At 48.0% G+C, this 144,179-nt stretch overlaps 2 protein-coding genes across 8 annotated transcripts in view; both read left to right on the plus strand.

Annotated features, from left to right (window-relative positions):
* The first annotated feature begins 35,333 nt into the window (after positions 1 to 35,333).
* On the plus strand, positions 35,334 to 81,890 carry LOC145356561 (TOM1-like protein 1). Its single transcript, XM_080209331.1, has 16 exons — positions 35,334 to 35,472; positions 52,115 to 52,193; positions 58,746 to 58,824; positions 62,244 to 62,393; positions 63,328 to 63,453; positions 64,569 to 64,694; positions 66,747 to 66,863; positions 67,358 to 67,491; positions 69,454 to 69,514; positions 70,430 to 70,547; positions 71,584 to 71,704; positions 74,609 to 74,660; positions 75,180 to 75,261; positions 76,073 to 76,163; positions 79,176 to 79,271; positions 81,261 to 81,890. The coding sequence occupies exons 1-15, from the start codon at positions 35,334 to 35,336 to the stop codon at positions 79,243 to 79,245; spliced, it is 1,545 nt and encodes a 514-aa protein (XP_080065457.1). The 3' UTR covers positions 79,246 to 79,271; positions 81,261 to 81,890.
* A 13,746-nt stretch (positions 81,891 to 95,636) lies between these two features.
* stxbp4 (syntaxin binding protein 4) overlaps positions 95,637 to 144,179 on the plus strand; it is a 184,824-nt gene continuing 136,281 nt past the window's right edge. The window contains exons 1-6 of one of the 7 annotated variants that reach the window (XM_080209276.1): positions 95,637 to 95,702; positions 112,149 to 112,222; positions 115,442 to 115,537; positions 118,595 to 118,664; positions 121,794 to 121,868; positions 141,499 to 141,584. In XM_080209276.1, coding sequence (XP_080065402.1) covers positions 112,156 to 112,222; positions 115,442 to 115,537; positions 118,595 to 118,664; positions 121,794 to 121,868; positions 141,499 to 141,584 — 394 coding nt within the window. In that variant the 5' untranslated portion in view covers positions 95,637 to 95,702; positions 112,149 to 112,155. Of the gene's footprint in view, positions 95,703 to 95,729; positions 95,759 to 95,840; positions 95,971 to 98,898; positions 98,975 to 102,572; positions 102,784 to 112,148; positions 112,223 to 115,441; positions 115,538 to 118,594; positions 118,665 to 121,793; positions 121,869 to 129,779; positions 129,874 to 130,527; positions 130,553 to 141,498; positions 141,585 to 144,179 lie in introns of those variants that run through there. The other 6 variants (XM_080209277.1, XM_080209278.1, XM_080209274.1 and 3 more) reach the window with 6 other exon arrangements.

Here is a 144,179-nt window from a genome sequence, read left to right on the forward strand (position 1 = left end):
ATGGGCGAGGATCGGAGAGCGCCATTCTCCAATGGCCTGGGGCGGGATTGTATAAACCTTGGGCGGACGTGCCGGTAAAATTCCGCCCTGAGAGAGTTTGGAAAGTGGTTTTTTTATCAGCCTGTGTTTTGGGAGCAGTGCCAAAAGATCATGCTGCTTTTCGCTTCTTTAACGAAGGTAGATATTAAATAGACATTCTGGTCAATTACAGCAGATTCTCCCCGTAATGACCTGAGTCAGATTAATTCAGCATCATCAGAAAGTGAGGCAAGCTCCAGAATGGTCGACCCTGAGGAATTTTAATGAGGGCGAGAGCTCAAGCATTTCACTCTTGGGATGAAACACAAGAGCACGCACCATCACCACAGTGTTTACTGTGGCTGTTTATTACAGAAACCTGTGGGCAGCTCCTCCCCCTTGTTCAATCTTCCTGCGCTCTCATCCCCTTCCCGCTCTCATCTTCCGTCTCCTGATGTCAAATAAGAGACGTATTCGCGCTCAATCCCACTGCGATAAACAACCACCTCACACCCTGTCAGTGAAGGAATGGAGTCACAGTCTCCTTGGGTTGGCAAAATACCCAGAGAAGCAATTACTTTGCTTTGGATATGATCGTGAATCGTGTGTATTCGAGATCAGCCTCCTGTTTCTGGCCAGCTTTCCCGGATTCTGTGCAGTTGTGTAGTGTTTACGCTGGCAGATTAGCAATTCTGGGCTGGATTATTAGGACGAGTTTATTTTTGAATGTATTCTCAGTCTGTGGGTGCCCTGGGCAAGGCCAGGATTTATTGCCTATCCCTAATCGCCCTTTGGGAAGTTCGTGGTGAGCTGCCTTCTTGAACCATTGCAGTCCCTATCAATCCCACTTCAGCCCACCCCCTCCCCATTCCTAACACCTGATCTCACTTTCTCGTTATTTATTCATGGGATGTGAGTATTTATTGTCCGTTTCTCACTGCCCTTGAGGAGATGGTGGTGAGCTGCCCTCTCGAACCTGCTGCAGTCCCTGAGGTGTAGGTACACCCACTGTGCGGTTAGGGAGGGATTTTAACCCAGCGACTGTGCACGAATGTTGATCGAGGTGAGGATGGTGAGTGTCTCAGAAGGGAATCTCCAGGAGGTGGTGTTCCCCATGCATCTGCTGCCTCTCCCCTTCTGGATGGTAACAGGAAGCAAAGGGTAGACATAAGTGGGAATTTTTCTGGTTGGCAGGATGTGCCACAGGGACCAACTCTGGGGGTCTTCAACTGATTGCAATTTTTTGGCATCGTTTGCCAAAACCACTGAAGACACAAAGATAGGAGACTCCTGACCTCATTCCAATTCAAACATGGACACAAGAACTGAACTCCAGAGGTGAGAGTGACTGTCTTTGACATCAAGGCAGCATTTAACCAAGCGTGGCATCAAAGAGGCCAAGTAAAACTGGAATCGATGGGAATCAGGGAAAATCCTCCACTGGCTGGAGTCATACCCGGCACAAAGATGGTTGTGGTGATTGGAGGTCCCTCCTCTCAGCTCCAGGACATCCCTGCAGGAGTCCCTCAGGGTTAGTGTCCGAGTCCTCACCATCTTCAGATGCTTCATCAATGACCTTCCCTTTGTCAGAAGTGGGGATGTTCGCCAATGACTCCACAATGCTCATTATCATGTACGATTCCTCAGATGGCAATGGCTGGGTGACATTACCACGGGATTATTAATCCAGGAACTCAGCTCATGTTCTGGGGAGCTGGACAAGGCCATTTGGCGTGTTGCTGCTTTGCTGGAATGAGAGGCTGAATGTGTCCGCTTCCTGGACACTCCCAAAGGGTTATTTCTTAAAGAAATCCCTCTAATTTGCGGTGGGATTAACTGCGTCCACTCCCTGCCTCGGTGTGTGTCCAGTAAACTGACCACTTACTCACTGCAACATTCCTCCCCCAGGATTCCTGGTGTGTCTGTTACAGAAATTCCCCATTGCCTCCATTTCAATGGAGCTCATCTTCCCATTCCGTTTCACACTTGTTGGGATTGGGATTGTGATAACCTAATCCCCCCACCCCCCCAACCCCACCCACTTTACCAGGTGCCCAAACACCTTCCAGACTTTATTCCAGACAGATAGCGTGGACAGAGTTCTGCTCCACATTCGGGAGTTGGGACATTGCACCCAACCCCACTCACCCCGCCTCTGGCCTCATTCCTGCTCCCTTCCCCACCCCCCTCGTCCCCACACCCACCTCGCCAGCGTCCACCCCCCCCACCTGGAGTCAGAGTTCAGAACAGGGTCTTCCCGGCCAATGTCAAGCTCACCAATCCCATTGGCTCCCAAGTGGCACCACAACCTTTAATACCCCCCCCCACCTCACCCCCCCCCCCACCCCCGCCTCCCCTCACCCCCCACCCCCGACATCTGCTGTCCACACGCGGGCTATGAGGCGGTCACGGCTCCCTCAGCATCGGCTGGACAACAGACAGGGCAACTGGGATAACGGCAGCGGCTCTGGAAAACAGTCACATTGGGCTGGAAGCGTTAAGTCCGTTTCTCTCCTCACAGCTGCCGCCAGACCTGCCGAGACTCTCCAGCATTTTCCATTGAGGGGTTGGCTTTCAAACCTGGGAAAGAGCGGAAGTGAGGGTATCAGTAAATTTCTACAGCACCTTTCACCAGCGCAGGAGAATGGGAGTGCTTCACCGGAGTAAAGTAGGAAACACAGCAGCCAGATTTTGCACAGCAAGATCCCACAGGCAGCGATGCGAGAATGGCCAAACGGTCCGTCTTTGGAATGATGTTGGCTGAGGGGTGCGGGTCCCTGGGGATAACATCTTCAACAGACTGCCCCGGCGGTCTGTTCCATCCACTTGGGAGGGCAGGTGGGGGGTCTTGGGCCCCTGTCTTCATCCAAAAGACGGCGCCTCTGACAGTGCGGCACTCCCTCAGCACAGCCCTGGGAGCGCTGACCTGGGTTATGATGGACCAAGGGCTTTGAACCCACAATGTCCGGATTCACTGAGGCAAGAGAGCCCTGTGGGATTGGCTGGTAAAACAAAACAATCCAACTCAGAGAAAGTGCTCCCTTTTAGAAGTCCTACGTTTATTTTGTGAATATATATCGGGGCTCAGTCAGCGGAGAAATAGAGTTTTGCATCAGAATGGGATTTGTTGCCCTCCACACTCAGACATTCCTCTGAGCAGTGCACCGTTTAAATCATTAAACATTCGCTGGAATGAACCAAATCCGGATAGTGAAACCCCTTAATTCCATGTGATGAAGCAATCCAGATTATGCCTGACTGGCCATGAGGTACGGTGGCGCAGTGGTTAGCACCGCTGCCTCACAGCGCCGGGGACCCGGGTTCGATTCCCGGCTTGGGGTCACTGTCTGTGTGGAGTTTGCACGTTCTCTCCGTATCCGCGTGGGTTTCCTCCCCCAGTCCGGAAGGCGTGCTGGTTCGGTGGATTAGCACCAGAAGCAAAATCAATAGTCAGCAAATTAAACTGGACCATCCCCGTGGGAGGATGTCTGAGTCGTGAGGTTGGTGCGCAGGGTCAGTGTACCCGAACAGGTACCAGCGTGTGACCACGAGGGGGCTTCCACACTCACTTCACAGCAGTGTTAATGTAAACTTACTTGTGACGCTAATGAATAAACTCGAGGTTAAACTGCTAAATAAACTCTGAAAACATTTGTTTGCTTTCACAGCAGAGTGAGTTAATCTGAATGAATAAAGGGGGCAGATTGTAGATTAAAAACCCCAAAAAAGAATATTTGGAACAACGGACGACACAGAATTCCCAAAATCCATGTGGAAGATTGAGAAAGTTTATTAGGCCAAGGTAGGCCCAAAAAAGCCTTCCATGGTAGTTTGACACCCACTTCATCATCACATCAATCCCTTCGGAAATACAGATCGCATCAATTCTCCGATCCTCATGCACTAACCTCGTAACTCGGATATCATCCCACAGGGATAGTCCATTTCAATTTGCTAACTGTTGTTTTTATTTCTGGTGAGTTCACCCATGACCAATCACACCCAACAGGACTCACTGCCATTCCGTATTAATGTTGTTCAACTCCAAACTGCCTTGTATTACATAAATACAATTTCCTTCTGTCACATTAGCTTACACAAACAACACCCGATGTCTCAAACACGTCCCATTCCCAGAACACTGAAGGATAAAACATTTGAAGTCATTGCTAAGTATTGAGAAAATGTCTCACCATTTGATTTTCCCCATTTTAATACATCATATTCATTACCTCCACTGTGAGGGTCTATAGTGACAGAGTGCTGCACTGTCAAAGGGTCAGTAGTGAGGGAGTGCCGCACTGTCAGAGGGTCAGTGCTGAGGGAGTGCCGCACTGTCAGAGGGTCAGTGCTGAGGGAGTGCCGCACTGTCAAAGGGTCAGTAGTGAGGGAGTGCCGCACTGTCAGAGGGTCAGTGCTGAGGGAGTGCCGCACTAGCAGAGGGTCAGTGCTGAGGGAGTGCCGCACTGTCAGAGGGTCAGTGCTGAGGGAGTGCCGCACTGTCAGAGGGTCAGTGCTAAGGGAGTGCTGCACTGTCAGAGGGTCAGTGCTGAGGGAGTGCCGCACTGTCAGAGGGTCAGTGCTGAGGGAGTGCCGCACTGTCAGAGGGTCAGTGCTAAGGGAGTGCTGCACTGTCAGAGGGTCAGTGCTGAGGGAGTGCCGCACTGTCAGAGGGTCAGTGCTGAGGGAGTGCCGCACTGTCAGAGGGTCAGTGCTGAGGGAGTGCCGCACTGTCAGAGGGTCAGTACTGAGGGAGTGCCGCACTGTCAGAGGGTCAGTACTGAGGGAGTGCCGCACTGTCAGAGGATCAGTGCTGAGGGAGTGCCGCACTGTCAGAGGGTCAGTGCTGAGGGAGTGCCGCACTGTCAGAGGGTCAGTGCTGAGGGAGTGCCGCACTGTCAGAGGGTCAGTGCTGAGGGAGTGCCGCACTGTCAGAGGGTCAGTGCTGAGGGAGTCCCGCACTGTCAGAGGGTCAGTGCTGAGGGAGCGCCGCACTGTCAGAGGGTCAGTGCTGAGGGAGCGCCGCACTGTCAGAGGGTCAGTGCTGAGGGAGTGCCGCACTGTCAGAGGGTCAGTGCTGAGGGAGTGCCGCACTGTCAGAGGGTCAGTACTGAGGGAGTGCCGCACTGTCAGAGGGTCAGTGCTGAGGGAGTGGTCAGTATTTTGAGGAGAGTGGGGGGGGAAGGGGTTGAGTATTGTGCAGTCTAATATTTATCACTCAATTAACATCACAAAAGCAGCTGATTCAGTTATTCAGACAATGGTCTTGTGGAGTCTTGCTGTGCATGAATAGGCTGTCATATTTGGTACATATGGGCTGGTGAGGACACCTCTGCAATCCTCGATAGTCTCTGAACTGCCTCAGGATGTCTGGAGGTGACAGAGACACTACTGGAATGTGAAAGTGGGTCTGGTGGGGTGGCATCGTGCTGTGCTAACTCACAGGAAAATGGGAATCGGGGACACATGGTCTCTCTGCAATTACTACACTGCTCTCAGACAATCAGACACATTCTTCAAAGCTCCTCTTAGCTCAGTCACCTCCTCAGTATCCCTGCCCTCTTGCATTGCACACCATCTGTTCGAGCTCTCATACACACTCCTTCCTTTATAAAATATTCAGCATATCTGCATATTCAAGAGCAGGGCACGTTGTGAATTACAGTCTGCAAGCTAATCTCACAGCCAGTCCCGGCTTCTCCAAGATGCATGATCATTTTCCAAGAATATTCGATTGTGTGTTTTTTTCCCTGTTCTCCGTTTAGCTCCGAGGCCTCTGCGATGCCAAGTTCAGATGGGAGCGCGGCTCCAGGCCTGAACCCGGGCCGATTACAAAGCAAAACCTGCTCTGAGTTTTCCCATCCGGCCTTTAACCCATGTCAGCACAGTGCCAGCCTGACCAGAGTGCTAAGATAGGGATGGGCTGTATCCCTGGCACACATATGGAGCAGCACGGTGGCACAGTGGTTAGCATTGCTGCTTCACAGCGCCAGGGACCCGGGTTTGATTCTCAGCTTGGGTCGCTGTCTGTGTGGAGTTTGCACCTTCTCCCCATGTCTGCATGGGTTTCCTCCGTGTGCTCCGACTTCCTCTCACAATCTCCAATGCGTGCGGATTAGGTGCATTGACCCGAACAGGTGCTGGAGTGTGACAACTAGGCGAATTTCACACTAACTTCATTGCAGGGTTAATGTCAGCCTTATTTGTGACTAATAAATAAACTTCAACTTTAACTTTTAACATACTATTTAAAAAGCAGCCTGGGTGTACAGGAGGCTGCCCCTCTGAGTGGCTGTGGAGTGAGTAGAACCTGTGGAGATGGGAGTAAATGCTGATGGGCCTTTCAGGTGAGATATTACCTGAGGACCATCTGCCCTCTCAGAGGCTGTGAAGATCCTGTGGCACTATCTCAAGAAAGAGTAGGGGGGACAGTTGCCACAGTGTCCTGACCAATACCTACCCTTCAGTCAAGTCACAGAGAAACACATTATCTGAGTCCCCGCCATGCCGACACTATAGTTAAGAAAGTCCCACCACCACCTCTGCTTTCTCAGAAGACTAAGGAAATTTGGCATGTCAGCTACGACTCTCACCATCTTTTGCAGATGCACCATAGAAAACATTCTTTCTGGTTGTATCACAGCTTGGTCTGGGCTCCTGCTCTGCCCAAGACTGCAAGGAACTACAAAACCTCATGAATGTAGCCCAACCCATCACGCAAACCAGCCTCCCATCCATTGACTCTGTCTACACTTCCCGCTGCCTTGGAAAAGGACTCCACACACCCCGGACATTCTCTCTTCCACCTTCTTCCATCAGGAAAAAGATATAAAAGTCTGAGGTCACGTACCAACCGACTCAAGAACATCTTCTTCCCTGCTGCCGTCAGACTTTTGAATGGACCTACCTTATATTAAGTTGATCTTTCTCTACATCCCAGCTGTGGCTATAACACTATATTCTGCACTCTCTCCTTTCTTTCTTCCCTATGTGGTCTATGAACGGTATGCTTTGTCTGTAGATGCGCAAGAAACATTATTTTTCACTTTATCCCAGTACTTGTGACAATAATAAATCAAATCAAATCAAAATCACATCATTCTCACATGACTGTTGTGGGATCTTGCTGTGCACAGATTGGCTGCCATGCTTTCCTCCCTTACAACAGTGACTACTGTTAAGACCCTTGCTGTTGTTAGATGCGAGGGTATCCCAAAACCCAGCAGCGTATTTTGGAACACCAATTTCTTAAAAAGTGTTTTTTTCAAATTTGGGACAATGTGAGGAAAGATCTGCAAACCCATGAGGGAAAAGTTGTAACCATTCAAATAAAAGAAGGTTTATTAACGTGTAAAAACACACATGCCACAGTACAAAACACACACTTTACCTTGCATAATGGCCACAAACACACACACTCACATTCACTCAATCTCACACACACACACACACACACACCATCTGCGTTCGTGAACTCTGAGAAATATCCCTTGCCCCAAAACAACATCCCACACGCACTCACGCACACACAATCACACATACACTTACGTGCACACTCACGCACACACAATCACACATACACTTACGTGCACACTCACGCACACACAATCACAAATACACTTATGCGCACACTCACGCACACACACACATACGCACGCACACACACACACACTCACGCACACACACACACACACTCACGCACACACACTCACGCACACACACACACCATCTGCGTTTGTGAACTCTGAGAAATATCCCTTGCCCCAAAACAACATTCCGTTCAGTGTAACTCTATAAATCCAGCAAATAGTTACCACCCACAACTTCACATTTAAGGATCCTTGGGTTTAGCAGCGTTTGTGTCTGACATCTTCAAATCAGCAACTTCTAGCCTAAAAACCTGCTTCCTGGGAGATCTGCTTTTCAGGTCAGTCTAGATCTGATTGTAATTGTTTTCCTGCAGTTTCTCCTCTTTCTTCTCTCCAGCTCTCCTGCCAGTACACATCTACACAACTACTGAGACACCATATTTCCCTTTCAATCTCCTCCTATCTAAACAACTTGCCTTAGAAGGCAGGCTTTTAGCAGATACATGAATTGTATTCTCATGTCTGCACTTTTTCATCTTTGTTTAAACACCTCCATTTCTACGCTCTATTGTTCCCCACTTCACTCAAGTAAATACCTATTTATCTTGCTTCTAAAACACAGCAACTCTCCTCTGGCTTTTCAATATCAACATTGGATAGTTTAATCCTGTACAGTGGAATTCTGAATGTCTGAAACACTGACAGATCACGTCTCTGATTCCCCAGGTTAATAGTTTCACATCCTGCGTTTCCCCAGGCATTTGAGGTTAACATGTTTTAAGCTTTGAATATTGGATTCTTTCTTTGCCACTGAGTAAATACCAGCCACCTGTTCCTGGGAGAAAGAATCTTGCCCAGTGAAGCAAAATCTTCAGCATTTTTGAATATCTCCTGAAGAAATCATGTTGAACTGGAAATTTTAATCTGTTTCTCTCTCCACAGGTGCTGCCAGCATTTGACCGGACTTCTGGAACCTCACTGTGGCCGGGATTCTCCAGTCCCGCTGCAGTGAACGAAGATTTGGCTGAGTACCAAATTCTTGTGTTCCAGACTGGAGAACTCCTGCCTTTATTTTGCATTGGAAAATATTCCCATTTTTTTCATTCTTATCTTAGAAGTAAACTTTATTTACTAGTTACAAGTAAGGCTTGTGGTGTAGCTGGAGGAAACCCACGCAGACACAGGGAGAACGTGCAAACTCCACACAGACAGTGACCCAAGGCCGGCTCCCTGGCGCAGTGAAACAGCGGTGCTAACCACTGTGCCACTGTGCCATACTTGACATCGATCTGAAAAACAGTGCCTGGGTTAGCAAGCGTTTGGTGGAGCAGCATTGTCACCCCTGACCGTTTCCCGAGGATCCATCACCTGCCCATTCCCTCCTTCCTGATGTCCGTCAGTATCTGCAGAGTTACATCCTTCACACTGTCCATTCATAAGCTTGGCCTTCCTATTGGACATGGCTGGTTTTCTCATGAACAAATAGGCTTGTTGTTTATAGAAAGGGGTTGAACAAAGGGGAATGATTGGCTGTTTTGGTGTGTATGGTGGAAGCTAGTCTGGGAGAGGGGCTGAGTTCCATTCCCCCTGTCCCGGTTACAACACTGAGCTGTGAGGCATGCTGCTCCCACTGAGCAGTCCTGTTACCCTGAGGGGGTCTGGCAGGAATGTACAGAGAATCCTCGTTACCCTGTCAGGGGCTCACTGGGACATCAGATTGCAATTCAACCCCCACTCCCCTCCCCTCCCCCCCATTCCTCTCCCCCCTCCCACCACCTCCCCCCTCCCCACCCCCTCACCTCCCCTTCTCTCTGATTGGAAGTCACTGCCTCACTGCAGTGTCTCCATGAAGCCCAGAGATTGGGAAAGGCGCTATTCAAATGTAACTCAAACTCAGGCCTGGCAGGAGCAGGGAATCTCAGTTTCACTGCGTCGTGTATTCAACTCCGGGTAAGAAGGTTCTAGATTCAGGTCTCAATCGAGAGCCCTGAATGACTATCCTAAACCAACATTCCCATTGTGGCACTCCCTCAGCACTGACCCTCTGACAGTGTGGCACTCCCTCAGTACTGACCCTCTGACAGTGCGGCACTCCCTCAGCACTGACCCTCTGACAGTGTGGCACTCCCTCAGCACTGACCCTCTGACAGTGCGGCACTCCCTCAGCACTGACCCTCTGACAGTGCGGCACTCCCTCAGCACTGACCCTCTGACAGTGCGGCACTCCCTCAGCACTGACCCTCTGACAGTGTGGCACTCCCTCAGCACTGACCCTCTGACAGTGCGGCACTCCCTCAGCACTGACCCTCTGACAGTGCGGCACTCCCTCAGCACTGACCCTCTGACAGTGCGGCACTCCCTCAGTACTGACCCTCTGACAGTGCGGCACTCCCTCAGCACTGACCCTCTGACAGTGCGGCACTCCCTCAGCACTGACCCTCTGACAGTGCGGCACTCTCTCAGCACTGACCCTCTGACAGTGCGGCACTCCCTCAGCACTGACCCTCTGACAGTGCGGCACTCCCTCAGCACTGACCCTCTGACAGTGCGGCACTCCCTCAGCACTGACCCTCTGACAGTGCGGCGCTCCCTCAGCACTGACCCTCTGACAGTGCGGCACTCCTTCAGTGCTGCAGTATAGAGTGCCAATTGGACTGTGTGTTCACAGTTGATTTTACGCTGATTTTGGGGGCAGTTTAGTCACTCAGTGAGATATCAGACATGGGGAGTAGCAGTGAGCCAGCTTCCCACATCCTGAACCGTATAAAAACATTGCAGTGCTGAGGTTAAACGATGGGGCCCACTTAGACACACCAGCCTGAGATTTAGTCGTAGTGCTTTCTATAAATGTTCTCATTAATGTTGGGCTCTGGATTTACGAGGGTTTGGTGCTGATATATTACAGACACATCAGCGGCTGGGAGCTCCCAGAGACTGTTAAACACAGAAGCAGCACAGTCTGCCTGACCCACTGCAGGAGCACCCCCCTCATCTCCCCCGCCTTCCCTCCTCCCCTCCCCTCCCTTCCACCCTCCCCTCATCTTCGCCCCCCCCATTTCTCCCCTCCCCTTCCCCCTCCCCTCATCTCTCCCCTCCTCCCCCCTCCCCCCGCCCCCTCAGCTCCACTCCCCTCCCATCTCCCCTCCCTCCTCCCCTCTCCTCCCCCTCTCAACTCCACTCTGCTCAACTCCCGTCCCCTCTCCTCCTCCCTCCACTCCACTCCCTTCCCCTATCTGACACACACACACACACACAAACATACACATTGAAGCAGACACAACTACACACACACAAACATACAAGCACACACACTCACACACACACAGATCGATACCCAGACTCAGTCATGGAATCACAGAATTGCTTGCAGTGCCTTATAACTGAAGTTTCTCATCTCTGGAACGGTTCTGGTAAACCTCTCCTGTTCTCTCTCCAATGTGCTCACATCCTCCCTAAACTGTGGCACCCAGAACTGTACACAATACTCTAACTGAGTCTAATTAGTGTTCAGCATAACCTCCTTGTTCTTGTACTCTGTGCCCCGATTAATAAAACCCAGAATACTGTTTTATTCACTGGTCTCTCCACCTGCCTCCCTCTATGATCTATATGCATTTATACCCAGCTCCCTCTGCTCCTGCACTCCTTGAAGAATTTTACCCCTTATTGTATATTATCTCCCCGTGTTCTCCTTACAGAGATGCATCACCTCACACTTCTTCACATTGAGCTCCGTCTGCCAGCTATCTGCCCATTCTAACAACCTGTCCGTGTCCTTGTGAAATTCTACACCGTCCTCTTCGCAGTTTACAATATTTCCACATTTTGTGTCATCGCAAACTTTGAAGTTGTTCCCTGCACACCAAGATCGCGATCATTGATATATATCAGGAAAAACCAAAGTCCCAAAACCAATCTCTGGGGGAACACGGCTACAAACCTTCCTCCAGCCTGAGGAATACCCATTCACCGTTACTCTCAGCTCCCTGTTATCCAGCCACTGTTGTGTCCACACTGCTTTCCGCCCTTTTATTCCACACACTATAACTTTTTTCACAAGTCTGTCATGCGGCACTGCATCAAATACCTTCTGGAAGTCCAAGTACACCACACACAGCATTATCCTCAGCGACTCCAAATGTTACTGCCTCAGAACACTCCAGCAGGTTGGTTAAATAATATTTCATCTCTAGAAATCCATGCTGGCTCTTCTAATCAACCCACATTTTCCCGTGTGATCACTAATTAACTCTATTCCGAGTGATTGTTTCTAAAACCTTGCCCACTACTGATGTTAAACTTACACACACACACACACACACAAACACACTCTCATACACACAAACATACAACCACACACACATACATACAACCAAACACAACACACACACATACACACTCACACACACACACACACACATACATACATACAACCACACACACATACATACAACCAAACACAACACACACACATACACACTCACACACACACACACACACACATACATACATACAACCACACACACATACATACAACCAAACACAACACACACACACATACATACAACCACACACACACGCACACACAGAGAGACAGACACACACACAGACAGAAACACACTCTCACACACACAGAGACAAACACACGCATACACACAGACACATGCATACAGACAGATACACACACACACACACACACACACACACACATGCACACAGGCAGGTACACAAACACAGACACATACACATGGAGCAGCTGAATGGCCTTCTCCCATCTCCATGTTCCCAGGGGATTGGGAGTAAATTCCAGCCTCGCACAATATCCACAACCCCAGAATAACTTCTAGAAAACGATTTTGGAAGAATGCAGATGAGGAGTTTAAGAAGCAGAATTGTGAACTCAGGCCCACTGAGTGTCATTTGAAACAAAGTTCAGAGATTTAGTCAGGCACAGCAAACCCCCTTAACAAACATCAAACAATGGAGCGGAAATCCCGGGAATGCCGAATCCCTGTGCTCCAGAGGGGATAATCTGCCAAGGATCTCAGAGCCCCTGTTATCCTTCCCCAAATCCCAATCTCCATCCACTTTACCTACTGGATAGACGTCACTCAGACCCCAGCAGACAGACGGCCAGACAGGGAGAAGGTGGGAGGGTGGGAGGCTCAGTGGATCAGCGGCCAATTAGTCACACACTGCCAATACTCACCGCAAAAACCTCCCACACACAGGGTGAGAGGACATCGTAACCTCAGCCCAGTGACTGGATCACATTCCCAACTCAATCCACTCACTCGGCACAGAATCCAGACTCATACTGAGAGAGTGCCGCACTGTCAGAGGGTCAGTGCTGAGGGAGTGCCGCACTGTCAGAGGGTCAGTGCTGAGGGAGTGCCGCACTGTCAGAGGGTCAGTGCTGAGGGAGCGCCGCACTGTCAGAGGGTCAGTGCTGAGGGAGTGCCGCACTGTCAGAGGGTCAGTGCTGAGGGAGCACCGCACTGTCAGAGGGTCAGTGCCAAGGGAGTGCCGCACTGTCAGAGGGTCAGTGCTGAGGGAGTGCCGCACTGTCAGAGGGTCAGTGCTGAGGGAGTGCCGCACTGTCAGAGGGTCAGTGCTGAGGGAGTGCCGCACTGTCAGAGGGTCAGTGCCAAGGGAGCGCCGCACTGTCAGAGGGTCAGTGCCAAGGGAGTGCCGCACTGTCAGAGGGTCAGTGCTGAGGGAGTGCCGCACTGTCAGAGGGTCAGTGCTGAGGGAGTGCCGCACTGTCAGAGGGTCAGTGCTGAGGGAGTGCCGCACTGTCAGAGGGTCAGTGCTGAGGGAGTGCTGCACTGTCAGAGGGTCAGTGCCGAGGGAGTGCCGCACTGTCGGAGGGTCAGTGCTGAGGGAGTGCCGCACTGTCAGAGGGTCAGTGCTGAGGGAGCGCCGCACTGTCAGAGGATCAGTGCTGAGGGAGCGCCGCACTGTCGGAGGGTCAGTGCTGAGGGAGTGCCGCACTGTCAGAGGGTCAGTGCTGAGGGAGTGCCGCACTGTCAGAGGGTCAGTGCTGAGGGAGCGCCGCACTGTCGGAGGGTCAGTGCTGAGGGAGTGCCGCACTGTCAGAGGGTCAGTGCTGAGGGAATGCCGCACTGTCAGAGGGTCAGTGCTGAGGGAGCGCCGCACTGTCAGAGGGTCAGTGCTGAGGGAGTGCCGCACTGTCAGTGTGCTGGCTCTCAGGTAATACATTATGTCTTGCCGCTCTTGCTGTCTTTCATCACTATCTTTTTTCCATTAGAACCACATAAAAGTTACAGCACAGAAGGAGGCCATTTGGCCCATCTTGTCCATTCCAGCCAGAGGATAGCCAGGTGCCCTTCCTATTCCCACCTCCCTGCACCCACCCCCGTCACTGACAGCACTTAAGGTGCAGATCCAGGTACTTTTTAAAAGAGTTTAGGTTCTCTGCCTTCACCACCAGCTCGGGCAGCGAATTCCAGACACCCAGCTCCCTCTGCATAAAAAAGTTCTTCCTCATGTCACCTCTACACCAACTGCCACTTATCTTGAATCTATGTCCCTCGTTCTAGAATTCTCCACAAAAAGGAATCAATTTGATTTTGTCCACTCTGTCTCTTCCCCTCATAATTCTGTACATCTCAATAAAGTCACCCCTCAGCCTTCTTTGTTCCAAGGAAAATAACCCCAAACTATCCAATCTCTCCTCAAAGTTACATTTTTCCAGCCCTGGAAACATTCTTGTGAACCTCCTCTACACTTTCTCCAGAACAATTACAATGCTTCCTGTAATATGGTGACCGGGACTGCACACAATACTCCAGTCGTGGCCTCACCAGTGTTTTATACAATATTTTTATTCATTCGTGGGACTGAGCATTGCTGACCATCCCCTAGTTGCCCTTGAGAAGGTGGTGGTGAGCTGCCTTCTGGAATCGCTGCAGTCCATGTTCTGTGGGTTGACCCCCAATGCCGTTAGGGAGGGAATTCCAGGATTTTGACCCAGCGACAGTGAAGGAACGGCCGATATATTTCCAAGTCAGGATGGTGAGTGACTTGGAGGTGGACTTGTCAGTGGTGGGGGTGTTCCCAGGTATCTGCTGCCCTTGTCCTTCTAGATGGAAGTGGTTGTGGGTTTGGAAGGTGCTGTCTAAGGAACTTTGGTGAATTGCTGCATCTTGTAGACAGTACACACTGCTGCTACTGAGCGTCAGTGGTGGAGGGAGTGGATGGGGTGCCAATCAAGTGGGGCTGCTTCGTCCTGGATGGTGTTGAGCTTCTTGAGTGTTGGAGCTGCACCCATCCAGGCAAGTGGGGAGTATTCCATCACACTCCTGACTTGTGTCTTGTAGATGGTGGACAGGCTTTGGGGAGTCAGGTGGTGAGTTACTCGCTGGAGTATTCCTATCCTCTGACCTACTCTTGTAGCCATTGTTTCTGTGGTGAGTCAACGTTATATCCTTACTTTTAAATTCTGTATCTCTGCCAATGAAGGACAGCGTTCTACATACCTTCATTATAACCCTGTCTACCTGAACTGCTGCCTTTAGGGACCTGTGTATTTGTACACCGAGATCTCTCACTTCATCTCCCCCTCTCAGTATATTCCCATTTAGTGAGTGTTTCCTACAGCTGTTTGACCTTCCTAAATACATCACCTCACACTCCTCTGTGTTAAAACCCACTTTACCGCCCACTCCACCAACCCATCGATATCAGTTTGGAGATTATAACTATCCTCAAAACTATCCTTAACCAACATCTAAAAAAATTCAATTTTGATTTGATTTTATTGTTGTCACATGTATGAGCCTAGAGAGAAAAATACAGTTATTATTCTCAAAGTATTATTGAAAATGGAGTGATGCCATCACATTTCTGTCTGGGATCTCACTGTGCCTAATCTGACTGCCGCCTTTTTCACATTCCGACGGTGACTCCACTTCCGAAGAACATCATTGCCTGAGAAATATTCTGGGATGTCTGGAGGGGGTGAAAGGTGCTATATAAATGCAAGGTGTTTCTGTAATTGCTGAAGTTTTATTGGTGAGAGGTTTGGATGTTCATCACTCTCAGGATGGAGAGATCCCAGGATCACTGCCCATTTCCCACATTCAACAGGATGGGCATCTCACCCATCCCAAAATTCTGAGAGAGTCTTACACAACAACAAATGATATTTACGTACAATCTGCAATGGAATAAGGTGTCTGAACAGGTGCATTCCTGAACAATGCTTTGTCACTGGGACACACGAGGAGGTTTTGGTGAACAGAAGCTTGGTCAAAGGGACATGTCTTAAAGAGGGAACTTGAGGGTGGAGGGGGTGGGGAGGTTTGGTGAGGGGATGCCAGAGTTCTGGGTCCAGGAGCTGGAGACATGGCCACCAATGGTAGAGTGTTTAATATTGGGAACGCAGGAGAGACCAGGATGGGAGTGCAGAGATCTCAGAGAGTCAGGGAGAAGGGTCTGCTGGAGGACAGGTTTCAGAGATGGGAAAGAGGCAATGGCCACAGACGGGTCTGAAAAACAAAGCAGTGATTTTAATTTTGAGACATCATTGGCAATGTAGGGTTAGTGAAGGTAATTACAGGACAATGATTACAGGACAATGATTACAGGACCTGGACTGTGCCGACTAGGGGAATTTCATAGTAACTTCATTGCAGTGTTAACATAAGCCTTACTTGTGACTAATAAATAAACATTATGTCAACCTTTAATCAAACCCCCCCTTCCCTGAGCTGTGAAGTAACCCGGAGACCCTCCCTGTGCCTGGGAAGAGGATCAGAGTGTCACCAACCGGAGCAGCAATCATGAGGCACAGACCTGGGAAGCGGATCAACAGACAACTTGGGGAAATCTCAATTCAGTTAATTAAATAAAGCTGAAATCAGGAAGTTAGCAGCGATCGAGGAGGCCAGGAAACAATTGGATTATCATAAAATCCAACTGGTTCTCTCCAACGTCCTTTTGGGACAGGAAGTTATCATCCTGACCGGATTGGGTTTAGACTCAGAGTTAACACAAAGCAGTGACTATCCGCTGCCCTTCGAGATGTCCATGGAGTCACGCTGCTGTCTCCAGGCGAATTAGAAATGGACAATAATTCCCCGCCTTGTCAGTGGCGCCCGCATTCTGCGAATAAATAACAAACTGAACATCTGTCTGGCAGAGAAATCTCCCCGTCACATCTGTTTGTCAGCAGATGTTTGAACGGAAACTGCATCAAAGGCAGGACAATCTACAACAAAGGAAAAGAACGATGGTTTCATCCAGATAATGGGAGGCAGAATCCTCCGTCTCACTGAGCCAGCGCCACCGATACAGACACTGGGGATTCCATCCTGGGTGCTCACCTGTGCAAAGGTTGGGATCCTCTCCGATGTCTTGTTGTCAGGGCCGGAGTTTACTCGGTGAATCTGGGAGTGGGAATGTCACTGAGACCCGCCCCAGTCTCCTGGAAATACAGGTTCAAATCTCACCAAGGATTTAAATTCAATCATTAAATATAAAAACTAGTCTGAGTAACAGTGACCGTTCAACTATTGCTGATTGTTGGAAAAACCCATCTAGTTACTAATGTCCTTTAGAGAAGGAAATCTGCCGTCACTGAGTCATCAAGGTTTACAGCAGGGAAACAGGCCCTTCGGCCCAACTTGTCAATGTCACCTTTTTTTATAAACCCCCTAAGCTAATCCCAATGCCCATATTTGGCCCAAATCCCTCTATACCCACCATACCCAGGTAACTGTCTACATTATTTTTAAAAAACAAATTGTACCCGCCTCTACTACTGCCTCTGGCAGCTTGTTCCAGACACTCACCACCCTCTGTGTGAAAAAATTGCCCCTCTGGACACTTTTGTATCTCTCCCCTCTCACCTTAAACCTATGCCCTCTAGTTTTAAACTCCCCTACCTGGGGGAAAAGATATTGACTATCTAGCTGATCTGTGCCCCTCATTATTTTATAGATCTCTATAAGGTCACCCCTCAGCCTCCTACACTCCAGAGAAAAAAGTCCCAGTCTATCCAGCCTTTCCTTATAACTCAATCCATCAAGTCCTGGTAGCTTCCTAGTAAATCATGTCTGCACTCTTTCCAGTTTAATAATATCCTTTCTATTATAGGGTGATCAGTATTGCTTCAGACAGTGTTTGAAGTGTAGCCTTAGCAATGTCTTGTACAACTTCAATAAGACGTTCTTACCCAGTCTGCCCTACTTGTGACTCCAGATCCTGAGCAATGTGGCTGACTCTCAACTACCCTCTGAATTGGCCCCATGAGCCACTCAGCTTTATTCAACTGCTACAGAAACATCAGAAAAGAATCAAACTAGATATATCACCCGACATTGACCCCGGCTCTGGAAATGACCACGGCAAACCCTGTCCTGCCGACGCTGCAAAACCCTCCTTACTAAAATCTGGGGCTTGCGCCTAAATTGGGAGAGTGTCTCACAGACAAGCCAACCACAACCTGACATAGTCAATCTCACCGAATCAGAGCAATAGGGTGATTTACCAAAACCAGTTTTATTCACACCGTAGTCTCAGGGTAACTCTAATAAAATGCAACTGCTTAACTCTAAACAACTGAAACATCTTTAAACATGAAGAAAAAATCTCTCATTTCTAACTTATCGCTACTTCAATTCCAAAGAAGCAACATTCATCTTATAGTCTTAAACCCCACTTTAAATACAGTTAGCATTCGCAGATTGCTTTATTTGAGAGACAGGGTCTTTAGAGACACAAGGACTGATTAGGGACAGATAGCATGGCTTTGAGTGGAAAATCATGTCTCACAAATTTGATTGAGTTTTTTGAAGGGGTAGACAAGAAGGTAAATGAAGGCAGTCCAGTTGATGTTGTCTACATGGATTTTAGCAAGGTAGGTTGTTGCATAAGGTTAAATCTCACAGGATCCAGGGTGAGGTATCTAAATGGATACAAAATTGGCTTCTCGACAGAAGGTGGTTGTAGAGAGTTGCTTTTCAAACTGGAGGCCTGTGACCAGCGGTGTGCCTCAGGGATCAGTTTTGGGTGCACTGTTATTTGTCATTTATATTAATAATTTGGATGAGAATATAGGGGGCATGGTTAGTAATTTGCAGAGGACACCGAGATTGGTGGCATAGTGGACAGTGAGGAAAGTTATCTCCAATTGCAAAGGGATCTTGATCAGTTGGGCCAGTGGGCTGACGAATGGCAAATGGAGTTTAATTTAGATAAATGGGAGGTGATGCATTTTGGTAGATTGAACCAGAGCAGGACTTACTCAGTTAATGGTAGGGCATTGAGGAGAGTTATAGGACAAAGAGATCGAGGGGTACATGTTCATAGCTCTTTGAAAGTGGAGTCACAGGTGGACAGAGTGGTGAAGAAGGCATTCAGCATGCTTGGTTTCATTGGTCAGAACATTGAATACAGGAGTTGGGACGTCTTGTTGAAGTTGTACAAGACATTGGTAAGGCTACAGAACTGTGTGCAGTTCTGGTCACCCTATTACAGAAAGGATATTATCAAATTAGAAAAGTGCAGAAAAGATTTACTTGGATGGTACCAGGACTTGATGGATTGAGTTATTCCCGGAATCCCAGAACCAATACAAAACTCGGGGCACTGTCCATTCATACCACACTCTCTCTGCAGGGAGGTCGGAGAATCTGGCAGCCAGGCCAATCCCTGTGCACCGTGGCGGGGTGGGAAAATCCTGCCGGTGTGAACGGTGGTCAGATTCCAGCCTCTGCCTCTCCCCCTCTCCGTCTCCCTCCCGTGTCCACTCTGCTGCTGCAGGAGGCAGTGTTCACCTCACTGCGCTTCACAAAGAGCATCAGCACCATCCGCAGGTTATTTAGGGCATTACAAGCACACAATTCACAACAACAACAACAACAACTTGCATTTCTATAGCTCCTTAACATTATAAACATCATGAGGCACTTCGCGGGAAACTAATTGGACAAAGTTAGACACCTGGCCCAATAAGGTAACTTTTGAACAAGTGACCTTTGTGACACACTGTGGTATTTTGGATAAGTAGCTTAAAGGAGGTGAGAGAGAGAAAGGCATTCGATACAGTTCCACACGGCAGACTTGTGAGAAGTTACAGCGTGTGGAATAAAAGGGACAAAAGCAATGTGGACACAACATTGGCTGAATAATAGGAAACACAGAGTACAAGAGCAAGGAGGTTATGCTGAACTTATAAAAGACACTAGTTAGACCTCAGCTAGAGTATTATGTACAGTTCTGGGTGCCACAGTGTAGGGACGATGTGAAGGCATTGGAGAGAATGCAGGTGAGGTTTACAAGAATGGTTCCAGAGATGAGAAACTTCAGTTACGAGGATAGATTGGAGAGGCTGGGACTGTTCTCCTTGGAGAGAAGAAGGTTAAGAGGAGATTTGATTGAGATTTTCAAGATCACGAGGGGGCTAGACAGACTAGATCGGGAGAAACTGTTCCTGCTCGGAAAAGGACCAAGAACGAGTGGACTCAGATTTAAATGATTTGTAAAAGAAGCAAAAGTGAAATGGCGAGCGGTCGAGGTCTGGAATGTTCCGCCTGAGAGTGTGGGGGAGGCAGGTTCAATCGAGTCTGTCGAAAGGGAACTCCTGTTTTTGAACTTGAAGATTGTGCAGGGATACGGGGGGGGAAGAGGCAGGCACAAAGTCACGATGCTGATTTGGAGTGCTGCTGTACACACGATGGGCTGAATGGCCTCATTCTGCACTGTAACAGTTCTGTGACTCTGAGCTATGGTTTAGGGGGGTAATTCTGAAGCTGAGGGATCCAGGCAGCTGAAGGAATGGCCACCGACGGTGGAGCGATTAAAACGAGGGTTTCCCGACATCCAGGAATTATTGAAAATAACAATCCTGAACCCAGAAACAAGCCGTTCTCCCAGCTGTTAGATGCTGGCAGCACGGTGGCACAGTGAGTTAGTACTGCTGCCTCACAGCTCCAGGGACCCAGGTTCAATTCCTGGCTTTTGGTCACTGTCTGTGCGGAGTCTGCACATTCTCCCCGTGTCTGTGTGGGCTTCCTCCGGGTGCTCCGGTTTCCTCCTGCAGCTCCAAAGGTGTGCTGGTTAGGTGCATTGACCGTGCTAAATTGCCCCCAGTGTAAGGGAATTAACAGGGTAAATATGTGGGCTTATAGGAATAGGTTCTGGGTGGGATTGCGGTCGGTGCAGACTCGATGGGCTGAGTGGCTTCCTTCTGCACTGTATGGATTCTATGATTTTGTTTTGCACACATGCTACCTCCCCTCTCATTACCTCCCCCTCTCTCTGTCACATTCCCCATAACAAATGGATCAAAAACATTCTCACAAATTCTCTCAGCATCAACCCCACTAAACCAATTCCAAATTAAACACTCTGGTCCGTTACAACAGCACGCGCCAGACACCAGCCAGTGATCGAGGCATTACTGGAACTGAATGCACAATGTACTTGATTTGGATAATCAGGTGATTTGATCCTTGGTAATAGACTGGAATAACCAAGTTCAAATACCTGAGCCCAGGTATTTAGAAACAGACAGAGCTGCACTTACACAGAGAGGCCACATGAGGGGAGTGTTGTCCAGCACAACGTGAGTCTCTCCAGACACTCCAACATGAAAGTCAATCCTCTTCCATCGCCGTTTTTAAATGTAGAATTTACTGACCCACGCATCACATTATTTCCTCTTTTATCCTCAAACTCGGACTGAATTCCAGCAGGAGCTGAACGAGAGATTGTAGGAACTCGATTTCTGTCCCCTCTGCCTTAGCACAGACAGATCCTGGACGTGGGAGAGGAGAGGGAATGATCCAATAAAGGGATTGGGAAGATTACCGCAGAATCTCCGGATATAATGTTAGGTGGATCCCCCTCTGAGAGCTAACACTGAACAACCTAAAGCCCCATAGTCTGTAAAAGTGAGTGAGAAAGTGTGAGCTGCTGTTCAGCAATCTCCAGGGGTTAAATCAGAATAACGAGCGACACTCTCTCTAAAATCCACATGTAACTATTTATCTAACCAACAGCGAATAAGTTAATTAAACTGTTAACAAAGCCAATAAGTCACAATTCTAATGGGATGCTGTTCAGATAAATCCAATGGGAATTGGAAAGTGACAAAAAAAGTCACTCTCTAAACTACAACCAGGTTTTGTGTCTTCCGGAATATTCTGGATCTTCTCTGTTGATTCTTCAGTCTGGAATTCCTTTCTTCTTTGGAACCTTCGCTATCGAGGTGGTGCTTTCTCTTAAAACATAAATGGGGCTATGAGAGCTGGCAATTCTCTCTCGCTCTGAAGCTGATCTAAGAGCTGTTACTCTGGTAGATGCTCTCTGCTTTTGTCCCACTGCCACCCTTCTTTTATACCTGTGGTAACATGTCAATATCCTCCACAGTATGATTGGTCCCAGGCTGCCAAAATCATCAGATTTAAATTTAATAGGTTCTTGGTATCTAAATGCCTAATTCAGATTGATTGGCTGAATCCAAATAATTCTAAATCCCAAAAGCCTGTTGCCTTCGTAACACTACTGCTTGGCCTTTTAATATAAATGTTACATTTTGGGTTCCCTGTGTACTTGCAGTTTTTAACTTTCAAACCGCAGAGAAATCTTCACCTTTTTAAAGGACCACACAATACTTTACCTTCTGAGCATTTCACAATTTAACACACACCGACCTACAATTACTCCACACAACTTCACAATAATAACGCTGTGTATATTGTATAACACATCATGCATCTCTGGGTACAACGCCGAGTATATTGTATAATAACACACCGTGCATCACTGGGTATAACGCTGTGTATATTATATAATATCACACTGTGCATCACTGGGTATAACGCTGTGTATTTATATAACGCACCACGTGTCGCTGGGTATAACGCCGTGTATGTTATATAATACCACACTGTGCATCACTGGGTATAACACTGTGTATATTATATAATATCACACTGTGCATCACTGGGTATAACGCTGTGTATATTATATAATATCACACTGTGCATCACTGGGTATAACGCCGTGTATATTATATAATATCACACTGTACATCACTGGGTATAACGCTGTGTATATTATATAATATCACACTGTGCATCACTGGGTATAACACCGTGTATATTATGTAATATCACACTGTGCATCACTGGGTATAACGCTGTGTATATTATATAATATCACACTGTGCATCACTGGGTATAACGCTGTGTATTTATATAACGCACCACGTGTCGCTGGGTATAACGCCGTGTATGTTATATAATACCACACTGTGCATCACTGGGTATAACACTGTGTATATTATATAATATCACACTGTGCATCACTGGGTATAACGCTGTGTATATTATATAATATCACACTGTGCATCACTGGGTATAACGCCGTGTATATTATATAATATCACACTGTACATCACTGGGTATAACGCTGTGTATATTATATAATATCACACTGTGCATCACTGGGTATAACACCGTGTATGTTATATAATATCACACTGTGCATCACTGGGTATAACGCTGTGTATATTATATAATATCACACTGTGCATCACTGGGTATAACACCGTGTATGTTATATAATATCACACTGTGCATCACTGGGTATAACGCTGTGTATATTATATAATATCACACTGTGCATCACTGGGTATAACGCTGTGTGTATTATATAATATCACACTGTGCATCACTGGGTATAACACCGTGTATGTTATATAATATCACACTGTGCATCACTGGGTATAACACCGTGTATGTTATATAATATCACACTGTGCATCACTGGGTATAACGCCGTGTATGTTATATAATATCACACTGTGCATCACTGGGTATAACGCCGTGTATGTTATATAATATCACACTGTGCATCACTGGGTATAACGCCGTGTATATTATATAATATCACACTGTACATCACTGGGTATAACGCCGTGTATATTATATAATATCACACTGTGCATCACTGGGTATAACGCCGTGTATATTGTATAATATCACACTGTGCATCACTGGGTATAACGCTGTGTATATTATATAATATCACACTGTGCATCACTGGGTATAACGCTGTGTATATTATATAATATCACACTGTGCATCACTGGGTATAACGCTGTGTATATTGTATAATATCACACTGTGCATCACTGGGTATAACGCTGTGTACATTATATAATATCACACTGTGCATCACTGGGTATAACGCTGTGTATATTATATAATATCACACTGTGCATCACTGGGTATAACGCTGTGTATATTATATAATATCACACTGTGCATCACTGGGTATAACGCTGTGTATATTATATAATATCACACTGTGCATCACTGGGTATAACGCTGTGTGTATTATATAATATCACACTGTGCATCACTGGGTATAACGCCGTGTATATTATATAATATCACACTGTGCATCACTGGGTATAACGCCGTGTATATTATATAATATCACACTGTGCATCACTGGGTATAACGCTGTGTATATTATATAATATCACACTGTGCATCACTGGGTATAACGCTGTGTGTATTATATAATATCACACTGTGCATCACTGGGTATAATGCTGTGTATATTGTATAATATCACACCCTTCAGATGGTGTCATGCCCAGATATCTGCTCTTCCTGTCCTAAGGAACTGTGGTGAGTTGCTGCAGTGCATCTTGTAGACAGTACACACGGCTGCTACTGAGTGTCGGTGGTGGGGGGAGTGGATGTTTGTGAATGAGGCAGAAATCAAGCGGGGCTGCTTTGTCCTGGATGGTGTGGGGCTTCTCGAGTGTGGTTTGAGCTGCACCCATCAAGTGGGGAGTATTCCTTCACACTCCTGACTTGTGCCTTGTAGATGGTAAAGAGGCTTTGGGGATGCAGGAGGTGAGTTACTCACCACAAGATTCCCAATCTCTGACCTGCTCTGGTAGCCACAGAATTTATTTGGCTGGTCCAGTTCAATTTTTGGTCAATGGTAACCCCCAGGACGTTGATAACAGGGGATTATCAATGCCATTGAATATCAAAGGGTGTTAGTTGGATTCTCCTGTATTTATGATGGTCATTGCCTGGCATTTGTATGGCATGAATGTTACTTGCCACTTGTCAGCCCAAGCCTGGACATTGTCCAGATCTTGTTGCATTTGAACACGGGCTGCTTCAGTAACTGAGGAGACGTGAATAGTTCTGAACTTTGTGCAATCATCGGCAAACATCTCCACTTCTGACCTTATGGTGGAGGGAAGGTCATTGACGAAGCAGCTGAAGATGGTTGAGCCTTGGACACTACCCTGAGGGACTCCTCCAGAGATGTCCTGAAGCTGGGATGACTGACCGTCCACTACCACAACCATCTTCCTATGTGCCAGGTATGACTCTAACCAGTGGAGAGTTTTCCCCCCGATACCCATTGATTCCAGTTTTACTAGGGCCCCTCGATGCCTCACTCGGTCGAATGTGGCCTTGATGTCAAGGGCTGACACTCCCACCTCACCTCTGGAATTTAGCTCTTTTGTCCATGTTTGAACCAAGGCTGTAATGAGATCAGGAGCTGAGTGACCCTAGCAATACCCAAACTGGGCGTCACTGAGCAGGTTATTGCTGAGCAGATGCTGCTTGATGGCGCTGTCGATGACCCCTTCCATCATTTTACTGATGATTGAGGGTAGACTGATGGGGCAATAGCTGGCTGGGTTGGATTTGTCCTGCCTTTTGTACAGAACATACCTGGGCAATTTTCCACATTGTTGGGTAGATGCCAGTGTTGTATCTGTACTGGAAGAGCTTGGCCAGGGGAGGGGCAAGTTCTGGAGCACAAATCTTCAGTACTATTGCCGGAACGTTCTCAGGGCCCATTACCTTTGCAGTATCCAGTGTCTTCAACAGGTTCTTGATATCATGTGGAGTGAATCGAATTGTCTGGACACTGGCATTTGAGATGCTGGGGACCACTGGAGGAGGCCGAGATGGATCATCCACTTGGCACTTCTGGCTGAAGGTTGCTGCGAATACTTCAGCCTTATCTTTTGCTCTGATGTGCTGGGCTCCTCCATCATTGAGGATGGGGATATTTGTGGAGGCTCCTCCTCCAGTGAGTTGTTTAATTGTCCCCCACTATTCACAACTAGATGTTACCTGAAGTGTTATGTCTAACTGCTTCTTGAAAACGTTCAATGTTTTGGCCTCAACCGTGGTAACAAATCTCACAGCTCACCACTCTCTGGGTGAGGAAATTTCCCCTCATCTCAAGTCCATGTATCCTCAGACTGTGCCCCCTGGTTCTGGACTCCTCCCACCATCAGAAACATTCTTCCTACATCTACTCTGTCTAGTCTTGTTGGAATTTTATAGGTTTCTATGAGATTCCCCCCTCATTCTTCTGAATATAATCCTAACCTGGTCAATCTCTCCTCGTACGTCAGTCCCACCATCCCTGGAATCAGCCAGGTAAACATTTTCTGTATTCCCTCGAGAGCAAGAACATCCTTCCTCAGAAAGAGAGACAAAAGCTGTACACAATATTCCAGGCGTGGCCTCAATAACACCCTGTAAAATTGCATCAATTCCCCAAGCAATGAACAATAATATTCTGCTGGCTTTTCGAATTGTTGTTGTAATCTATCTCTGAGTCTAACATTCAGGGTAAGTTTGTTTTTATTCATAGGAACATGGAAACTAGAAGCAGGAGTAGGACATCCAGCTCTTCGAGCCTGCTCCACCATTCATTCTGACCAGGAACAGCACAGGAACAATCCCTTCGGTCCTCCAAACCTGCACTGATCATATTTACCTATTTAAACAAATCACTTACATCCGTCTATTCCCAATTTGTTCATATATCTATCAAGATAAGTCTTAAATTTGCTTTAACCACCTCACTTGGCAGTGCATTCCAGGCCCCCACCACCCTCTGTGTAAAAAATCCTCCCCCCCGACATCTCCACTGAACCCTTCCCCATTTACCTTGAACTTGTACCCCCTTGCAATTGTCATTTCTGCCCTGGGAAAAAACCTCCAACCCTTCACCCTATCTATACCCCTCATCATTTTATAATCTCCTATCAGGTCGCCCCCTCAGCCTCCGTCATTCCAGGGAGAACAATCCCAGTTTACTCACTCTCTCCCCACAGCTAATACCCTCCATACCAGGCAACATCCTGGTAAACCTTCCTGCACTCTCTCCAAAGCCTCCATGTCCTTCTGGTAGTGTGGTGACCAGAACTGGACGCAGCATTCCAAATGCAGCCTAACCAATGTTTTATATAACTGTAACAGAATTTGCCAATTGTTATACTCGATGCTCTGTCTGATGAAGGGAAGTATGCCGTATACTTTCTTCACCACCTTCTCCACCTGTGCTGCCACTTTTAAGGATCCATGGACCTGCACACCCAGATCTCTCTGTGTGTCTACGCTCCTGATGGTTCTGCCATTTATTTTATAGCTCCCAACCTGAATTGGATCTACCAAAATGCTTCACCTTGCATTTCTCCAGATTAAATTCCATCTGCTATTTCTCTGTCCAGTTTTCCAGCGTATCGATATCCTGACAATCATCAAATCCAATATCTGATGGAAGTATGAACTTTCTTCTGATGCTTTGGTCTGGAATACTTTCTGAGTTTTTCTCCTATTTAGCTGGTGATTTGATGGAGCTGTATATATATTACTGCAGGATTCCATATGACAGGCCTGGTGCTCCCTCCTTCAATCTAAAGAGGTTGGAAGGTTGCTCTCACCGTCATCTCCTCTTGTCCAGGTTTAAGTACCTGGAATTACCTCACAATATTCCTGTGATTTGAGTGGCCTAAAGCTGTCAACAAACCTCACATTTGAATTCAATTGGAGCTGTGTCTTGAGTGCTTGTTTTAAAATCATTGGTCCAATTCAAAAGCCTGTTTTGCTCTGCTGGAAATCTGGCTGCTGCTTTGGACATGAATGTTGCAAAGTTGGTTTCTGCTGCCTGCATTCTGCAATTTAAAATCCCAAGCACAAAGACAAGTGCTTTTTAAAGAGATAATGCTATACGATTTAGTTTGGTTTACTTCGCATTCCTTTTCAATATTTACATTTGTCAACCATCACAGTTTTAACTTGATAAATGCAATTTCATAACACTATCAAGACGTTCGACACCATCCAGGACAAGGCAGCCTGTTTGATTGGCACCACCATCAACATTCGCTCCCTCTACAACCAATGAACAGTGGCAGGATTGTGTTCCTTAAACAGCACCTTCCAAAGCCACGATCACTGCCACCTAGGACAAGGGCAGCAGATACCTGGGAACACCATTACCTGCATGTTCCCCTCCAGGACACTCACCATCCTGACTTGGAAATATAACTCCATTCCTTCACTGTCGCTGGGTCAAAATCCTGGAACTCCCTCTCTAACAGCACTGTGGGTGTACCTACACCTCAGGGAGTGCAGCGATTCAAGGCAGCAGCTCCCTACCACTTCTTAAGGGGCAATAACGGATGGGCAATAAATGCTGGCCTAGCCAGCAATGCCCACACCCCATGGAAGAATATTTTAAAATGTGTAATGTAATCACAGAGCGTGTGTTACTGGTGAGAACCTCCCGGTATATAGTACAGACCCTGGTGAAGAGCTTGTGTTTGATGTTTAATAAACTGTTAGAAATGGGTCGTCAGTTTGTCACGTACAAAGAAAAGCAATCTGATGTGAAAGTTAACCTGACTTCCAAAAAAAAAATCCTACCTTGCCTGAAGTCCCCTTTCTCTCTGTACCCTTTTCTACAATGATGTGGAGATGCCAGTGTCAGACTGGGGTGAGCACAGTAAGAAATCTCTCAACACCAGGTTAAAGCCAAACAGGTTTATTTGGAACCACGAGCTTTCGGAGTGCTGACCCTTCAGCGGCTGAGTCACCTGATGAAGGGGCAGTGTTCCGAAAGCTCGTGGTTCCAAATAAGCCTTTCCTGCAAGTTTAACCCAACACTAATCTCCCCCTCAACATCAACAAAACAAAGGAGATTGTTATCGACTTCAGGAAGTATAAAGGAGAACATGTCTCTGTCTACATCAATAGGGACAAAGTAGAAAGGGTCAACAACTTCAGATTTTTAGGTGTCCATACCATCAACAACCTGTCCTGGTCCCCCCCATGCCGACACTACAGTTAAGAAAGCCCCACCAACGCCTCTACTTTCTCAGAAGACTAAGGAAATTTGGCATGTCAGCTACAACCCTCACCAACTTTTACAGATGCACCATAGGAAGTATTCTTTCTGGTTGTATCACAGCTTGGTCTGGGCTCCTGCTCTGCCCAAGACCGCAAGGAATTACAGAAGGTTGTGAATGTAGCCCAATCCATCACACAAACCAGCCTCCCATCCATTGACTCTATCTACACTTCCCGTTGCCTTGGCAAAGCAGCCAGTATAATTAAGGACCCCACACACCCCGGACATTCTCTCTTCCACCTTTTTCCATCAGGAAAAGATACAAAAGACTGAGGTCACGTACCAACCGACTCAAGAACAGCTTTTTCCCTGCTGCTGTCAGCCTTTTGAATGGACTTACCTCGCATTAACACCGTAGCTATGACTGTAACACTACATTCTGCACTCTCTCGTTTCCTTTTCTATGAATGGTATGCTTTGTCTGTATGGCTTGCAAGAAACAATACTTTTCACTGTGTGTTAATACATGTGACAATAATAAATCAAAGCGGTTCAAAGGAAATCCTAGTTCTGTACACCGCCATCATCAGGAATATCCTCCCTGTATCTATCTTGTCTGGACCTGTTAGAATTCTATAAGTCTCCATGAGATCTTCCCTCATACATCGGAACTCCAGCAAAAACAATCCTAATCTAGTCAATCTCTCCTCATACATCAGTCCCGCCATCCCTGGAATCAGCCTGGTAAACCTTCGCTGCACTCCCTCAAGAGCAAGAACATCCTTCCTCAGATAAGGAGATTAAAACTCCACACAATACTCTCGGTGTGGCCTCACCAAGGCCCCTGTATAATTGCAACAACACATCCCTGCTCCTGTATTCGAAACCTCTCGCAATGAAGGCCAACATGCCATTTGCCTTCTTTACAGCCTGCTTAACCTGCATGCTTAACTTCAGCGACTGGTGCACAAGGACACCCAGGTCCCGCTGCATACTGCCCTCTCCCAGTTTACAGCCATTCAGGTAATAATCCACTTTCTTGTTTTTGCTTCCAAAGTGAATAACCTCACATTTATCCAAATTATACTGTATCTGCCATTGATTTGCCCACTCACCCAACCTGTCCAGATCATTCCGAAGGATCTCTGCACCCTCGTCACAGTTCACCCTCCCACCCAACTTGGTATCCGTCTGCAAACTTTGAGATGTTACATTTTGGTCTCTCATCCAAATCATTGATATATATTGTGAATAGCTGGGGTCCCAGCACCGATCCCTGTGACACCCCACTGGTTACTGCCTGTCAATTTGAAAATGACCCATTAATTCCTACTCTTTGTTTCCTCTCTGCCAAGCAGTTTTCTATCCATCTCAATACATTTCCTCCTTTAATCTTGCATGATAATCTTTTGTGCAGGACTTTGTCAAATGCTTTCTGAAAGTCTAAATATACCACATCGACTGGCTCCCCCTTGTCAAGTCTCCTGGTTACAGCTTCACAGAATTCCAACAGGTTTGTCAAGCATGATTTCCCCTTCATAAATCCATGCTGACTTTGATCCTGCCACTGCTTTCTAAATGCTCTGCTATAAAGTCCTTGATAATGGATTTGAGAATTTTCCCCAATGCTGATGTTAAGCTGACTGGTCTGTAATTCCCTGTTTTCTCTCTACCTCCCTTTTTGAATATTGGAGTGACATTCACTACCCTCCAGTCTGCAGGGACTGTTCCAGAGTCTATAGAATCCTGGAAGATGATCACTAATGCATCCACTATTTCTACAGCCACTTCCTGAAGTACTCTGGGATGTAGATTATCAGGCCCTGGGATTTATCCACCTTCAATCCCATCAACTTTTCCAGCACCATTTCTCTAACAATACTGATCTCCTTCAGTTCTTGTCTCTCACTAAATCTTGCATTCTCCAACATTTCTGGCATCTGATTTGTGTCCTCTTTTGTGAAGAAAGCGAAAGAGTGGGTCCTGACTAGTGGGGTGCCCCAGGGGTCGGTGCTGGGGCCTCAGCTTTTTACCATTTATATAGATGATCTGGAGGAGGGAACCGAGTGTAGGGTGTCGAAATTTGCTGATGACACCAAGATTGGGGGAACGGCAAATTGTGCGGAAGGTGTGGAGAGTCTGCAGAAGGATCTAGATAGGCTGGGCGAATGGGCCAGGAAATGGCAAATGGAATTTAATGTTGGCAAGTGTGAGGTGGTCCACTTTGGTAGGAAGAATGGTAGGAAGGACTATTACTTACGGGGCGAAAAACTGCAGCAGGCGACGGTGCAGAGGGACCTCGGGGTCCTTGTGCATGAGTCGCAAAAACCCAGCCTGCAGGTGCAGCAGGTGGTCAGGAAGGCGAATGGGATGCTGGCCTTCATAGCGAGGGGGATTGAATATAAAAGTAGGGAGGTCTTGCTGCAGCTGTATAGGGCATTGGTGAGGCCACAGCTGGAGTACTGTGTGCAGTTTTGGGCGCCACACCTGCGCAAGGATATTTTGGCCTTGGAGGGAGTGCAGAGGAGGTTTACTAGGCTGATACCGGAGTTGAGGGGGTTGAGCTATGAGGAGAGGCTGAATAAACTAGGCTTGTACTCGTTAGAGTTTAGAAGAATGAGGGGAGATCTCATTGAGACGTATAAGATGATGAATGGGATGGATAGGATAGAGGTGGAGAGACTCTTCCCGCTCAAAAAAGACAGTAGGACTAGGGGGCACAGCCTCAAGATAAAGGGGGGGCGGTTTAGAACGGAGTTGAGGAGGAACTTCTTCACTCAAAGGGTGGTGAATCTCTGGAATTCTCTGCCCGTTGAAGTGGTGGAGGCTGCCTCGCTAAATATTTTTAAGAAGCGGGTTGATGGGTTTTTGATAAGAGAGGGGATTAAGGGTTATGGGGAGAGGGCGGGAAAGTGGAACTGAGCCACGACAGATCAGCCATGATCTTATTGAATGGCGGGGCAGGCTCGAAGGGCTAGATGGCCTACTCCTGCTCCTATTTCTTATGTTCTTATATCGATAGATTGGAGACTTGGGCACAGAAATGGTAGATGGAGTTTAATCCAGATAAATGCAAGGTGATGCATTTTGGAGTATCAAATTCAGGAAGAATTATATTGCACATGGGAGAATCCTTAGGAACATTAACATACAGAGGGATCTGGCGTACAGGTTCACAATTCCCTAAAAGTGGCAACAGAAGTGGCCAAGGTGATTAAGAAGGCATATGGCATGCTTGCCTTCATCAGCTGGGGCATTGAGTACAGGAGTTGGTAAATCATGATGCAGCTGTATAGGGCATTGGTGAGGCCGCAGCTGGAGTACTGTGTGCAGTTTTGGGCGCCGCACCTGCGCAAGGATATTTTGGCCCTGGAGGGAGTGCAGAGGAGGTTTACTAGGCTGATACCGGAGTTGAGGGGATTGAGCTATGAGGAGAGGCTGAATAAACTAGGCTTGTACTCGTTAGAGTTTAGAAGAATGAGGGGAGATCTCATTGAGACGTATAAGATGATGAATGGGATGGATAGGATAGAGGTGGAGAGACTCTTCCCGCTCAAAAAAGACAGTAGGACTAGGGGGCACAGCCTCAAGATAAAGGGGAGGCGGTTTAGAACGGAGTTGAGGAGGAACTTCTTCACTCAAAGGGTGGTGAATCTCTGGAATTCTCTGCCCGTTGAAGTGGTGGAGGCTGCCTCGCTAAATATTTTTAAGAAGCGGGTTGATGGGTTTTTGATAAGAGAGGGGATTAAGGGTTATGGGGAGAGGGCGGGAAAGTGGAACTGAGCCACGACAGATCAGCCATGATCTTATTGAATGGCGGGGCAGGCTCGAAGGGCTAGATGGCCTACTCCTGCTCCTATTTCTTATGTTCTTATGTTCTTATGTTGCAGCGAAATAAAACCTTTGGTTAGGCTGCATTTGGTGTAATGCGTGCAGTTCTGGTCACCACACTGCTAGAAGGACCTGGAAGCTTTGGAGAGAGTGCAAAGGAGGTTCACCAGGATGTTGCCTGGTCTCGAGGGTGTTGGAAATGAGGAGAGGTTGAATAAACTCGGATTGTGTTCACTGGAAAGACAGAGGCTGAGGAGAGACCTGATAGAGGTCTACAAAATTCTAAGAGGCACAGACAGGATGGATAGTCAGAGGCTTCTTCCCAGGGTGGAAGTGTCAGTTACACAGGGGGCACAGGTTCAAGGTGAGAGGGGGGAAGTTTCTCCCACAGAGAGTGGTGGGTGCCTGGAACGCGCTGCCAGAAGAGGTGGGGGAAGCAGGCCCATTAACAACATTTAAGGGACATCTGAATGAGTGTATAAAAAGGGAGAGAGTAGAGGGAAAGGGACGGAGAAAGGGCAGGAAGATTTTTTTACTTTAGTTAGGGCATCATGATCAGCACAGGCTGGGAGGGCTGAAGGGCCTGTTCCTGTGCTGTACCGTGTTCTTTGTTCTTCTTGAAACTAGACACAAGAGTTGTGATTCTTTAACCTAGAGGCCAGGGAAGTGTTTACACATTGTCAGGGACGCAGAGTGTAAGTGGTTCCTTGGATTAATGTCTCATCTGAAGAACAGCAAATCCAACAGTGCGGCACTCCCTCAGTACTGACCCTCTGACAGTGCGGCGCTCCCTCAGTACTGACCCTCTGACAGTGCGGCGCTCCCTCGGCACTGACCCTCTGACAGTGCGGCGCTCCCTCGGCACTGACCCTCTGACAGTGCGGCACTCCCTCGGCACTGACCCTCTGACAGTGCGGCACTCCCTCGGCACTGACCCTCTGACAGTGCGGCACTCCCTCGGCACTGACCCTCTGACAGTGCGGCGCTCCCTCGGCACTGACCCTCTGACAGTGCGGCGCTCCCTCGGCACTGACCCTCTGACAGTGCGGCGCTCCCTCGGCACTGACCCTCTGACAGTGCGGCACTCCCTCAGCACTGACCCTCTGACAGTGCGGCGCTCCCTCAGCACTGACCCTCTGACAGTGCGGCCCTCCCTCAGCACTGACCCTCTGACAGTGCGGCACTCCCTCAGCACTGACCCACTGACAGTGCGGCACTCCCTCAGCACTGACCCTCTGACAGAGCGGCACTCCCTCAGCACTGACCCACTGACAGTGCGGCACTCCCTCAGCACTGACCCTCTGACAGTGCGGCGCTCCCTCAGCACTGACCCTCTGACAGAGCGGCACTCCCTCAGCACTGACCCACTGACAGTGCGGCACTCCCTCAGCACTGACCCACTGACAGTGCGGCACTCCCTCAGCACTGACCCACTGACAGTGCGGCACTCCCTCAGCACTGACCCACTGACAGTGCGGCGCTCCCTCAGTGCGGCGCTCCCTCAGTATTAATCATGGATTCGTAAAACCCCAGAACTGCAGACGATGGCCAATCAGCCCATCGAGTTGGCACTAATTCTCTGAGCCAATCTTAAACTGGATTAATCCCAGACGGAGCCAGTTCTGAAGTGGACTGATCCCAGAGTAAACCAATTTCACACAGCATTAATAACAGAGAGAGCCAATCCTAAACAGGAGTCTCTCACTCCTGGAATCCCCCTCACTCTCAGAGTCTCCCACTCCCGGAGTCTCCATCACTCCCAGAGACTCTCTGACTACTGGAGTCTCTCTGACTCAGAGTCTCTCACTCCCAGAGTCTCCCTCACTCTGGAAGCCTCTCTCACTCTCAGAGTCTCTCTCATTCTCTGAGTCTCTCACTCCTGGAGTACCTCTCACACCTGGAGTCTCTCACACTCCCTGGGTTTCTCTCACTCTCAGTGACTCTCTCACTCCCGGAGTACCTCTCACACCTGGAGTCTCTCACTCTCGGACTCTCTCTCATTCAGTCTTTCACTCCCGGAGTCTCCATCACTCCCAGAGACTCTCTGACTGCTGGAGTCTCTCTTACTCAGAGTCTCTCACTCCCAGAGTCTCCCTCACTCTCAAAGCTTCTCTCACTCTCTGAGTCTCTATCATTCTCTGAGTCTCTCACTCACAGGTTCCCTCTCACACCTGGAGTCTCTCACTCTCGGACTCTCTCTCATTCAGTCTTTCACTCCCGGAGTCCCCATCGCTCCCAGAGACTCTCTGACTGCTGGAGTCTCTCTTACTCAGAGTCTCTCACTCCCAGACTCTCCCTCACTCTGGAAGCCCCTCTCACTCTCAGAGTCTCTCTCATTCTCTGAGTCTCTCACTCCCAGGTTCCCTCTCACACCTGGAGTCTCTCACACTCCCTGGGTTTCTCTCACTCACAGTGACTCTCTCACTCGGAGTCTCTCACTCAGTCTTTCACTCTCGCAGTCTCTCACTCCCAGAGTCTCCATCGCTCCCGGAGAGTCTCTTAGTCAGAGTTTCTCTCACTCTCAGTGACTCACTCCCGGAGTACCTCTCCCTCCGGAGCCTCTCTCACTCTGAGTCTCTCCCTCTGGAGTCTCTCTCACTCTCGGAGTCTCTCCCTCCGGAGTCTCTCTCACTCTCAGAGTCTCTCACTCTGAGTCTCTCTCACACTCCCAGGCTACCTCTCACTCCCGGAGTACCTCTCACACCTGGAGTCTCTCTCACCCCCGGAATGTCTCTCGGAAAAGCGGCGAAGGATCCTTTCAGCAGCCGGAGCGGGAGGTTAATCGGTAAGCGGGGGATCCGGGATCCACCCTCCGGGATCCGGGATCCGGGGAATCCGGCACATGGATCGGGGATCCGGGGATCGAGTGGGTTCCGGGATCGGGAGAGAATCTGAAATCGTTTCCGTGTTAGAAAAATAATCTTCAAACAATCCCGAAAATAACCCAGGGAGACCCTCACTGTCAGAGGGTCAGTGCTGAGGGAGTGCCGCACTGTCAGAGGGTCAGTGCTGAGGGAGACCCTCACTGTCAGAGGGTCAGTGCTGAGGGAGTGCCGCACTGTCAGAGGGTCAGTGCTGAGGGAGTGCCGCACTGTCAGAGGGTCAGTGCTGAGGGAGTGCCGCACTGTCAGAGGGTCAGTGCTGAGGGAGTGCCGCACTGTCAGAGGGTCAGTACTGAGGGAGTGCCGCACTGTCAGAGGGTCAGTGCTGAGGGAGTGCTGCACTGTCAGTGGGTCAGTACTGAGGGAGTGCCGCACTGTCAGAGGGTCAGTGCTGAGGGAGTGCCGCACTGTCAGAGGGTCAGTGCTGAGGGAGCGCCGCTCTGTCAGAGGGTCAGTGCTGAGGGAGTGCCGCACTGTCAGTGGGTCAGTACTGAGGGAGTGCCGCACTGTCAGTGGGTCAGTGCTGAGGGAGTGCCGCACTGTCAGAGGGTCAGTGCCGAGGGAGTGCCGCACTGTCAGAGGGTCAGTGCCGAGGGAGTGCCGCACTGTCAGAGGGTCAGTGCCGAGGGAGTGCCGCACTGTCAGAGGGTCAGTGCCGAGGGAGCGCCGCACTGTCAGAGGGTCAGTGCCGAGGGAGCGCCGCACTGTCAGAGGGTCAGTGCCGAGGGAGCGCCGCACTGTCAGAGGGTCAGTGCCGAGGGAGTGCCGCACTGTCAGAGGGTCAGTGCCGAGGGAGCGCCGCACTGTCAGAGGGTCAGTGCTGAGGGAGTTCTGCATTTTGATGGTGTGGGGTGAATGCGGAGGGGGTGGGATGCTGACTGGAGGGAGACAGAATGTGAGCTGATGTGGAGGGACTGTCATGGCTCAGGGAGGCGAGAGGAGTGGGACACTTGGGGGGGGGTAGAGTCTGCAGGGTATCACAGAGCGACTGCACGTGGTGAGGGAGACTTTGCCAGGGGTGGTAATGGAGTGGGGAGCGAACAGTTTTACAGCAGGTAGCACAGAAATATTCAGCAAACTGAGAGACGGGTCATTGAAATCATACATGGCTTTGCAAATGTGTGTGGCGTCTTAGTTTAAGGCTCCGTGTTTGGAAAAATACAGTGGCTGCTATTGCAATCAACACCAATTGGAAGAGTGGCACAATGGCACAGTGGTTAACACTACAGCCTCACAGCGCCAGGGACCTGGATTTGATTCCCGGCTTGGGTCATTGTGTGGAGTCTACACCTGCCACCACCTTCCCCCCCACAACCCCCCTCCCCGGGATTCTTCCGGGTGCTCCAGTTTCCTCCCACAGTCGGAAAGGTGTGCTGGTTAGGTGGATTGGCCGCGCTAAATTCTCTCTCAGTGTCCCCAAACAGGCGCCGAAGTGTGGCACCTGGGGGATTGTCACAGTAACTTCATTGCAGTGTTAATGTAAGCCTACTTGTGACACTAAAAGATCAATAAATAATTCTGAACAGTTTCATTTCACAAGAATGATTAGTATTTGTACATTATCACAGCTCACTGTGTCACACGTAGTGAATCATTGAGGGGCAGAGACTGCATTTGGTGCAATTATTTTGCATTAAGGTCCCAAACAGTAATGACCAACCTACATTTTTACAGAATTCATAGAATCCTGCAGTGCAGAAGGAGGCCATTCAGCCCATTGAGTCTGCATCGACCACAATCCCACCCAGGCCCTAACCCCATGTATTTACCTTAGCTCATCTGTCTGACACTAAGATTCAATTTAGCATGGCCAATCCACCTAACCCGCACATCTTTAGACTGTGGGAGGGTGTATTGGGTGTGTATTTGTGTAACACATTAACAGTATTATTTTTTACGAACACATTGAATAGGAAAGTACCAATTGAGTGTTAGGTGGACAATTGGCCCTTTTGGGACAATGTTCACTCAACAAAAGGTGCATCAGAAAAGTGACTGAGAATTGATTTGGCCAGCGTTAAACAAATGCTGGAAAACAAGGAAGTTCCCAAACTTAACTGGGTTGGTGCAAATCCGACTGTTTCACTAAAAGGGGTGCTTGACACTCCCACCCAGGCCCTATCCGCTGGAGTGCCCAGAGAAAACCCATGCAGACATGGGGAGAACGTGCAGACTCCGCACAGACAGTAACCCAAGTTGGGAATGGAACCCGGGTCCCTGGCTCTGTGAAGCAGCCGTGCTAACCGCTGTGCCACCGCGCTGCCCGATTGTATGCTGCTTTTTCATGACTTAGGACATCCTAAAGTGCTTTGGTCAATGAAATACTTTGGAAATGTAGTCACTGTGGTATATCACTGGAAATGTGATGGGATAAGTGATCATTTCATCTCGAGGGGTGTAAGACAAGGGAGTATGATCGAAAATTTAGAGCTAGATTAAACAGGAGTGAGAGGAGACACTCGCGCACACACACACAGGCTGCCGGGAGTTTGGAATTCTCTCCCACTGGCAGCTATCAATCAATATAAACACTCAATCAATTGTTGAACTTCAATCTGAGTTAAGGTCAGTCTGAAATGCGTTAATAATGGTAGTAATTGCCCCCGTTCAAATCTCTGTTGGTATGTAATGTAGATGTGTTCATTGTGACCTCAGTGGCCCACACAAGGCGTGTTTGGGGCAAAGGTTTTTGATGTCGAAATGTATGCCGGTGATTGCTAATTTCTGTCTGCTTTTCTGTGCCAGTTTAAATTGTGTTGTCTGGGAAATAGTTGCTTTGTTTGTGGGTTGTGGATTTAAGTTTACTGGAGCGGTGATCATCATTGAGGATATTGATGAAGTTGTCTAATCCTCTTCCTCCAAGTATCCCCTATGGTGATAAAGCGGTTAGCTCTGCTGCCTCTCAGCACCAGGGACCCAGGTTCGATTCTAGCCTCGGGTCACTGCCTGCGTGGAGTCTGCACATTTCCCCTGTATCTGTGTGGGTTTCCTCCGGATGCTCCAGTTTCCTCCCACTGTACAAAGGTGTGTAAGTTAGGCGGATTGGCCGTGCCAAATTCTCCCTCAGTGTCCCAAGGTGTGTGGGTTAGGGGAATTAGTGGGGTGAATGCACAGGGTTTATAGGGTGGGGTAGTGGGCCTGGGTAAAATACTCTGTCAGAGAGTTAGTGCAGGCCCAATGGGCTGAATGGCCGCTTCAGCACTGTGAGGAGTCTCTGATTCCAGGTGACCACACATACTGAGGGTAACGTTACTGTGTGAATGCATCAATTACTAAAGGAGATAGTGAGAGCGGTAAGGCAGCCCCCAAAAATCAAAACATGGAGAACATCTCAACAAGAACCCTCATTTTGAACCTTGACCCTTTCCCAAACCAAAGTCTGGTCACCTCAGCTTTCCTGTTGTCCTCCAGTGTCCGCTACCTTTGTGATGGGAGAGAGTTCCAGATTCCCGCTCCCCCATTCCCACTTCATCCTGACAACTCCCCGCAACAGCCTGCCGCACAATTTCAGGATCTGCCCTCCTTGTTCCGGACTCCTGTGCCCACGCCCCCCCCAACTCACACCTACCCACAATGTCACCCCCTACCCACAATGTCACCCCCCCACCTGCAGCACCAACCCTCCACCAGTACACTCCACCACCCGCAATGCCACCCCCCACCCACAATGCAAACCCCCTCCCACCAGTACACACCCCCTCCCCACCTCTGCAACAGCAGGGGAAGTAGTCCCTCAGCATTTACCCTGTTAGATATTGGCAGCAATTTGAGCAGCTGAATCCCATCAGCAGGAAAAACATCGAAACTCTGGGGAATATTAGTGATGTTTGTGGCACCTGTCTCCACAACTTAACCCTTTAACTCCTGTTATCACTCAGGTAAATCTGCCCTCACCCACACCAATAGACACTTCAGGGGGTGAGGGGCCCAGAATGTGATTCCCCCAGATGGGGGTCAGAGCTCTCCACACTTCTGCATCCCAGACCCTGTTTTGAGAGGAAGGCTGAGAAGTGTTTTCAGTAATATTTTATACCCATGAGGCAGCTTTCAGTGATGTGTTTACAATGACACCTGTTCTCCTTTGCACTTTCCCCTTTCTGGTCCTCTGCTGCAAAGGAAGTATTCTGATGTGTCTCTGTTTCCCAGCATCGGTCTCTGCCGCAGTTAGTCCCACCCAGTCTGTCCCTGGCCCTTTGTAATTTCTCAATCCCACCCTAACACAGCACCACCGGGGAAACCTGCACGCGCAACTCTCCGTTCCATCATTCTGTTCTTGAATATGTCAAATGGAAAACCTTGAGCTTGATGCGCTGGTGATCAAAACATTCGCAACAATCCCTTCATCCCTTAGAACTGAGAATTTAAACCGAATTGGCAACCCTTGTGAATTTATTAATGATCTACTTGTGTAGAATTTGTTGGTTTGAAAATATAGCTGCGAAAAACATGGTGCAGAATCTATGATTAATTAAATAATCCCACCTGCACAATGTCAGTAGCTGGGGATGTCACAGAGTTCAGTGTTTTGGGTTCACCTGCTTTGTGTTTACAGAGATTTCTGTTTTTATTTTGGATTTGCAATGTTGTGATGGGTCTGACGTGCCACTGAGTGTTTGTGTAGTTGCAATCTCTGATTTCACACACACACATGTCCAGTTGTGTTTTTATTGTTACAGAAGGGACATAGTACCAATACATGGATTATACCCCCCGAATCAATCATCACAATGTGGAGATGCCGGCGTTGGACTGGGCTGGACACAGTAAGGAGTCTCACAACACCAAGTTAAAGTCCAACCAGTTTATTTGATAGTAAACCCACAAGCTTTCGGGGTTTGTCCCTTCATCAGGTGAGAGGAGAGTTCTGGTCTCCACTCACCTGACGAAGGGGCAAACCCCAAAATCTTGTGGGTTTACTATCAAATAAACTGGTTGGACTTTAACCTGGTGTTGTGCGACTTCTCACTCAATCATCACAGTCAGATACAGCACAGGGTGAAGCGCTCTCTGCACTGTCCCCATCAAACACTCCCAGGATATTATTAATGATCTGGATGAGGGTATAGTTGGGTGGATTAGTAAATTTGCTGATGACACCAAAGTCGGTGGTGTGGTAGATAGTGAGGAAGGGTGTCATAGTTTGCAGGAAGACTTAGACAGGTTGCAGAGCTGGGCCGAGAGGTGGCGGATGGAGTTTAATGCGGAGAAGTGTGAGGTAATTCACTTTGGTAGGAATAACAGATGTGTCGAGTATAGGGCTAACGGGAGGACTTTGAATAGTGTGGATGAACAGAGGGATCTAGGTGTATGTGTACATAGATCCCTGAAAGTTGGGAATCAAGTAGGTAAGGTTGTTAAGAAGGCATACGGTGTCTTGGCGTTTATAGGTAGTGGGATTGAATTTAGGAGTCGCAGCGTTATGTTGCAACTGTACACAACTCTGGTGCGGCCGCACTTGGAGTACTGTGTGCAGTTCTGGTCCCCACATTACAGGAAGGATGTGGAGGCTTTGGAGAGGGTGCAGAGGAGGTTTACCAGGATGTTGCCTGGTATGGAGGGGAGGTCCTATGAGGAGAGGCTGAGGGATTTGGGGTTGTTTTCGCTGGAAAGAAGGCGGCTAAGAGGGGATCTTATTGAAACATATAAGATGATTAGAGGTTTAGATAGGGTGGATAGTGATAGCCTTTTTCCTCGGATGGAGAAAGCTAGCACGAGGGAGCATGGCTTTAAATTAAGGGGGGGTAGTTATAGGACTGATGTCAGGGGTAGGTTCTTTACCCAGAGGGTGGTGAGGGATTGGAATGCCCTGCCTGCTGCAGTTGTAAATGCGCCTAGTTTGGGGGCGTTGAAGAGATCTGTGGATAGGTTTATGGACGAAAAGGGATTGGTTTAGGTTAGTGGGTCATTGTTTTGTAACTGGTCGGCGCAACATCGTGGGCCGAAGGGCCTGTTCTGCGCTGTAATGTTCTATGTTCTAGGACAGGTACAGCGCAAGGTTAGATACAGAGTAAAGCTCCCTCTACACTGTCCCCATCAAACACTCCCAGGACAGGTACAGCACGGGATTAGATACAGAGTAAAGTTCCCTCTACACTGTCCCCATCAAACACTCCCAGGACAGGTACAGCACAGGGTTAGAGACAGAGTAAAGCTCCCTCTACACTGTCCCCATCAAACACTCCCAGGGCAGGTACAGCACGGGGTTAGATACAGAGTAAAGCTCCCTCTACACTGTCCCCATCAAACACTCCCAGGACAGGTACAGCACAGGGTTAGAGACAGAGTAAAGCTCCCTCTACACTGTCCCCCCATCAAACACTCCCAGGACAGGGACAGCACGGGGTTAGATACAGAGTAAAGCTCCCTCTACACTGTCCCCATCAAACACTCCCAGGGCAGGTACAGCACAGGGTTAGATACAGGGTAAAGCTCCCTCTACACTGTCCCCATCAAACACTCCCAGGACAGGTACAGCACAGGGTTAGAGACAGAGTAAAGCTCCCTCTACACTGTCCCCCCATCAAACACTCCCAGGACAGGTACAGCACGGGGTTAGATACAGAGTAAAGCTCCCTCTACACTGTCCCCATCAAACACTCCCAGGACGGGTACAGCACAGGGTTAGATACTGAGTAAATCTCCCTCTACACTGTCCCCATCAAACACTCCCAGGACAGGTACAGCACGGGGTTAGATACAGAGTAAAGCTCCCTCTACACTGTCCCCATCAAACACTCCCAGGACGGGTACAGCACAGGGTTAGATACTGAGTAAATCTCCCTCTACACTGTCCCCATCAAACACTCCCAGGACAGGTACAGCACGGGGTTAGGGACAGAGTAAAGCTCCCTCTACACTGTCCACATCAAACACTCCCAGGACAGGTACAGCACGGGGTTACAATCACTCCCTATCCCACGGAATAGCTGTGGAGAGTGCAGTGCAATGCTGTGAAGGTAGATTGGTTTATGTTTTACTTTTCACGATTTTAGGATGGCCAAAATGATTTTGGTCAATGAAGTGCCCTCGTGGTAATGATGGAAGAACATCACGAGCCAATCAGTACACAGGAAGCTCCCAAAAATGGTGATGCAATCATGTCCACTTCATTCGATGTGATATTGAGGAATAAATATCGATTCGGACACCAGTTTGCTCTTCTTCAGACATTCCCCCACTGAGGGGGCAGACACGGCCTGTGTTTCATGTGCCATCTAAAGAGGTGCTGTCTCTGACAGTGCAGCACTCCCTCAGTGCTGCAGTGTGAGGAGCCATCCCTGGCTGTTTGACTGCCTGGAGTGGGGCTGGAAGCCACGTGTCTCTGTCTCTGAGGTAGCAGCGTGGCCCTCTGGACTGTGGCTCACATTGGAGAAAGTGTATTTATCAATGGGGCACTATGTTCAATAACAGTGTTGTCATGTGGAGTGTAACAGTATCCCAGAGCTTTAATAACAGGGCTGTTATGAGGTGTCAGTGTTGATATGAAGTGTACAGCTGTGTTTAGGTTGCTGGGTGAAGTGTGCCAAATGTTTCTGCACTCACTGCTTCCTGATTCTAAGGAATTCAGCAGCTGTCAGGAATATTGAGGATGGGAACAGGCATGTGGGATGACCTCGGATCCCTGCATCCCAGGAAATCTCACATGTGGCGTCGGAGTGTTGACAGTCAACCCGCTGTTTCATTGCAGGAACCCAGATTCCGGGTTTGGTCCAAGTGTCACCTTTGGCTCAGTGGATAGCTCTGTCTCTGTCTCTGTGCAGAGTCAGAAGCTGTGAGCTTAAACACCACTCCAGCGATACGATACAAAAATCCCCGTGACAGCACTGAGGGAGTGCTGCACTGTTGGTGGTGCCAGCGTTCAGTTGAGAGGTTAAAACAAAGCTCCTGGCGTTGCTATGAAGGGTCCCGTGCCACTGTGTGGGAGAGCAAGCGAAGGTTCCCTATTGTCCAGGCTAATTTAGACAGTTACGTGAGCAAGATTGGTACAGAGGGTCAAACACGGGCAATTGGGACTAACTGAATGGTAAACACTGGGCGACATGAACAAGTTGGGCCAAAGGGCCTGTTTCCTTGCTCTGTGACTCTATTTATCCCTCAATCGACAGTATTTACTATCCAGTCCTTGCTGTGTGTGAACAAAACACCAGTGATTACACATCTTCTATGCTCCAGGGTGTCCTGAGGATGTGAAAGGCACTATTTAAATGAAACCTCCAGGATAAATCCCTCGGTTCTGAAGAGTTAACCTGAATATTCCTACCAGCGAGAGGTGGAAATGCCACCAGGGTTGCTGCTTAGAATTGTTCTTTATTCAGTCCTAGGTCACGTGGCTGGGAATGTGGTAACTGGGCCCACGACCAGTGTTGCTAAGTAGATGTCCCCATAACTCAAGCCTGATGCCTCTGCTATAGTGCCGCCACTGGCAAATGGCTGCAATTGCAGCGTGACACATTTACGTTGACATTCTCCATTCTAACATCAATCTACATGCTTCCATTCTAAATTCCGAGAATAATTAAGGACAGGAGAATGATTTTGAGATATGGAGTGAATTTCAGCAATGTTCCCAAGATCTGTTACATTCTGCCCTCTGACCAGAGTTACACATTTCGTCTGGTTTTGGTCTTTACAAGTAAATCTCACCAAACAAAATGCCAGTGTTGTTTCTGTTGAGAATACCAGCGTGTTTCTCCCTGGAGACGCTGGCTAAGGAAAGGTGTGATTCACACCGTTATCGAGTGAATGGGGCTTAAACACCCAGCTAAACCCAGCTGCTCAGAGATCGGGGCAAAGGGCGCCCTGATCACAACTGCAATCAACCTACCCCCATCCCACCACTCCTGGCCATGTCCCTCGTACCCTTGGGGAGGGGGTGGGAGGGGGGGGGGCGGAAGTTGGGGCAGGCAGACTGTAGTACCTTTACGCTCCTGGGGAGACCCCTACAACGGGTCCACATCCATACGAACCTGTTATAAACATCAGCACGGTGTGAAGATGTGGCGAGGGGTTGGGATACAGCAATGGGGGAGGGCTGATGGGAGGGGCATGTGGGGGTAATAGTATTAAAATGCAGGTACAGCACGGCCGTGAACCTGATTATGTCACCGGCGAGGAGGGAGGGCGGGGAAGGTCCAAAGTTGCCACCACACCAGCGAGAGCTACGATTTTCGGATCTTGAACCCTCACCAACAACCTCGCAGATGGCGAAGGCGAGCTCAAGATTTCTCCCCACAGGTGCAATTCCACGGGAGAGTAATCAGTTAGAACTAAGTTAGTTAATAATCAAAGCTATTTTTCCGACTAAGATAACAGAAATCTATTCTTATCGGATGCCTGAACTGGGAGAAGTGGATTTCGGGAGCACTATCTGTAGAATGGTAAAGGTTTATAACTCAGAGGGGGGACTTTGACCAATGAGTCTGCGTTGATTCTTTAGTTGTGAAACGTGGAACTGTTTCAACCCAACATACATCCAACACAACTCTGATTCCCACTCCCCAAGAGGTCCTCACCTGCCTTTCCGTCCCACTTTATCGTATCTCTCAGTGTCTCATCAGTGTCTTGCAAAAAGAGTTTCGGGGACAATGCAAACTTGCATTTATGTAGCGCCTTTAATGTAGTAAAGTAAGGGCCCTTCACAGATTGCATTATCAGATTGAATCGCTGAAGGAGATAGACAGAAGGATAACAACAAGCTTCTTAAAAGACCTGAAAGAAAATCTCTTGGGCCCTCCAAGGATGAAACTGGGGGATGAATAAGGGGAAACGAGGAACTGGCAGAGAGTTGTATTTGTCTTCAGGGTTGAAGAACTTAATCACAATCGCTGGAGAAAAACTACAAAGCTCACTAACGGGATTAAAAGCTGACAAATCGCTTGGACCCAATTGACTTGTATTCCAGAGATAGTCAATGGGCTGGTTGTAATGTTCCAAAATTCCTTCGACTGAGGGAAGGTCCCAGCAGACTGGACAACGCAAGAGTGACACCTCTCGACAAAAAGGGGGGTGGAGGAGGGCGGGGTGACAGAAAGCAGGAGTGTGGCGACTCCTCAAGAGCTGTCTCCAACATACCCTATAATTCTATCTTCTATCTCATTCTATGCTTCTAAAGCACTATTCTAACTCTTCTAAACTCTCTGACAATGCTTTGACTGTAACACTACATTCTGCACTCTCTCCTTTTCTTCTCAATGAACAGTATGCTTTGTCTGTGTAGCACACAAGAAACAATACATTCCAACACATGTGACAATAAAAATCAAATCAAAACTGTATGCCAGTTAATCCAATAGCTGTCACTCGAGAAAATGCCCAAATCCATTATTAAATGAGGGTACAAGCAGGATATTGGAGAATCAGGACATAATCAGGCAGAGTCTACAGAGTTCTGTGAAAGAGAAATCATGTTTGACAAATTTACTTTGAGGATGTAACAAGGAGGATGGATAAAGTGGAACCAGAAAATAGAAGGGAAATGGTATGTTGGCCTTCAGAGCGAGAGGATTAGGGATATTTTGCTGCAATTGTACAGGGTGTTGGTGAGGCCACACCTGGAGTATTGGGGGCAGTTTTGGTGTCCTTACCTGAGGAAGGATGTCCTTGCTATAGAGGGAGTACAGCAAAGGTCTACCAGGCTGATTCCTGGGAATGGCAGGTCTGATATATGAGAGGAGACTAATTCCGTTATCATTATATTCGTTGGAGTTTAGAAGATTGAGAGAGGATCTCATAGAAACTTAGACAGGGTAGATTCAAAAAGAATGTTCCGGATGGTGGGGAAGTCCAAAACTAAGGGTCATTGTTTGAGGATAAGGGGTAAACCTTTTAGAACTGAGGTGAGGAGAAATTTCTTCACCCAGAGGGTGGTGAATGTGTGGAATTCACTCCTAGAGAAAGTACTTGAGACCAAAATGTTGTGTGATTTCAAGAAGAACTTAGATGTAGCTCTTGGAGCGAAAGGGATCGAGGGATTTGGGAGGGAAGGGGGGATCAGGATGTTGAATTCGATGATCGGTCATGATCAAAATGGATGATGGAGCAGGCTCAAAGGGCCAAATGGCCTCGTCCTGCTTTTAGATTCTACAGTTTTGTGTTTCTAAAACCTAGAAGCAGCAAGAGAGAAAGGGAGAAGTTAAAAACTATGTTCCCAGTAAAAGAAGAAGACAGAGAAAATGGAGGTGTATCTCAGATTGTTATATATATATCGAGATGTACTGTGACACATAAAAGGCTGGGAAACACTGATTAACTCTGCAAATATTTACCTTCTCTTTGATATTTACCCAATTCCCTATTTGACGTTATCATTTAATGAATTTCCAGCAGCCTCTCAGGAAGGTTGTTGTAGATCAAAGCAACTCACCTATGACTCAGTCACCAATCACCGTAAATCCGTATCTCCTGGCTACTCACTTTCCCATCACAAGAAAGATTCTCTCCATGGTAACCCCTCCATCAAACCGTCCTTTAACCAGCTCTGCTCCAAGGAGAACAATCCCAGCTCCTCCAGTATCTCCCGAGCTCCCCACCACTGCTTCCTTATTAATAAATCTCCTCTGCACCCTTCCTCGGAGACCCCGACATTCTTCCTGAAGTCTAGTGGCGCGAGTTGGACATAGACCTTTAGTGGAGCTCGGTGCTTGTGAAAGTTTAGCATCATCTCTCTGCTTCTGTAACTTCAAGGGAGCGCACACACTTTCTGGACAATCTTCTCGATTTGTCAGAAGTTTAGGTACACAAACCACCAGCTCTCTCTGAACCTGCATCCTCTTTACAATTGCACCCTTCGCTTCATATCGCCTCTCCCTGTTCTTCCTCCCAAAATGTGTCATTCTGTACTTCTCTGCGTTAAATTGAATCTGTGTTGAACCATCCGTCTACCCATTTCACCCTATCTGTGTCCTCCTGAGCTCTGTTACAATCCTCCCTAACATTTCAGAACTTCATGTCACCTGTAAGCTTTGGAATGAAGTCCCGCGCACACAACGATATCATCGATATTTATCGTAAGGACCAGTGGATCTGACGCTGACCCTCAGGGAAGGCCACTGTGTACTTCCCCCAGTCTGAAACACAACTGTGCACCCATCAGTCTGCCTCCTGTCCACTCTCACCCCCCCGCAGCAGTGACTGGGAACAGGAGGAGGGGCAGGAGGTGTTAAATAGAGAGTGTCCACTGGGACAAGAGCAAGGGGTCTGTTTACTTCAAGCGTCATCAAAACTCCTCGGGTGATTTTCCTTTGGCACGCCCGAAATGCAAATAAAAGCGACAATCTCCACTCTTAAATTTTTATCTATTACATTAACACTGCAATGAAATTACTGTGAAAATCCCCTAGTCGCCACACCCCATCATCTTTTCAGGTACACTGAGGGAGAATTTAGCATGGCCAATGCACCTGACCCGATCAGTCTTTCGGACTGTCGGAGGAAACCCACGCAGACATGGGGAGAATGTGCAGACTCCACACACACAGTGACCCGAGCCAGGAATCGAACCCGGATCCCTGGCGCTGTGAGGCAGCAGTACTAATTGCTGTGCCACCGTGCTGTCCACTTCCTATGGGATATTTTCCTATGTTTAGTAAGAAGCTATTGGAAAACTGCTCACTGTCTGTGCTGCTGTCAATTCTGGAGTGAAACGTCTCCTCTGGGCCCAGCGGGTTGCAGAGTTAACAGAAACTGGCGTGTCTCTGAGAGGAATTTCTCCCACCCACCCCTCCTGTACCCACCCTGAGTGCCAGGGGGACTCTGTCCCCTTTACTGGGGTCTGCCTGGTAATGTGGACTCGCATCCACCAGCCCAACCCTGCCAGTGTTGGCGGTTTACGGCGAGATAAGGCTCTGAGCCGGATTTGAGGGCAGGTAGTAAATTGTCTACCTCACTCACACGTTCATAGTCTTCAGAGCTGCCCCATCTCTCTGCACCGTTACCCCCTCCAGCCCTCTCGGCCTCTGAGATCTCTGTGCTCCTCTAATCCTGGCCTCTCGTGAATGCCTTGCTTCCTACGCCCATCATTGGTAATCGTGCCCTCAGCTGCCTTGGGCCCCTATGCTCAGAATTCCCTCCAGAAACCCCTCCGCCAGCCAGTCTGTCCTCCTTTAGGTAAAAGTAGCCGTGGTAATCACCTGTCCTCGTATCTCTGTTCTCGTGGGCTGTGGATGTCACTGGCAAGCCCAGCATTTGTTAATCTTTTGACCCAAGGTCAGTTTTACATCTGAATGTATTCTTGTGAATTGTTTTGGGATATAGATTGAAGTAAGTGTGTTTGTATTCAGGTGCTGGCTTATTTTCTCCATTTCCTTGTTCCTGCTCTGGGATATCTTTCAGAAACTCGCTTTGACTATAATTTGCATCTGGAGTTGGCAATAGAAATAGTGCAGGAACCAATGCAACGTTGAGACTCCACATCTGTTTTTCTGGTGGCCTTACCCTGACTCCTGTTTCAAGGCTCACAGGGAGTTCCAGCACCTCATTGTTTAAACAGTAAAGACTCAGTTGTAGCTCAGTGCGTATTTCCGTCTCTCTCCGTGTCTCTGTCTCTCTCTCTCTCTCTCATGTCTATAGGTCAAAAATTGTGGCTTCAAGTTTCTCTGCAGAGATTTGAGGCTGACTCCACCCTGCAGCACTGAGGGAGTGCCGCACTATCAGAGGGTCAGTGCTGAGGGAGTGCCGCACTGTCAGAGGGTCAGTGCTGAGGGAGTGCCACACTGTCAGAGAGTCAGTGCTGAGGGAGTGCCACACTGTCAGAGGGTCAGTGCCGAGGGAGTGCCGCACTGTCAGAGGGTCAGTGCCGAGGGAGTGCCGCACTGTCAGAGGGTCAGTGCCGAGGGAGCACCGCACTGTCAGAGGGTCAGTGCTGAGGGAGTGCCGCACTGTCAGAGGGTCGGTGCTGAGGGAGTGCCGCACTGTCAGAGGGTCAGTGCTGAGGGAGTGCCGCACTGTCAGAGGGTCAGTGCTGAGGGAGCGCCGCACTGTCTGAGAGTCAGTGCTGAGGGAGTGCCGCACTGTCAGAGGGTCGGTGCTGAGGGAGTGCCGCACTGTCAGAGGGTCAGTGCTGAGGGAGTGCCGCACTGTCAGAGGGTCAGTGCTGAGGGAGTGCCGCACTGTCAGAGGGTCAGTGCTGAGGGAGTGCCGCACTGTCAGAGGGTCAGTGCTGAGGGAGCGCCGCACTGTCAGAGGGTCAGTGCCGAGGGAGTGCCGCACTGTCAGAGGGTCAGTGCTGAGGGAGTGCCGCACTGTCAGAGGGTCAGTACTGAGGGAGTGCCGCACTGTCAGAGGGTCAGCGCTGAGGGAGTGCAGCTTTAACAATCCCGCCCTTGGAGTGGCAGGAAACAGTGAGAGAGTGGCTAACAAAGTAAACGGGATCTTGGGCTTCGTAAATTGTGGCATTGAGTTCAAACACAGACTAGAATAGTGTATCCAGTTCTCATCACTACCTTAAGAAAAGACGTGAGTGTCCTTGAGAGGGTTGGGGGGTACATTTACAGGATCCGGGGAAGAGGGATTCGATCCACAAGGTGCTGGGAGAGGCTGGGATTGTTATCCCTGGAGCGAGATGGAGATTGAGGAGAGATCTGATTGAGGTCAGCGAGGTGGTGATGGGTTTAAATAAGGTTCCAATTTGTACGAGGACCAGGGGCACACAGACAAGGTTTGGGGTAAGAGATACGGGGGGCAGGGGGAAGATTTTACACAGCGATGGGGAGTGAGTTGGAACTCACTCCTCTGTGGGTGGGGGGAGGGGCGGAAGCGGGGATAGTGGATGGTTCCAAGAGGGAATTGAATGGGTTTTTGAGGCGAATAAACTTGCAGGGATAAGGTGATGGAGCGGGAGGAATGGGATTGACTGAATGCTCTTCAGGGAGCTAGCATTAACCCAATGGGCCGAATGCCCTCCTAACTTGTTCAGGAGCCATTCTCCTCTGTTAGCTGGACATTGATGGTCGAGGCCTGGAGGCTGGGATGTGATTTGCAGTTAAAGTGACTGTGGGGGGGGAGCGAGTGGCAAACACAGTATGGAGTTGTTCAGCTGAATGAAGCAGTTCCTCGGAGTGAAATGCCTCATTCCGAGGGCAAGGGCGAGTGGGAGCTGTGATTGGTCCGTGATGGAAGCTCAGAGTTGCTGGAGGATCCTGAGGGGAGATGACTCTTACCAGAGGTGACAGTCACAGTTAGACCACTGGAATGGATCGAATGGGAATCCTCGGAGCTAGGTTCACAGCCAGAATCTGAAATCCCAATGGGAATATTTACAATTCTGCTCAGTGAACTTTACCGAGAGGGGCAAGAGGAGGTAGGGGGATGGGTAAAAACAAGGTTCCCTCTGCACCGTCCCCATCAAACACTCCCAGGACAGGTACAGCACGGGGTTAGATACAGAGTAAAGCTCCCTCTACACTGTCCCCCCATCAAACACTCCCAGGACAGGTACAGCACGGGGTTAGATACAGAGTAAAGCTCCCTCTACACTGTCCCCCCATCAAACACTCCCAGGACAGGTACAGCACGGGGTTAGATACAGAGTAAAGCTCCCTCTACACTGTCCCCCATCAAACACTCCCAGGACAGGTACAGCACAGGGTTAGATACAGAGTAAAGCTCCCTCTACACTGTCCCCATCAAACACTCCCAGGACAGGTACAGCACAGGGTTAGATACAGAGTAAAGCTCCCTCTACACTGTCCCCATCAAACACTCCCAGGACAGGTACAGCACAGGGTTAGATACAGAGTAAAGCTTCCTCTACACTGTCCCCATCAAACACTCCCAGGACAGGTACAGCACGGGGTTAGATACAGAGTAAAGCTTCCTCTACACTGTCCCCATCAAACACTCCCAGGACAGGTACAGCACGGGGTTAGATACAGAGTAAAGCTCCCTCTACACTGTCCCCCCCATCAAACACTCCCAGGACAGGTACAGCACGGGGTTAGATACAGAGTAAAGCTCCCTCTACACTGTCCCCCCATCAAACACTCCCAGGACAGGTACAGCACGGGGTTAGATACAGAGTAAAGCTCCCTCTACACTGTCCCCCCATCAAACACTCCCAGGACAGGTACAGCACGGGGTTAGATACAGAGTAAAGCTCCCTCTACACTGTCCCCCCCATCAAACACTCCCAGGACAGGTACAGCACGGGGTTAGATACAGAGTAAAGCTCCCTCTACACTGTCCCCCCATCAAACACTCCCAGGACAGGTACAGCACGGGGTTAGATACAGAGTAAATCTCCCTCTACACTGTCCCCATCAAACACTCCCAGGGCAGGTATAACAAGGGTTAAATTTCCATTTACACTATAACAATGTGTCTTAGCTCTCGTATTACTGTGTCACTGTGTTATTACTGAGACTCGTACATCAGCCTGACTGAATGGGGTTGCTGTTGATGGGAGATCTGTTGCTCTGGGATTCGATTCAGTAACTGAATGCAGATTGTCTTGCCGTTGCTGCATTGTGAGTTGTGCAGAGATGTGAAAGGATAGAGGGGCTTTCATTGCAGTTACCTGGACTCGAGCCCAGACCCCAGACTGAAAGGTCAGTGTTGTTCCAGACTCCACCCAGCACTGAAGTCATTGTTTGTTTATTACTGAAATTAATGGAAAAAGATTTGCTTTTTCAGAGAAAGCCACTGTCGGAACACAGAAAACTGCTGACTGGGCCCAATTCAACCTCATCCATGATGTCATCAATGAGGAGGGGTGAGTTCACTGGCGGGAGGTGGGGGGGGTGGGGAGGGTTCAGGTCCACGCATTGAGCACATGGATTGAGGGATGCACACGTAGAGTACGCTGGGATTGAGGTGTACACCCATAGAGTAGACTGGGATTGAGGTGTACACACATTGAGTACACTGGGATTGAGGGATACATGCATTGAGTACACTGGGATTGAAGGATACATGCATAGAGCACACTGGGATGCATCGAGTACACTGGGATTGAGGTGTATTCAGAGGGTGTACACTCCGATTGAGGGGTACACAGATAGAGTGCACGGGGATTAATGTATACATGGATAGAATGCACTGGGATTGAGGGGTACACAGAGTGTGTACACTGGGATTGAGGAGTGCATGGAAGGTGTACACTGGGATTGAGGGTTATATGGAGAGTGTACACTGGGATTGAGATATACATGCATAGAGTACACTGGGATTGAGGGGTACTCAGAGGATATGCACTGGGATTGAGAGGTAGATAGGTAGAGGGCACTTTGATTAGTGTGTACATGGATAGAGTGCACTGGGATTGAGGAGTACACAGAGGGTGTACATGGGGATTGAGGGGTACACAGAATGCACTTTGATCAGTGTGTACAAAATAGAGTACACTGGGATTGAGGTGTATGCAGAGGGTGTACACTCCCATTAAGGGGCACACAGATAAGAGTGCACTTTGATTAGTGTGTACATGGATAGAGTGCACTGAGATTGAGGGGTACATGGAGAGTGTACACTGAGATTGAGGGGTACATGGAGAGTGTACACTGAGATTGAGGGGTACATGGAGAGTGTACACTGAGATTGAGGGGTACATGGAGAGTGTACACTGAGATTGAGGGGTACATGGAGAGTGTACACTGAGATTGAGGGGTACATGGAGAGTGTACACTGGGATTGAGGGATATTGGGTGAAGATCTGTGAATTTTCCCCGGGTTACCTCCGTCTTGAGCCTCTGGGAGTTTCTGAGCCTCGGAATGCTTGCAGGTTATTGAGGCAGGTTTAAACTTCCATCATTTACAAAACAAACACATTGTGAGATTGATGTGATTATGCGGTGCTGTTAATCTGTTCCACAATCTGACCCGGCAGAGAGAGACCACAATGTCACAGGTATCAAAGAGGGCAAAATGCCAGAGGTCAGAGTTCAGAACACTGAATGTGGGTGAAGTTGAGCGGAGGTCAGCCTTCTGGTGTGTCGCCCAAAAAATACAAATATCACTTCCTGAAAGCTAAACCTATTGCCTAACACTGTGTGGGAGAGTGTTTGTGTGGTATGTCTGAGTGCACCGGTGAGTGTATATGTATGTGTCTCTGTGTGAGTCTGCGTGCACGGCTGCCCGCGTGCAGGGGCGTCTGCGTGCACGGCTGCCTGCGTGCAGGGGGGTCTGCGTGCACGGCTGCCTGCGTGCAGGGGGGTCTGCGTGCACGGCTGCCTGCGTGCAGGGGGGTCTGCGTGCACGGCTGCCTGCGTGCAGGGGGGTCCGCGTGCACGGCTGCCTGCATGCAGGGGGGTCTGCAGTCGGAGGGAGTGTGCTAAGAATGCTTGGGTTAAAGCATCAGGAGTAAGTTTTTTTTTCAGAAGGCGTTTGACAAAGTGCCTCACAAGAGGTTATTGCAGAAGGTCGAGGGACATGGAGTTGGGGGTAGGGTGTTAGCGTGGATAGAGGATTGGTTGTCAAATAGGAGGCAGAGAGTGGGGGTCAACGGGTGCTATTCGGATTGGCGGATGGTGACTAGTGGAGTGCCCCAGGGGTCGGTGCTGGGGCCTCAGCTTTTTACCATTTATATAGATGATCTGGAGGAGGGAACCGAGTGTAGGGTGTCGAAATTTGCTGATGACACCAAGATTGGGGGAACGGCAAATTGTGCGGAGGGTGTGGAGAGTCTGCAGAAGGATCTAGATAGGCTGGGCGAATGGGCCAGGAAATGGCAAATGGAATTTAATGTTGGCAAGTGTGAGGTGGTCCACTTTGGTAGGAAGAATGGTAGGAAGGACTATTACTTACGGGGCGAAAAACTGCAGCAGGCGACGGTGCAGAGGGACCTCGGGGTCCTTGTGCATGAGTCGCAAAAACCCAGCTTGCAGGTGCAGCAGGTGGTCAGGAAGGCGAATGGGATGCTGGCCTTCATAGCGAGGGGGATTGAATATAAAAGTAGGGAGGTCTTGCTGCAGCTGTATAGGGCATTGGTGAGGCCGCAGCTGGAGTACTGTGTGCAGTTTTGGTTGCCGCACCTGCGCAAAGATATTTTGGCCTTGGAGGGAGTGCAGAGGAGGTTTACTAGGCTGATACCGGAGTTGAGGGGGTTGAGCTATGAGGAGAGGCTGAATAAACTGGGCTTGTACTCGTTAGAGTTTAGAAGAATGAGGGGAGATCTCATTGAGACGTATAAGATGATGAATGGGATGGATAGGATAGAGGTGGAAAGACTCTTCCCGCTCAAAAAAGACAATAGGACTAGGGGCACAGCCTCAAGATAAAAGGGGGGTGGTTTAGAACGGAGTTGAGGAGGAACTTCTTCACTCAAAGGGTGGTGAATCTCTGGAATTCTCTGCCCGTTGAAGTGGTGGAGGCTGCCTCGCTCAATATTTTTAAGACACGGTTTGATGGGTTTTTGATAAGAGAGGGGATTAAGGGTTATGGGGAGAGGGCGGGAAAGTGGAACTGAGCAGCGACAGATCAGCCATGATCTTATTGAATGGCGGGGCAGGCTCGAAGGGCTAGATGGCCTACTCCTGCTCCTATTTCTTATGTTCTTATGTTCTAAGTGTGATGGGGTCAGGATGTTAGCCACTGTGCCAGGGTTGGTGGGGTCAGCAATCCATGATTGGGCGTGAGGTCAGGGGTCAGCAGGCTGAGGTTACAGGTCACTGCGCCGGGCTAAGAGCCAGGGTGCTAGGGTCAGCAGTGAGCTTGCCTCTGTGTGTGTGTGTGTGTGTGTGTGTGTGTGTGTGTGTGTGTGTGTGTGTGTGTGTGTGTGTGTGTGTGTGTGTGTGTGTGTGTTGGGGGGGGGGGGGTTGGTCATTCTGCGGTCAGTGGGACAGTGTCGAGCATCAGCATTCTGGGGTCAGGGGTCAGCGTGCTGGGGTCAAGGGTCAGTGGGCCATTGTTGGGGGGTCAGCATGGTAGGATCAGGCATCTGTGTGCTGGGGTCAGTGGGCCAGTGTCAGGGGTCAGCCTGCTGGGGTCGGGGGTCAGTTGAATCTGGACCCTGTGTTGAGTTGGTCATTGGGGACGGGGCTGTGTGATAGGTTTCTGTTTCTCTGGGTTAAGGGACGGGTTTCCTGTTCCAGGTCACCGTTCCGGGAATGTTTGTGTATTGGTATTGGCCAATGGGATCAAGCTTGGCTGTCAGGCCTCACACGGTCCAATGGGCATTCACCATTCGGCTGTAACATAGAGAGTGACCTGTGGCCACAGCGACTGAACAGAGTCACAGGAGTCAACGGATTCAACTATCGCTAAAGAATAAAATATTCAACAACAAATATGAACTATATCACACTATCCCTACACCCCTATATCACACTATCCCTACACCCCTATATCACACTGTCCCTACACCCCTATATCACACTATCCCTACACCCCTATATCACACCATCTCTACACCCCTATATCACACTATCCCTACACCCGTATATCACACCATCTCTACACCCCTATATCACACTATCCCTACACCCCTATATCACACTATCCCTACACCCCTATATCACACTATCCCTACACCCCTATATCACACTATCCCTACACCCCTATATCACACTATCCCTACACCCCTATATCACACTATCCCTACACCCCTATATCACACTATCCCTACACCCCTATATCACACTATCCCTACACCCCTATATCACACTATCCCTACACCCCTATATCACACTATCCCTACACCCCTATATCACACTATCCCTACACCCCTATATCACACTATCCCTACACCCCTATATCACACTATCCCTACACCCCTATATCACACTATCCCTACACCCCTATATCACACTATCTCTACACCCCTATATCACACTATCCCTACACCCCTATATCACACTATCCCTACACCCCTATATCACAATATCCCTACACCCCTATATCACACTATCCCTACACCCCTATATCACACTATCCCTACACCCCTATATCACACTATCCCTACACCCCTATATCACACTATCCCTACACCCCGATATCACACTATCCCTACACCCCTATATCACACTATCCCTACACCCCGATATCACAATATCCCTACACCCCTATATCACACTATCTCTACACCCCTATATCACACTATCCCTACACCCCGATATCACACTATCCCTACACCCTTATATCACACTATCCCTACACCCCGATATCACAATATCCCTACACCCCTATATCACACTATCTCTACACCCCTATATCACACTATCCCTACACCCCGATATCACACTATCCCTACACCCCTATATCACACTATCCCTACACCCCTATATCACACTATCCCTACACCCCGATATCACAATATCCCTACACCCCTATATCCCTACACCCCTATATCACACTATCCCTACACCCCGATATCACACTATCCCTACACCCCGATATCACACTATCCCTACACCCCTATATCACACTATCCCTACACCCCTATATCACACTATCCCTACACCCCTATATCACGCTATCCCTACATCCCGATATCACGCTATCCCTACACCCCTATATCACACTATCCCTACACCCCTATATCACACTGTCTCTACACCCCTATATCACACTGTCTCTACACCCCTATATCACACTGTCTCTACACCCCTATATCACACTATCCCTACACCCCTATATCACACTATCTCTACACCCCTATATCACACTATCCCTACACCCCGATATCACACTATCCCTACACCCCGATATCACACTATCCCTACACCCCGATATCACACTATCCCTACACCCCTATATCACACTATCCCTGCACCCCTATATCACACTATCCCTGCACCCCTATATCACACTATCCCTACACCCCTATATCACACTATTCCTACACTCCAACTGTACCTTTACAGATATATACAGCTTTGTAAGGATAACACAAGTTATCGAATCTAACTTATACTCCATGTTCTCAGTCAGCACACAGTCCATGTAAATCAACAGGTGAAATGTGGTCAGACACACCACACTCTGAAACCAAGTGACAGATGCCACCCAAATCAACCTCCATGGATTTCTCATTAAATTCCCCCCGATGTTTGCTGCACTGTGAGCAAATGGATCTCAATGTTTAAGGTCTAAAGTTTATTTATTAGCGTCACAAGTAGGTTTACATTAACACTGCAATGAAGTTACTGTGAAAATCCCCAAGTCGCCACACTCCAGCACCTGTTCGGGTGTACTGAGGGAGACTTTAGCATGGCCAATGCACCCAACCTGCACATCTTTCGGACTGTGGGACGAAACCGGAGCACCCTGAAGAAACCCACACAGACACAGGGAGAATGTGCAAACTCTGCACAGACAGTGACCCAAGCCGAGAATTGAACCCGGGTGCCTGGCGCTGTGAGGCAGGTGTGCTGACCACTGTGCCACTCTAACTCCATCTTCCACATGCACGTCTCAGCCTTATCATAGAATCCCTACAGTGCAGAAGGAGGCCATTTGGCCCATTGAGTCTGCATTGATCACAATCCCACCCAGGCCCTATTCCCATAACTCCACATATTTACCCTGCTAACCCCTCGGGCACTTGGGTCAATTTAGTCTGGCCAATCAACCTAGCCCGCACGTCTTTGGACTGTGGGAGGAAACCGGAGCACCCGGAGGGAACCCATGTAGACACGGGGAGAATGTGCAAACCCCACACAGATCCGAGGCCAGAGTTGAACCTGGGTCCCTGGCGCTGTGAGGCAGCAGTGCTAGCCAGTGTGCCACCCTCTTAACTTGGGGCTTTAGTTTGTTTTTTTAACTTGGGGCTTTTGCTCCTCCCCCTTCACGAAACAGGACTTCTTTCCCGGATTTTGTTCCCTCCCTTTGACGAAAATCTGTTCCCGTGCATGCATTGCTGAGTCTGTGAGAGTGCGCGTTTGTGTGTGTTGTATTTGTGAGCATGTCCGTCTGCATGGGTGTCTGTGTGCATGTGTTGGTCTGTTCCTGTGTGTGTATAGGGAGGCACGGTGGCACAGTGGTTAGCACTGCTGCCTCACGGCGCCAGGGCCCGGATTCAATCCCCGGCTTGGGTCACTGTCTCTGTGGAGTGTACACATTCTCCCCATATCGGCGTGGGTTTCCTCCGGGCGCTCCGGTTTCCTCCCACAGTCCGAAAGACATGCTGGTTAGGTGTATTGGCCATGCTAAATTCTCCCTCAGTGTACCCGAACAGGTGCCAGAGTGTGGCAACTGGGGCATTTTCACAGTAACTTCATTGCAGTGTTAATGTAAGCCTACTTGTGACACTAATAAATAAAATGTTTAAGTGTGTGTGTGGGTGATAGCAGCTGGGTGTGATTTTCACTGTTTGTGTTTTTGACCCCAGACCGAAGGATGCAGTTAAAGCTTTAAAAAAGAGAATTGCAGGCAACCGGAATTACCAGGAGGTCGGACTGTGCCTGGCTGTGAGTATCAACCCCATTGTACCAGCTTCTCGCTCATTCATTCGCTCCCTGTCCTCCCTCGACTTGCCTCGTATATCCTCTCTTTGGACTATGGGAGGAAACCAGAGCATCCAGAGGAAACCCACACAGACACGGGGAAATGTGACCCAAGCCGGGATTCGAACCCGGGTCCCCAGTGCTGTGAGGCAGCAGTGCTAACCACTGTGCCACCTTGTGGCCTCTCTACCTATCTACATCTTTCACCCTCTCTGCTCTACCCTGACACAACTGACAGCTTTGCTCACAATGACAGGCAGCTCCATCACCCAGTGTCACAAATCCTTACCCGTCCGACCTAGTCATAGAGTCAAAGAGACACATGAAATAGGACTTGTGCATTAGAGCCGTCATAGAGTCATTGTCATAAAGGTTTACAGCTTGGAAACAGGCCCTTCGGCCCAACTTGTCAATGCCGCCCTTTTTTAAACCCCTAAACTAATCCTAATTGCCCACATTTGGCCCATATCCCTCTATACCCATCTTATCCATGTAACTACCTAAATACTTTTGAAAAACAACATTGTACCCACCTCTAGTATTACCTTTGGCAGCTTGCTCCAGACACTCACCACCCTCTGTGTGAAAAATTTGCCCCTCTGGTCACTTTTCTATCTCTCCCCTCCCACCTTAAACCTAGTTTTAGGCTCCCCCATCTTTGGGAAAAGATATTGACTCTCTAGCTGATCTGTGTCCCTCATTATTTTATAGACCTCTATAAGGTCACCCCTCAGCCTCCTACGCTCCAGAGAATAAAGTCCCAGTCTATTCAGTCTCTCCTTATAACTCAAACTAACAAGTCCCGGTAGCATCCTCTGTAACCTCCTCCAGCTGAACAATACTCCGCGGCCTCTGCAGAGCACTCATTCCGGCCTCTCGGACAGCCCCGAATTTAATCGCTCCATCGTTGGTGGGTGTGATGTCAGCTAACTGGACTCTAAGCTCCGGAATCCTCTCCCAGAACCTCTCCACCGTGCTCTCTCGCTGTTTGTTTAACTCGCTCCTTAAATCTTCCTCTTTCACCATGTGTTTGGTGGCTTGTCTAATATCTTCTTGCGTAGCTTGGTGTCAGATTTGTGTGATCGTTGAAAGGGATTGGAACAGCTAAACGCAGGCACTTTGTTCTGGCTGAAATGTTTACACTTCCCTGCCAGTGCCAGTCGAGTTGTGCAGTGATCACAGGGGTGAGGCAGCAGTGCTAGCCACTGTGCCTGGCTCGGTGGATTGGCAATGCTAAATTATCCCTGAGTGTCCAAAGTTCTGTAGTTCGGGGAATAATAGGGTAAGTTTGGATAGGCTGAGTGAGTGGGCGAGGACCTGGCAGATGGAGTATAACGTTGGCAAATGTGAGGTTATCCACTTTGGAAGAAATAATAGTAGAATGGAACATTATTTAAATGGTGAAAAGTTGTAGCATGCTACTGTGCAGAGGGACCTGGGGGTCCTTGTGCACGAATCGCAAAAACTCAGCTGCAGCAGGTGATCAAGAAGGCGAATGGTATGCTGGCCTTTATAGCGAGGGGGATAGAATATAAAAGCAGGGAGGTCTTGCTGCAACTGTACAAGGCACTGGTGAGGCCGCAGCTGGAGTACTGTGTGTAGTTTTGGTCCCCTTATTTGCAAAAGGATATTTTGGCCTTGGAGGGAGTGCAGAGAAGGTTCACTAGGCTGATACCGGAGATGAGGGGGTTAAGCTTATGAGGAGGGATTGAATAGACTGGGTCTGTACTCGTTAGAGTTTAGAAGGCTGAGGAGGGGTCTTATAGAGACTTACAAGATAATGAAGGGGATGGATAGGGTAGAGGTAGAGAGATTCTTTCCACTTAGAAAGGAAACCAGAACTAGAGGGCACAGCCTCAAGATAAGGGGGGGGGGCGCAGTTTAGAACAGAGTTAAGAAGGAATTTCTTCTCTCAGAGGGTAGTGAATCTCTGGAATTCTCTGCCCGTTGAAGTGGTGGAGGCTACCTCGTTGAATATGTTTAAGTCACGGGTAGATAGATTTTTGATCGATAAGGGAATTAAGGGTTATGGAGAGAAAGCGGGAAAGTGGAACTGATCCACTTCAGATCAGCCATGATCTTATTGAATGGCGGGGCAGGCTCAAAGGGCTAGATGGCCTACTCCTGCTCTTATGTTCTTATGTTCTTAAGTACATGGGGTTACGAGGTAAGCCTGGGTAAGAGTCAGTGCAGAGTTAATGGACTGAATGGCTTCCTTCTGCACAGTAAGAATTGGAAAATGATTCTAAGATGATGAGGTACATTTAAAAAAAATGCTTTTTTGGGTTTACAAGCAGAGGAGTTGAATATATTTTTAAAAATTACGCAAACGAATGTCCCAAACCACTGGTTAGGCTTGCGCTGGAACGTTGCAGATGTTGCTGGGCGTCACACAGCAGGAGAGGTTTAGGAAAGGTTCCAGGGAGGTCTCACCAGGATGTGATGTGGAGATACCAGCACTGGACTGGGGTAAGCACAGTAAGAAGTCTCACAACACCAGGTTAAAGTCCAACAGGTTTATTTGGGAGCGCAAACTTTCAGAGCAGCACTCCAAAAGCTCGTGCTACCAAATAAGCCTGTTGGACTTTCACCTGGTGTTGTGAGATTACTTACTCACCAGGACGTGAGCAGGAATAAGAGATTCCGGTTCTAAGAAATGACTGGGGGACGTGAGAATTGTTCTCGTGGGCACAGCGAGATTGAAGAAGAGGATCTGCTCAGAATCCACAGAGTAAAAGTCTTCCCCTCCCCGGTGAGTGAATCCCTCGCCAGGATCATAAAACCAAACTCATTCATGGATGAGAGGCAGGGAATGGGGAGAAAGATTTCACGGAGCTGTTGGGAGCTGGAAGACTCGCCCTGAATAGGGAGCCCACAATAATCTGGGAAAGGGCACAGGTCAGGAGCGACAGGAATATCCGCCGGGTGTGGAACCAAGCAGGGCAGCCCTTCCAATGAGAAAGTACAGGTTCAACTGGCTGAATGGCCTCGTTCTGTACTGTTAGTGCTGGGCTATTCAGGGGTGGGGATCCTGGTCTGGCCATGCTCACTCACTCAGATTGTTGGAGAGTGTGGCGGTGGGATTTGGTGGGTGTGGGGGGCACGGTGGGGCAGGGGGGGATTGGAGATTTGAGCTCTCCCTGTGAGGAACCCTGATGTCTCTGTGCCAGTGGTGTCCATACTCTGAGCCACTGAGTTCATTGATGCAAGGACACTCGGGGAGGTGGCCAAGTGGAGAGCAAGGCACCAATACAGCTGTGAGAGCCTGGCCCAGTCTCACTGGTACTGCAGTGGGGGTAGTGTTAATATTAAACTGTCTGCTCTCTTTCCCATGCTCAAACCATTGATTTATTCTGTCCTCTGGGTGTTTCTCTTTTGACTAGCTCATCGAGAGCTGTATGACAAACTGTGGCCCGAGTTTTCGCTCTCTGATAGTCAGGAAGGATTTTGTTAAGGATGTACTGGCCAAGGTGCTGAAACCAAAGTACAACGCACCCGTCGACATCCAGAATCACATCCTCCATCTCATTCAGGTAAGAATGGCCTCTTGCGAATCTCTCCACCATTGTCAGCCCTGCCTGTGGCTGCCCAGGCCCGAGATCCGGAATCCCCCGTGGGAAGCGGAGGACACGGTGGGGGTCAGGCCGGAGAGATCAGGGAGGGGAGGTCAGAGTGGGGGTCAGGGTGGAGAGGTCGGGAAGGGAAGATCAGAGTGGGGGTCAGGGTGGAGAGGTCGGGAAGGGGATCTTGTAGAGACATATAAGATAATGAAGGGGAGGGATAGGGTAGAGGTAGAGAGATTCTTCCCACTTAGAAAGGACAGCAGTCCTCAAGATAAGGGGGGCACAGCCTCAAGATAAGGGGGGGGGACAGTTTAGAACGGAGCTGAGGAGGAACTCCTTCACTCAAAGGGTGGTGAATCTCTGGAATTCTCTGCCCGTTGAAGTGGTGGAGGCTGCCTCGCTAAATATATTTAAGTAGATAGGTTTTTGGTAGGCAAGGGAATTAAGGGTTATGGGGAGAAAGCGGGAAAGTGGAACTGATCCACTTCAGATCAGCCATGATCTTATTGAATGGCGGGGCAGGCTCGAAGGGCTAGATGGCCTACTCCTGATCCTATTTCTTAGGTTCTTATGAAGGGAAGGTCAGAGTGGGGGCCAGGGTGGAGAGGTCGGGAAGGAGAGGTCAGGGCAGGGTCAGAGTGGAGATGTTGGGAAGGGGACATCATAGTGGGGGTCAGGGTGGAGGAGCCAGAAGGTTGTGATGGGGGTCAAGGTGGAAGGGTCAGGAAGGAGAGGTCATGGTGGGCCAGGGTGGAAGGGTCATGTGGTCGTGGTGGAGGTTAGGGTGGAGAGATCGGGAAGGAAAGGTCGTGGTGGGGTCAGAGTGGAAGGGTCAGGAAGAAGAGGTCTTGGCAGAGTCGGGGTGATTCATGCCTTAATGTACGTCCTGTGTTCTGTGTCACAGTCATGGGCAACCACCCCTCAGGGACCAGTCAATGTGACAGATGTGCAGGAACTCTACACGGAGATGAAACGGAAAGGGTTAATATTCCCAACTGCAGGAGAGGATTCCATTGCTCCTTGGAAAAATGTAAGTGGGAAAGCCACTGGGAAGTGACCAGGGAAAGAAACATTGATTGAACTCTTGCTCACTGACTGAATTCCTGAAAATGTCACAACTCTAGTGAATTTGGGGGTCATTTCTGGGTAAATCCAATTCCATGGGGTGGGGGGGGTAATTCTGGGGGTTTAATTCTGAGGGGTGTTACTTCCTGCAGATTATTCTTGAAGGAATTGGATAAGGATCCACACAGGAGAAAGTATTTGGGATCTGAGGCGACTGTTTGAGGTAAATAGGAGATTGTTTCAGAAACCGTAGACAGGATGTCAGCCTCACGGGGATGCCCTCACATCAGTAGGGCGCACAGTGTCCTCCCCAGGATCCCATCCCCAATATCCCACCCCTCGACTCTTGTCTTGACCTGTGATACCTTGGCCCAGTTGACCTGTTTACAGATCAATGCCAAATGAAAGAGTCCTGGCCCCTGATCTAAAGAAGGGAAATGGAAGCAGATTCACAGAGGCAGGGTCAGCATGGACTCCCCAATCGGAGAAACGGTCAGGCAGTTCATTGCCTCCATCCTGTTGTACGCCAGGATTCTGGGCACCTCGAAGATTTAACAGAATAAGAGAAGGCTGGTGTCTGAGGCAAAGAGAATCATAGAAAGGTTCATGGGATCTGATTACTCCCCAGTATAGAATCATAAAGTCCTGACAGTGCAGAAGAAGGCCATTCGGCCCATCGATTCTGCACCCACCATAATCCCACCCAGGCGCTATCCCCACAACCCCAAGCACTTACTCAAGCTAGTCCCCCTGACACTAAGGAGTAGTTTAGTACGGCCAATCCACCTAACCTTTGGACTGTGGGAGGAAACCAGATCGCCCGGAGGAAACCCGTGCAGACGTGGGGAGAATGTGCAAACTCCACATGGACCGTGACCCAAGCTAGGAATCAAACCCAGGTCCCTGGAGCTGTGAGGCAGCAGTTTTAGCCACTGTGACACCGTGCGGGTGGGGAGAGAGAGAGAGAGAGGGCTGCAGTCTGAGGAACAGAGAGAGGGAGAGGGCTGGGGCCTGAGGGAGGGGGAGCTGGGGTCACTGATAAACAGAGTGAGAGATCTTTGTGCCTTTATTGTGTTCCAGGGGACGATTGTAGATTCACAGCCAGATAACTCACGGACCATATCCACATCCACATCTTCCGTCTCCTCCTCAACAACATCTCTCACCCGACATCCCGGCAACACCATCACACTGGTCCCTGAGCAGGTAGAGTATTGTGTGTTCAGGGGGAGCGAGGCTGTGACAATACCAGCAAGTCCCTGCATCACAAAAAACTGTCAACACACAGCGAGCAGCCTAGGAGGGTCAGTAATGGGCCCTGTCCCTCAGGATGGGGCCTACTCCCTGTGTCTGTCCCTCAGGATGGGGCCTGCTCCCAGTGTCTGTCCCTCAGGATGGGGCCTGCTCCCTGTGTCTGTCCCTCAGGATGGGGCCTGCTCCCTGTGTCTGTCCCTCAGGATGGGGCCTGCTCCCAGTGTCTGTCCCTCAGGATGGGGCCTGCTCCCTGTGTCTGTCCCTCAGGATGGGGCCTGCTCCCTGTGTCTGTCCCTCAGGATGGGGCCTGCTCCCTGTGTCTGTCCCTCAGGATGGGGCCTGCTCCCTGTGTCTGTCCCTCAGGATGGGGCCTGCTCCCAGTGTCTGTCCCTCAGGATGGGGCCTGCTCCCTGTGTCTGTCCCTCAGGATGGGGCCTGCTCCCTGTGTCTGTCCCTCAGGATGGGGCCTGCTCCCTGTGTCTGTCCCTCAGGATGGGGCCTGGTCCCTGTGTCTGTCCCTCAGGATGGGGCCTGCTCTCGGTGTCTGTCCCTCAGGATGAGGCCTGGTCCCAGCGTCTGTCCCTCAGGATGGGGCCTGCTCCCTGTGTCTGTCCCTCAGGATGGGGCCTTCTCCCAGTGTCTGTCCCTCAGGATGGGGCCTGGTCCCTGTGTCTGTCCCTCAGGATGGGGCCTGGTCCCTGTGTCTGTACCTCAGGATGGGGCCTACTCCCTGTGTCTGTCCCTCAGGATGAGGCCTGGTCCCAGCGTCTGTCCCTCAGGATGGGGCCTACTCCCTGTGTCTGTCCCTCAGGATGGGGCCTGCTCCCCGTGTCTGTTCCTCAGGATGGGGCCTACTCCCTGTGTCTGTCCCTCAGGATGGGGCCTGGTCCCTGTGTCTGTCCCTCAGGATGGGGCCTGCTCCCTGTGTCTGTCCCTCAGGATGGGGCCTGCTCTCGGTGTCTGTCCCTCAGGATGAGGCCTGGTCCCAGCGTCTGTCCCTCAGGATGGGGCCTACTCTCGGTGTCTGTCCCTCAGGATGGGGCCTTCTCCCAGTGTCTGTCCCTCAGGATGGGGCCTGCTCCCTGTGTCTGTCCCTCAGGATGGGGCCTGCTCCCTGTGTCTGTCCCTCAGGATGGGGCCTTCTCTCAGTGTCTGTCCCTCAGGATGGGGCCTACTCTCGGTGTCTGTCCCTCAGGATGGGGCCTGCTCCCAGTGTCTGTCCCTCAGGATGGGGCCTGCTCCCAGTGTCTGTCCCTCAGGATGGGGCCTGCTCCCAGTGTCTGTCCCTCAGGATGGGGCCTACTCAGTGTCTGTCCCTCAGGATGGGGCCTGCTCCCTGTGTCTGTCCCTCAGGATGGGGCCTGCTCCCAGTGTCTGTCCCTCAGGATGGGGCCTGCTCCCTGTGTCTGTCCCTCAGGATGGGGCCTGCTCTCAGTGTCTGTTCCTCAGGATGGGGCCTGGTCCCAGTGTCTGTCCCTCAGGATGGGGCCTGGTCCCAGTGTCTGTCCCTCAGGATGGGGCCTGCTCCCCGTGTCTGTCCCTCAGGATGGAGCCTACTCCCAGTGTCTGTCCCTCAGGATGGGGCCTGCTCCCTGTGTCTGTTCCTCAGGATGGGGCCTACTCCCAGTGTCTGTCCCTCAGGATGGGGCCTGCTCTCGGTGTCTGTCCCTCAGGATGGGGCCTGCTCCCAGTGTCTGTCCCTCAGGATGGGGCCTGCTCCCTGTGTCTGTCCCTCAGGATGGGGCCTGCTCCCTGTGTCTGTCTCTCGGTGATACAGTTGCTGTCAGTGTCCCCACTCTGCTGGAAGCCAGCCAGAGGCTCCCTGAGCCCAGGCAGTTTGTGCGTGTGGGTATCAGTCTGTAATTGGTGCTGCCCCGGGGAAGTCAGCGGGGGTTTTCCTGGGGGATTGGCTGGTGAGGCAGGCTGCCTCACCTCCCCGTCCCCACTGCGTTCAGACGGTAAGCGCCAGCCCCGGTTTACCTCACATTCCAGTCCTTCCTGCAGGTAGCCAAGCTGTACAGTGAACTGGATATGGTGACAATGAATGTTTCCGTTATGTCTGCCATCCTAATAGAGAACATTCCGGGTTCCGAGAATGCCGGAGACATGGACCTGTTACAGGTGAGCTCCCTAAACCTCTCACCCAATCTCTGATCCTTCAAGATGCTTCTTAAAACTGACCTCTGACCTCTCTGACCTGTCCCTAATCTCTTATTTGGTATGTGATCTTCTGGTTTCTGTGAAACTCCTTCTGAAGGTTTATTATATCCAATGTGAATTACAAATGAGATTTTGTGAATCTTTTCCTCAATCCTCCTCAGGAATTTAGGAGAAACCTCTTTACCCAGGGCGTGGGGAGAACGTGGGACTCGCTCCCACGGGGAGTGGGGAGAATGTGGGACTCACTCCTACGGGGAGTGGGGAGAATGTGGGACTCACTCCCACGGGGAGTGGGGAGAATGTGGGACTCGCTCCCACGGGGAGTGGGGAGAATGTGGGACTCGCTCCCACGGGGAGTGGGGAAAGAATGTGGGACTCGCTCCCACGGGGAGTGGTTGAGTCAAACAATATCGAGTGACGTTCTCTCATTCTCTCTCTCTCTCTCTCTCTGTTAGAAGTTACATCAGACTTGCCGATCAATGCAGGAACGGATCGTGGTTCTGCTGATGGAAGTGGAGAATGAGGATGTTGTTAGCCGCTTGATTCAGGCGAACGATGCGCTGAACAACACGTTCCTGCAGTATGAAAGGTGGGCTTGGGGCGTTGGGGCAGGGCTCGGGGGTGGTAACCGTGGGTCACCCCCACATGGAACCAATCACCCTGCCAGTTCAGGAGCCAAAGCCAAGGTGTTGGGTTTACGTTGGCGTCGCCTAATATCGCTTTGGTTCGCCACCCCTTAAAATTCCCCACTCTGGTTGGCCTGAATCTTGGTGAGGTCATTGCTTCCAACTGCCCTGCCCTTGTTTATCAGCCTTTTGGTTAAGGTCAAGTGTGAGCGGTTTGGTGTAAGTGGGCAACATGGCGGCACAGTGATTAGCACGGCTCCCTCACAGCGCCAGGGTGCCAGGTTCGATTCCTGGCTTGGGTCTGGGTGGAGTTTGCACATTCTCCCTGTGTCTGCGTGGGTTTCCTCCCACAGTCCAAAAGACGTGCAGGTTAGGTGGATTGGCTGTGCTAAATTCTCCCTCAGTGTCAGGGGGATAAGCCTGGGGTTATGGGATTAGGGCCTGGGTAGGATTCTGGTCGGTGAAGACTCAATGGGCCAAATGGCCTCTTTCTGTGCTGCAGAATTCTGTGATTCTATGAAGCACTCAGCTTGCCAATGAGGTCAAACCGAGGTTTTACTTGATGTAAGTTTTCAAAACCATCTCATCCTTTAGGTTCAGGTGAAGTCGTAGATGGTGATATTGGCACTGGAGACCAAAATGTTGAGTCAGTCTGGGTGGAAATAAGAAGCAAGGAAAGAAACACACTGCTTGGTGTAATTTACAGATCTCTGAACAGTACTTTAGAAAGAGGGCACAGTATCTATCAGGAAATGAGGAGGGTTGTGAAAAGGTAATCATGAGCAGCTTTAACATGCAGATTGACTGGATTAACCAACTGGGCAAGGGTAGCCTTGAGGGAGGGTTCACAGAATGTATGAGGGACTGTTTCGTAGAACAGCAGGTTATGGAGCCAACCAGAGAACTGGCTGCTTTAGATCCGGGATTATCTAACGAGGAAGGATTATAGTTAAGAATCCACATGGAGGGAGTGATCACAGCATGATAGAATTTCAAATCCAGATTGGAAATGAGAGGGCAGAATCACAGGCTCGAGTTTTAGCATTGGGCAAGGGTAATTATGCAGGCCTAAGGAAAGAGTTGGCCCAAGTGGATTGGGCGAGAGTGTTAAGGGGGAGGATGGGAGAAGAACAGCGGCAGTTGTCCAGGGAGATATTAAAGACATCTCAACAAAGGTACATTCCTGAGAGGAAGAGGGTGAAAAATCATCCATGATTTAATAAGGAAGTCAAGGATATCATAACGGCAAAAAACAGAGCATATAATACCTCAGCAGTTAATGGCAACGTGGAGGATTGGGAGAATTCCAGATACCAGTTGAAGGAGACTAAATACAATATCAAAAAAGCTAAAATGGACTCTGAAAGGAAGTTAGCTGAAAATATAAACACTGACACCAGAAGTTTTAAAAGGCTCGGTGGCACAATGGTTTGCACTGCTGCCTGAGAGCACCAGGAATTGAACCTGGGCCCCTGGTGCTGTGAGGCAGCAGTGCGAACCATTGGGCCACCGTGAGTTTACAGGAATAGCTTGTCGGTGCAGGCTCAATGGGCCAAAGGGCCTCCTTCTGCACTGTAGGGATTCTATAATGAGGTAGAAAGGGCTAGCAGTATATGATGACGGGGCAACATGGTGTCGGCTAGGGATGTTCACGTGGAACAGTAACAGTAGCATAACCCAGTTGGCTGTTTCTGTGCTTTAACATGGACCCAGTGTGTCAGTGCGGTTACAGGGGAGACCGGCTCTGCCGCGCTCATGGCTCGGTGCTGAGTATCTGTGTCCTCTCTTTTCCCTCCCCGGCCTGCGAACCTCCCATTGAGGTCTGCCGGCTCCGGGCCTGGGGATTCTCTCTGACGTAAGGTGAATGGGGCAGCTCCCAGTTTTGGTGATGTTGGCGTGGTGTAATGGCTACTTTTCATCGGCAGATTTGAGCGGAGGAGAGTAAGGCTCGGGCGAATGGAGGACGAGGATGCAAGGTCACTGAAGGTAAGCACGGCGACCTCGGATACTGCGCGCTTGGGGTTCGGAATGGGGAGGGATAGCGGAGCGCTAACAGCTTCACTCCGCGAAACTGGCACCGTGTGGCTCTGGAACATCACGGTAAAGGAAGTGGCACACGGGCATTGCTGTGGGCAACTGGTTATAAGCAGCGACTTATATCCCTCCCCAACCATCCCTACCTGCCTCTCCTTTCCCTTTCCCAATCACCCCCCACCTCCAACTAACCGCGAACCCCATCAGAATGTTCAAGCTATAATCTGTAGGAGGGGCATCTCATAGAGACTTATAAAATTCTAACAGGACGAGACAGGGTGGATGCAGGGAGGATATTCCCGATGGTGGGGGGAGTCCAGAACCAGGGGTCACAGCCTGAGGATTCAGGGTAGACCATGTAGGACGGAGCTGAGGAGACATTTCTTCACCCAAAGAGTGGTGAGCCTGTGGAATTCATTACCACAGGAAGTAGTTGATGCCAAAACGTTGAATGCATTCAAGAGGCGACTGGATATCGCACTTGGGGCGAATGGAATCAAAGGTTATGGGGAGAAAGCAGGATTAGGCTATTGAGTTGGATGATTGTAACGAATGGCAGAGCAGGCTCGAAGGGCCGAATGGTCTCCTCCTGCTCCTATCTTCTATGTTTCTATTGAACCCCGTGCTGTACCTGTCCTGGGAGTGTTTGATGGGGGGACAGTGTAGAGGGTGCTTTACTCCGTATCTAACCCCGCGCTGTACCTGTCCTGGGAGTGTTTGATGGGGGGACAGTGTAGAGGGTGCTTTACTCCGTATCTAACCCCGCGCTGTACCTGTCCTGGGAGTGTTCTATTGCTGGATGATGTTATCTCTGGGTCTAATGATCGAGGTGTTACGGTGGGTGGACAGTGTTCTTTGTGCCAACAGGATTCTGGTCTGGAACCCTCTGCTCCCAGCTCCACTGAGGATCTGATCGATTTCACACGTTCAGCTGCAGTTCCCTCTGGGCCGTTTCCAGTCTCCGCCACTCACCTGTCCAGCCTGAGTAAGTCAACTTGGCATAAGATAGCTGTTCTTCATCAGTGGAAGCACGCTGAAGCCCTGCAAACGCACTGCCTTGTGCGCTTTCTAAGTGTTAACCAATCTCCTGCATTTGAATCTTTTTTGGCTGTGTCACTCCTGGGAGTGTTTGATGGGGACAGTGTAGAGGGAGCTTTACTCTGTATCTAACCCCGGGCTCCACCTGTCCTGGGAGTGTTTGATGGGGGACAGTGTAGAGGGAGCTTTACCCTGTATCTAACCCCGGGCTCCACCTGTCCTGGGAGTGTTTGATGGGGACAGTGTAGAGGGAGCTTTACTCTGTATCTAACCCCGTGCTGTACCTGTCCTGGGAGTGTTTGATGGGGGACAGTGTAGAGGGAGCTTTACTCTGTATCTAACCCCGTGCTGTACCTGTCCTGGGAGTGTTTGATGGGACAGTGTAGAGGGAGCTTTACTCTGTATCTAACCCCGGGCTCTACCTGTCCTGGGAGTGTTTGATGGGACAGTGTAGAGGGAGCTTTACTCTGTATCTAACCCTGTGCTGTACCTGTCCTGGGAGTGTTTGATGGGGGGGACAGTGTAGAGGGAGCTTTACTCTGTATCTAACCCCGGGCTCTACCTGTCCTGGGAGTGTTTGATGGGGGACAGTGTAGAGGGAGCTTTACTCTGTATCTAACCCCGTGCTGTACCTGTCCTGGGAGTGTTTGATGGGGGGACAGTGTAGAGGGAGCTTTACTCTGTATCTAACCCCGTGCTGTACCTGTCCTGGGAGTGTTTGATGGGGGGACAGAGTAGAGGGAGCTTTACTCTGTACCTAACCCCATGCTGTACCTGTCCTGGGAGTGTTTGATGGGGACAGTGTAGAGGGAGCTTTACTCTGTATCTAACCCCATGTTGTACCTTCCTGGAAGTGTTTGATTCCATCAGTAATTCTCTTGAGTTTGAAATTCACAAGCAATCTTTGGGAAATGCAATTTGTGACGGTGATGTGTTTGGTTTGATTGGTGAGTTTCTGTTCTCTTCATGTTCACTGATCCCAGGTCTTGGAAATGAATTCCCTGCTGTCAGTGAAAGGGTTCCATGCTCTGCTAACCCTTTCCTCAGGAACAGAGCTCTTCCCGAAATTCCCGTCTCCCATGCTGCAGTAACTCATGTATCCAGGTACGTTCACATTTATCCAAACATTCTCAGTTCCATCTCCCCTGATTCTGGCACTCAGTGCCATGGTGCCTGGGCATTGCCAAAGCTGTGTCCGTATTCCTACACATCGTGTAGATGAAGAGACTGATTATCGGGAAACACTTTGTTCATGTACCTGTCAGCTGCCTGGTACACGCGAGCTGCTTGGTACACGCGAGATGCCCTGTATACATATACACTTTCTGACATACAAGATGCATTGGTTGAGCAATGGTTCAGGTTGGGAATCTCTCCATCTCTCTCCCCACTCCACAATACCTGGTTTCAATAATCCAGAGCGATGTTGCTCAGAGTGAGGCACATCCAGAAATCGAGGTGACTGTGTCCACAGCTGAATGTGGCGATATTGAGGGTAATGATAAGGGAATGATACAATAATACAGTACAGAATGGGGCCTTTCAGCCCATCAGAACTTTGCTGGCTCTTTGACAGAGCTATCCAATTAGTCCCATTCACTCACCACTTTTTCCCCTTCGAGTGTGACTGAATCTGCTTCCATTGCCCTTCAAATCGCAACAACTCGCTGTGTAAAGTATGTTCATAGGACAGTTACAGCACAGTGGGACCACTTGGCCCATCGTGTCTGTGCTAGTCCGCTGCAAGAGCAATTTGCCTCCTGCCGCACACCCCCCATCCTTCTCCCAGTAAGTCCACAGGTTTTCCTTTCCTCGACTGAATCTCGTCTTCCATCTGCTTCTTTTGCCAATCATCTTGAAAGAGCCACAAATTTGTTCCAAAATATTTAAAAGCTCTCCAGATTTGCAACGTTCAGAGTGAAAGATTGATTTTGTTTTATTCTTTTGTGGGATGTGGGCATCGTTGGCTGGGTCAGCATTTGATGGCCATCCCTAATTACCCCACCATTTCACACAGCCACCAAGAGTCAACACCATTGCTGTGGGTCCAAATTCCTGGCCTCCTTTTCTGAGGAAGGATGTTCTTGCTCTCGAGGGAGTGCAGCGAAGGTTTACCAGCCTGATTCCAGGGATGGTGGGACTGGCGTATAAGGAGAGATTGAGTCTGTTAGGATTGTATTCAGATGAATGAGGGGAGATGAATGAGAGACTTATAAAATCCTAACAGGACAAGATTGGGTAGATGCAGGGAGGGTGTTTCCGATGGTAGGGGAGTCCAGAACCAGGGGTCACAGTCTGAGGATTCAGGGTACATTGTTAAGGACAGAGATTTCTTCACCTAGAGAGCGATCAGTCTGTGGAATTCACTACCACAGAAAGCAGTTGAGGCCAAAACATTGAATGTTTTCCAGAAGAAATTAGATATCGCTCTTGGGGCTAAAGGGATCAAGAGATATGGGAGGGAAGGGGGTTCAGGCTGTTGAGTTTGATGATCAGCCATGGTCAAAATGAATGGTAGAGCAGGCTCGAAGGGCCAAATGGCCTCCTCCTGCTTCTAGTTTCTACATTTCTAAGGGACAGGAGTCACATATAGGCCAGATCGGGTAAGAACAACAGATTTCCTTTCCTAAAGGACATTAGTGAACCAGATGAGTTTTCTCGATAATCAATCATTGTTTCTTGGTCATCACCATCAGACTTTTAATTCCAGTTTTCCTTTTGTGGAAGTAAAATTTCACCGTCTGCCACAGTGGGATTTGAACCCGGGTCTGTGGATGACTAGTGCAGTGACTATACCAATACAGCACTACCACCAACAGCGATACTGGAGCCGGAGAGGTTTGGAGGGAGTTTGCAGCACTGAGTGTCTTCTCAAGGAGAGATAACAATCAGAAAACCCTCAACACTGAACAAACGCCCATTACCCAAACCCTTCCCCCCCCACCGAGGTTCCCATCTATCATTCAGATATTCGTTGGTGAAGAGGCAGTGACACACTGGGGGACAGCAAGTGGAGGCCAGCCAGTGGGCACTGGTACTCAGACAGTTGTTCACACAGAGAGAGGGAGGGATTTGATTTGATTTGATTTATTATTGTCACATGTATTAGTATACAGTAAAAAGTATTATTTCTTGCACGCTATACAGTCAAAGCATAATTAAGGATCCCACGCACCCCGGACATTCTCTCTTCCACCTTCTTCCGTTGGGAAAAAGATACAAAAGTCTGAGGTCACGTACCGACTGACTCAAGAACAGCTTCTTCCCTGCTGCCGTCAGAAGTTTGAATGAACTTACCTTGCATTAAGCTGATCTTTCGCCACATCCTAGCTATGACTGTAACACTATATTCTGCACTCTCTCCTTTCCTTCTCTGTGAACGGTATGCTTTTGTCTGTATAGCGTGCAAGAAACAATACTTTTCACTGTTTGTTAATACATCTGACAATAACAAATCAAATCAAAGAGTGGTTGGGGTCTGGAATGCTCTGCCGGAGAGTGTGGAGGGAGACAGGTTCAATCGGGGCTTTCGAAAGGGAATTAAACTGTTATCTGGAAAGGAGGAATGTGCAGGGTTACGGGGAGAAGGTGGGAGAATGGCACACGGTGAGATACTCATTCAGAGAGCTGGGACAGCCACGATGGGCTGAATGGCCGCACCCCGCAGTGTATCGATGCTGTGATTGGATGGGTATTGTCTGAAGACGTTATGGCCAGCCTGATTGGTCTGAAGATGCAGGCCGCTAATTGATAACAGGAAATTTAAGATTTTGCTGGAAGGGTTTTCTCCTCACAGTCAGTAACACAATCTGGCCAACACTGAGAACCATCTGGAATCGGGGCAGCTGGTTTCGGTTCCCTCCCTCAGTGGCTGGGACGCTGCTGTTATGTGTTGGAGGTCACTGTCTGGGCCTGGAGGCGGAATCAGTAAGTCAGGAAGAGAATTTAAACAGTCTGAATGCGGAAACTTACACAGACTCTCTCTCTCTCTCTGTCTCCTGTTTCCAGGGCGGCTCAGAGCCGGGTGAGTGCCAGTGCCTCGGAACCCCTGTATGCCAACGTAAGTCTGCTCGGGTCACATTTATTAACCAGGTCAAATATACATTGTGCACTTGTCCCCCGCCCCCTCGTCCATTCTCCCTCCCCGTCCTCCTCCCCATTCCCCCTCATTCCCCCTCCCCCCCACCCATTCTCCCCCCTCACTCATTTTCCCCTCCCCCTCACTCATTCCCCCCTCCCCCTCACTCATTCCCCCCTCCCCCTCTCACCCATTCCTGCCCGCCCGTTCCCCCACCCCCTCCTTGCCCATTCCCCCACCCCCACCCATTTCCTCTGCCCCGTCACCTATTCCCCATCCCCCCCCGCTCTCCTCCCTCTCCCCCGCTCTCCTCCCTTCTCCCTCGCTGTCCCCCTCACTCTCCCCCTCCCCACTCGCTCTCTCTCTCTCTCTCTCTCTCTCTCTTCCCCCCCCCCCCCCCCCCCCCCCCCCCCCCACTCTGTTCCATTGGTCTGGATGGCCGGTGGGTTTAACAGTTGTGTAACTCTGATTGGATCAGCGTTAACTCCTCTATTTTTGCAGTTGGTTTCCCCGCGGAGTGCCCAGACCCTGCCACCCGTCTACAGTCTGCTGTCTGAAGCCTCTCACAGTCCTACAGCCACAGGTAATGATCTTCTTGACAGGAACGTGAGGAAAATAGCAGGAGCTATGAATGGGGAGCAGCACAGCCACCCATAGCCTCCCTGTCTCCCCTCCTCTCTCTCTCTCCCTGTCTCTGTCTCTTTCTCTCTTTCTGCCTGTCTCTCTCTCACTCTCTTTTTCTGCCTCTCTCTCTCCCTGTCTCTGTCTCTTTCTCTCTTTCTGTCTGTCTCTCTCTCTCCCTGTCTCTGTCCTTCTTTCTCTCTCCCCCTGTCTCTCTGTCTGTCTATCTCTCTCTCTCGCTTCCTCTCTCTGTCTGTCTCTCTCTCTTGCTCTCTCTGTCTCTCTAACTTTCTGTCCATCTGTCTCTCTTTCTCTGTCCCTCTGTCTTGCTTTCTTTAACTCTCTGTCCATCTGTCCTTCTTTCTCTCTCTCTCTGTCTGTCTGTCTGTCTCTCTCTCTCTCTCTCTTCCCCCTTCCTATCTCCTCGTCACTCATGCTCGCTTCTCATTATGAGTTGTCTCCTCCTCTAGTGTCCCAGGGCGATAAATCAAAGGAACACAAAAGAGTTGTGGTTTTAATTTCATTTTTTGTGTTGTTTAGCTGTGATCAGTGTTGGATCTGAGATCTGAGTGGGGAGGTAGGAGGGTGGACGTGCTGTGAGGAATGCTCGGAGGAGGTGGAGTGGGATTTGGGTATAGTCCCCACCCTCCCCTTCCCACTGTGGAAATCCAGTTCTGGGGGTGAATGAGGCTGCAGTGCCCAGGTTCAGTGCCACCACCTTACTGTTACCCCACGGTGCCCCCTGGTCAGTGAGCCACTTCTCTGTGTTCCAGGTACAAGCCAGCAGGGAGCTGTGAAGAGTGTGGGGCCTGGACTGGTCGCTTTGGACTTCGACGCTCTCACCAACACCAGTTACAAGACGGAGTGAGTTTCCAATTGTATCAGCCTTCAGGGAGTGGGATTTTCACTCGTATAGACCACCCTGAACCCCTCGATTAGATTCCAGTCTGTAACTCACTCCCGGGTATCTGTTATTCTATATATAAACCACCCTGAACCCCTCGATTAGATTCCAGTCTGTAACTCACTCCCGGGTATCTGTTATTCTGTATATAAACCACCCTGAACCCCTCGATTAGATTCCAGTCTGTAACTCACTCCCGGGTATCTGTTATTCTATATATAAACCACCCTGAACCCCTCGATTAGATTCCAGTCTGTAACTCACTCCCGGGTATCTGTTATTCTATATATAAACCACCCTGAACCCCTCGATAAGATTCCAGTCTGTAACTCACTCCCGGGTATCTGTTATTCTATATATAAACCACCCCGAACCCCTCGATTAGATTCCAGTCTGTAACTCACTCCCGGGTATCTGTTATTCTATATATAAACCACCCCGAACCCCTCGATTAGATTCCAGTTTGTAACTCACTCCCGGGTATCTGTTATTCTGTATATAAACCACCCCGAACCCCTCGATTAGATTCCAGTCTGTAACTCACTCCCGGGTATCTGTTATTCTATATATAAACCACCCCGAACCCCTCGATTAGATTCCAGTCTGTAACTCACTCCCGGGTATCTGTTATTCTATATATAAACCACCCCGAACCCCTCGATTAGATTCCAGTCTGTAACTCACTCCCGGGTATCTGTTATTCTATATATAAACCACCCCGAACCCCTCGATTAGATTCCAGTCTGTAACTCACTCCCGGGTATCTGTTATTCTATATATAAACCACCCCGAACCCCTCGATTAGATTCCAGTCTGTAACTCACTCCCGGGTATCTGTTATTCAATATATAAACCACCCCGAACCCCTCGATTAGATTCCAGTCTGTAACTCACTCCCGGGTATCTGTTATTCTGTATATAAACCACCCCGAACCCCTCGATTAGATTCCAGTCTGTAACTCACTCCCGGGTATCTGTTATTCTGTATATAAACCACCCCGAACCCCTCGATTAGATTCCAGTCTGTAACTCACTCCCGGGTATCTGTTATTCTATATATAAACCACCCTGAACCCCTCGATTAGATTCCAGTCTGTAACTCACTCCCGGGTATCTGTTATTCTCTATATAAACCACCCCGAACCCCTCGATTAGATTCCAGTCTGTAATTCACTCCCGGGTATCTGTTATTCTATATATAAACCACCCCGAACCCCTCGATTAGATTCCAGTCTGTAACTCACTCCCGGGTATCTGTTATTCTATATATAAACCACCCCGAACCCCTCGATTAGATTCCAGTCTGTAACTCACTCCCGGGTATCTGTTATTCTATATATAAACCACCCCGAACCCCTCGATTAGATTCCAGTCTGTAACTCACTCCCGGGTATCTGTTATTCTATATATAAACCACCCCGAACCCCTCGATTAGATTCCAGTCTGTAACTCACTCCCGGGTATCTGTTATTCTATATATAAACCACCCCGAACCCCTCGATTAGATTCCAGTCTGTAACTCACTCCCGGGTATCTGTTATTCTATATATAAACCACCCCGAACCCCTCGATTAGATTCCAGTCTGTAACTCACTCCCAGGTATCCGTTATTCTATATATAAACCACCCCGAACCCCTCGATTAGATTCCAGTCTGTAACTCACTCCCGGGTATCTGTTATTCTCTATATAAACCACCCCGAACCCCTCGATTAGATTCCAGTCTGTAACTCACTCCCGGGTATCTGTTATTCTATATATAAACCACCCTGAACCCCTCGATTAGATTCCAGTCTGTAATTCACTCCCGGGTATCTGTTATTCTATATATAAACCACCCCAAACCCCTCGATTAGATTCCAGTCTGTAACTCACTCCCCGGTATCTGTTATTCTATATATAAACCACCCTGAACCCCTCGATTAGATTAATAAGAAATAGGAGCAGGAGTAAGGCCATTCGGCCCCTCGAGCCTGCCCCGCCATTCAATAAGATCATGGCTGATCTTTTTGTGGACTCAGCTCCATTTACCCGCCCGCTCACCATAACCCTTAATTCCTTTACTATTCAAAAATCTATCCATCCTTGACTTAAAAACATTCAATGAGGGAGCTTCAACTGGGCAGGGAATTCCACAGATTCACAACCCTTTGTGTGATGAAGTTCCTCCTCAATTCAGTCCTAAATCTGCTCTCCCTTATTTTGAGGCTATGCCCCCTAGTTCTAGTTTCACCCGCCAGTGGAAACAACTTCCCTGCTTCTCTCTTATCTATTCCCTTCATTATTTTATCTATTAATAAGATCTCCCTTCATTCTTCTGAATTCCAGTGAGTATAGCCCCAGTCTACTCAGTCTCTCCTCATAAACCAACCCCCTCAACTCCGGAATCAACCTAGTGAATCTCCTCTGCACCCCCTCCAGTGCCAGTATATCCTTTCTCAAGTAAGGAGACCAAAACTGTACACAGTACTCCAGGTGTGGCCTCACCAGCACCTTATACAGCTGCAACATAACCTCGCTGTTTTTAAACTCCATCCCTCTAGCAATGAAGGACAAAATTCCATTTGCCTTCTTAATTACCTGCAAACCAACTTTTTGTGATTCATGCACAAGGACACCCAGGTCCCTCTGCACAGCAGCATGCTGCAATTTTTTACCATTTAAATAATAGTCCTTCTTGCTGTTATTCCTACCAAAATGGATGACCTCACATTTGCTAACGTCATACTCCATCTGCCAGACCCTCGCCCACTAACTTAGACTATCTGTGTCCCTTTGCAGACTTTCAGCGTCCTCTGCACACTTTGCTCTGCCACTCACCTTCATGTCATCTGTGAATTTTGACACACTACACTTGGTCCCCAACTCCAAATCATCTGTGTAAATCGTAAACAATTTATTCCAGTCTGCAACTTACTCCCGGGCACATGTTTCATTCCAGCTAATTTCCCACTTTTCCTCTTCGAATTGCAGGGCTATTTATGAAGATTTAGATGTTGCTGTAAATAAGGCTAGAATTCTCCATGACAAGGCTGCAGATTAACCCTGCTCTCTGCACTGCTCTGCTCGGTAAGTGCTTGATGTTCAGCTTCAAGTTCTGTTTGAGTTTTATGTTACAGGCAGAATGCTGGCAAGGGGGTGAAGGTTGTGCCAAGGGTGGTGTCTGCTGGGCTTGTGCATGTTATACTGGGGGCACAGAAGCAGAGTGCCTGGGGATGATGAGCTTTGTATGGTGGGCAGTATGCGCTGGGCCAGACTGCGCACGCTGTGCTGTGTGCACTGGGCTGTGGGCGCCCCACCCTGCGTGGGCAGCCCCCTTCTGCACAGAGTACTCTGACTTGGGTTCTGTAGAAACTGAAGATAATTTCTCTGCTCTTCAGCTCTTTCCCTGTTGAAATGAAGCTTTCTCACCCTCTCTCATTTTGGAATTTGTCGACCACGAGAACTCTCTGCTCTTTGAACCCATTCAGACTCCATCTCACTGTCCAGGCTGCATGTGACCTCCTTACTGTCCACCCAAACCACATTGTACAACTTGGGAGGGACCACTCTCACTGGCTGCACCTCAATCTCACCTGCAGGTTCCTGTTCCAGTATTTACTTTAGAGTCTTGAGCTCACGAAAGGTGGTTACAAACATAGCGGCAATTATTAGCCCAGCCCCGAGCCTGGGTATCAATGAGCCTGCCATCTAAAGGCCTAGGGATGCAGCCTCTGGTATGGGCCTGTGGCCTGGGATTTGGTCTGAACCTAGGCCTGTCTGAACCCTGATTTGGGTCCACAACTGGGTCTTGCTGGGCCAATGTTCTGATTTGGGTCTGTCTCTGTCTCTGCCTCTTCATGGAGCTCATCAGTACATCAGTGTGCTAGTACACCAGGAATGGTTTGGCCAGACACAGATGGACCTTCTCTCAGATTACCCGGATAGTAAGTCACTTTCCTTGACAAGGTGAGAATGGTACTTGCTGTTTAAAGAGGCAGGGAATCTCACTGAGGTTCTCAGAGGTGTTGGAGTGAAATTATTACAGATGATCGCTCTAAGTAAGTTCACATTTTTCCAAGCGGTTATACAGTTATAACCAGCTGGAGGGAAGGAATTCAGAACCTGGAGGTAAAAGGTCAGTGCCTGCAAAATTATAGCATCAAGTATACTAATGAAAGGGCCCAGTTATTTTTTATTCATTCGTGGGACATGGGCATCACTGCTTGGTCAGCATTTATGGCCTGTCCCTAGTTGCCCTTGGAGGCCAGTTGAGAGTCAGCCACATTGCTGAGTCACATGTAAGCCAGACCGGGTAAGGACAGCAGATTTCCTTCCCTAAAAGACATTAATGAAGCAGATGGATTTTTCCAACAATCGACAATGGTTTCATGGTCATCAGTAGATTCTTTGTTCCTGTTTTTTCTTTTAATTGAATTCAAATTCCACCATTTACCATGATGGGATTTGAACCCAGGTCCCCAGAACATTAGCTGAGTTTCTGGATTAATAATCTCGTGATAATACCACAAGGTCTTCACCTCCCCACCTGAAATTACCACTCACAATCTAGATTCTGGTTGTTGTTTGGGTATGTAAGAAGCAGGTTTAGCCATATGTCCCCACATGAGGTTGCTCCACCAGTCAGTAAGATCATGGCTGGTCCTAAATCTCAGTTCCGTTTTCCTGCCCGAGCTCCACATCCCTCGATTCACTTCAAACCCAAACGCCCCTTGATCTCAGTTTTCCATATGTTCATTGTCTGAGCATTCACAGCTCCCTGCGGGTGGAGAATTCCAGAGATTCACAACCCTTTATGTTAAATTATCAGCTCAATCCCAACTGGTTGTCCCCTTATCCTGAGATGTGATCCCAGTTCCAAACTCTCCAACCACATAAACCAATCTCACAGCATTTAACCTGTTAATCTGTCTCTAGAATTTGATATGGTCAATGGAATCACCTCCCATTCCACTAAGCGCCAGGGGATTCTCTTCACCTGGACAGGTACTGGATGTGACATTGAGCCGACTTGGAAGAATCAATGAAACGATATTCTTTTTCACCCCCTTTGAACAGCGAATGCGGCCGAATGCAATTCCAAGGACATTTGAAGAGATGTAGGCAGTTCTACCTTGAAGATGCTTGGTGATGTTAATCCTGGCGATACAGGGTGTCTCTGCAGCACACAGTGAAGTCAGATCACAGTTCACACAGACCCAGACGGAAGCTCCCAGTGCAGCCATTCCTTACAGGAGCAAGGTTCTGTAACACCGCATGGAGATATTATTGGGAGACGCAGCTGTTCCTCTGCCAAATGCCAAGATTCACCATCGTCTCAACCTGCAGAAGAATTACCCCTCGCCCCATCACCAATATTCCCACTTCCAACAAAGACCAGAAAATGAACTTTATTAATGTCATACTCATAACATTTCAGCTCTTATCAATGAAACACAGTTACAAATCTCCAGCTTCTTAAAGAAGACATGTTTTGTAACTGTCATAGGATTTAGGTACGGCAGGGTGAGAGGACGAGGGAAACAGGAAGGGGAAGATGTCAACAACAAACAGGAGGAAAGGGGTTTGCAGTGGGAACAGGGTGTTAATGGTGAAGTTATAGCCTGAAACAAATTAAAGAAATAACATTCAGTCAATCACCTAACTCTCACTGGGGTACGGGTCCCACACACACTGACTCTCACTGGGGTACGGGTCCCACGCACACTGACTCTCACTGGGATACGGGTCCCACGCACACTGACTCTCACTGGGGTCCCACACACACTGACTCTCACTGGGGTCCCACGCACACTGACTCTCACTGGGGTACGGGTCCCACACACACTGACTCTCACTGGGGTACGGGTCCCACACACACTGACTCTCACTGGGGTACGGGTCCCCCACACACACTGACTCTCACTGAGGTACGGGTCCCACACACACTGACTCTCACTGGGGTACGGGTCCCACACACACTGACTCTCACTGGGGTATGGGTCCCACGCACACTGACTCTCACTGGGGTCCCACACACACTGACTCTCACTGGGGTCCCACGCACACTGACTCTCACTGGGGTACGGGTCCCACACACACTGACTCTCACTGGGGTACGGGTCCCACACACACTGACTCTCACTGGGGTACGGGTCCCACACACACTGACTCTCACTGGGGTACGGGTCCCACACACACTGACTCTCACTGGGGTACGGGTCCCACACACACTGACTCTCACTGGGGTACGGGTCCCACACACACACTGACTCTCACTGGGATACGGGTTCCACACACACTGACTCTCACTGAGGTACGGGTCCCACACACACTGACTCTCACTGGGGTACGGGTCCCACACACACTGACTCTCACTGGGGTACGGGTCCCACGCACACTGACTCTCACTGGGTTACGGGTTCCACACACACTGACTCTCACTGGAGTTTAATCTGCCTGGGTATTAAAAAGCAGGGACTACATGAAGCCATTGACAGAGTAGTCATACTGCTAAATGCATAGAGAAAAAAGCTTGTTTTCATAAAGTGCCTTCCATTAGCTTGGAACATCATGAAGTGCTTTCGAAGGAATGAATTAGTTTAGTGTGGCTGTTCCATTGTCCCAGTTCTGTATGCATCAATGTGGTGTAGTGATCTGAAATTCAAAGAGACACTTTAAACAGCAGTGGAGTATTTGCACCTATGAATAGTCTGTTGTACATCATATCCTGTCTGTGTTTGAATAACATTGTATATTTCAGGATTTTGCTGATAGTTCAGTGAGTTTATCTATTGTGGCTGGAGCGTAGGAGGCTGAGGGGTGATCTTATGAGGTCTGTAAACAATGAGGGGGATAGATCAGCTGGATAGTCAATATTTTTTCCCAAAGGTAGGGGAGTCTAAAACTAGAGGGCATAGATTTAAGGTAACAGGGGAGAGATACAAAGGGACGAGAGAGATACAGAGGGTGGTGAGTGTCTGTAACAAGCTGCCAGAGGTAGTGGAAGAGTCGGGTACAATTTTGCCTTTTAAAAAGCATTTGGACAGTTCTATGAGTAAGATGGGTATAGAGGGATATTGGTCAAAGGTGGGCAATTGGGACTAGCTTAGTAGTAAAAACTGAGTAGCATGGACAAGTTGGGCTGAAGGGCCTATTTTCCTGCTGTAAACCTCTATGACTGAGTCTATCAGAATGAGAGAGATGATGTGGAGATTGAGAGCGGTCATTGCTCGTTCCTGTTCTTGTACTGTGAATTTTTTTTGTTGCAAAAATATACTTTATTCATAAATTATCCAAAAGAACATTACAAATATTTAAAAATGGCCTTCACAGAGAGTGCAATGATAAATTTCCCTCCATCCACCCTGTTGCAGTCTGAGGTTCTTCAATACAGTTAAAGAAACATTACAAAATGGTCCTTACAAAAAGGATGGCACAGTGGCACAGTGGTTAGCATTGCTGCTTCACAGCGCCAAGGACCCGGGTTCAATTCCAGCCTTGGATCACTGTCCTTGCTAAATTCTCCCTCAGTGTACCCGTACAGGCACCGGTGTGTGGCGACTGGGGGATTTTCACAGTAACTTCATTGTAGTGTTAACGTAAGCCTACTTGTGACTAATAATAAATAAACTAACTTTATGTGCCACCTTCCTGCATGCAAGTGTTTTCTTCTGAATCGAGCACATAAGTGTACAGTCACAGTCTTACGGATAATCTGACCATCTTTAATTAACTTTCTGATTTGCTGATGGGAATTAACATTGGCAATCTCATTTGTTTCATTAGGATCTAAACCCCGTACCACCTTCTTGCCGCAATACAACACATTTGAGGTCAGCCTCTTTTGAAGCCTGAGCCTACTCTTGGTTGCTTTTCGATAGAAAGGTATTTGCCGGTTACCCCGAAATAAGTTCATCTTTGGGAGGTATGTGGCTTGGCCGACCTTCTCCATACATTCCTCCAAACTTGGGGTTGGATAAGAATGCGATATTGTCACTGGGTTGACCTTCCGCTAATCCACACTGAATTGTTGAGTACCATCAGGTTTAGGGACCAATATGACAGGCGAACTTCATTCACTTTACTTTGGCTCCATTATGTTGTCCTGTTGAATCACTTCTACTTCCTTTTGTACCTACTCTGCTTTGTGAGGATTAAGACTGTAAGGGTGTTGTTTTATGGGAACAGCATTCTCTACACCAACCTCATGTACAATGGCAGCTGTCCTCCCCACTTTATTCCTACATAGATCCTGATATCTCGTTAACAGATCTTTTAGTTCCGTTCTCTGTCCTTGAAACAAACAACTCACAACTTGATTCCAGTTTTCAAGGAATTCTGCATTATTCAGTTTGGTTTTGGGGTGTATCAAAATCCACATCTTTGGGATTTGATTCCTCAGGTCTGAGTGGTGTTAACTAATACCAGTTTCTTCAGTTCTCTTTCCCTGTCATATTGTTTGAGTATGTTCCCATGACATATTTATTTAATCTTTGAGAAGTAAACACCTCTGACTGATCCTTTACCTGTTCAGGTTTTTCTTTTACCATTTGATCAAACATAGTGTCAGCTAACTGAACCTCACCTTCTTCCCCTTCCTCTTCCCCTCTCCTTTGCTGTTCTAACTTGCGGCTGTGACATTTTGTTGCCATACAGTCCGACACATTTCCAGTGTCTTTTTCTTTTACTTCCTCAGTTCCCTGGTTTCCTTTTGACTTTTGTACTACCATGGGCATCACTCCCACTTGTGGTCCAGCAATATCGTTTCCCAGAATAAACTGTACTCCTGAAACAGCCAGATTTTCTATCACTCCCACTACTACTTCTCCAGACTGGATTGGACTTTCTAGTCTTACTTTACACAGGGGAACACTACTCTTCCCTCCATATATTCCATAAATTCATAGGATCCCTACAGTGCAGAAGGAGGCCATTCAGCCCATCGAGTCAGCACCAACCACAATCCCAACCAGGCCCTATCCCCATAACCCCACTTATTTACTGTGCTAATCCCCCTGACACTACGGGACAGTTTAGCATGACCGATCCACCTAATCTCCACATCATTGGAGTGTGGGAGAAACCGGCGCACCCGGAGGAAACCCACGCAGACACAGGGTGAATGTGCAGACTCCAAACAGACAGTGACCCGAGCCGGGAATCGAACCCGGGTCCCTGGCGCTGTGAGGCAATGGTGCCAGCTACTGTGCCAGCCTTAAATTACCCCTCCCTCAGGCTGTATTTCAGAAGGAGTGCAAATACATTCATCTCTCACCATTGGAGACATACTAGCTCCCGTGTCTCTCAATATTTTAACTTCTTTACCCACTTCCCCTGTTCTACCTGAATAAACCTTATCTACACAGGTGAAACCTTTGAAAAGATCAGGCTCTGCTTTATCATCTAGTCTGTGTCTAGGCTGTGCATTCTCCTTTATCTCCTCGATTACTTTCACTGACTCAACTAGTCCCACTACTTGAGCCTCTTCTCCCACTTCCTTTCTCTCAGGGCCTTCATTAAGCCACCAATGCTGTGTGTTTGTCTGCCCATCTTATGGCAGTTGAAACACCTGAGGTGTCTCACCCCTTTTCCACCCTTTGGGGCGTCTTTGTTCACAGAGGGTAAACCGGTCCCAGTGTTATCTACTTTTTTATTTTTCTTGGAAGGATCTCCACCTCCCTCAGTCTTTATCCTTCACAGAATAAGGTTGCTGTTGGAAACCAGATTTTAATTTATGCACTAATGCATATTCATCCGCCATCTCTGCAGCTCTTCTTGTTAACTGCACCCTCTGCTCCTCATCATGAGTTCTTACCCTGTCTGGTAGTGAGTTTTTGAACTCCTCCAGCAGAATTATCTTTCCAAGGCCTCATGTCTTTTCCATCTTTAATGCTCTCACCCACTTATCGAAATGGTTCTGTTTCATTCTCTCAAATTTGGTATAGGTCTGACCTGGTTCCTTTCGTACATTCCTGAACTGTTGTCCACATGCTTCTGGTATCAATTTGTAAGCACTCAAAACAGCCTTCTTCTTCATACTTTCCTACACCTCCTCTGACAATGCTGCAAACACTTTAGGAATATTGCTACCAGCTTGGTCTGTATTAACATTACCCACACATCCTCTGGCCACTTCATCTGTGCAGCCAATTTCTCAAAGGAGATAGAAAAAAGGCTTCCACGTCCTCCCCTTTGGATTTTGGTAATGTTTGGATATATTTGTATATATCCTTACCAGGCGGTTGGTCATGTTGAGTCTGCTCATTATTGCTTCTATCTGGTACTCCTTCTCCTGCCATTTGAAGTCTTTTTTCTTCCATTTCCAACATTTTCATTTCTAACTCAAACAACCTCTCTCTTTCCTCTCTCTCTCTTTGTCTTTCACTCTCTCTTTTGTTTTTCTTTTCTCTCTCGTTTGCCCTTTCTTCTGCCTCCAACCGTCTCATTTGCAATTTATTTTTTCGAACTCTACTGCGTTTGATTCTTTCTCTGCTTTTCCTAAATGTTTGACTCACTCCTTTATAAGTTCAGTTTTCTTGCTGTTATACAGCTTTAATTTAAACACCTTCCAAGCATTCCAGTTTAATGAGACAAACAAGGACAGTAATTCAATTATTTCTTTATTTAACACTTCTGGCACCAACTCAAACATAAACATTGCAGCTCATTAACTTTTTACTGCATTTAACTCTGACTGAACATTAACTGAACTTTAACTCTTAATCTGCACTTTGAATTTCAGTTAAAGTTAATTTTAACTATTAAACTGAAAATAGATACCATCGAGTTTAGGAAAATCTTGGCCAAGAAATATCCTTGATGTAGAGTCTATCTTCTTGTCTCTGAAGTATCCTTCAGGGTACAATTCTTCTTGTGATGGTTATTCTCTTCAAGTTATCGCTGCCAAACAAAGAACTCACATGTCTTTTATCCACAATTCACCAATTGCTTCCGGAAGATTCTCTATCATCTAGCCAATTGTGTAACCAGAAACTGATCACATGGCTCGAACATCCACTCAAACGATCTTTGAACAACGCCACAGTGCTTAGCTCATTTTACACATCCCATACATAGCAGCCATAAAAATCAGAGCCAAGCTGTCGCAGCTAATGTAAACAATTTCCCTGACCTGACCGACGCAGGAAGCTTCTGATCAGAGCTCCCAGACCAGGGCGTTTTTATCACCTGCATCTGGTTTTAGTCTATAAGTTGACCAAAATTCCCAGCATGCTTAGCTCTCAGCCAGAATAGCCATTTTAAAGTCACTATTACCATTATTGTTGTTAAATCATTGTTGTAGCCGTTCTTTCTCTGTGCACATTACTATCCCTGGTTAAATCCAATTCTAGTCTGTCCACCAATTCCACAAGTGTCACCTTTCTCTGTTTTTCGAAGGTTTCTTGGCAAATCTGGGACACATCTTTGACCCTCAAAACCTCCTTAGCAATTTCCAGAGCCATTTCCCGCACTTTGGTTTAATCCAAAAGTAAACAGATTTTCCCACTTCTCAGGGAAAATTTGTTTAAATATCTGTGACTGTTCAGTTCCCGGTCGAGCCCCCAATTTTGTTACGACATTGAGGTGGTGTTTCCCTCTGCGCGATTTCGGAACACCCCCAAAGAGGAGGGGGGGGGGGGTTGCCTCATAATCTTCAGCAAGTGTGCGTGAGAGAGTAGGAAGCTATTGATTTTGGTAAATTAAAGCAGAATTTGATACACTCTTCCCTGAACAATTAACAGGTCTTTGTTTCAATAAGGTTGTCACCAGTTTAAAAATAATCAACAAACTGAATAAACTCCCCAGTAGAATGCTGTTCCAATTACAAGACTCATTCAGGAAGAATAAAATAAATCATTACAGAATATAGACACTCTCAAATAATATAACACTAAATAACATAATACCAAGCGTCTGTTGGAAGTATGAACTTTCTTCTGATGCTTCAGTCTGTAATACTTTCTGAGTTGGTTTCTCCTTTTATTTAGATGGTGATTTGATGAAGACGCACATTAAAACTGCAGTATTTCCTCTGAGAGCCTCACCTGTCCTCTTTCCCCAAGAGGTAGCAAGCATATCCTATTATTTTCCTTTGTCCGGATTTAAATACCTAGAATTCCCTCACAGTATTCTTGTGATTTGAGTGGCTTGAGGCTGTCAACAACCCTCAAATTTGAATTCAGTTGGTTCTGTGTCTTGTTTTAAAATCATTGGTCCAATTCAAAAGCCTGTTTTGCTCTGTTGGAATTCTGGCTGCTGCTTTGGACACAAATGTTGCAAAGTTGGCTTCTGTAGCCTCTTTCTGCAATTTAAAATCCCAAGCACAAAGACATGCGCTTTTTAAAGACACAATGTTATATGATTTCTTTTGGTTTTCTTTCAATATTTATATTTGTCGAACACCACTTTTTAACCTTACATGTGCAACTTCATAACACACTCTTGCTCTGAGTCAGGAGGATGTAGCTTCAAGTCCTGGTCCTTGACATAAGCACATAAGCTAGACCAACGGTACAGTCCAGTACAGAGCGAATGCTGCATTGTTGGAGCTGCTGCCACTCGAATGCGCTGCTAAACAAGATCTGTTCTCTCAGGTCAGGAGAGCAGAAGAAAGAGTAGGAATAGGTCTTTCATCCCCTCGAGCCCGCTCTGCCATTCAATAAATCACGGCTGATCTGATTGTGGCTTCAACTCCACTTTCCTGTCTGACTCCCCCGCCCCCATTCCCACCCCCACACCATAACACGTGATTCCCACATAGCTCAAAAACCTGAATAACTCGCCTTGAATATATTCAATCACCCAGCCTCCTGGACCCTCAGAAAAGAAATTACTCCTCATCTCTGTCTTAAATGGGAGACCCACTTTTTATAGACTGTGCCCCCTTAGTCCTAGATTCCCTCGTATCACTCTAATAGACCAAATGGTCCAATCTCAGCAATGGTGGGGACAGACCCAGACCCAAACAAAGCTTCCTCTGAACAGATAAAAGCAAATTATTGCAGATGTCAGAATCTGAAACAAAAATAGAAAACGTTGGAAAATCCCAGCAGGTCTGACAGCCTCTGCGGAGGGAGAATGAAGCCAACGTTTCAAATCTGGATGACCCTTCATCAGAGCTGCTCTGACCAAGAATTTGATTTGATTTATTATTGTCACATGTATTGGGATACCGTGAAAAGTATTGTTTCTTGCGCGCCATACAGACAAAACATACCGTTCATAGCGTACCTAGGGAAGAATGGTGCAGAATATAGTGTTGCAGTTACGGGTAGGATGAAGATAAAGATTAGCTTAATATGTGATAGCAGCAGGGAAGGAGCTGTTATTGAGTCAGCTGGTACGTGTCTTCAGAGTTTTGTATCTTTTTCCCGACAGAAAAAGGTGGAAAAATGTATATCCAGGGTGCGTGGGGTCCTAGATTATACTGCTTTTCCAAAGAAGCTGCAAGTGTAGACAGAGGCAATGGATGGGAGGCTGATTTGCGTGATGGACTGGGCTCCATTCACAACCCTTGGCCGTCCAGACTCGAAACATTGGCTCCACTCCCTCTCCACGACTGCCATCAAACTTGCTGAGATTTTCCAGCATTTTGCGATTTTGTTCCTCTGAGTAAAGCTGGGGAGGCACAGTGGCACTGCTGCCTCACAACACCAGGAACCCAGGTTCAATTCCCAGCTTGGAATCTGTGCAGAGTCTGTGTGTTCTCCCTGTGTCTGCGTGGGTTCCCTCCGGGTGTGCTGGTTCCCTCCTACAATCTGAAAGACGTGCTGGTTGGGTGCATTGACCCGAACAGGAGCTGGAGCGTGGCGACTAGGGGAATGTCACAGTAACTTTGTTGCAGTGTTATTGTAAGCCTTACTTGTGACCAATAAACTTCCTTTTTACATTTTTAAAGCTGGGATTAAAATAAACTGGCAGTCAAGATACAAATGGGAACGTGAGGCAACATACATGGATGGAAAATAAACTCCATGGTATTATTTGAAGAAGAGCAAAGAGTTTCTCCCTGACCGATATTTATCTCTCAATTAACATTACCAAAGCAGATAACATTGCCATTATATTACTGTTTGTGGGATCCTGCTGTGTTTCCTATAACAGTGACAAAGAGTATTTGAATCACTTTGGAACATCCCAATGTTGTGTAAGATGCTATAAAAATGCAAGTTGTTACTTTAAATAGAATTAGTATAAGGAAAAGTTCTTTTTGATAATATTTTCACACAGCGCCAACATGGAGAGGAGTTGAGGGAAAAGAGCTGAAATAATCGGATGCTGAAATTAGGTAACTGATGTTTCCAGACGAGTGAACTAAATTAACTTAATGGCTTCTGTAATTATTTTTTAAATGATCGTTAAATAAAATTGGATTATATCTCCCATCTAATTTCCATATTATTGTTTGTGTTAATAAAATGTTTCAAATAAACATGCTGATTTCCTGTTGTTTTTGATATTTTGGGGGGCAGATACTAATTCCTGGGGATAGGTACTGAATATTGTAAACACTCTGTAACTCCCCGGCACCCTGTAGCTCCCACACACCCGTATCTCCCCTCCCCTATCTCTTCCTGCTCCCCCAAATCTCCTTCCACTCCCCATATCTCCCTCCACTCCCTCTGTCTCCCCCAACTCCCTGTATCTCCCCCCACACCCTGTATCTCCCCCCACACCCTGTATCTCCCCCCACTCCCTGTATCTCCCCCCACTCCCTGTATCTCCCTCCATTGCCTGTATCTCCCCCCACTCCCTGTATCTCCCCCCACTCCCTGTATCTCCCCCCACTCCCTGTATCTCCCCCATACCCCGTATCTGCCCCACTCCCTGTATCTCCCTCCACTGCCTGTATCTCCCTCCACTGCCTGTATCTCCCCCACTCCCTGTATCTCCCCCACTCCCTGTATCTCCCTCCACTGCCTGTATCTCCCCCCACTCCCTGTATCTCCCCCCACTCCCTGTATCTCTCTCCACTGCCTGTATCTCCCCCACTCCCTGTATCTCCCCCCACTCCCTATATCTCCCTCCACTGCCTGTATCTCCCTCCACTCCCTGTATCTCCCTCCACTGCCTGTATCTCTCCCCCATACCCCGTATCTCCCCCCACTCCCTGTATCTCCCCCCACTCCCTGTATCTCCCCCCACTCCCTGTATCTCCCCCCACTCCCTGTATCTCCCCCCACTCCCTGTATCTCCCTCCACTCCCTGTATCTCCCCCACTCCCTGTATCTCCTGCCACTCCCTGTATCTCCCCCCACTCCCTGTATCTCCCCCCACTCCCTGTATCTCCCTCCACTCCCTGTATCTCCCTCCACTCCCTGTATCTCCCGCCACTCCCTGTATCTCCCCCCACTCCCTGTATCTCCCTCCACTCCCTGTATCTCCCTCCACTCCCTGTATCTCCCTCCACTCCCTGTATCTCCCTCCACTGCCTGTATCTCCCTCCACTCCCTGTATCTCCCCCACTCCCTGTATCTCCCTCCACTGCCTGTATCTCCCCCACTCCCTGTATCTCCCTCCACTGCCTGTATCTCCCCCACACCCCGTATCTGCCCCACTCCCTGTATCTCCCAGTGTTACGTCACTGCTGCCCTGTCTCGGCTCTGCGCATGCGCATTCTGCCAGGCCGGGACTACAACTCCCGGCGGCCCCCCGCGCGGCGCCTGCGCACTGGCCGAAGCCGTTCCCGGCACTCGGCGGCGACGCACGGGGAGCGGGAACTACCCGAGGCCGAGGCTCGGAGCAGAGTGACAGGCCGCAGGTGGGAAGGGACCGAAACCCGACAGCAAACCGTGTTAGAGTGAGAGGATCGGGAACAAAACCCGGAAAGGCCTGGACACCATTGTCCATCTGGGATCTGCTGGATCGTTATTGTCCACCTGGGATCCTCTGGACCCGAAAGACGCCACCCCCCCCCCCGGGATCTTCTGGATCCTCATTATATGCCTGGGATCTGTTGGATCCTTATCATCCAACTGGGATCCACTGGATCATCATAGTTTGTCTGGGGTGTGCTGGAGCCTCATTGTCCAGCTGGGAATCTCTTGATCTTCGTTGTCCAACGCGAATCTATTGGATCATCATTGTCCAACTGGATCCTCATTGTTCAACTGTGATCCTCATTGTCCAACTGGATCCTCATTGTCCAACTGGATCCTCATTGTCCAACTGGATCATCATTGTTCAACTGTGATCCTCATTGTCCAACTGGATCCTCATTGTCCAACTGGATCCTCATTGTCCAACTGGATCATCATTGTTCAACTGTGATCCTCATTGTCCAACTGGATCCTCATTGTCCAACTGGATCATCATTGGTCAACTGTGATCTGCCCAAATCTCATTGTCCATCTGGGATCTGCTGGATCTTGTTGTCCTGCTGGGATCTCCTAGTTCATCCCATTGTCCAGTTGGGATCTGTTGGAACCCCCATTGTACAGCTGGGACCTGCTGGATCCTCATTGTCCACAGCATAGAGTGTGTCACACATGGTAACACACCCTTTATAATTCTCCTCTTTGAGCAGGATTTCCTCATAACCTCCTCCAGTATGAATTATAATGTGTGTGAATTGTAACAGACTGTAATCCTGTGTCCTGGGATGGGATAAGGGTGTTATATCAGTATATGTTGTTATTATCATGTGTTGCTATTCTGGCACTTATTTCCCTGTGACATCATAGAATCCTACAGTGCAGAAGGAGGCCATTTGGCCCATCGAGCCTGCACCAACAACAATCCTGTCCAGGTCCTATCCTCATAGCAGCACCTATTAACCCCACTAATCCCCCTAACACTGAGGGGCAATTGAGCATGGCCAATCCACCTAACCAGCAGGCGGCACGGTGGCACAGAGGTCAGCACTGCTGCCTCACAGCACTAGGGACCTGGGTTCAATTCCTGGCTTGAGTCACTGTGCGGAGTCTGTATGTTCTCCCTGTGTCTGTGTGGGTTTCCTCCGGGAGCTTTGGTTTCCTCCCACAGTCCGAACGACATGCTGGTTAGGTGTATTGACCATGCTAAATTCTCCCTCAGTGTACCCGAACAGGCACCGGAGTGTGGCAGTTAGGTGATTTCCACAGTAACTTCATTGCAGTGTTGATGTAAGCCTCCTTACGACATTAATAAATAAACTTTATCTTTGGACTCAACTTCAACCTTGTGCAGTTCCTCATTACTCTGTCTTTCCTCTCTAATCTACAAGTTATTTGAATGGAAACTTGCTGTCACCTAACCACAGCTTTTTCATTTTCTTGTCTGCTGTACTACTCTTTTCAGCCTCCCACAACAGGCCTTCACTTTGTTATCTTCATGCGACCTTTCTCACACTATACCATTACATACATCAAGTGTGATCATCAGCTAAAGCAAGATTCGAGAAGAGGGAAATCGAATCAATCCTCTTTGTAAAGCCAGTGACAACCTTTATTGTGTCTATGGATGGCACAATGCCACAGTGGTTAGCACAGCTGCCTCACAGCACCAAGGTTACTGTGTAGAGTCTGCACGTTCTCCTCGTGTCTGCCTGGGTTTCCTCCGGGTGCTCCGGTTTCCTCCCACAGTCTGAAAGACATGCTGGTTAGATGGATCGACCATGCTAAATTCTTCCTCAGTATACCCGAGCAGGCACCAGATGTGGCAGCTGGGGAATTTTCACAGTAACTTCATTGCAGTGTTAATATAAACCTACTTGTGACACTAATGAATGTGTTACATCATCTCATGATTCCTAAACTAACTGATAAGAAATTAGTCTCTGATTTGTACTATATTATTTATAGTTCAAAGTAAAGTTTACACTTATTCGGAGAAGCAGCAGGGTAGATCTGGTTGGAGGTACAGTTTGGCTGAGGGGCAGTGAAAATCAATACATGTACAACAACACCATTACTAAAAACAGCTTATTTTTTAATGTCACAAGTAGGCTTACATTAACACTGCAATGAAGTTACTGTGAAAATCCCCTAGTTGCCAACATTGGCACCAGTTTGGGTACACTGAGGGAGAATTTAGCATGGCCAATGCACCTAACAGCACTTCTTTCGGACTATGGGAGGAATCCAGAACACTAGAAGGAAACCCACGCGTCGGAAGAATGTGCAGACTCCGCACAGACAGTGAACCAAGCCAGGAATTGAACCTTGGCGCTGTGAGGCAGCAGTGCTAACCACTGTGCTACCATGGGGCACCCAAACAAAAGAGGTTTACAGCATGGAAACAGGCCCTTCGGCCCAAGATGTCCATGTCGTCCCGTTTTTACCACTAAGGTGGTCCCAATTGCCCACATTTGACCCATATCCCTCTGTACCCATCTTACCCATGTAACTCTCTAAATGCTTTTTAAAAGGCAAAATTGTACCCACCTCTACTACACCCTCTGACAGCTTGTTCCAGACACTCACCATCTTCTGTGTGAAAAAATTGCCCCTCTGGACTCTTTTGTATCTCTCCCCTCTCACCTTAAACCCTCTAGTTTTTGACTTGCCTACCTTTGGGAAAAGATGTTGACTATCAAGCTGACCTATACACCTCATTATTTTATAGACCTCTATTAGATCACTCTTAAGCCTCTTACACTCCAGGGAAAAAAGTCCCAGCCTCTCCTTTTAACTCAAACTATCATGTCCCAGTCACATCCCAGTAAATCTTTTCTGCACTCTTTCTAGTTTAATAATATCCTTTCTATAATAGGGTGACCAGAACTATACATATCAAATGTGGCCTTATTAATGTCCTGTACAACTTCAACAGGACATCCCAACTCTTGTATTCAATGTTCTGACCAATGAAACCAAGCATGCTGAAGCCTTCTTCACCATCCTGTCCGCCTGTGACTCCACTTTCAAGGAGCTATGAGCCTGTACCCATAGATCTCTTTGTTTTATAACTCTCCCCTCTCCCCAGCACCCTATCATTAACTGAGCAGGCACTAAAACAGAAAAATGCTGGAAAATCTCAGCAGGTCCCACAGCATCTACGAAGAGAAAATTGTCAGCGTTTCGAGACTAGATGTCTCTTTGCAGTATCTTGCATTTATATTAACTGAGTAGGTACTGCCCCGATTCGATCTACCAAAATGCATCACCTCACATTTTTTGAAATTAAACTGCATGTGCCATTAATTGGATCTCATTGCAATCCGAGATAATCTTCTTCACTGTCCATTATGCCACCAAACTTGTTGTCATCTGCAAACTTACTAACCATGCCTCCTAAATTCTCATCCAAATAAGAATTTACAATGGAAAAGCAGGTGGGAAGTGCACACAGAAGTAGGAATTGTAACATAATATAGATAGGTATAGAGAGACAGTAGGGTTTTTCCTTTATGGAGGGAGGAGCGAAGTTAAGTTCCAGATTCCCTGCTCCAACCTGTGCATGTTCCTTGTGCTGGCTGTAATGGATACCGGAAGTGCCATTATATTGCCAGCCAATCAAATGTGTTTTTTTTGTAGGACTTTTGAATTGATTGGTTGGAGGAGGTGCCTTCCACATTGCTGTTCGCCAAGCTTCATTAAGGTAAGTGCTGAGAATCAGATCCTTCAGTTCAGATGTTGCCACTGCATTCAGACCAGGTATTTGCATGTGAGATCATGGAAAAGTCTTTACACTGCATCGTATGTTCTTTTGTGAGGTGCAGTGGTTTATTTAACCCTTCGCAGGATCTGGGTGTCAGTCTTTATTGCCCATCCCCCCTTGCACCTGAGAAGGTGGTGAGCTGTCTTCTTGAATACAATTGAGTCGACCACATTGCTGTAGGTCTGGAGTCACATGTAGGCCAGACCAGGTAAGGACGGCAGATTTCCTTCCCTAAAGGACATTCGTGAACCAGATGGGCTTTTCCGACAATCAACAATGGTTTCGTGATCACCATTCCTGAGACTAATTTTCAATCGCCCCAGAGATTGATGGATTGGACATGCTGAACTGCCCCTTAATGGGGGATTAGCTGGGTAAATATGTGGGGTTACAGAGATAGGGCCTGGATGGGATTATTGTCGGTGCAGGTTTGATGGATCAGATGGCTTCCTTCTGCACCATAGACATTCTATGAATTTCAAAGTCTCCCAAGATTCCTATTCCAGTAACATTACCACGATGAAGTTGTGATGTGGAGATGCTGGCATTGGACTGGGGTGGGCATGGTAAGAAGTCTGACAACGCCAGATTAATATCCATCAAGTTTACCTGGTATCACAAGCTTTTGGAGCGCTGCTTCTTCATCGATACCAGGTAACCCTGATGGACATTTAGCCTGGTGTTGTGAGACTTCTTACTGCACTATGGAGTTGCATCTGTGCTAACTATGAAGTACCTTGGATTAGTTCACTATGTTAAGGCCGCTATATAAATGTAAGTTCTTGTAGCAACACCTAGACGATACTAGCTGATTGCAATGCTGGCTAAATGTGCAGAAAAAGAGGTGTTTGCGTAGATGTAAATACTCTGGTATGTTACTCTCTCTCCATTTCCTGACTTCCCTTTCCAGCCATGTTGGTCTTACTGCCCTGATTAAAGCCTTGGCTTGTTGCTTGAGGTTAACTGTCTCTGCAGTGTAAAGATTCTCACTGTAAAAGACTCTGCTATTTCCACTCCACACCTCTGACTTTCATTGTCCTTCCCAGTTGTCTGTCCTTCACTGGAAGACTCAACATTTTCCAGCATCGGAAAAAGAGACGCTTCTTTCTAGGGATTTTCAAAACCGGAATGAGGGGGATGGAGGGTGGGATTTGTCAAAGGTCTTTAAGTTTTTTAACAAATTTGGATGAAAGAACTTTCTTCTGTGGAAAACTGAGGAGCTCATTGTAAAGTGTTTAAAATGTATTTATTAGTCACAAGTAGGCTTACATTAACACAGCAATGACGTTACTGTGTAACTCCACTGGTTGCCACACTCCTGCGCCTGTTCAGGTACACTGAGGGAGAATTTAGCATGGCCAACACACCTAACCGGCACGTCTTTCAGACTGCGGGAAGAAACCCACGCAGACACGGGGAGAATGTGCAGACTCCGCACAGACAGTGATCCAAGCCGGGAGTAGAACCCAAGTCCCGGGCAGTAACTGCAATGCTAACCATTGTGGGAATTTGGAGAATTTACGTTCAGTGAAAGTTGCGGCTGAATGGTGAAAGAGTAGTACCAGAGCGACAGGAAATGATAGCAGGGTCAGGGCTGGAGGGATCTCTGTCAGGAGTGAAGGGTGTCATAGGACTATTGGTTCAAGGGTCACAGGAGTCTGTGAAATGAGAGGAGATGAATCAGTGGATTCCTGATCCAAACAGTGCTTTGTTTTATGTTTGAAAGTATTTTTTCCCTATCTTTCCTAAAGACAATCATTCAGTACTACCTGATTGGCTGTAAATTGGGAGAGGGGAATGTGCAGCGGGACCTGGGTGTCCTTTTGCACCAGTTGCTGAAGGTAAGCAGGCAGGTGCAGCAGGCAAATGGCATGTTGGCCTTCACTGCAAGGGATTTCAAGTACAGGAGCGGGGATGTGTTGTTGCAATTATACAGGGGCCTTGGTGAGGCCACACCTAGAGTATTGTGTGCAGTTTTGGTCTCCTTTTCTGAGGAAGGATGTTTTTGCTCTCGAGGGAGTGCAGCGAAGGTTTACCAGGCTGATTCCGGGGATAGCGGGACTAATGTATGAGGAGAGATTGATTAGGGTAGAATTGTTTTCTCTGGAGTTCAGATGAATGAGAGGGGATCTCATAGAGACTTATAGAATTCTAACAGGACGAGACAGGGTAGATGCAGGGAGGATATTCCTGATGGTGGGGGGAGTCCAAAACCACGGGGTCACAGTCTGAACATTCAGGGTAGACCATTTAGGACAGATGTGAGGAGACATTTCTTCACCCAGTGAGCCTGTGGAATTCATTACCACAGGAAGTAGTTGATGCCAAAACATTGAATATATTCAAGAGGCGACTGGATATAGCACTTGGGGCGAATGGGATCAAAGGTTATGGGGAGAAAGCAGGATTAGGCTGTTGAGTTGGATGATCAGCCATGATCATAATAAATGGTTGAGCAGGCTCGAAGGGCTGAATGGCCTCATCCTGCTCCTATCTTCTATGTTTCTATGTTAGTACCAGACAGGAATACACTGTTCCTTTTCATTTGTGGACAAGGTGGTGCTGGCAGACACACACTAACCTTGTCATACCAGACAGGACTGAAATATGCCCTGTCTTAAAGCCTCCAGAATAGGGTTGGCACCTCCAAACCAATTTGTCAGCTGTGAAGATGTTTAGGATGTGATAATGTACAATTTTGAATCCTCGTGGTGTACTGCGGGAGAGTGTACTAAGACACACAGCTCCAGGCAGGTGTTAATCCTTCTCTGGGCTTGCGGGATGCGAAAGCCACATCCTTATTTTATCGTCCTCAGAATCGGATTGATGTTTGCTGAAACTCAAATGAGAGCTGACCCTCACGCTACACTGCACTGATAGATCAGTGTCTGGAAAAGTATTAAATCCAGTAACTGGAGTCAAGTGGAGTTCATGGAAAGGATTTAGCAAATTATTAAATATGAAGCAGTTCAAATCCTTTCAAATTTCAGATACAGAACCTAATAAAGCTGGCGTGATCCTATCCATGGCCAATACTGATTGGAACGTATCCCTCAGTCATTATCATTGGAACAAATAAAAACAGAAAATGCTGGAAATACTCAGCAGCTCAGATGGCATCTGCATCTCAGCAGTCATTTCATCATGTCCTTATTGCCACAGTCTGAGGAAGCGGAGCCCGAACATTTTGATGGCTTGTCCCTGTTATACTGGTACGTGTTTCTGTATGTCTGTGTATCTGCCTCTTTAAGGTCTCTGTATGTATCAAGAAGATATAGATGGAATGGTCAAATGGGCAGATAAGTGGCAGATGGAATTTAGCCCTGAAATGTGTGAAGTGGTACACTTTGGAAGGAGTAATTTGAGGAGAAAGTACTCAATGAATAGTAAGAAACTAGGAAGTTCTGTGAAACAAAGGGACCTTGGCATGTTTGTCCACAGATCTCTGACGGCGAAAGGGCATGTTAGTAGGGTGGTGAAAAAGGCATATGGGACACTTGCCTTCTTCAGTCGAGGCGTAGATTATAAATGATGTGGAGATGCCGGCGTTGGACTGGGGTGAACACACTAAGAAGTCTCACAACACCAGGTTAAAGTCCAACAGGTTTATTTGGTAGCACAAGCCATTAGCGTTCGGAGCACTGCCCCTTCATCAGGTAAATAGGAGTTTTGTTCACAAACAGGACATATAAAGACACAAACTCAATTTACAAAATAATGGTTGGAATGCGAGTCTTTACAGGTAAGCAAGTCTTAAAGATATAAACAATGTCAGTGGAGAGAGGGTTAAGCGCAGGTTAAAGAGATGTGTATTATTTCCAGCCAGGATAGTTAGGGAGATTTTGCAAGCCCAGGCAAGTCGTGGGGGTTACAGATAGTGTGACATGAATCCAAGATCCCGGTTGAGGCCGTCTTCATGTATATGGAACTTGGCTATCAGTCTCTGCTCAGCAACTCTGCGTTGTCGTGTGTCGTGAAGGCCGGTGTTGTGAGACTTCTTACATAGATTACAAAAGCAAGGAAGTCATGTTTGAGATGTGTGGAATTTTGATAAGCTAGAGTACTGTGTGCAATTCTGGTCGCCGCATTATCAGAAGGGTGTGATTACGCTGGAGGGGGTGCAGAGGAGATTCACCAGGATGCTGCCTGAGATGGAACATTTAAGTTATGAGGAGAGGTTGGGTAGGCTTGGGTTGTTTTTGGTAGAGCAGAGAAGACCTGATCAAGTTGTACAAGATTATGAGGGGCATGGACAGAGTGGATAAGGAGCAGCCGTTCCCTTTAGTTGAAGGGTCAGTCACGAGGGGGCAATGCTTCAAGGCGAGGAGCAGAAGGTTTGGGGGGGGTGTGGTGTGAAGAAAAACCTTTTTACCCAGAGGGTGGTGATGGTCTGGAATGCGCTCCCTGGGAGGATGGTGGGGGGGGGGCGGGATGCCTCACATCCTTTAAAAAGTATCTGGATGAGCACTTGGCATGTCATAACATTCAGGGTTATGGACCAAGTGCTGGCAGATGGGATTAGGTGGGAATTTAGGTGTTTTACATGTGCCAGTGCAGACTCAATGGGCCGAAGGGCCTCTTCTGCACTGTATGATTCCATGATCTGTAACAGGAATAGGCCATTTGGCCTCTCAAACCTGTTCTGCCATTCAATAAGATCGCGGTTAATCTGATGATGACCTCATCTCGATTTTCCTGTGTAAACCCCCCCTCCTACCTCCCTCCAATTCTACACCCTTTGATTCCCTCATCAATCAAGAATCTTTGTGTAACATTCATTATATTTGATGACCCAGCCCCTGCCCACCACCCCTCGCAGCTGCTCTCTGGGGAAGAGAATCCACAGATTGACACGCCACCTCTGAGAAAAAAAATAATTCTTCTCTCGGTGGAGAGAACCCTAGACCGGAAGTTTCCAGCTGTTCCCGCCAGCGGGATTTTCCAGTCCTGCCACTGGTGCACCCCTTGCTGCAGGGCTCACAGCAGCGAGGGCCATTTCAATGGGGAACCCCATGGATAAGACGGGACCTGCAGATCCCATCACTGGCCATTGGCAGGGCTGCCTCCTGCATGGAAAATCCCACTCCTTATTTTTAAAGTGACATTTTGCTGGTTCTAGTCTTGTCTGCAAGGGGAAACATTCTCTCAGCATCCACCCTGTCAAAGCTCCTCAGAATCCACTTGCGTCTGTGGCACAGACACTGCCTGATCGGCTGAGATTTTCCAGCACTTCCTGTTTTTAATTTCGGATTTCCAGTAGCCGCTGTATTTCGCTTTCCACTGAGACAGGCAGTCTGTGAGAGCTTGCTCTGCACAACTGGGCTGCCATCTCTCCCACATTACAACACTGACTACCCTCCAACATTACTGCACTGGCTGCCAAATGCTTTGAAGTGCCCAAGTTGTGAAAGGCGCTATGTCAATGCAAGTCCTTTCTTTGAGCCACGGTGGGTGTGGGAGGGGCAGATATCCCACAGCGATGGGATGTGAAAGGCACTATATCAATGCAAGCAAAGTCCTTTCTATCAGCTGCCTGAGGCAGGGTTTGGTGGGGGGGGGTCCAGGTATCCCACAGCAATGGATTGTGTAGGTGCTATATCAATGCAGATCCTTTTGTTGACCTTGGGAGTGAGGCATCCAGGTAACCCACAGCAATGAATTGTGAAAGGGGCTATATCAATGCAAGTTAAGTCTTTTCCATCAGCTGCCTGAAGGGCGGGGAGGTCCAGATATTTCACAGCAATGGGTTGTGAATGACGCTATATCAATGAAAGTCCTTTCTTTGAGCCATCTAGGGTTGGGGGGGTCCAGGTACCCCATACAGTGGGGTAGTGTAGGCGCTATATCAATGCAAGTCCTTTCTTTGAGCTGCCTGAGGGTGGGGGGAGGGGGATCCAAATATTTCGCAACAATGGGTAGTATAGGCGCTATATCAATGCAATTCCTTTCTTTGAGCCGCCTGAGGGTGAGTGCAGGTATCTCACAGCAGTGGGGTAGTGTAGGCGCTATGTCAATGCAGTTCCTTTCTTTGAGCTGCCTGAGGGTGGGTGCAGGTATCTCACAGCAGTGGGGTAGTGTAGGCGCTATATCAATGCAATTCCTTTCTTTGAGCCGCCTGAGGGTGGGTGCAGGTATCTCACAGCAGTGGGGTAGTGTAGGCGCTATGTCAATGCAGTTCCTTTCTTTGAGCTGCCTGAGGGTGGGTGCAGGTATCTCACAGCAGTGGGGTAGTGTAGGCGCTATGTCAATGCAGTTCCTTTCTTTGAGCCGCCTGAGGGTGAGTGCAGGTATCTCACAGCAGTGGGGTAGTGTAGGCGCTATGTCAATGCAGTTCCTTTCTTTGAGCTGCCTGAGGGTGAGTGCAGGTATCTCACAGCAGTGGGGTAGTGTAGGCGCTATGTCAATGCAGTTCCTTTCTTTGAGCCGCCTGAGGGTGAGTGCAGGTATCTCACAGCAGTGGGGTAGTGTAGGCGCTATGTCAATGCAGTTCCTTTCTTTGAGCTGCCTGAGGGTGAGTGCAGGTATCTCACAGCAGTGGGGTAGTGTAGGCGCTATATCAATGCAGTTCCTTTCTTTGAGCCGCCTGAGGGTGAGTGCAGGTATCTCACAGCAGTGGGGTAGTGTAGGCGCTATATCAATGCAATTCCTTTCTGTGGGGTTGCAGTTGGTTGAGGCTGTGCTTGCTGGCCAGTCCGGAAGATGAGAGGATTGTCCTGGATCAGGGGCGGCTCATGTTGTACTAAGTGTGCGGCTGTCGTCAGGGCTGCTGTCCCTCCCTCCCTCCCTCCCCACCCGCAGCCAGCTCGCTGCTGTGTCCTGGCGGTATCGCCCTGTAATCCCCCCTGCTCCACAGCCCTGTGCCATGCCGGAGGCAGCAGCCGGGCTCTGAGACACCGGACTGCCTGCAGGCTGATTCCCATCCCCGGGGGGCTGAGTGTCAGCGGGCAGTCCGTCAAATCATGTCCTTACTGCCACAGTCCGAGGAAGCGGAGCACTTTGATGGCTTGTCCCTCTTATACTGGTATGTCTGTCTGTATGTGTGTGTGTGTGTGAGAGAGAGAGAGAGAGCTCTCTGCCTGTTTGTATCACTATGGATAGTGTATCTCTGTATATATCTGTATGGATTGGGTATCTATCTCTGTATATATCTGTATGGATTGGGTATCTATCTCTGTATATATCTGTATGGATTGGGTATCTATCTCTGTATATATCTGTATGGATTGGGTATCTATCTCTGTATATATCTGTATGGATTGGGTATCTATCTCTGTGTATATCTGTATGGATTGGGTATCTATCTCTGTATATATCTGTATGGGTTGGGTATCTATCTCTGTATATATCTGTATGGATTGGGTATCTATCTCTGTGTATATCTGTATGGATTGGGTATCTATCTCTGTGTATATCTGTATGGATTGGGTATCTATCTCTGTGTATATCTGTATGGATTGGGTATCTATCTCTGTGTATATCTGTATGGATTGGGTATCTATCTCTGTGTATATCTGTATGGATTGGGTATCTATCTCTGTGTATATCTGTATGGATTGGGTATCTATCTCTGTGTTTATCTGTATGGATTGGGTATCTATCTCTGTGTATATCTGTATGGATTGGGTATCTATCTCTGTGTATATCTGTATGGATTGGGTATCTATCTCTGTGTATATCTGTATGGATTGGGTACCTATCTCTGTGTACATGTGTATTTTATGTGTATCTGGCTCTGAGGTCCATGTGTATTTCCCTGTCTCAGTCAGGATAAGTTCTGGCGTGGAAAGAGTTAAAATATTCAGGAGCCTGGGCAAAGAAACTTGAGCAACTGTCCTTCTGTTTTCACTCAGATTTTGAGCTTACCAGGTAGAATTTTCCAACTGCATTTGGATTGCTTGTGTCTCCTTTTGAAATGCAGCTCAGTCTGGCTTCCAGTAAATCTCTCACAGTTAGTTGGGGGGGGAGTTCAGGGGAGAGGGGGTCTGCTCACGGAGATTGAGGCTGCACAGGGAGAAGGAACTGCACGAGATCCGTCAGTGTCTGTGGAGAGAGGAACTGAGTTAATGTTTCGGGCTCTAGAAGAGTCATACGGACTCAAAACATTAACTCTATTATCTCTCTCAGCATATGCTGCCAGATCTGCCCAGACTTTCCAGCATTTCAGACACACATAAGAAATAGAAATAGGAGCAGGAGTAGGCCATCTAGCCCTTCGAGCCTGCCCTGCCATTCAATAAGATCATGGCTGATCTGTTGTGGCTCAGTTCCACTTTCCCGCCCTCTCCCCATAACCCTTAATCCCCTCTCTTATCAAAAACCCATCAACCCGCTTCTTAAAAATATTTAGCGAGGCAGCCTCCACCACTTCAACGGGCAGAGAATTCCAGAGATTCACCACCCTTTGAGTGAAGAAGTTCCTCCTCAACTCCGTTCTAAACCGCCTCCCCTTTATCTTGAGGCTGTGCCCCCTAGTCCTACTGTCTTTTTTGAGCGGGAAGAGTCTCTCCACCTCTATCCTATCCATCCCATTCATCATCTTATACGTCTCAATGAGATCTCCCCTCATTCTTCTAAACTCTAGCGAGTACAAGCCTAGTTTATTCAGCCTCTCCTCATAGCTCAACCCCCTCAACTCCGGTATCAGCCTAGTAAACCTCCTCTGCACTCCCTCCAGGGCCAAAATATCCTTGCACAGGTGCGGCGCCCAAAACTGCACACAGTACTCCAGCTGCGGCCTCACCAATGCCCTATACAGCTGCAGCAAGACCTCCCTACTTTTATATTCAATCCCCTTCGCTATGAAGGCCAGCATCCCATTCGCCTTCCTGACCACCTGCTGCACCTGCAAGCTGGGTTTTTGCGACTCATGCACAAGGACCCCGAGGTCCCTCTGCACCGTCGCCTGCTGCAGTTTTTCGCCACGTAAGTAATAGTCCTTCCTACCATTTTTCCTACCAAAGTGGACCACCTCACACTTGCCAACATTAAATTCCATTTGCCATTTCCTGGCCCATTCGCCCAGCCTATCTAGATCCTTCTGCAGACTCTCCACACCCTCCGCACAATTTGCCTACTTCAATGTGTTATAAAATCAGTACAATTGGGTTTAGACAAAGCCACTCCCTCATCTAATCATTGAAAGAACCATAGAGTCATACAGTGTAGAAAAAGCCCTTTGGTTCATCAACTCTGACAGAGACTTGGAGAGGCATGGACAGAGTGGATAGTCAGAAGCTTTTTCCCAGGGTGGAAGAGTCAATTACTAGGGGGCACAGGTTTAATATGTAAGGGCCAAGGTTTAAAGGAGATGTACGAGGCAGATATTTTTCACAGAGAGTAGTGGGTGCCTGGAACTCGTTGCTGGGGGAGGTAGTGGAAGCGGATACGATAGTGACTTTTAAGGGGCGTCTTGACAAGTACATGAATAGGATGGGAATAGAGGGATATGACCCCAGAAGGTTAGGGGGCTTTAGTTTAGCTGAGTGCAGGCTTGGAGGGCCGAAGGGCCTGTTCCTGTGCTGTAATTTTCTTTGTTCTTTGTTCTGCGCCGACTGGGACAGCCATAGTATTAGAGGGTTGGATGGAGAGAAATTTGCTGAGCATATTCAGGAGGAATTTCTCATTCAGTATGTAGATGGCTTGACTAAAGAGGGGACAAAACTTGACCTCCTCTTGGGAAATAAGGAAGGGCAGGTGACAGAAGTGTTAGTGAGGGATCACTTTGGGACCAGTGACCATAATTCTATTAGTTTTAAGATAGCTATGGAGAATAATAGGTCTGGTCCAAAAGTTAAAATTCTAAATTGGGGCAAGGCCAATTTTGATGGTATCAGGCAAAAACTGTCAAAAGTTAATTGGGGGAGTCTGTGGGAAGGCAAAGGGACATCTGGTAATTGGGAGGCCTTCAAAGTGTGTTAACAAGGGTTCAGGGTAAGCACATTCATCTTAGAATGAAGGGCAAGGGAACCTGGATGACTCAGAATATTGAGGCCCTGGTCTAGAAGAAGAGGCACATGACATGCATAGGCAACTGGATTCAAGTGAATCCTTTGAACAGTATAGTAGTGTAGGAATAGAATCGAGAGAGAAATCAGGAGGGCAAAAAAGGGGACACAAGATTATTTTGGCAGATAAGACAAGGAGAATCAAAGAGCTTCTACAAATACATAACGGGCAAAAGAGTAACTAGGGAGAGAGTAAGGATCAACAAGGTCATCTACGTGTGGATCTACAAGAGATGGGTGAGATCCTAAATGAGTATTTCTCACCAATACTTACTGTTAAGAAAAGCCTGGATGTTAGGGAACTTGGCGATATAAATAGTGATGTCTTGAGGAGTGTAAATATTACAGAGAAAGAGGTGCTGGAAGTCTTAAAGCGCATTAAGTTAGATAAGTCCCCCGGACCTGATGAAGTATATCCCAGGACATTGTGGGAGACTAGGGAGGAAATTGTGGGCCCCCTAGCAGAGATATTTGAATGATTGATAACCACAGGTGAGGTGCTTGAAGATTGGAGGGTGGCAAATGTTGTGCCTTTGTTTAAAAAGGGCTGCAGGGAAAAGCCTGTGAACTACAGGCCAGTGAGCCTCACATCTGTGGTGGGAGTGGAAAATCATGTTTCACAGATTTGACTGAGTTTTTTGAAGGGGTGACAAAAAAGGTAGATGAGGGCAGTGCAGTTGATGTTGTCTATATAGATTTTAGCAAGGTCTTTGACAAGGTACCATATAGTAGGTTGTTGCATAAGGTTAAATCTCATGCGATCTGGGATGAGGTAGCTAAATGGGTACAAAATTGGTTCCTGGACAGAAGCCAGAGGGTGGTTATAGAGTGATGTTTTTCAAACTGGAGACCTGTGACCAGTGGTGTGCCTCAGATATTGGTGCTGGGCTGGGTCCACTGTTATTTGTGATTTATATCAATGATTTGGATGAGAATTTAGAAGGCATGGTTAGTAAGTTTGCAGGTGACACCAAGATTGGTGGCATTGTGGACAGTGAAGAAAGTTATCTCCAATTGCAAAGGGATCTTGATCAGTTGGACCAGTGGGCTGATGAATGGCAGATGGAGTTTAATTTAGATAAACGGGAGGTGATACATTTTGGTAGATTGAACCAGGGCAGGACTTACTTAGTTAATGATAGGGTACTGGGGAGAGTTACAGAACAAAAAGATCTAGGGGTACAAGTTCATAGTTCCTTGAAAGTAGAGTCACAGATGGTCAGTGTGATGAAAAAGGCATTCAGCATGCTTGGTTTCATTGGTTAGAACATTGAATTCAGGAATTGGGATGTCTTGTTGAAGTTGTTCAAGACATTGGTAATGCCACACTTGGAATACTGTGTGCAATTCTGGTCACCCTATTATATAAAGGATATTATTAAACTAGTAAGAGTGCAGAAGAGATTCTTCTGGATGCTACCAGGACTTGATGGTTTGAGTTACAAGGAGAGACTTGATAGACTGGGACTTTTTTCTGTGGAGTGTAGGAGACTGAGGGGTGATCTTGAAGAGGTCTATAAAATAGAGGGGCATAGGTCAGCTAGAAAGTCAATATCTTTTCGCAAAGATAGGGGAGTCTAAAACTAGAGAGCGTAGGTTTAAGGTGAGAGGGGAGAGATACAAAAGGGTCCAGAGGGGCAATTTTTTCACACAGAGGGTGGTGAGTGTCTGGAACAAGCTGCCAAAGGTAGTAGTAGAGGCGGGTACAATTTTGTCTTTTAAAAAGCGCTTAGACAGTTACACGGGTACGATGGGTATTGAGGGATATGGGCCAAATGCGGGCAATTGGGACTAGCTTAGGGGTTTAAAAAAAGGGCGGTGTGGACAAGTTGGAACAAAAGGCCTGTTTCCATGCTGTAAATCTCTATCAGTCTAATAACTACCACTAAAGTCGCACGAATCCCATTTTCCTGCACTTGTCCCATATCCTTGAATGTTCTGATATTTCAGGTGTTCATCCAAACATTTTTTTTAAAATTGTGAAGTTTCCATCCTCCACTCCCAGGCAGCGCATTCCAGATTCCCACCCCCCGCTTTGAGTGAAAAAGATTTTATCTCAAATCCTCTCTGAATCTCCTGCCCCTCCACCTAAAACTTATGCCCCCTCATGATTAACTCCTCAACTAAGGAGACCAGCTGCTCCCTATTCACCCCTCATAATCATATACACCTCAATCACCCCCCCCTCAGCCTTCTCTGCTCTAAAGAAAACAATCCAAGCCTATTTAGTCTCTCATTAGGAATTGAGCTATGAGGAGAGGCTGAATAAACTGGGCTTGTACTCGTTAGAGTTTAGAAGAATGAGGGGAGATCTCATTGAGACGTATAAGATGATGAATGGGATGGATAGGATAGAGGTGGAGAGACTCTTCCCGCTCAAAAAAGACAGTAGGACTCGGGGGCACAGCCTCAAGATAAAAGGGGGGCGGTTTAGAACGGAGTTGAGGAGGAACTTCTTCACTCAAAGGGTGGTGAATCTCTGGAATTCTCTGCCCGTTGAAGTGGTGGAAGCTGCCTCGCTAAATATTTTTAAGACGCGGGTTGATGGGTTTTTGATAAGAGAGGGGATTAAGGGTTATGGGGAGAAAGCGGGAAAGTGGAACTGAGCAGCGACAGATCAGCCATGATCTTATTGAATGGCGGGGCAGGCTCGAAGGGCTAGATGGCCTACTCCTGCTCCTATTTCTTATGTTCTTATGTTCTTATTATGGCTCATCGACTTTCTCCAAATCCAGTAATAAGCATCTTTGAGTTCAGAATTTTCTGGAGCAGTAGCCTTCTATCATTTAGTAATGGTACCGAGATTTATTAAAAGCATGAGGACAGGTTGCTTAGGCTCGACTTGTATCCTGTTGAGTATGGAAGGTTGAAGGGAGATCTGATGGTGTGTTTATGATAGTTAACGGAATTGAGGGGTGGGAAGGGAAAGGCGGGCGTGCTTGAGGTGCAGTGGGCACTCAATCAGAAACTCCAGGTTCGAGTCCCACTCTAGGATTTGACGTCTACAGAAGGAGCATTAATAATGTTGTCAAACTGGTTGATTATCAGCCTGTAGATCCTTCCAATAAGGCTCTGAGAGGCAGTCAGAGCAGGAGAGACTCCTGGTCAGCTATGCTTGAAAAAGAGTGCTGTCCTTCCAACTGTAAAGCTCCTGGCTTCAGCCAAATGACCTGTTCCAGGGAAAATGAGTTCCAGTAAATCAGAGATAAGCGTGTGAATTGTCTGTCTAGACAGACAAAACATGTACATTGTCTGTCCCATGCGTGTAAGACAGAGGAAACGTGTACATTGTCACCCTCAACTCTTACCCAATTTCTTCACAGCTTGACTGTGCATTGAGCAAACTGTGAATGAGTGCTGCTGTCTGTCTCCAGCAATGGAGTTCTATCAGCAAGCCATTGCAGAGAGTGAAAGAATCTGATTTAAAGAGGGCTACCGGTTTGATAGCATTTGCTCCTGTCATTGGCTTCTGCTCAGTTTGGGGTCCAAGTTAGTGACGCTGCAAGGGGAGCAGCCCCACAGACTGTGCAGTGGGTTGCAGCGTTCTGGGGGAGGCCCTTGAGGGAGTCACTTGATTGAGAATCTTTGCATGCAGACACAGTGTGAGAAAGACAAAGAATGGACACATGATTAGACACTGGAGGCACAAACCTACTTTTCAAAATCACAAAATGTTAGTTTGCAGGTGCAGCAGGTAATTAAGAAGGCAAATGGGATGGAGTTTAAAAACAGCGAGGTTATGTTGCAGCTGTATAAGGTGTTGGTGAGGCCACGTTTGGAGTACTGTGTACAGTTTTGGTCTCCTTACTTGAGAAGGGATATACTGGCACTGGGGGGAATTCACTAGTTGATTCCAGAGTTGAGATGAGAGCTATGATGAGAGATTGATTAGACTGGGACAATACTCATTGGAATTCAGAAGAATGAGGAGAGATCTTATAGAAATAGATAAAATAATTAAAGGAATAGATAAGACCAAAGCAGGAAGGTTTTTTCCATTGGCGGGTGAAACCAGAACTCAGAGGCATAGCTTCAAAATAAGGGGGAGCAGATTTAGGACTGAGTTGAGGAGGAACTTCTTCACCCAAAGGGTTGTGAATCTGTGGAATTCCCTGCCCAGTGAAGCAATTGAGGCTACCTCATTGAATGTTTTTAAGGCAAGGATAGATATATTTTTGAATAGTAAAGGAATTAAGGGTTATAGTGAACGGGCGGGTAAGGGGAGCTGAGTCCATGAAAAGATCAGCCATGATCTTATTGAATGGTGGAGCAGGCCCGAGGGGCTAGATGGCCTACTCTTGCTCCTAGTTCTTATGTTCTTATGTCACAGGGATGCTCTGGCCTTGTTTTGAACAATGGCATTCCCCATCTATTCCTATCTTGTATCATTGTAATTGTAGCAACAAGTTAGTTGGTAACACTGATGGGAAGTGACAAAATTGGCCAACCCTGCAGTTAAACATTAAACCACACGGGTTGGACCTGCTCAGTGTATGAAGGGGTTGTGGCTGATTGCATTAACTATTTCTGTGCACAATTAAGTAAATAGAACCTTTCAATTCCCGCAGTCTGATGCAGCATTCCGCTTCTCAGGCCAGCTTCCGGCATTACAGACTTCAGAATGATGGGCTGACAAAAGAACGAAGAAAATTACAGCCCTTATTACAGGAACAAGCCCTTCGGCTCTCCAAGTCTGCACTGACCATGCTGCTGAACTGAACTAAAACTCTCTACCCTTCTGGGGATCATATCCCTCTGTTCCCATTCTGTTCATATATTTATCCAGATGCCCCTTAAGACTCACTGTCGTATCCACTTCTACTACCTCCCCTGGCACCCACTACTCTCTGTGTAAAAAATCTGCCTCAAACATCTCCTTCAAACCTTGCCCCTCACACCTTAAACTTGTCCCCCTCGTAATTGACTCTTCCACCCTGGGAAAAAAACTTCTGACTATCCACTCTGTCCATGCCCCTCATAATCTTGTAGACTTCTATCAGGTCGCCCCCTCAACCTCCATCATTCCAGTGAGAACAAACTAAGTTTTTCCAACCTTTCCTCATAGCTAATGCCCTCCATACCAGGCAACATCCTGGTAAATCTTTTCTGTGCCCTCTCCAAAGCCTCCACATCTTTCTGGTCGTGTGGTGACCAGAATTGAACACTATATTCCAAGTGCAGTCTAACTAAGTGCTGACTGTCTGTTGTCAATGCCAGGAGCTGGTGTGATCAGCAAGAGGGGTTTGTACCAGTCTGTGTTCATTCCCTGCCTGCCTAGCACCTGGAAAACCCTGGCATTAACAGCTGGATTCAGGGAGGAAAAATGGAGGAAGGCAGGATGGAAAGACAGCAGTGAGGTTGAATGGGATTGTGGTAGGAGGAGTTCTGACTGGAAGTTGCCAAAAAGGGAAGCCAGTGCACTTGCCAAATCCAATAGCCACCCGGAGTAGCTCAGGCAGGGGATGCAGTCTGAGGCAAAGGTGTAGGAAGCATTCTTTTAATTTATTCTGATAGTGCAAGCAGCACCGGTAAGGCTGGTATTTATTGTCCCTCCCTACTGAAGGTAGTGGTGGGCCTTCTTGAACCACTGCAGTGATTGTGATAGTGGTACTTTCACAGAGCAGGGGGAGGCCAGGAGAAGGGAAGAATGGCTGATACCTTTCCAAGTCAGAGCGGCACGGCGGCACAACGTTTAGCGCCAGGGACCCAGGTTCGATTCCTGGCTTGGATCACTGTCTGTGTGGAGTTTGCACATTCTGGCTGCGTCTGCATGGGTTTCCTCCGGATGCTCCGGTTTCCTCCCACAGTCCAAAGATGTGCAAGTTAGGCGAACTGGCCATGCTAAATACGCGGGGTTACAGGGATAGGGTGCAGGGAAGGGCCTGGGTGGCATGCTCTTTTGGAGAGTCGGTGCAGATTCTATGGTCTGTATAGCTTCTTTCAGCACAATAGGGATTCTATGGCTCGACGGATGTCTGACTCAGAGGAGAACTTGCAGGTAGTGGTGTGCCTGCGTCCTTTGTCCTCCCTGATGGGAGTGGTTGTGGATTTGGGAGGTGCTTTGGAAGAACCCTCGGTGAGTTGCTGCATTGCATCTTATATATGGCACACACGGCCGCCACTGTGCGTCACTGCTAGAAAGAGTGAATGTTTGTGGATGGGATGCCAATTAAGTGGGTTGCTTTGTCCTGGACATTGTCGAGCATCTCATCATTGTGAAAGTGTTGGAACATATAAAATCATAGAATCCCTACAGTGCAGAAAGAGGCCATCTGGCCCATCAAGTCTTATAGATTATCTCGCTAGTTTTTCCTGCAGCATTTTTAACCGAAGCCTTTGCACATGTATAGTGTTTTTAACATTTCTCTGTACTTTCCTTTAGGACAATTATGGGTCCCTATGGAATCAATCGAGTTATTCACCGTGTTGTGTTCTCTGACTGTGAGAATGGTCTGGGTAAGTGTAACCTCTCTCCCCAGTACCAGGTCGAGCCCAGGGTTCCCAGTAACTAAGACACAGTTCACCCTACTCCAACCTGTCACTTTCTATAGTTATTCGGCACCATGTAGTTTGCTTTCAGAGTGAAATAAATAACTTGCATTTATATAACGCCTTCCACAGCTTCAGCGTGTTCACAACCAATGATCTACCTTTTTAATCGCAGTCCCGTTTGTAACGTGGAAAAGAATTCAGCCAATTTATGCGAGATGGATGATCGGATAATCTGATTTTAATGACAATGGTTTAATACTGGCCTGGACACCAGGGAGAACGCCCTAAGTCCTCTTCCAGTAGTGCCACGAGATCATTTACATTCGTCTATGAGAGCAAACAGGGCTAAAACAACAATGTATTATTCCCCCACCCCCTCAGTGCAGTGTCAGCCGAGTGGATGTGAGATCTACACTATCTGGCTCAGCGGATGAAAGCAGATACTAGTGTAGTGAATGCTGAAGAAATAACTGTGGGAATGGATTACATAGAAACGTAGCAGGAGGAGGCCATTTGACCCTTCGAGCCCGCTCCGCCATTCATTACAACCGTGGCTGTTGCGGCAACCATGCCGTAGCAACAAGAATATTGTTGTTGGACTGGGATTTACCACCACCAAGACACTGCTCTTGGAAGATGCGATGCATTGAGAATTATCGATGGAAAATAATGCTTACTCACATCCATAACCAGTCAGAGTTTCGTGTGGCTTTAGGTATCAGTTCGAAAGTCCAGCTCTATTTTGTACCCTTTCAGCAAGCGAGCTTCAACCGAACAAGGTCCACAACCATTTCCTATGTTGTTTTGGTTTAATTTGATTTGATTTATTATTGTCACATGTATCAACACACAGTGAAAAATATTGTTTCTTGCGCGCTATACAGACAATGCATACCGTTCATAGAGAAAGAATTGAGAGAGTGCGGAATGTAGTGTTACAGTCATAGGGTGTAGAGAAAGATCAACTAAATGCAAGGTAGGTCCATTCAAAAGTCTGACAGCAGCAGGGAAGAAGCTGTTCTTGAGTTGATTGGTACGTAACCTCAGACTTTTGTATCTTTTTCCCAAAGGAAGAAGATGGAAGAGAGAATGTCCAGGGTGCATGAGGTCCTTATTATGTTTTGCCGAGGTAGCAGGAAGTGTAGACCGAGTCAATGGATGGGAGGCTGGTTTGTGTGATGGATTAGGCTACATTCGTGACCTTTTGTAGTTCCTTGTAGTCTTGGGCAGAGCAGGAGCCCATACCAAGCTGTGATACAACCAGAAAGAATGCTTACTATGGTGCATCTGTAAAAGTTGGTGAGAATTGTAGCTGACATGCCAAATTTCTTACTGAGAAAGTAGAAGCATTAGTGGGCTTTCTTAACTATAGTGTCGGCATGGGGGGACTAGGACAGGTTGTTGGTGATCTGGACATCTGAAAACATGAAGCTCTCAACCCTTTCTACTTCGTCCCCATTGATGTAGACAGGGGCATGTTCTCCTTTATGCTTCTTCAAGTTGATGACAATCTCCTAATACATTGTACCTCACCTAATACATTGTATTCAATACCTGCATTTGTATAGTACCTTTAACATAAAATATTCCAAGGGATTTCACATAATTGGACAAATATTGTCACAGGTTCACACAAGTCAGGTAACCAAAAGCTTGGCCAAAGAGATAGCTTTTAGATTTTCCAGAAAATGCTGGAAAATCTCAGCAGATCTGAGAGCATCTGTGGAGAGAGGATAGACCCAACGTTTCAAGTCTAGATGAGCCTTCTTCAGAGTTGAAGGCAAAGAAAGTCAGACAAGATTTATGTTGTTGAGTGTAGGGGGCAGGATTGCTGTAATTGGACAAAGGGAATGTAACTGGTGATGATGGGGCTGAGAAAAGTGCTGAAAATGTCCACTAAGTGATCAGAGTGGCAGCGTAAAAGTACAGATTGTTGAAGGACTGCCTGAGGCAGTTGGTCCTAGAAAGAGGAGCGGGGTTGGTTTGGAGACAAGATAGAGAGCGAGATTTCAGAAGAGGAGAAATAAAAATAAGAATAAAAAGTAATAAAAATGGATGAATGAGATGAAAAGAAGAAATGAAGTAAAATTAATGGAAATGGAGGGAAGGTGGAGGGGAAGAGATCATGTTCTGAAGTTGTTGAACTCAATGTTCAGAAGGCTGTAAAGTGCCCAATTGGAAGATGAGGTGCGGTTCCTTTAGTTTCCGCTGGGGTTCACCTGAACAGGTTTCAGGGAATGTCTTAAATGAGAAGAGTGAGAAGCCTCACAACTCCAGGTTAAAGTCCAACAGGTTTATTTTGGTAGCACGAGCTTTTGGAGCGGACACACCTGAAGAAGGAGCAATAGTCTGAAAACTCGTGCTACCAAATAAACGTGTTGGACTTTAACCTGGTGCTGTGAGACTTCTTCCTGTGTTTACCCCAGTCCAACGCTGGCATCTCCACATCTTAAATGAGATGAGACAGGAAAAGAGGTGGAAAGGTTTGGAGAATGATATAGAATAGAATCCCTACCATACAGAAGGAGGCCATTCGGCCTATGAAGTCCACACCAACCACTATCCCATCCAGGCCCTGTTCCCCCATCCCCTCATATTTGCCTTGCTAATCCCCCTAACAGTAGGGTTAAATTAGCATGGCCAATCAACCTAACCCACACACCTTTGGACTGTGGGAGGAAACTGGAGCACCCGGAGGAAACCCCACGCAGACATGGGGAGAATGTTCAAACTCCACACAGCCAGTGACCCGAGGCTGGAATTGAACCCGGGTCCCTGGCGCTGTGCGGCAGCAGTGCTAACCACTGTGCCACCATGCCGCCCTAGGGAGGAAACTCCAGTGTGTAGGATCCATGCGACTGATGGTACAGCCACCAGTGGAGGAGCGATGGAGGATGGTGGGACTGGAGGAGGTTGTAGAGATGAGGAGAGGGTAACACAACAGAGAGATTAGAGCATGAGGCTGAGAATTTGAGATTGTGGATTGCAGGGCTAGGAGGCTGTGTAGGTCAGTGAGCACAGGAGTGAATGAGACTTGGTATGTCAGGATATAGATATTAGAGACAAGGTGTCATGGGTCAGGGGAGAGCCCAAAGAGCAGAAGGGTAGTTGAGTTTGGAGGGAGCAAATGAAGTTTTCAGCCTCATCACCTCAGAATAAATAATCGTTCTTTCTCTGCTTTAGGTATTAAAATAATTGGTGGATTCAAAGAACAAACGGGTGAGGAATATGGAATCTACGTCAAGCGTGTTTTGCAGCAAGGCATAGCTGCAAGCGATGGTAGGTGCAAAGTCTTTGGGGCAACAATCTCATCCTTGAAATATTTTACTTGCTATGAATTCAGCAGCAACTTTTCAAACCTCTGCAGTACCTATCTGTGCTGGAATGCAGTCAGTCACTGCTTTCTGCAATAACGGGGTTATATCAATCCTCCAGCATTGCCACATTAACCTATCTTCATCTTCGCACCGTTGTTGATGACTCACGTGCCTGCCTGTCTGTTGTTAGTGTTCCGGTGGGAGTACAGTCCAATTTGAGCCTGACGTTGTCGGCTGCAATGAAGTAGTTATGATTGTCATGGTTACTGCCACACGCTCCTTCCTATGATGCCACTTTGCTGTGGCAATCTGAGGGTGTACTTTCCTCAAATCTCTTGATCCAGTGGAGAGACTTCAGCACCAAGTGCTATGGACATGTGCAGATTGGTCATAGAATCGTACAGTGTGGAAGGAGACCATTTGGCCCATCGAGTCTGCACTGACCACAATCCCATCCAGGCCCTATCCCCATAACCCTATGCATTTACCCTAGCTAGACCCCCTGACACTAAGGAGCAATTTAGCCTGGCCAATCCACCTAATTCATACATCTTTGGACTGTGGGAGGAAACTGGAGCACCCACAGGAAACCCACACAGACACAAGGAGAACATGCAAACTCCACACGTACAGTGACCCAAGCCAGGAATCGAACCCAGGTCCCTTGTGCTGTGAGGCAGCAGTGCTAACCACTGTGCTACCATTCTGCCCCAAGTTATTGAAGTCAATTTGACATGAAATGATATCCCGCCTGGATAAATCCCGGAATCTTTCTCTGGTCTGCCCAGTGGGTCTGCTGTCACCAACAAGCTCTGCATCCAGGACATCCTTTGGTCAGTGACCACTCCACTGAAGGTGCCCTAATTAATGAATCATACAGGGGGCCATTCGCCCCATTGTGTATGTGCTGGCTCTTTCAAAGAGACATCTGATTAATCTCACTCCACCCTAGTCTGCCTTCCCAGAGCTTTGGAAATTTCCCCTATCCAGTTTTTTTTTGCATGTTACTATTGAATCTGCTCCCACTACCCTTTCAGGTAGCACCTTCCAGATCACAACTCACTATAAAATTATCTCTCCCCATCTCCCTCCTGCGTATTTCTGCAAATTCCTTAAATCTGCATTCTCTGGTTAACAACTGTCCTGCCAGTTGAAACCATTTCTCATTTACTCCGTGTGATTTTGGACACCTCTATCAAATCTCCCCTTAATCTTCTCTACTCAAAGGAGAACAATTGCACCTTCTCCAATCTCGCTACATAACGGAAGTCCCTTATCCCCAGTGCCGCCCTTCGTTGGCAGAGACAGGTAGAATCCTCTGGCTCAGGGACATTGGCCCACATTTCCCATCCCACGTTTCTCCCAGTGCCCCAAAGGCAACAGATCCACAGGGATCCTTGTCTTACCTGGGTGTAGTTATGAATGTTTTAAACTGTGAGGCATGGTTAATGGATGCCAGTGATGAAACCTACCCCACATCCACAGAACAGACTGTTGGAAACCCCTCCGCACCTGATACCCGGGGGGGGGGGGGGGGGAGGTGGGGGCACTGGTCGTTCCTGCCAGTGATCATTGGCCAGCGATCAGGGGCAGGAACCCTAGCTCAGACGCAGCAAAAAACAGGGTGTAGCTTTCCCCTATCTGCCCGGACTGAGACCTAACACAGCGCCTACAGGAAATGCAGCCTCCCAGTGCAATGCCCCACTCACACACTACACAGTGAGAATATCCACTAGAAAATCAAGATGTAGCAGTGGTGAGATTGCAGGACTCACTGCCTTATGGATTGGTTGAGGTGAAGGAGTTGAGGGGGAGCTGGATAAACACGTGGGAGAGAGGAACGGGAGGATATGTTGATAGAACGAAATGAAGTAGAGAAAGTTGAGTTTAAACACTGACACAGAGCTGTTGGGCTGAACGGCCGGTTTGTGTAAATTTTATAGAAGGGGGTGAATGACAGACATTAAAGGCCAGTTGTTGGGGGCTGAAGGAGAATGAAATGATTCACTGGTGTTATAGATTTTACTGCCTTTCAAGCTTATAAAGACCGTGCATTCGACTGAGTTGTCCCATTATAAGCGACGTAATTTCTCCTCACTCAGCCTTTACTACTCTTTTCTTCTGGAGCCTCCAATCACACTGACACTCATATATGTGGCTGATGTGGTCACTCAACTCAAGATCACCTTCAGTGGAGTCTGAAAACACAGCGATCAGTGATTCACAACACTGTGACCCTGCCAGCGTAATACAGGGCATTGCATCCATTCATAGAATAGAATCATAGAATCCTTACAATGCAGGAGGAAGCCATTCAGCCCATCGAGCCTGCACTGACAACAATCCCACCCAGGCCCTATCCCTGTAACCCCATGTATTTACCCTACTATTCCCCCTGACACTAAGGGGCAATTTAGCATGGCCAATCCACCTAACCCGCACATCTTTGGACTGTGGGAGGTAACTGGAGCACCTGGAGGAAATCCATACAGACACAGGGAGAATGTGCAAACTCCACACAGATAGTGACCAAAGCCAGAATTGAACCCTGTTCCCTGGCGCTATGAGGCAGCAGTGCTAACCACTGTGCCACCATGCCACCCGTAATCCAACTGTCTACCATTATCCAGTGTGAATCAGGCATGCACGCCATGTTGTTCCAGCTATGAGGAGGTTTGACTGATGAGGTGAAAGTGTTCAGTACCTGGATCTGACTCAAGACTTGAAGGTGTTTGGCCCAGGCCTGGCTTCTGAACTGGGAGAGTTGGGTCCAGATCTAAGTTTGTTGAGAGGGGTTTGGACCTGAGTTATGATGAGGGATGTTTTCATTTTCACTCAGTGGGGATTAACAACAAAATTCCTGTTCTGGATGTGGATGCCATGAGGACGGAACAAATCTGTGTCTAGATGAATGGCCCCAACACTGGACAGGAGAAACATTGGGACTGAGAACTCATTGTAACATGAAGCAAAGCTGCTGTCAGTCACACCCCAGTTCCAATGTATGCTTCTGTTTCAGGTCGCTTGCAGGCTGGTGACTTAATCCTGGAGGTGAACGGAGAGGATCTGGCCGGAGTTACAAATGAGAGGTATATAACCTAGAGCTAAACTTTCCTCCACCATTGGTGGCCGTGCTTTCAGCTGCCTGGACCCTAAGCTCCGGAGTTCTCTCCCTAAACCCCTCTGTCTCTCTCTCTCTACCTCGCTTTCCTCCTTTAAGAGATTCCTCAAACCAACCTCTTTTTCCAGGCTTTGGTCACCTACCCTAATATCTTCTTTTGTGTCTCAGGGTCAAATTTTGTTGGCAACACTCCTGTGGAGGGTCCTGAGATGACTCAGTACGTCAAAGGTGCTACAGAAATGCAAATTGTTACAGTCAGGGGCTCTGATGCCTGATAAATAGCCCAACCCAGCATCAGGTTGTTGTTACAAAAGCAAAAGCTGGAAAGCTGAAAATTCAAACAGAAAATGCCTGAAATACTCAACAGGTCAGGCGGCAACCGTGGAGAGAGAAACACAGTTAACATTGCAGAGCAATGATCTATCGTCAGAGCTGGAAAAAAGCCATGAAGGAAACAGGTTTGAAACAAGTTCAGAGGGAGGGAAGGGGGATATATTGGAGGAAGAACAAAAGGGAAGGCCTGTGAAGGGAGGGAAAGCTGGATAGAGTAAATGACCAAAGCGATGATGGTGTTAAGCAAAAAGAACACCTTTACAATTCAATCACTGGAAATCATGCCACAGGTTAGCCACAAAACGAATCAAACTCCTGGCCTTATTTCTAGTGGGATAGAATTGAGAAGTAGGGAAGTTATTGCTGAACCTGTGTCGAACCTTCATTAGGCTACAGTACTGTACAGTGTGCAGTTCTGGACACTACATTATAAAAAGAACATAGAGGCATTGGACTGGGTGAGACAAGGATGATACTAGAAATGTGAGGGTTTATATATCAGGAAAGGTTTAACATTGACAGGCTGGGTCTCTTCTCTCTGGAAGAAGAAGGCCAAATAGTGGTCTTTAAAATTATGAAAGGTTTTGGTGGAGTGGATATAGAGAGACTGTTTCCTTTTGTGGGGAAGAGCATAAACTAGCAACCGCCAACACAAAATAGTCACCAAGAAATCCAATCAGAGAATTCAGGAAAGTCTTCTTTACCCAGAAAGTGATGAGAATGTGGGACTCACTCCAACAGGGAGTGGGGAGAATGTGGGACTCGCTCCCAGAGGGAGTGGGGAGAATGTGGGACTCACTCCCACAGGGAGTGGGGAGAATGTGGGACTCGCTCCCAGAGGGAGTGGGGAGAATGTGGGACTCACTCCGACAGGGAGTGGGGAGAATGTGGGACTCACTCCAACAGGGAGTGGGGAGAATGTGGGATTCACTCCCAGAGGGAGTGGGGAGAATGTGGGAGTCACTCCAACAGGGAGTGGGGAGAATGTGGGACTCACTCCAACAGGGAGTGGGGAGAATGTGGGACTTGCTTCCACAGGGAACGGTTGAAGCAAACAGTATTAAAGAGTAAGTAAATATTTGAGGGAGAGTGGATAGAGGGTTACAAAGGTAGAATTTTAAGTGGGGAAAGACAGGGGGAGTCTGGAATGGAGCATAATTCCTAGCATAGAGTGACTGGGCTGAATGGCCTGTTTGTGTGTTATAAATCTTGTGTAATCACCATCTGCTTTTTCCTTGCACCTTCATTCCTTTTGTCATTTAATCTCTGTTGCTTCCAAGGCCTTTCCCCTCCTCCCTCCTACCTAACTCCATCCATTTCCTTGCCTCTGAAATTGGTTTAAACACCATTTATGTGTGATCCCCTGATAGCGTTAGCTGGCTATTCGACTGTGGGGGGGCTCAGAATAGAACTTGAAGCTGTGACCTCCAACTGTAAGGTGTCCATCCAACAAGAACAGTGATCAGGCCGCCTGTTCTCTAGGCCTCTGTGGTGTTGTGTGGGTAGAAACACAGAGGACAGATTGCCACTGGGAGAGGGGCATGGGGGCATGATGACCTTCCCTCCTGTTTTCTCTCCCCATTTGTCTAGAAGAGGACAGGCTTCTGCTCAAAGATGGCACCAAGGAGGCTGGAATACAAAGGGCAGCAAGTTCTGCTGCAGTTATATGGAATCCTGGTCACCAGTCAGGTAGCACAAGGATTGGACTGATGTCAAAAAGTACTTCTACACGCAAGATCTGACCAGTCTCTGAAGCCAGTTCATATGGTTGAGTTAAGATGAGCTGAATGGAAGTTCTTCATTCACATGTTATTCTGAGAACTGTAGATCTAGAATTCTGGGTTTTTTTTATTCATGGAACAGGGGCGTCACTGGCCAGCATTTACTGCCCATCCCTAGTTGCCCGAGGGCAGTCGAGAGTCAACTACGTTGCTGTGTCTCTGGAGTCACATGTAGGCTAGACTCAGTAAGGACAACAGAATTCCTTCCCTAAAGAACATTAATGAACCAGATGGACTTTTCTGACAATTGACAACAGTTTCATGGTCATCAGTAGATTGCTAATTCCAGATTTTTTTAATTTAATTTGGATTCCACCATCTGCCGTGGCGGGATTCGAACTCAGGTCCCCAGAACATTAGCTGAGTTTCTGGATTAATAGTCCAGTGATGATATCACTAGGCCATCACTTCCCCATCTCCAGCAGAAATAGCAGCAGCTGGAATTTCAGCACCAACTTCATCGCAATCCCACCTGCCAAACTTAGAAAAGCTGCCTTGATGGAACTTATTGATTTGATTTATTGTTGTCACATGTATTAGTATACAGTGAAAAGTGTTGTTTCTTATGCACCATACAGGCAAAGCATACTGTTCATAGAGAAGGAAAGGAGAGGGTGCAGAATGTAGTGTCACAGTCATAGTTAGGGTGTAGAGAAAGATCAACTTGGTGCGAGGTCAGTCCATTCAAAATTCTGATGGCAGCAGGGAAGAAGCTACTCTTGAGTCGTTTGGTACGTGACCTCAGACTTTCGTATCTTTTTCCCGACGGAAGAAGGTGGAAGAGAGAATGTCCAAAGTGCTTGGGGTCCTTGATTATGCTGGATGCTTTGCCGAGGCAGCAGGAAGTGTAGACAGAGTCAATGGATGGGGGGCAGGTTTGCTGAGTTCTTGCCAATTCCAACCCCCTGTGGCCAGCAGACTGTCTAAGATGGAACAGCTTCTAGAGACCCCCTTGCAGTGAGCTGTGTTCTGATCTGTTACAGGGCTGTCGATATCCTTCGCATGGCCTCGGCATCCAACCACATGTCCTTGCTGATCGCTCGGGACGATGAAGCCAGGTAAGAAGGGTAGCTTCTGTCCGCCCCTCCTGAGCGGGTCAGTGTTTTAATACTGGGATTTGTGATGGGGATGACTAGAGGTGCACCCGGTAAGTATTGTGTGAGATATATTGCCACTTTAAATCCAACCACTCATCATGTCCCACCTGTGAGGAGGACAAAGAATAACGCCGTTCGATCACACAGCTTCTCGGTTCTAACTCCAAACCAGACAAACAGGACAAACCTTGGTTCCAGCCCCAGCCTCTACCTTAATAATTAATTAATTAGAAATCAGTTTACCAGTTAAGCTGATTAGTGTGCTAAAGCTTCACTGTCTGTCTTTATTCCATTCCTTCTAAGCTGAAGCTCACTAATACAGTTTAAATCCGATTAAACAGTGGTGTTGTGGTGGGAAGAGAGGCTTGCTGTGTCCTACAGCAAAATCATCCTGCCCTCTTGAGTCCAGGACTACCTGCTCTGCTGGGTTTAAGGGTACCCTAGCACTTCTCAAACAACAGGGAGTTATCTTTTTCCTACGTCTCACATCTCCCCCCCCGGACCAAATCTAACAGTAACAGGAGAATGATTTACTCATCATAATGAGTCCAGAGCAAAGAGTATGAAGGAGTGGAACCAAAAGCAGGCAAAAGAAATTGAAGCGTAGAAGAGTGAATGGTGGAATAGTCTCAAAGTATTTCTCTCCCTCTACACAGTGTTGGTTCCAGTTTTCCTATCCATCTGCGCAGTTTTAGTTCCAATGTTCCTCTCCCTCTGCACAGTGTTAGGACATGGAACATTACAGCGCAGTACAGGTCCTTTGGCCCTCGATGTTGCGCCGACCTGTGAAACCAATCTAAAGCCCATCTAACCTACACTATTCCAATATCATCCATATGTTTATCCAATAACCATTCAAATGCCCTTAATGTTGGCGAGTCCACTACTGTTGCAGGCAGGGCATTCCACGTCCTTACCACTCTCTGAGTAAAGAACCTACCTGTAACATCTCTCCTATATCTATCACCCCTCAATTTAAAGCTATGTCCCCTCGTGCTAGCCATCTCCATCTGAGGAAAAAGACTCTCACTGTCCACCCTATCTAATCCTCTGATCATCTTGTATGCCTCTATTAAGTCACTTGTTAACCTTCTTCTCTCTAATGAAAACAGCTTTAAGTCCCTCAGCTTTTCCTTGTAGGACCTTCCCTCCATACCAGGCAACATCCTGGTAAATCTCCTCTGCAGCTTTTCCAATACTTCTACATCAAGTGTGGCCACACCAGAGTTTTGTACAGCTGCAACATGACCTCATGGCTCCAAAACTCAATCCCTCTACCAATAAAAGCTAACACACCGTACACCTTCTTAACAACCCCATCAACCTGGGTGCCAACTTTCAGGGATCTATGCACGTGGACACCGAGATCTCTCTGCTTATCCACACTACCAAATATCCTACCATTAACCCAGTACTCTGTATTCCTGTTACTCCTTCCAAAGTGAATCACCTCATACTGTTCCACATTAAACTCCATTTGCCACCTCTCAGCCCAGCTCTGCAGCTTATCTATGTCTCTCTGTAACCTGCAGCATCCTCCCGCACTGTCCACAATCCACCGACTTTAGTGTCATCCGCAAATTTACTATCCCATCCTTCTACGCCCTCATCCAGGTCATTGATAAAAATGACAAACAGGAGTGGCCCCAAAACAGATCCCTGCGGTACACCACTAGTAACTGAACTCCAGGATGAACATTTCCCATCAACTACCACCCTCTGTCTTCTTACAGCTAGCCGAATTCTGATCCCAACCGCTAAATCACCCTCAATCCCATGCCTCTGTATTTTCTGCAACAGCCTACTGTGGGAACCTTATCAATCCATATACATCACATCAACTGCTTTCCCTCATCCATTTCTGTTAGTTCCAGTGTTCCTATCCCTCTGCACAGCATTGCTTCAGTGTTCCTGTCCCTGTGCACACAGTGGTAGTTCCAGTGTTACTCTCCCTCTGCACACAGTGTTAGTTCCAGTGTTCCTATCCCTCTGCACAGCATTGGTTCCAATGTTCCTCTCCCTCTGCACACAGTGTTAGTTCCAGTGTTACTCTCCCTCTGCACACAGTGTTAGTTCCAGTGTTCCTATCCCTCTGCACAGCATTGGTTCCAATGTTCCTCTCCCTCTGCACACAGTGTTAGTTCCAGTGTTACTCTCCCTCCACACAGAGTGTTGGCTCCAGGGTTCCTCTCCCTCTGCACAGTGGGCCGTTCTGGTTTCCTCCCACATTCCAAAGATGTGCAGGTTAGATAAATTGGCCATACTAAATTACCCCTTAATGTCCCAAAATATATCGGTCAGCAGGATTAGTGGGATAAATATTTGGGTTTACAGGGATAGGGTCAGGGTAAGATACTCTGTTGAAGAGTCAGTGCAGACTCGATGGGTTGAATGGGCTCCTTCTGTGATTCTATCTCAACCAAGGCTCAGTGGGCAGGATATTCACCTCTGTATCAGAAGGTTGTAGGTTTGAGGTTTAGAAATAAATAATTCAGGCTGGCATTCCTGATGCAGCGCTGAGGGACTGCCCCATCTGATCTCTCGGGTGGGTGTAAAAGATTCTATGGATAATATTTGGAAGAAGAGCAGGGAGTATTCTTGCTGGTATTCTGGTAAATATTCGTCCCTCAGATAATCCCACTAAAATCAGATTATCTGGCCATTATCATAGTACTGTTCATGGGATCTTGCTCTGCACAAATTGGCTGCTGCATTGTATACCCTGCAACAGTAACTATACTTTGAAAGTACCACATTGGCTGTAAATCTCTTTGGATTGTCTTGAGATTCTGAGGGGCGCTATACAAATGCACAATTTATAGAATCCTAGAATACCTACCGTGCAGAAAAGGGCCATTCAGTTCACTGAGTCTGCACCGACTCTCCGATAGAGAGAGTCTCTTCCTTCGCTGCCGCTGGATCACAGTCCTGGAACTCCCTTCCTAACAGCACTGTGGGTGTACCTACGTGACATGGAGTGCAGTGATTCAGGATGGCAGCTTAAGGGTAATTAGGGATGGACAATGGATACTGGTCTAGCCAGCAACACCTACATCCCATAAATGAGTTTTTAAATAGGCTGGCATCCAGTTGGTCCAGAGAGTCATTTGGTAACCAAGGCCTGACCAGTTCCACCTGGAATTTTCATCAACCAAGTGAGCTGCCAAATCCATCAGTGTTTGGCCGATCTACAGCCACAGAAAGGTCCTCGTACGTACTGGTGCTGAATTTCCAGTCACCTGCGATACCGTTTTCATCCTGTACCAATGAAACCTTCCATTATTACTGGAGTCCCGCTCGATCTTAACAAAACAGTAACCTTTTCGTTTGGGTGTGTTAGACTGGATTAAATCAGGATGAGGATTTCTGTAAACTCTGGATAAAAATAGCCCGTCTGCAAATCTCTGTCCCACAACTTGTTTAATCATCGAGTTGAGCACAATCTAATCAGGAGCAGCGAACAAATATATATCCTACTAAAGTGATTAGATAAACTGCTAGATAATACCTTGCCTGCTGGAAATGGGAAAGCGCAACAGAAGCTGCTGGAAACTCTCAGCACACCAGCTGGCTGGCAGTCTCTCTCTGAGGACAGGAACAAAGTTCAGCCTCGTGACCTGAACCAGGGCAGCACAGTAGCATACTGGTTAGCGCAGCTGCCTCACGGCACCTGGAACCCGAGTTCAGTTACAGCTTGGGTGGCTGTCTGTGCTGAGCCTGCATGTTCTCCCTGTGTCTGTGTGGGTTTCCTCCAGGTGCCCTGGTTTCCTCCCACACTCCAGAGATGTGCAGGTTAGGTTGATTGTCAGGGTAAATTTAGCAGGGTGAATATGTGGGGTTATGAGAACATGACCTGGGTGTTGTCAGTGCAGGCTTGTTGGGCCGAATGGCCTCCTTCTGCACTGTAGGGTTTCTATGATATTTCAGATTCCAGGTCTTTTTCTTTACTTTACGATGATGGTTAAGGGATAAATATAGACCCAGTCATCGGGAATTCCTATGTTATTCTTTCAAATAGTTCTACGGGATCTTCGCATAGAAAGACAGTACCTGTGACAATGCAGCATTCCCTGGGTACTGCATTGGGAATGGCTGCTGACTTTATTGTGCTCAAATCTCAGGAGTGGAACTTGAACCTTCTGATTCAGAGACGAGTGAATTGTTCCCCATCTACCCCTGCCAGCTAGCTGGGCTGTGTATCTGTGTACTACACAGGCATCGCCGAGAGGTTCCAATTTTATTTAACACACCCCAGCCAGGAGCTGAAAGTGCGTTCTGCTCAGTGAGGTCCATCACGGTGGCGACACGGTGACACATGGCTGCCTCACAGCGCCAAGGAACCAGGTTCGATTCCCATCTTGGTGGGTTACGGGGTAGTCCTGGGTAAGTTGCTCTGTTGGAAAGCCTATGCAGGCTTGATGGGCCAAATAGCCTCCTTCTGCACTGTAGAGATTCTGCGATTCGATGGGATGAAGGGACAAGACTTGCATGGGCATCAACATGCATCTGTTGAGCCGAATGGCCTGTGCCTGTGCTCTAAAAGCTGTTTAATTGTGTTTAATAAGCAGAAAGGCTGCAGCAAACCTAATCCAACTCTGCAGCACACCTCAGGTCCCCAGCTCTGTACTGTCACTGTTATTTCTCTGTTTGAACACTGTTTATCTTATCAGTCCCCTTCATCAGGTTAATGTTTTGTTTCTGCTGTCTCCAGGCCTCCTGTATGAACCCACTCACTGCCCCTTTATTGGCAGCACCTGGTTCTGCCTTTGAAACACTGGCCTGCTCGTGATCCCACTACAGCCTCGCCGCCCTTCCTCACTGCACCCCATCCAATCCCCAATCACCCACCCTCCTCCTGCCCGCAACTGGGACACACACATGTACACATACTCACTCACCCACCCACACACATGTACACATACTCACTCACCCACCCACACACATGTACACATACTCACTCACCCACACACACACATGTACACACACTCACTCACGCACACACACACACTCACTCACACACTCACTCACATACACTCACACACACACACACACACACTCACTCACAGACACACTCACTCACTCTCACTCACATGCACTCTCACACACACACACTCACTCACAGACACACACACACACACACTCACTCACATGCACTCTCACACACACACACACACACTCACTCACATGCACTCTCACACACACACACACTCACTCACAGACACACCCACACACACTCTCACTCACATGCACTCTCACACACACATACAGACACTCACTCACTCACTCACTCACTCACTCACTCACTCACTCACTCACTCACTCACACACACTCACTCACAGACACACACACACACACTCTCACTCACCCACCCACACGCGCGCGCGCGCACACACACACACACACACACACACACACTCTCTCTCTCTCACTCACATGCACTCTGTCACACACACGCACTCACTCACACTCTCACACACAGACACACACACACACACAAGGTGGAAGGTGTTGTTTCTTGCACGGTATATAGACAAAGCATAGCATTTGTATAGAAGGAGATGAGAGAGTGCAGAATGTAGTGTTACAGTCATAGCTAGGGTGTAGAGAGAAATCAACTTAATGAAAGGTAAGTCCATTCAAAAATCTGACAGCAGCAAGGAAGAAGCTGCTCCTGAGTCGGCTGGTACATGACCTCCGACTTTTGTATCTTTTTCCCGAAAGAAGAAGGCAGAAGAGAGAATGTCCGGGGTGCGTGGGGTCCTTAATTATGCTGGATGATTTGCCGAGGCAGCAGGAAGTGTAGACAGTGTCAATGGATGGGAGGCTGGTTTGCGTGATGGTTGAAAAACTGACACACAAACACACACACACATTGACACACACACACACACACACACACGTACACACATACTCTCTCATACACACACATTGACACACACACGTGCGCGTGCACACACATACTCATACACACACACACACACACACACATGTTCATAAACACACATACACAATGAGTACAGACCCATCCTTCTCAATCTCTCCTAATAAGAAAATCCCTCCACACCAGAACCAACCTTGTGAACCTTCTCTGGACTAACCCCCGCTGCCAGTATATCTTTCTTTCGAGAAAGGAAGGTCAATGAGAAGTTGGCCTGAGGTTAATGGACCTTTCCATTATCTGCCCCTCGCCCACTCCGATTCCTGTGGCCGGGGGCAGGGGCAGAGGGGGGTAAAATTCCGGTCTTTGTGTCATCCTCACCGCTTGCCTTCCCACCTTGTGTCATTTACAATATTGACACCAATACAGCCGGCAGGTGTAGCGCAGGGAACGGTATCCTCAGTTTCCAGGCTGGACCCTGACATCCCCTGGCCAAACACTGATCAACTGCAGGAGCACATTCCTAAGCTTAATCATGCCAAACATCTCGATTGGCTTATGTGAATGCTGATCCCTAATAGCTGAGAGGCTGATTTATCTCCTGCTGCAGATCGAGAAATGGGATTAAAAGGCAGTTTAAGGACACTGGTCCCATTGACCAAAAAGTGTCCGCGTTTACCCTCTGAGACCTCTGCTCTTCTGTCAATTTTAGCCTCACACACAATCCCGAATTCCATTGTTCGAACGTTACCAATTGTGTCCCTAACTATCCCAAGCTCTGGAATTCCCTCCCTTACTCTGTCTATGTCTCTCTCCTTTTAGGATACTCTTTACAACTTATCTCTTGTCTCAGGTTTCATACACTGCCTGGTACCTATTCATGTGGTTTGGAGTGTACTGTGTTTAACAGTGATTCTGTGAAACACCTTGGGGATATTTTTTACTTGGCTAAATTTGCTATATAAATGAAAGTTGTTGTTGCTATTGAGTAGCGTGGTGCCTTTGATTAAACTCTAATTGAATCAAATTATCATCAAATTCATTAACCCCCGGGGCGTCTTTAACCAGTTCTGGTTCTAATGGAAAGCGTGAGAGGAATACACAGTAAGAAGTCTCACAAAACCAGGTTAAAGTCCAACAGGTTTATTTGGTAGCGCCAGCTTTCGGAGTGCCGCCCCTTCATCACTTGAGGAAGGAACAGCAATCCGAAAGCTCATGATACCAAATAAATCTGTTGGACTTTAATCCGGTGTTGTGAGACACCTTACTTACATCTTGGGACAGTAAGCCCAGTCCGACGCCGGCACCTCCACATCATGATAGGAATACAGTGTGACAGTGAATCCCCTTTAATCCTATCAAAAACATGAGTTTACATGAGTGGTCAGGTGCCTAAATCAGTACAAACAAGTTTCTCTGCTGACCGTGCTCACAGACTGGTATCATAAATTGGAATTTCCTGGGTCATCTCCAAACCTGGTTACTGTGTTCCAAACAAAGAAAAATACAGCACAGGAACAGGCCCTTCGACCCTCCAACCTGTGCCAATCATGATGCCCGAACTAAATTAAAACCTTCTGCCTTTTCTCTGTCCGTATCCCTCTATTCCCTCCCTATTCATGAACCCATTCAGCTGCTCTTAAATGTTGTTACTGTGCCTACTTCCTCTGGCAGCGCGTTCCAGGCACCCACCACTCTCTGTGTGAAAAACTTCCCCCACACGTCTCCCTTAAACTTACCCCCTCTCACCTTGAACCTCTGCCCTCTTGTAACTGACGCTTCCACCCTGGGAAAAAGCCTCTGACTATCCATCCTGTTTACGCCTCTCATAATTTTGTAGACCTCTATCAAGTTTCCCCTCAGTCTCTTTCTTTCCAATGAAAACAATTCTCTCCTCATAGTCAACACCCTCGAGACCAGGCAACATTCTGGTGAACCTTCTTCGCACTCTCTCCAAAGCTTCCACTCCCTTCTGGTACTGCGGTGATCAGAACTGCACGCAATGCTCTAAATGCGGCCTAACCAAGATTTTATATAGCTGCAACATGATTTCCCAACTCTTGAACTCAATACCCCGGCTGATGAAGGTAAGCCTGCCGTATTCTTTCTTAGTCACTTTGCCAGTTTTAGGGAACTGTGGACCCTGCACGCCCAGATCCCTCTGTATGTTAATGTTCCAAAGGGTTCTGCGCAGCACGGTAGCACAGTGGTTAGCACTGCTGCTTCACAGTGCCAGAGACCTGGGTTCCATTCCCAGCTCGGGTCTCTGTCTATGCGAAGTCTGCATGTTCTCCCCGTGTCTGTATGGGTTTCTTCCAGGTGCTCTGGTTTCGTCCCACACTCTGAAAGATATGCTGCTTAGGTGCACTGACCTGAACAGCGCTGGAGTGTACTGACTAGGGGAATTTCACAATAACTTCATTGCAGTGTTAGTGTAAGCCTTACTTATGACAAATAAACTTTACTTTAGCATAATTCATACAAAAACTGGAAACTCCGAGCAGCTCAGTTGGTATCTGTGGGAAGAGCTGACAAAGTAAGAGTCACACCCAAACCAGTTTTACCCGAAGGGAGAACTTTCCCAGCCTGCAAAGCTTGGGAACGAGGTGGGGGAGGGGAACGAGGTGGGGGAGGGGAACGAGGTGGGGGAGGGGAACGAGGTGGGGGAGGGGAACGAGGTGGGGGAGGGGAGGGAGGTGGGGGAGGGGAGGGAGGTGGGGTGGGGGGGGAGGAGATTATATCCTGACATGGCGGATTTTACTGATGGTGAGTAAGGGAGTGAACAGGTCTTATTAATCTGCAGCCTACCTACTGTAACTGCAAGGGCTCACCCTTCCTCAGCACTGGCTGCTGTTCCAGCTGGCGTGCCTGAGGCTGCTGGTTTGCAGGTCAATCAGCTCCTGTCTCCAGTCAGTTTATACTCTACAGAGCTTTCGGTGACAACAGGGGTGTGACACTGACAGTGGGACACACCCCGCCAACTTTGTGGGGGGCCAGGAAACCCTGACATCCAAAAAGTCCTGCCCTCTATTCCACTTCACTGAGGCTAATTGTTGAGTGTTTCAAGCAATTGGCGTGCTTCACTTTTTCTGTATTGTTATCCACATCAAACACTCCCAGGACAGGTACAGCACGGGGTTAGATACAGAGTAAAGCTCCCTCTACACTGTACCCCCATCAAACACTCCCAGGACAGGTACAGCACGGGGTTAGATACAGAGTAAAGCTCCCTCTACACTGTCCACATCAAACACTCCCAGGACAGGTACAGCACGGGGTTAGATACAGAGTAAAGCTCCCTCTACACTGTCCACATCAAACACTCCCAGGACAGGTACAGCACGGGGTTAGATACAGAGTAAAGCTCCCTCTACACTGTCCACATCAAACACTCCCAGGACAGGTACAGCACGGGGTTAGATACAGAGTAAAGCTCCCTCTACACTGTCCACATCAAACACTCCCAGGACAGGTACAGCACGGGGTTAGATACAGAGTAAAGCTCCCTCTACACTGTACCCCCATCAAACACTCCCAGGACAGGTACAGCACGGGGTTAGATACAGAGTAAAGCTCCCTCTACACTGTCCACATCAAACACTCCGAGGACAGGTACAGCACGGGGTTAGATACAGAGTAAAGCTCCCTCTACACTGTCCACATCAAACACTCCCAGGACAGGTACAGCACGGGGTTAGATACAGAGTAAAGCTCCCTCTACACTGTCCCCATCAAACACTCCCAGGACAGGTACAGCACAGGGTTAGATACAGAGTAAAGCTCCCTCTACACTGTCCCCATCAAACACTCCCAGGACAGGTACAGCACGGGGTTAGATACAGAGTAAAGCTCCCTCTACACTGTCCACATCAAACACTCCCAGGACAGGTACAGCACGGGGTTAGATACAGAGTAAAGCTCCCTCTACACTGTTCCCCCATCAAACACTCCCAGGACAGGTACAGCACGGGGTTAGATACAGAGTAAAGCTCCCTCTACACTGTCCCCCCATCAAACACTCCCAGCACAGGTACAGCACGGCGTTAGATACAGAGTAAAGCTCCCTCTACACTGTCCCCCCATCAAACACTCCCAGGACAGGTACAGCACGGGGTTAGATACAGAGTAAAGCTCCCTCTACACTGTCCCCCCATCAAACACTCCCAGGACAGGTGCAGCATGGTTTAAAGTTTATTTATTAATGTCACAAGTAGGCTTACATTAATACTGCAATGAAGTTACTGTGAATATCCCCTAGTTGCCACACTTAGGCACCAGTTAGGGTACATTGAGGGAGAATTTAGCATGGCCAATGCACCTAACCAGCACGTCCTTCAGACTTTGGAAGAAACTGGATTACCCAGAAGAAATTTGTGGGACATGGGCATCGCTGGTTGACCAGCATTCACTGCCCATCCCTAGTTGCCCTTGAGAAGGTTGTGGTGAGCTGTCTTCTTGAATCGCTGCAGTCCACGTGCTGTGCGTTGACCCACAATGTCGTTAGGGAGGGAATTCCAGAATTTTCACCCAGCCACTGCAAAGGAACAGTGATATTTTTCAAAATTAGGATGATGAGTGGCTTGGAGAGGAACTTGCAGGTAGTGGTGTACCCATATATCTGCTGCCTTTGTCCTAAACGGAAGTGATCGTGGGTTTGGAAGGTGCTGTCTAAGAATCTTTGGTGAATTGCTGCAATGCGTCTTGTAGATAGTACACACTGCTGCGACTGAGCATTGGTGGTGGAGGGAGTGGATGTTTCTAGATGTGGTGTCTATCGAGCGGGGCTGCTTTGTCCTGGATGGTGTACAGTGGAAGTGAATGGGAAGGGGGTTTGATCATTGGGATTGTGGACAATGGGAATGAATGGGAAGGGGTTTGATCCATTGGGATTATGGACAATGGAGTGATTGAGAAGGAGTTTGAAACATTTTATACTAAGTCACTATCCCAGCTGTCCTTGGGTTTTAATTTTGCCTGTCCCATGATCATGTTAACCTGTGGTTTGAAACTGGAGAAAATGTTGCCTTTACTCTGCAGCCATTTACTTTACTCATCGTTTTCCTGTTGTTGGATTATTTCTTGATTTATGGGATTAAAGTGGGAAGTGGAGAATAAAACGTGAAGGGAAATTAAACTGATGGTTTGTGTGCTTTTATGAAATAGCTTTATAAATCTATCCAAAGCATATTAACTCTAAACCCTCTCAGCCACCAATCCTGGCTGGTGATGTTAGCATGACCACGCAAAGGCAGTTCCCCAGTTAACTTGGTAAATAAGTGGCAACCTTCTGTCCTTTAAGATGATGGTTTGTGCCTTGATATTGAGCTCTGTGTTAAACATTGTCAAGTGCAGTTCAAGAGTCCTGTCTCTGGCAATGGCAGTCTCTGAGGCTTCAGCTACAGAGGACAGTGGGGTCAGAAGGTTCTGCCGGAATTAGCAGGCTTCCAGGCCCTGAGATGGTGATCTTGTCTTGCTGAGAGATGTCAAACATACTTCTGAGATGGTGAAGATGGAAACTGCTCACCCTTTCCTCCTGCCTAGCATGGGGTCATAGAGGTTTACAGCATCGAAACAGGCCCTTCATCCCAACTTGTCCAAGCTGTCCATGTTTTTAACCACAAAGCTAGTCCCAGTTGCCTGCATTTTGCCCATATCCCCCTACACCCATCTAAATGCTTTTTAAAAGACAAAATTGTACCCACCTCTACTACTGCCTCTGGTAGCTTGTTCCAGACACTCCCCACCCTCTGTGTGAAAAAATTGCCCCTCTGGACCCAATTGTCTGGGTCTCGCCACTGCAGAGGAGGATTCAGACTTGGCAGACTCGCAGCTTGCTGTTCTCTGTCAGGTCCCTGTTCCACCCTCTGTTACTCAGCTTGGACTGAACACTTGCAGCTTTGGTGATGTGTGTGTATTGATTTCAACATCAAGTGGCAGATTGCTGGTAATTGTGGAGCATAGATATGTACAGCTACCAACAACCTCCAGGATTGTCACATTATCAATGCTGATAAGTAACGGTATGGCAATGTTTTAGACCATGACATATGTCTTTCTGATGGTCAAACTAAACTCTTTACAGACAGCAGAGATTCTGTCCATTTGCTGCTGTTCCTCAGTCTGGTTTGCTAGGGTGGCATCATCAGCAGAGATCAGTTCCTGATGAGGACTTTTTTTTATTCATTTGTGGGACATGGACATTGATGGCCAGCCAACATTTATTGCCCATCCCTAGTTGTCCTTGGAGGACGGTCAACCACATTGATGTGGGTCTGGGGTCACATGTAGGCCAGACTGGGCAAGGATGGCAGATTTCCTTCCCTAAAAGGGCATTAGTGAGCCAGGTAAGATTTTCCGACAATCGACAGTGGTTTCATGGTCATCAATAGATTCTTAATCCCCAATAATTTTTATTGAATTCAAATGTGGTGGGACTTGAAGCTGGCTCCCCAGAACATTAGCTGAGTTTCTGGATTAATAGTCCAGTGATAATACCACAAGGCCATTGCCTCCCCATAAAGGCATTGTTTTGTCTTTGTGCTCAGGTGAGCAAAGCTGAACAGCTTTCTGTCAACTCTGACGTGTACGTAGGCACCGCCTTCAGGTAGGTGACCTGAAAACAAAATGAGACCAGCAGAGAGGAGAGTACACCAGAGAGTGTTGGAGCCAGAGAAAAACCCCGTCTGAACTCGCTCTGAACCTCAGGGTGTCAATGTTGTCCCGTCGTCACTGATCCTACCCATCATAGTGCCACAGCGCGAGATCACACTGAGCAGCTTTGAGCTGCATTCCAGAGGTTTTTCCAGGGTTTATTCCGTTAATATTCAACACTCCCAGGTTCTCCACAAGGCAGTGGAGCTATTCGTCCATAGTTGGGAGTTCGCTTCATGTGTGCCAGAGCATGTCCACATGTCGGTGTGCCTGCACGTTGCATGTCCAAGGGTCAAACCTCCTCCGGGTTCCCCTGAGGCTGCGAGGGATCCAGTTTCCATCTGTAGCCGCAGGGAGTACAGCTGAGAAACTTGCAGAAGGAGAGCCTGTGCACGAACAGGAGAGACATACGCGTTTGGCTCTTCCCTTTCACATCGCTGCTAACAGTGACGGATTCACAGTGAGTGGGGTCCTGAGGCCAGCTTCCACCCCCGCACCCCCCTCCCCTGTGCCCAAAGGCCGGATCCAAGAAGTTACACAAACTGATCAGAACTTCTTCAACTTGTAAAAATGTGGCTGTTTGGATAATTGCCTTGTTGAAATCTAAGCTTATCTTTTGTCTGAACGAAATATTGAAAATATTGCCACACGAGACGAGCAAACTCGGAACTCAAGCCCCCTTCAAAGAGGCAGTGCCACACTCTCTCTGGATCTCCAGCCAGAGGGCAAGACCCCGATAACCTCCATTTATTATCCGCTAACTGTTTCCTTGATCGTAGACGCTGCCAGACCCGAGTATTTCCAGCATTTACTGATTATTTTTTTCAGATATAGCAAACCGTGTACACATCGGGGTAAAACACTCATCATTACATCAGAACCCAAACAGCAAAACTTAAGTCATGTGGGGAGGGGAGGTCACACGGGATGAGAAGAGTAACAAGACCACCAAGAACTTACAGAAAACAACATCTGTAAAACACCTTGGAGGGAATTTTCCCATCCTGCCCGCCACAGGAATCGTAGTGGGTGGGGGGTGCGGGGGGAGGGGGGCAGACCACGCAAAGGTCCATTGCTCTCCAGCCAGACTTTCCGGTTTTGGGGAGAGCGTGGCCAAAGAATCCCGCCCCTTGTGTTAACAAAACCTACTGAAGAACAGCTTCTTCCCTGCTGCCATCAGACTTTTGAATGGACCTATTTTATATTAAGTTGACCTTTCTCTACACCCTAGCTATGACTGTAACACTACATTCTGCACTCTCTCCTTTCCTTCTCTATGCTCTGTCTATACAGTGCGCAAGAAACAATACATTTCACTGTGAATACATGCAACAATAATAAATCAAATCAAATCAAAATCCTCGAGTGCAACAATTCCGAGTTATGATAATCCATCCTGATTTAACCAGCAAAAATTAACCAGCAATTTTCAGCATCAGACCTGTATTTTTTGTTTAAAACTTCATTTCTGCGCCAATAATTTTCAGTTACTTTTCATTTAATCAAACGATGGAGCTAAAGAATATAAAAATCGTGTGTATACACTCTCCGAAACATCAATGATAAGGGCGTGCTGTTAAACTATCAGTGTCATTGGAAATGCTACCAGAGTTAACAGTGGTTCCCAGTGAAAGTAATGTGGCTGTCCTTAAGCGCTGATTCCAGTCGCTGTCCCCAGTCACCAGAATTAGCCATTTCAGTTTCCCTCATCATGAAGGTCATGGAGTCAGAGGTTTACAGCATGGAAACTGTTCTCCTTTCGGCCCAACTTGTCCATGCTGCCCTTTTTTAAACCCTGAAGCCAGTCCCAATTGCCTGCATTTGGCCCATATCCCTCTATACCCATTTTACCCATGTAACTATCTAAATGCTTTTTAAAAGACAAAATTGTACCTGCATCTAGTACTACCTCCTGCAGCTTGTTCAAGACTCTCACCACCCTCTGTGTGAAAAATTGCCCCTCTGGACCCTTTTGTATCTCTCCCCTCTCACCTTAAACCTCTGCCCTCTAGATTCCTCTACCTTTGGGAAAAGATATTGACTATCTAGCTGATCTGTGTCCCTCATTATTTTATAAACCGCTACAAGATCACCCTTCAGCCTTCTACGCTCCAGGGAAAAAAGTCCCAGTCTATCCAGCCTCCCCTTACAACTCAATCCACCAAGTCTCGGTAGCATCCGAGTAAATCTTTTCTGCACTCCTTTTAGTTTAAAAATATCCTTTCTATAATAGGGTGACCAGAACTTGTCATTGGTGACCAGTGAGCTGATGATCAGTAAAACATTTATTATTTTGGGATTTACATGAACCCAAATCTACGTGTCTACTAAATCCAGCCTCTCCTATCTGTGGAGCCATCTCTCCAGGAGTTAGATGTTCCAATGGTTGCTTCATCAATAACAGCACTGTGTGTGTACCTATACTTCAGGGACTGCAGCAGTTCAAGGAGGCAGCTCACCACCACCTTCTCAAGGGCAACAAGGGATGGGCAATAAATGCTTATAGAGGTCTATAAGTCTTATAGAGGTCTATAAAATAATGACGGGCATATATCAACTAGGTAGTCAATATCTTTTCCCAAAGGTAGAGGAGTCTAAAACTAGAGGGCTTAGGTTTAAGGTAAGAGGGGAGAGTTACAAGTGTCTGGAGGGGCAATTTTTCACACAGAGGGTGGTGAGTGTCTGGAATGAGCTGCCAGAGATAGTCGTAGAGGCGGGTACAATTTTGTCTTTTGAAAAGCATTTAGACAGTTATATGAGTCAGATGGGTACAAAGGAATATGGGGCAGATGCAGGCAATTGAGACGAGCTTTGGGGTTAAAAACTGGGCAGCATGGACAAATTGGGATGAAGGGTCTGTTTTCATGCTGTAAATCTCTATGACTCTATGAGCGCTTTATTTAATTACCAATTCCTAATTAAACTCCACAAGAAACAGGCGGTATTTCGCTTTGAAGAAGGAAAAGAGGGGCAGGAGTTATGACTGGAAACCGGGAACACCCTCTTGATCTCTGAAAGTGGACTGCAACACAGAGCTCGAACTGAGGCTGAAAAAAAATCTCACAAGTTCTGAACTCATTTCCCACTCATCTCCAACAGAACTGGAGTTGTGTCTTTGTATTTATTCTCCTGTAGTCAGTGCAGGAACTGCCAATCGTTCACTTGGGAAATACTTTCTGAGAGGAAGCAAGTGGAATAGCTGAGGAAACTTTACTGAAGGCCAGAAACACCTCATCCACCTGTCCTACTATACTCCTTATCCACCTATAATTCTATACTCCTTGTCCACCTTACAACTATACTCCTAATATAACTATACTACTATATTCCTTATACACCTGTACCACTCTGCTCCTTATCCACCTATATTACTGAACTCCTTATACACCTATACTGCTATACCCCCTATACACCTCTGATTGTGCGGCCAAATTCTCTCCAGCTCAATTTTTAAGTTTCCTGGATGACTGATGTCCAAAGAAATGCGGGTTAGGTTGATTGGCCATGCTAAATTAAACCTTGTGTCTGGGGATTTGTTGGGTAAATATGATGGGTTACAGAGATAGGGCCTGGGTGAGATTCTGGTCAGTGCAGATTTGATGGGCCGAATGGCCTCCTTCTACACTGTCAGGATTCTGTGATTCTATGACACTATTGTAGTGGGTCGGATCTCAAACAACAACGAGACAGAGTACAGGAATGAGATACAGCATCTGGAGAACTGGTGCGGCAACAAAAATCTCTCCCTAAGTGTCAGCAAAACGAAAGAGATTGTCATCGACTTCAGACAGCATAGGGGAGAACAGGGTGGCACAGTGGCATAGTGTTGAGCATTGCTGCCTCACAGCTCCAGGAACCTGGATTCGATTCTCAGCTTGGGTCACTGCACATTCACATTGCACGTTCTTCCCATGTCAGCATGGGTTTCCTCTGTATGCTCCAATTACTTTCCACAGTCTGTAGATGTGCAGGTTAGGTTGATTGGCCATGCTAAATTGTCCCTTAGTGTCCTGGGATGTGTAGGTTAGCGGGATTTGCGGGGTAAATGTGTAAGGATAAGGCCTGAGGTGCGATTGTTGTCAGTGCAGACTTGATAGGCCAAATAGCCTCCTTCTGCACTGAAGGGTTTCTGCGATTTCTATGAACATGCCCCTGTCTACATCAATGGGGATGAAGTAGAAATGGTCAAAAGCTTTAAGTTTTTTGGTGTCCAGATCACCAACAACCTGTCCTGGTCCCCCCAGGCCGACACTATAGTTAAGAAAGCCCATCAATGCCTCTACTTTCATAGAAGGCTAAGGAAATTTGGCATGTCAGCTGCAATTCTCACCAACCTTTTCAGATGCACAATAGAAAGCATTCTTTCGATTTGTGTCACAGCTTGGTATAGCTCCTGTTCTGCTCAAGACTGCAACAAACTACAAAAAGTCATGAATGTAGCCCAATCCATCACACAAACCTGCCTCCCATCCATTGACTCTGCCTACACTTCCTGCTGCCTCGGCAAAGCAGCCAGCATAATTAAGGGTCCCCACGCACCCCGGACATTCTCTCTTCCACCTTCTTCCGTCGGAGAAAAAAATACAAATTTCTGAGGTCACGTACCAACCAACTCAACAACAGCTTCTTCCCTGCTGCTGTCAGACTTCTGAACGGACCTACCTCGCATTAAGTTGATCTTTCTCTATGCCCTAGCTATGACTGTGACAGTACATTCTGCAGTCCCTCATTTCCTTCTCCATAAGCGGTAGGTTTTGTCTGTATAGCGCCCAAGAAACAATACTTTTCACTGTATTTTAATATATATGACAATAATAAATCAAATCAAATCATTGAATTTCAAATTAAGCATCAAATGCTCATTACTTGGTGGGTTAAATCACATCATTTTGTAATCTCTCACAGTATGGTTTAATTTCTAACTGGGCGCATGGACAAGTTGGGCCGGAGGGTCTGTTTCCATGCTGTAAACCTCTATGATGTTAATGCATTTGCCCCTCTCCTCAGTTCTGATGAAGATCCAGAAAGAGTCGAAATGCTAACTCTCTCCTCTCTCCCTCCTGATGTCGTCACATCTGCTGAGATTTTCCAGTATCCTCAGTTCTCATTACAGGTTTCCAAATCCGCAGGATTTTGCATATTTCCACAGTCAGAGCAATGGGGGAGTAGCAAGGAGTGGTTGTTTCCTTAGGGGATAAGGGGGATGGGGGGGGGCAGTGCTGGGGAGGTTTGGTGGGTGGGGAGACAGCCCAGCATTTGTCTTTATATTCTGCTTCATTCTTCAGATGTATTTTGTACTCGGCTTTGACATGACCTACAGGCTTTGTGTTTTGTTTATTAATCTTTATTTCCGGCTGTTAATCTTGGCAGGGGAGGGTGGAGGGGGTGTTGTTTGGGGACCCTTGCCACAGCTTGTGTGTTTCGTTGTAAATTCACCGTTCGCCAGAAGCATGAGCTGAAAACGAGAAGCGGAGAGCGTGCTCACCTTCTCCGCCAACAAGCTAAACACGTCACATCAACCAGCCAGCCAGGCATTATAAATACACGGGGGTGGTACTCACCCCGAAAATACACAAACACGGCAACTAGAAGCCGGAGGAGGCCACTCGGCCCTTCGAGTCTGCTGCTCCATTCATTTTGATCATGGCTGATCATCGAACTCAATATCCCTCGATCCCTTTAGCCTCAAGAGCTAAATTTAACTTCTTCTTGAAATCAGACAGCGTTTTGGCCTCAACTACTTTCTGAGGGAGTGAATTCCACACATTCACCGCTCTCTGGGTGAAGAAATTGCTCCTCACCTCAGTTCTAAAAGATTGACCCCTTATCAATCTATGTCCCCTAGTTCTGAGCTCCCCCGCCATGGGGAACATTCTTTCTGAATCTACCCTGTTTAACCCTGTTAGAATTTTATAAGTTTCTATGAGATCCCCTCTTCTAAACTCCAGTGAATATAATCCTAACCAACTTAGTCTCTCCTCAAATGACAGACCTGCCATCCCAGGAATCAGCCTGGTAAACCTTCACTGTGCTCCCTCTATAGCAAGGACATCCTTCCTCAGATAAGGAGACCAAATCTACACACAATACACTAGCTGTGTCCTCACCAATGTCCTGTACAAAAGGCATGGTGGATTCAGTTCCTGCTCGTACCTCGAGCGGAGGCTGAGCCCCCATAATGACTCCAAGCAGAGAAGGGAAAGGTTCAACCTCGTTACCTACTCGTCGATGCTATCCCGGCAACAACTGCTGTGAACTGCCCGGGTGGGTGGTGTCAGGCTCTAATGGTCACCATGGGGGCGGGGCGGGGGGTGACCTGTTGCTACTCATGAGCTGGGATTGTACAAGGAAACTAGGTACCGTCAAAGCAGAAATTGTTGGAAATGTTCTGCTCTGAATCATAGAATCCCTACAGTGCAAAAGGAAACCATTCGGCCCATCAAGTCTGCACTGGCCATAATCCCACCCAGGCCCTATCCCCATAACTCCATGTATTTACCCCAGCTAGTCCCCCTGACTCTAAGGGGTTAATTTAGCATGGTCAGTCCACCTAACCTGCGCCTCTTTGGACTGTGGGAGGAAACCGGAGCAACCGGAGGGAACCCACACAGACACGGGGAGAACGTGCAAACCCCACACAGACAGTGACCCAAGCCAGGAATTGAACCCAGGTCCCTGGCGCTGTGAGGCAGCAGTGCTAACCACTGTGCCACCATGCCGCTACTGTGCTATGGAGAGAGAAACAGAGTTAACGACTGAAATTCTCTGATCACTCTTGCGGGCGGGATTTCCTGGCCAAAGAATCTCGCCCAGTGTTTTGGGTCGGTGACCTTTTGTCAGAACCCATTAGCAGTTTGGGTAAATGTCGGCAGAATTGCCAGGGGGTGATTTGAGAGTGGGATCATTAACAAACGATGCAAAATCTCGTTCTGTCCTCTCAGGTCAGAATAGTGTTGGTGCGAGACAAAATTATAACTGAGAAGATGTTTGGATTTCTGGACAGGATGGTGTGGGAAATTCAGCAGATAGTTTCAGTTCTAAATGTTGTTTTGTCCTTTCAGGAATGAGTTTGCTGAACTGATGGAGAAGTACGGCTCTCACAGTAACGCTGGATCTGCACGCAGTTCTCCCACTCCCCATGCTGCAGGTGAGAGTCACAGGCCTGGCTCACAGGGGCTGCAAAAGATTAGACCGTCTTAGATCGAAAGCCCCCTTGATGAAAGCCCCATGAAGTATCTTGATGGAACGGGGGGGAGAATTGAAAAGATTCAACTGACGTCCAGTGCAGGAGAGAGTGTTAAATATAGGGAGCAGGGAAGGAAACCAGATAAATGCTTAGCTACAGAAGCAACTGGAACTGGAGACTGTGATTGGGATTGTATAGAAGGAGCTAGTATACTCCGGCATACTCTAATCTTCTAGAGCCGTCTGCACGTACCATGTAATGTCGATTGGGATTCTCCCAAAACATTCTAAGTTCCCAAGATGCGGGAAAATGGGAGTAAATCCCGCCTTTTTTTAGTGTGATTTCCAGAATGACTCTCCCACGGTCCATCACAAAGAGCTCTAACGGGATTCACTCTGGAAAGCTGGGGGGTGGTGGGGGGAGGGAATGGTGGACCTCTTCCTGCGGGAGAGGCCGGCAGCATTGCACTGAGAGCGCCACTGCACATGCGCCGATCTGTCAGCACCTCCAGATCACTGGCCAGCCCTTCAACCCCCGATTGCTGGCCTCCCAGTCCTCCTCGGGCCAGCCCCTATGAACCCCTCCCCGCCCCCAGCCAGCCCCAGTCTCACCGACGTCCCCCCCAACAGTCCCGACGCCCCCCGCCAAGACAGACCCGACCTCCAACCCCTAGGACAGACCCGATCTTTCTCCCCCGCCCCGACCCCGCCAGTCCCGATCTCCCCCTCCTCGACGGCCCCAACCCATCCACTCAGATGGCCAGCCCCTATCGACCTCATTTCCTCCCTCCCCCACTTTTCGTCCCCTCCAATAGGCCCTGCCCCCAAGGCTCCGCTCTTTGGCACCACCTGGTGCCCAGTTTGCCCCTTGAGCAGTGCCATGGTGTCAGGCTGGCACTGCCTAAGGGACAGCGTCTTCACCTCTGACTTCCTGGAGAGGCCTCAATGGCTTTTTTCTCTCCAGCGGGGTCAGGCCGACTGTTCAGTGTTAGTGGAGAGTAAGAATAAACCCCACTGGGGATAACCACTCCTTGGGGAGATGGGAGACGCTAGGGGGTCCGGAGAATTCAATCCCGGGCCTAATCATATGGACCTAGAGATGTCCATAAGATAATCAGCTATGCGCTGATTTCCAGCATGTCAAAAAACCCTAGTCAGAGCAGCGTGTGTGCGCTTTGGTTCAGAGTGAGAGGAGGGTATGTGTGCTTTGGTACACAGTGAGAGCAGGGTGTGTGTGACTAATGGGACTGAAGGTGGACAAGTCCCCAGGACCGGATGGAATGCGTCTCAGGGTTCTGAAAGAAATGGCAGAGGTGATAGTGGATGCCTTAATAATTATTTACCAAAATTCGCTGGACTCCGGGGAAGTGCCAGAAGATTGGAAAACGGCTAATGTTAAGCTGCTGTTTAAAAAACGTAGCAGACAAAAGGCAGGGAATTATAGGCCGGTTAGCTTAACGTCTGTAGTTGGAAAAATGCTAGAATCCGTCATCAAAGAAGAAATAGCGAGGCACCTAGAAAAGAATGGTTTGATTGAGCAGATGCAGCACGGATTCATTAAGGGGAAGTTGTGTTTGACGAATTTATTGGATTTCTATGAGGATGTGACTAGTGCGGTAGACAGAGGGGAACCGGTGGATGTGGTGTTTTTAGATTTCCAAAAGACATTTGATAAAGTGCCTCATAAAAGGTTGCTACAGAAGGTTAGGGGACATGGAGTTGGGGGTAAGGTGTTAGCGTGGATAGAGGATTGGCTGTCTAATAGGAAGCAGAGAGTTGGTATCAATGGGTACTATTCTGATTGGCGGTTGGTGACTAGAGTGCCGCAGGGATCGGTGCTGGGGCCTCAGCTATTTACCATTTATATAGATGATCTGGAGGAGGGGGCTGAGTGTAGGGTGACGAAATTTGCTGATGACACAAAGATGAGTGGAAAGGCAAATTGCGTGGAGGGTGTGGAAAGTCTGCAGAGGGATCTGGATAGGCTGAGTGAGTGGGCGAGGACCTGGGAGATGGAGTACAATGTTAGCAAGTGTGAGGCTATCCACTTTGGCAGAAATAATAGTAGGAGGGATTATTATTTAAAGGGTGAAAAGCTGCAGCATGCTACGGTGCAGAGGGACCTGGGGGTCCTTGTGCATGAGTCGCAAAAACCCAGTCTGCAGGTGCAGCAGGTGATCAAGAAGGCGAATGGGATGTTGGCCTTTATAGCGAGGGGGATTGAATATAAAAGTAGGGAGGTCTTGCTGCAACTGTACAGAGCACTGGTGAGGCTGCAGCTAGAGTACTGTGTGCAGTTTTGGTCGCCGCACTTGCGCAAGGATATTTTGGCCTTGGAGGGAGTGCAGAGGAGGTTCACTAGGCTGATACCGGAGATGAGGGGGTTAGCCTATGAAGAGAGACTAAATAGACTGGGTCTGTACTCGTTGGAGTTTAGAAGGATGAGGGGGGATCTTATAGAGACGTATAAGATAATGAAGGGGATGAATAGGGTAGAGGTAGAGAGATTCTTCCCACTTAGAAAGGACAGCAGGACTAGAGGGCACAGCCTCAAGAT

The sequence above is a fragment of the Carcharhinus amblyrhynchos genome, chromosome 21, assembly GCF_965287045.1.
Source record: "Carcharhinus amblyrhynchos chromosome 21, sCarAmb.v2.hapA, whole genome shotgun sequence".
In the NCBI taxonomy this organism is placed as follows: domain Eukaryota; kingdom Metazoa; phylum Chordata; class Chondrichthyes; order Carcharhiniformes; family Carcharhinidae; genus Carcharhinus; species Carcharhinus amblyrhynchos.

Coding starts and splice junctions, on each gene's coding strand:
- LOC145356561 (XM_080209331.1), top strand. CDS start 35,334: ATGTCTCTCGGAAAAGCGGCGAAGGATCCTTTCAGCAGCCGGAGCGGG. Junction 69,515..70,429: donor AGGATGCAAGGTCACTGAAG/GTAAGCACGGCG, acceptor TTGTGCCAACAG/GATTCTGGTCTGGAACCCTC. Junction 71,705..74,608: donor GCAGTAACTCATGTATCCAG/GTACGTTCACAT, acceptor TCCTGTTTCCAG/GGCGGCTCAGAGCCGGGTGA.